This window comes from Taudactylus pleione, unplaced genomic scaffold (genome assembly GCF_031769625.1).
Source record: "Taudactylus pleione unplaced genomic scaffold, aTauple2 ptg000046l, whole genome shotgun sequence".
In the NCBI taxonomy this organism is placed as follows: domain Eukaryota; kingdom Metazoa; phylum Chordata; class Amphibia; order Anura; family Myobatrachidae; genus Taudactylus; species Taudactylus pleione.
Window position 1 is genome coordinate 6,977,433 of NW_028284448.1, and position 144,179 is coordinate 7,121,611.

Here is a 144,179-nt window from a genome sequence, read left to right on the forward strand (position 1 = left end):
CTCAATGAACTGGCCATGCCCTTTTCCAGTACAATTTTGTGGTCCCCTGTTTTCTCCGGTGAACCCTTCATACCTTATGGTGCATACACGCGGTCAGATTTTTCCTTCAGATCTGAATGATAACGATTTAAAAATCGTTCAGTCGTTCATATCTGATGGAAAATCTGACATATCTGACATGCCTGAACGATGCGCGTTCCCGTTTGTCAGATAACGATATCTGACATCTGATGTGTTTGCAGTCAGAGTTGGACGATTCCATTCATTTTAATGCAGTCAAAAATCGTTCAATCGTTCAAATCGTTCTAAACTTTGGTAAAATTGTTCAATCGTTCATCTGACAAATCTGACCATGTGTATGCTCCATTAGTTGGGCACTGAACAGAATTGTACTTAAAAAGACCAACAAAATAGTAACAAAACCAAATGTACTCATTAAAACACATGTACAATCAATCTATTTTTGGGTCTTATTAATAGATTACAATGTTGGACACTAGCATAAAATATTTTTTTCTTTATGTGGATTTATTGTATTATTTTGTCAATTACTATATAATTTGTAGCTGATAAACATTATATTGTAGTTTAGTAGGATGGTGTAGATATGCACTAATTTAAAATTGTAATATTCTACTTTGAGAGTAAATAAATATATGACCCATATATAACCAATAATACAATTCATAAAAATACCACTTTTTAGATGAAATGTGAAACAGAGTTTGTAGGTGACCACCTAACTAGTGTATACATGTTAGAAAACATAATTTTCACTGTATACAGCAAAACTACAAGAACTATATAGTTACCACTCTGCATCGAAAACACCTACCTACGGATGATAAACTATAACAGTTATGTACCGGTAGTTCAAAATGATTGGCGATAAAGTTATGTAACAGCTGCAGAACAACCACCCTTACAAGCATTGCACAGTGTAATCTTGTGATATATAAGAGCTATATAAAAACAAAGTATTTGAGTCAGAGACACTTTATAAGAGTGATATTTGCTATCCCTGTAATACCAACGTGATACTTTCAAGGTTTCCATGAGACCCAGTAGATATGGCAGTTATTGGTTTGATATTGGCTATCTAATTGTTGTATATACAATGCTAACTGTGATGTCACTGCATCTGCCATAGTATTTGGTAGTAATTACATGCTTGATTTTGGCAATGCTTTACAATAGCCATCTACAGTAATGTCAACCACGTTCAGAGCAATGACTTGCACACCTTTTCAGTAATAAAGATAGGCTGATATGAAAATTACACAACCATTTTTAAAACACAAGCCTATGACAAAATAAAAAGGTGTCAAAATGGCCTTTTCATAAGGCAACATGTTACCACTCTATCATGTGAAAGTACTGTGTTACTAACAATGAAACATCAGAACTTCCCTTGTTTCAGCTTATCGATATGGTAGCAAAGCTTCAGGGCAGGCCCCAGTTTTAGTCCCAAATACTTCATAACCATGTCACTCCTCAGAAGAAGCAATGCATTGCCATCAATCTCCTACAGAGAAGAGAAACAGAAGCTAGTTCAATATATTAAACTCTTGGTCAGTTATTTTATGTTTGTATTTGGTGATTCTGTTCTACACAAAATTGGACAGTTTCTTTACATTGATCCCATTTGCTGTTGCTCAACCATGACTTGCTGAATGAGTCTATCTCTTGTAGAGTTTTTCCAACATATGTGAAAGACAAGTGACCTATTCATCATCCTTAATGTGCCTGTCAAACATGCGACAACTCTAGTTTCTGCATGTTTTAAGTAATGGCCCAATTCATAATCTGTATTGAGCAAACTCTGAAAACTGAACTTTTTGGAGTTTGCCTGCGGGAATTAACACCATCTTCAGAGGGTACTGGGTCTCAGAGCCCTGCTTACTCCTATGAGAAGAAGGTCTGGGGTTGTTCAGAGGGATGCTATCAGATACCTCCACCACCTCCCCATTCGTGTCTTGCGGCCATACTCATGTGTGACCTCAGGTCAAGCAAGCGCAGTAGGCCGGCATGTCACCGGTAAGTAACACGCTACTGATGTAGCTGTGTTAGGGATCATGGGGACAGCTGCTTTTCAAAGCAGCTGTCCCTGCAGCGGAGCAATACTGAATTGCTCCATTAATTAAGTATCTATCGCGGTGAGTTGGATACTTAGGGGCCTATGCAGTGGTGATGGGAGAGACGTCATGACGTTTCTCTCATAGTGCCGAGCAGCAGGACAGAGGAGCGGATGGTGGCGGGCGCAGGAACGGGGATTCAGGTAAGTAATCTGTGTGTATCTTGTGTTACATTTGTAAGGGGCACTACTGGGGACACTACATAATGGGGCACTGCATAGGGGGGACCCACTACTGGGGGTACTACATAACGGGGCACTGAATAGGAAGGGCCACTACTGAGGGAACTGTATAAAGGGCACTACTGGGGGCACTGCATAGGGGGACCACTACTGGGGGCACTGTATAAGGGGCACTACTGGAGGCACTGCATAGGGGGACCATTACTGGGGGGCACTACATAGGCAGGCACTGCATAAGGGGCGCTACTGAGGGCACTGTATTAGAGGCACTACTGGGGTCACTGCATAGGGGAACCACTTCTGTGGGCACTGTATATGGTGTACTACTGGGGGCACTGTATAAGAGGCACTACTGGGGGCACTGCATAGGGGGGACTACTACTGGGGGCACTGTATAAGAGGCACTACTGTGGGCACTGCATAGGGGACCACTACTGGGGGCACTGTATATGGGGCACTACTGGGGGAACTGTATAAGAGAAACTGCATAGGGGGGCGGCGGCAGCTGGAGCTGGCATAGGTGCTGGGGGAGGGGAATTTTAATTTGGGGGGGCACCAACATTTATCTTGCCTCCGGGCACCTGGGATGAAGTTACGCCACTGGACCTATGCATTAATAACCGTTGCACTGTTTGATTATTAACAGTCTGCATCGATATGGATATTTACCTTTTTCTGTGTCCTTGCGAGTTACTTTCCCGGTTTAATTGAGGAGTCTTTCACATTTGTGAAAGTCTCCTCTGGGGGAATCTGACACTGCACATGTGTACAGTGTCAGAATCAGGAGCCGGCCATAGGATGCATCATGCAGGAGAGGGATCATAAGATCACTCTTCTGCGAGATTGCCTCCATAGGATTAAAGCAGTTTACGCCATCTAAGAAGACTAAACCTACGGAGCCAAAGCTTTTGAGAGTTTGGTGCATAGGGGTCAAACCGTAGTCCCCATTGATAATAATGGGGACTGTGGTCTGAAGGGCTAATTATCCTTCTACAGGAGATTTATGTGAAATTATGCAGAATGTAGTTTCTACATCATTATATGAAAAAAATGCTTGATAAATAGGCCTCTCAATGCTTCCAATGATGATTGGGCCTCTTAGGTAGATGAATTGATGTATTTCTACTGTAGTATTTTGTTAAAGGAATATTTCCAGACGTTGTTATTGTTAGTCCAAATCATAAGATTTCTGTTTACAAAACCAAATCCTGAAGGCAATTGCAATAGATTTGTGGCTTGGACATTCAGTTTGTATGCCTAGCTTAATATAGAACCTTACTCATCTATCTCATCACTGAATGTGAGTAATCAATAGAATGTAGAGAAAGTCAATGGTCACAGATAAGTAGTGAAATTTACAGAGTGCTGATTGTAGAAGATTTATCTCTCTGCTATTTTGAAATGTTCTTTTTAAAGAACAAAATATTATGAATAGGATTTCAGGGAAATATTTAAGGAACATTCCCTAAAAGAATTACTTCAATAATACATTATGATGTAGCAAAATGTGAACCTCAAATTTACTTTAACTGATTATATAAGATTCAGAATAATTAGAGAATCTGGAAGGGAAAATTAGTTATTCTGAAATCAAATATTTTTGTATTGCTGATATTGGGCCTGATTCAGACCCACTCGCGAGCGGCTGTCCGCTCGCAAGTGGGTCGATGTTATGGACTGAGCATGCGCACGACGGAGGGAGCTCCGTCGTGCGCATGCGCCAGACGCGACGAGCGAAGGAAAGTCCTTCGCTCGTTGTGTCCGATCAAAGGGGGCGTGCTGTCAATGTTGATTGACAGCACGCCCCCTTTGGTGGGCGTGCCAGGGGCATGCCTCCCTGACGGGGGCGTTCCCACGGGAACGCCTCCCGTCAAAAGCCGGCCCACTGACATCACTAGTGATGTCAGTGGGAGTGATTTTGGCTCTGATAGAGCCAAAATCACTCCGGAGCTTGCGGTTGAAAACCTCAACCGCAGGCTCCGGCTCGCAAATTCGATGGTCGCGATGGTCTCGACCATCGCGACCATCACAATGCACGCTCGTATAGCCTGTGGGTGGTGACCCACAGCTATACGAGCGTCCAGGAGGACGCTCCATGAAAATGGAGCCCGGCCCTCATTCAGAGCGTGCGCTCTGCTCAGAGCGTACGGCTCTGAATGAGGGCCATTGCTCATTAAAACAAGTGTACACCTAAGTTTAACATAAGAATAATTCAGTTAGTATTTTGTAAAGTAAGTGTTCTGTGATTGTTACTGAGAATATGATTGCTGGTATCACTATTGTATTGTGGTCAAAATGCCACTTACATGTTTTCTGAAAAGGTCAACATGGGGGCCCAACGATTGTGGATCTGCATCCTTCACAAACCAGACTACATCTTCCACACTCCAGTTAGAAGGATCCTTGCTAGTCGGTCTGACTGTCTCCTGGTTTTCAGGAGAAGGGCTTGAGGCTGTAATGAGGAAAATGCATTTACTTCATTTAAATTTGTGACATGACACCAAAGCAGAACTTGTCTCATTCTGTATAGAGTGTACTTTATGTATTACCTTCCGAGGCTTTTCATCACGTTTATACAACAGTTTTGTACTTTGATAGACTTTACAAGTCATACTTATGGTGTTGTCAACAGGTGAATTATATCACAGCTGGCCGCAGGAATCTGTGGTAGCCATGTGGACTTATGGAGTCAGTTAAAAATAAACAACAACACAAAAAGCAGGTTTCTTATGCTGGGTACACACATGAGCGATCGGCAATCATGCTGATGTCCAGGGACACTCTGAACATCGCATGATTGCCGGTACACACTACAGCGATGTAATGGAGTATGCAGCGATCACTCGTTTCGTCCTTCATAAATATGCACAGCGCCGCATGCGTTATTGTCCGGTTGGCCATGCAGCACAGCCGACTGGACGATATAGCAAACTCGGGAATACACACTGAGCGATATGCCCAATTTGTCATTCTGATTAACCAAATTCGAATGACATGGCTGCAGTGTGTACCCAGCTTTTAGTTGTCCCATTACTCCCTGTGCATGCTCAGAATAAATCTTTCACTTAGTGAATGTGACTGCACAAAATTAGTGTTTTGCTTTTGAATATTTAATATGAATTTTACGCATAATATATAAAACCAAATAACCTATATGATAACTGCATACACAATGCATGGATTAGTAATAGAAAAAGGACATTGACAAAACAGTTGTCTGTTTGAAACAGACAACAGAAATAAGGGCAGGCGTCATAGCACTGGAATGTTTGCAAGTTGCCTAACTGGAATGAATACTGGACATCACGTAAAAAACATTCAGTACTGGAGTAACTAAACTCCCCCTAAAGATAAGTCATGCTTGAAGTATGTATTTCAAAATGAAATGATCCTTGTGGGTTTTTCCCACTCCTTGTGTGTCTGTCTCTAATTCTGCATGTGCACCTTTGCCTCCCCATCTGTGGCTTTTTACCCCCACTCCTTGTATATTATGTGTCTCAGCAAAGTGGGTGCCCCTTTCTTTGTGTCTGTCTCTTTACCCCTGTGTCCCTCACACTTGTCCTCTTGCCCTGCCACCTTCTCAAGGAATGGATGGAGTCCTTGTGACTGCAGATCAGAAGCAACATGGACAAACAAAGGCACAGATTTATTACAGCATGACAAGACCAATTATTACTGGCAAAGAAGGTGAGAGGGTATGTTGTTTATGATTATGATATCATACAATGGACTTAGGACTTGATTCAGAGCCGCTCGCAAGCGCTGTGCGCTCGCAAGCGGCACACACTACTCTGTGCGATCGCAGCCCGCTCGCTCGCCCAGCAAAGACAGCCCAGTGAAATGAGTGACAGGAGAGGCCGTTTGTGGGTGGTAACAGGGGCAGGACACTGATAATGGGGGAGTGGAGGTGCGAACGCAGGCGTGCCTGGGGGTTTCCATGCCATTTTTAAGGCATGCATAATTAACAGGCAGCATCACAGTACGTGTCACATGCCTGGTTTTTACACTGAAGTCCTCGCAGTGCTTGCGGTAGGGTAAGGCAACCACAAGTGCTGCGATCGCATCCGATGGTGCTCAATGTACCAATGTTTTAAAACACTTCCTGGAGATGACGTGCGTTAGTGGGCGTCTCTACATAAGCTAGTGGGTGTCTGCATACACAGAGTGATCGCTCACACTGCCAAAGTGGGTGTGCTTATGCCTTGGCGAATGAGCGCTTCCCATGGCGTCACTTTGACAAATTTGCATACGCTGGATGTGAGCGATCGCATCTAGCGAGCGGCTCTAAATCAGGTCCTTAGTTACAAGGTATAATTCTATCCCCCCTTTGGTAGTTTGCACACTACCTCAATGGCTCCTACAATTGCATTCCCCTGGTGTACCCTTCATCTCCCAGTCTGACACTGCCTATACTGTAAGTAAATGTTCCCATGCATTGACAGCAGTTAAAGGTTCTGACAAGTAAAAATGTATCTGACTTATTGTATGTAATTGTCTGTGTAATTAGTCTGTTCAAATATATGCTTAAAGCACTTCACATAAATGGTCTATTTCAAAAGAAGTGTGGTATGTATTAAAAACTGGCCCCATGATTGAAACCGTACCTTTAGATTTAAAGTGTTGGGGTCTTATTTATTAACATGGCACAATGAGCAATGATATGCTGTAATCTATAACAGTGATTCAGATATTAACTTTGTGAATAGTTTGTGAAATGAAAATTGTTCTCTGATTGCATCACTACATGTAGCAACAAGCTATTAAGTGTAGTAACATCTTATCTCAGGCACCTTTTTATAGCTATTAAAAAATCTTACTAGTTCAGCAAAATATAAATTTTGTTACCACTTCTGTTTCCCTCAAGGTAACTTCCGCTTCGAGTGGGACTTGTTGTTTGTCGCCTTAGGCCTGCTGCTGATTGGCCTACTGACGACATCTGGCTGGAGCGATGGTTGCATGAAGAAGAGGAATTTCCTCCGCCACCCAGGCGCCCTTCTCCAGAGTTCTGTCTCATGGGGTATAGGGAACCCATATAGTTGAAGGCAGAATCAGAGGGATCAACACTGTATCGCTTTGTATTCACAGGATCTACCAAGTAATCTTCTGGTATGACAGTTTCTGCTGAGAAAAAGGCAACTACTTAGTCAAATAGATATTAATGCTAAGAAGTGCAGTAACCCATTTCAGCAAAGGGCTGGATGTTAGAACATGTATCAATTAGTTTCTTTTTTTTAATGAGCTTCTTGTTAGCTCAACCTTAGAGCTTACTTGTATCTCTGATGGTGATGTCTTTCCACCTGCTCCTATTTACATACACAGTTCTCTGTCCTCCTTCCCTTATTATGATCTCTGTAGCCTCAGCTGGCTTTTACTTTGCCTGGTATCTGCCGTCAACTTCTGCATCTTTTTTCACCTGAGCTCCAGTGTGAGTGCTGTGAGAGCCCCTTACTGAGCTCTTCACTGACCTCCCATAGGTGTGACCCCATCCCATCCTCTGTGTGGCATACTTATTGTAAAGGTACTACATCAGCCACATTGGATGAGAAGACTGAAGCCAGTCCATCAGGGCAGTGCTCTGTACATGTATTTATGTGAAAAGGGCCCTGAGCGTGCTATAACTTAATGCTCACATAGTTAAAACAATAAAAAGAAGATGGATTGATGATCTTTGCTAAAGGCTTGTATCCGGGGCAGACTGTTTTTTATTAGTTTATTTTATTACGAACACATAGGCATAGTGAGCTGTTTTTTCTTCATTTGTGAATGTTTTGGCCCATTTGCTACAGTGTACAAAATGCTGCTCCTTTTCATGAGAGGAGGCGGACAGACATGGGTACAGTAGGTCATACTGTACAATACTGAATGAAGGCTAGTTAAAAGATTTATGTGCTGTAAATTTACTTTTCTCCATCTCCTATACATCAGTAATATACTATTTTGCAGAATTAAGATACAAATATAATTTGCTAAAAATAACATATTATTTACCTACTTGCAGACTGAGCATTATATATCCAAACTAAAGCATGTTTTGTTACATTTACAACTTGACTGTATTTGCCTGGCTGAATTGCAATTGGTAGGCTGTTAACATATCCCTACAGGACAAAAATGACAATCGATATATACTGTATATTTGAACACTGACACAATTTTAGTTATTTTTATCTGTTTACCAAAACATATTCAAGTTAAAGTTATATAATGGATATGCCACAATTTTCATAATTATAGTTCTGTACGCCACCACAATGGATTTGAAATTAAACAGTGAAGATGGAATTGAAGTGCAGATTTTCAGCTTAAATTCAAGGGGTTGAACAAACATCTTATATATACAATTTGCTTAGTCCCTTTGTCTGGAACGCTCTTTGAATTGGAATATCTCAAAGACTAATTAAGATATTAATGTGATTCTTTTGTGACGGATTTCAATCAGCAATAAATTACAGAATGTGGAATAATACTATAAAGTTGCTGAAAAAAAATAAAATTACAAAAACCATAATAAATGCTTTGGTATAGCTAACCTTAAAATGTCAAGAAAACTACCAGAACGCACAGCTGGCACAGTGACACAGAGAAGCAAGATAGGGGTGACCGCCGTTGGCTGATGTTCTCACGCACTACTGATGGTCTGTGCTCTCACATGGACCCAGCGCCCTAACAATACGCGGACACTGTTTACATTCTGCCCAGTTCGGCTCCTGATTGGCCACCTGGCTGCGTGACGTAGCTATTACATAATGAGGGAGGGGGCACGGGCGGCACAACATGTGAGGCTGCTACCATAGGGGGTGCTCTTCCCTCACTTTCTCCAACACGTCGATTCCAGGCTCGCAACTCCCAGCCAATTAGCACCGGATTTGCACCTCGAAAGCAACGCCTCTTTTCTCTGCTTTCCACAAGAGTCACCGGCAGCCGCTGATTGGCGGGAGCCTGGGAGACGGTGAGACAGAGTAACAGTGCATTATTATTTGCCACTATAGGGGCTCAGCTTGCAATATCCCCTGGAAATAGTCCATTTTGCTTCAGAGTCCATGGCCAAATATATAATCGCACTTACAAATTGGCGAAATGTTACAATGAAAAAATCCACAAAAAACATAAAAGGGCGTGGCTTAGCCGGATATGTTTCACACACACATTTTATTACCCGATTCTGTCGTATTAACATATGATCTAGCCATTACCTAGCGAAGCATTTTGCGTACGTCTGTTATGGGTTCAAATTGGCAAAAAGTTCACCACGGGCATACTAGTATTGTATAAAATGTTTAGGAATTACAACCATTTTACACACTGTTTTCTGATGCTCAAATGTAATTGGACAAATCATCATAATCATAAACAAAATGTAAATTTTGTAATACTTTGTGTAGAATCCTTTGCAGGCAATTATTGTATAAAGCCTGGGACCCATGGACAAAACCAAATACTGGGTTTCCTCCTCTGTTATGTTTTGCCAGGCCTTTACTACAGCTGTCTTCAGTTATTGTTTGTTCATGGGTCTTTCAGTCTTTAGTTTTGTCTTTAGCAAGTGAAATGCATGCTCGATCGGGTTGAGAACCAGTTGATTGACTCCGCCATTGCAGAATATTCTACTTCTTTGCCTTTAAAAATGTCTGCTTTTGCAGTACATTTTGGGTCATTGCCCATCTATACTGTAAAGCACCATCCAATTAATTGTGCTGAATTTGTCTGGATCTGAGCAGACAGTTTTTCCCTATACACTTCAGAATTCATCCAGCTGTTTATGTCACATCAATAAACACTAGTGACCCAGTGTTGCCCATGCCATCACACTGGCTCCACCGTATATTACAGATGATGTGGTATGCTTCAGATCATGAGCCGTTCTAAGCCTTCTTCATACATTTTTTCTTTCCATCATTCTGGTACATGTTAATGTTAGTTTCATCTATCCAAAGAATGTGTTCCAGGACTGGGCTGACTTTTTTAGTTTTTTTTTGTAAAGTCTAATCTGACATTTCTATTGTTGAGGCTTATGAATTGCTTGCACCTTGTTGTGAACCCTCTGTATTTGACCTCTTGAAGTCTTCCCTTTATATTAGACTTGGATAATGATATGCCTATCTCCCGGAAAGTGTTCTTCACTTGGCTGGATGTTGTGAAGGGGTTTTTCCTTTGCATGGAAAGGATCCTGCGATGATCCACCACTGTTGTCTTCCATGGACGGTCAGGCCTTTTTGTATTGCTGAGCTCAATAGTGCATTGTTTATTACTCAGACTGTACCAAACTGGTTATTTGGCTGCTCCAAAGGTTCCTTCTATCTCTATGATGGAATTGTTTTGTTTTTGCAGCCAAACGATGTCCTGTTTCACTTGCATTGAAAGCTCCTTTGACTGACTGCATGTTATGGGTTCACAGCAAAAGCTTCCAACTGCAAATGCCACACTTGATATCAACTCCAGACTATTTGCCTGCTCAACTGATAAAGAAATAATGACGGAATAGCCCACTCCTGTCCATGGAACAGCTTTTGTGTTTATTGTCCAATTAATTTTCTCCTTGAATTAGAGGGGACAACATATTAAACAGCTGTAATTAGGATGTGAATACCCTCAAATATTAAATCTGATAGGCTACACTTTAAAACCATGTTTATTATATAACTTGAATATGTTTGGTAAACAGCTATAAATAACTAAAATTGTGTCAGTGTCTAATATATATGGACATATCTATCTATCTATCTATCTATCTATCTATCTATCTATCTATCTATCTATCTAGCTATCTGTCTATGAAGTGCAGCATTAGAAATCAAGTCTAGTACTGAAAGTAACTCTTACCTGACTCCATCCTTCCAGTATCATATTCCTTGGGGTTATCTAAATTGGTGCTATACTGTACAAAGGGCTGATTGCTGAATAGATTGTCACAGATGAGGCTGCGACAAAGCTTCTTCAGAAAACGCAGGACATATCCTATGCTGTTCACCACAGGTAGGCTGAGGAGATGCTGTTTGCCTTCAAATGAAGCAGAAACTGAAAAACAGCAAAAGCACCAATTTATTATTGCACACACTTATCTGCATTTACTTTACAGGTCCGAGCAAGCCCAGCTACAGTATGTGCAATTTTTAGGATTTCCATAGCATGCTGACATTTGCAGGACCCCTGGCAGATATGGCCTGCTGGCACCTGTAGTGCTTCTGTAAAGGAAATTTATATATAAAAAAAGAAAAGACATACACACAACGACTTGCAAAACATCTTTATTGAAAAAAAAAGTCTAGACCCCCTAGTTTAGCCATTTATTATTTACAAATCCTATGTGATTGGTCCTCTTTTGTTCGTGTAGGCATCCAATGGAACTTGTCAAATCTAAAAAAAACACTGCAACATCTCCCTATGTGAGCCTGACGTGAATGAGAGGTCACTTGCAGACACTCTCACAGGAATGAATGGGTCTGCTCTGATTGGTCCAATTCATGCCTATGAGAGTGTCCTCTCTAAACTCACTCCCCTTTAAAGACTTCCTGGGCCTAAAAAGTTTTTAAAGTGTATATTGTAAAATACACTACTGTAAAGTAGTCACTTACACTTAGGGCCAAATGTAATAGGGTGAGAGTTTAGAAAATGTGAGCGTTTAGCAATAAAAATCTCACACTAATACATTGATCAAGTTGTAGTTTCAAACACCTGGATGAGAGTTTAAATCTTGAGAGTTTTTTGAGTCTGAAAAACATACGAGTTTGTATGTTCTGTGACTTTATTACATTGACTGAGTTTAAAAATGTGACAGTTTTCTCTCACATTTTCTAAACTCTCACCCTATTACATTTGGCCCTTAGGGGTAAATTTACTAAGATGGGAGTTCTATTTAAAAGTGATGTTGCCCATAGTAACCAATCAGATTCCAGGTATTATCTTCTAGAAGGTGCTAGATAAATGAGAAGTAGAATCTGATTGGTTGCTATGGGCAACATCACTTCTTAATAAAACTCCCATCGTAGTAAATTTACCCCTTAGTTGTTAGCAATTCCAATCATCTTTTTCATAGTGAGGCGATTTGTCGGCTGGAGTATTTTTTGTCTTAAGACAATAATTGATGGTGTCATAAATTTTGGCACATGACGATACATTAGCTGCAGATCTGCAATCCACTATAGTATTCATAGGGTTGTCTGTATGCTTTAGAATGTGCACTAGGGCTTTTCTTGCTCTAATTAATTCTCTTTGTTGGAAAGACAGCTTACTAATTATCTCAGCAGCTACAAAATCATGAATGGCTGAACAATTTCACAAAGCTTATTTTACTTGTGTAGCTTTTTTCCATCAGAATGCTCTATCTGTTCCCAGTCATCCCTTTTTATCATTTCCTTTCATATCAGGACATATTTATTTATTTTTAGTCTTCTCTTGCAATAATCTTTAAAATAACCACACACTCACAGGGTAAAGCTGGGCATCCACTATACAATTATCTGTCAGATATCTGTCCAATCTGGCTGGTTGGAATGAAAACCTGGTAATCTATGGGAGCAAATGACATTTGCTCACAAACACTGTAAAATAGCCAAAAATGGTTGTTCAGACAAATTGGTTAAAACACACAAATTTAATCAATTTGAACTATTTGTTTTGTCCTTTTTTCCGTGTTTAAAACCATATGATCGACTGTCATTTGCTCCCATACATTACCAGGTTTTCATTCCAACCAGCCAGATTGGACAGATATCTGACAGATAATTGTATAGTGGATGCCCATTTTAAGTGCAACAGTTTTATTCCCTAATCCAGCATGATCAGGCGATACGTCACTTTACATATGAACTAATTATGCCAACAAATTAATCAATCAATTAATCCTATTAAGTTATTTTTCTGAGTCTATTTTTTATTGATGTATTGTTCCAGCATTCACATTGGACCAATATGAAAGTGGCATAAAGGTGTGCAAACTCATAGTTGCCAATTGTCCACCGTTTCCATGGGCAGTCCCAAGTTTAAATGACTTGCACCTGGTCATTTTGGCACCATGAAAACATCCCTATGTTCCAATATTGAAACTGCACAAAGCAATTCTTCTTCTCTGCACATTCTCACCATCTACTGTTATTCTATAGAGCAGTGGTTCTCAAACTTGGTCCTCAGGACCCCACACAGGTCACTTTTTCCAGGTCACCCAGCAGGTGCACAGGTGTATTCATTACTCATTGACACATTTTAAAAGATCCACAGGAGGAGCTAATTATTTCACTTGGGTTTCTGTGAAGTAATCTGGAGGACCGAGTTTGAGAACCTGTGCTCTAGAAGCTAATATTTATGAGTATTTTACATGAAAAAGTTACACCATTATCACATTGAGTAAACATGTCATGATGGTGATTACAGAGCTCCAAGTCTCCCTGGATGGACAGCAAAATCAATGACACGTGTATGAAAAATAGTTTGTCACCTTTAGAATTTTTCAGCATTTTACTCTGGCCTGCTAACAACAGTGCCACTTGTGTGCTAGCGGTGAGATCAATAAAACCTGTGCCTATATTACTTTTCCAGCAGTTCACTTCTGTCATACAGTATTAAACTTAGAGCATGGTGGAAACTTATGCTTACTTCCAAGTAATACAACAGCCAACAAAACATTTGTCATATTTTGGAGATTATTATTTTCCATGTAAATACCTTAAGTGGAATTAAAGAATAACTTCACTCAAAGCTAAAAATGTAGATGTGGGTGTAGTATGATGAGCTAACACAATAGTGGATACACCGTTCCCTGGATCTGCAAGGTTCCAGATGGTTTTAATAAACCCACAAGTGGTGTAAATATAATGGGTGCAGGGTGTGCGGTGCACACAAACCAAGGACCAAGTCTTGAACCAATGTTAGGGCTAATTTGATTATTCACTCTCCTTTTACACAGCTGGTATAGAAGTTATTTTAGGTAATTTACTATTAATGCCCTGCTAATGGTGGGCCCGTGATAATAATGGACCCTGAGCAAACACCACTATTTTTGTGCTCCTCAGATGCGGTCCTTTGCCTCCATAGGTTTTTTTTTTAATTCCCATATGGATTATACTTTTTAACTTTCTATTATTTTAGATGAAAAAAGATGATTTTAGGTAAGTATTTTGCAGGGTGTTTTCATTTATTTAAAAATTATGGGGAACATAATATTTTGTTAATGTCTCCTAGATATTAATACTGCATATATTATACAAGGGGCCACTCAAATGTATTTTATCCTTTAGGGGCATCTATATTATTATATTTATTATAGGAGTACCTATGTTTTTAATATTATTGATGGGGACAGGACATTATCGTTTAGTGTAAATGATACTGGGGGCACTTAATTATTTAATTTTTGAGAGGGTAACATATATAGTGCACACTCTTATGGCACTGGCATAACAGGGAACATTAGATATGTACCAATAAAAGGAAATTTTTTGGTGCTACAGACTAGTAAATTAACATATTTCCTTCAATGCACTGGATCAAGGTAATATGTTTTTTATAAGTTAAGCTTTGGTGGAGATACTGTCCAAATACAGTATACGTGGTGGTGGGAGGCGGATTCAATTCTGGACGATGTTCGTCTGAGTATATAACTGTTATATTATGGTAAGGAATCTATACTCAGTTTCCTGTCCACCTGTATGTGGTGCAAGAAAGAATGAGCAAAGATACATTGCATAGTGCCTTCACAACCGTTCTAGAGACACTCTCTGGCACACCGCTGAGAATTGATTTGTCACCTCAGGATTCAAAATTGATGTCAAGCAAATTATAAGTTGGACAAGTTGGATGTGTATACATTCCTTCCAATGAAAATCTCTATAGCATGCAAAATGCAGAGTAAATGATATGACCACATCCATATATTACAGATATGCAAAGTGACTGCTATGATAGAGAAGATTGTATTACAGTTGACTTTAAATACCCTGAAAATCATGGACACTTATCAGTGATTCCGGACTGAGCACATTCAAAACATCAATTAAACAAGACAACCGCAATGTAACAAAATTTACTGCTGTTGCAAAACCAGCTAATGAAGCCATTACACAGAAATGACCACATTCAATTCATCTTTAGCACCCTGTCTGAATTCTGTACACTTTGTAAGAAGCTGGCAAACAACAAGTGACTCTATAACTATACAGTAAATTAAAACATACATCTCATTGGATAGATAGAGAGAAGGGCTAAACTCCACATCTAAAGCACTAATAAGCCCCAGGTGTTCCTAAGTGGGAGTGATAAGCTTGGAGTCCGAATACATACTGGGAATCTAAAATCTTAGTGCACACTAGTTGATGCCAAAAGGGATGCTTTTATTAATCACATATAAAAGTCCAATGCGTGTGTCTTAATTAGGCAGTGCTGGTGCCGAATGCTTACATATAGATTAATAAAAGTCTGTCATTTTGCATCAGCCAGTGTTTACTAATGGAGCATACACACGGTCAGATCTGTCAGATGAACGATTTTTACCAAAGATTTGAACGATTGAACGATTTTTGACTGCATTAAAATGAATGGAAATCGTCCAAGTCTGACTTCAAACACATCAGATGTCAGATATCGTTATCTGACCATTGGGAACACGCATCATTCAAATCGTTCATCTGACAGATCTGACAGATATGTCAGATTTTCCTTCAGATATGAACGACTGAACTGTGCGTATGCACCATAAGATTTTGTGTTCTACTTCCAACAGAATGTTTAAGTGGATGCGAAACATAGATGATCAAATACAATAAAACTATACTCTTATACTGTATAGCAGTAAACATTATTCTCCACAGCTTTGCTTACTGAAAGAAATGTAATCAATCATTTGCTGAATGCTATTCAACACTCCATGCCATTTTCAACTCACCAATTTAGCTTGAGTAAATGAAGAGTGCAAAACAGTTGGCAAAGTAAGTAAACATAAGGTTCCTAAAAACAAGAAACTGTAGGCTAAAAAGTGAAATGAAAGAAAATAAATGATGAAGACATGTCCTAGTTACCTGACACCATTTCTCCTCCATAGCCCTGCTTTACAAGAGAGAACACACTTTTCTGCTGATGGGCACAGTCAATGCAGGCTTGAACTGCTTGCTGCAGTACCATGGAAGGACGCTCGGGCCCAAAGTGATCAGGGAGTTGCTGGACCTTTTTTCTGTCAAGGTAAGGCCCTGTGTTAGCTTGTTTGTTCACATAAATGCAAACTGCAATTTAAAGAATAAAAACTGTATGTTAGAACTGACCAGTCAAAGCAGTTGACAACCTGATTATGTAGATGACAACCTTAATTTTTTTTATTTTGCTATTGAATCATGGAAACATTATTTGCCTATTGTACTATATGTAGTTACTTTACTTAATATGAATACATAATTCCGATTTCTTTTCTATGGTGCCCTGGAATTGCCAAACTAATATATTCCAAGACATATAGTAGGACACTTCAGCTTTCTTACAGACTCTAGTCATTATACTGTGTTAGAAATTCCAGTTTGCTGCAGTCTGCACAAGGTATTTTTGTCAACTATATGAAATATCTTACCTAGGAGAGTAAATTTGTTTTTTAGGTGCATTTGGCTAGGGTTAGAGGGTTTAATCATAATTCAAATCTTGGGACACAAGCAGGAGATGAAGTGGGCACAGTTTTAACAGCCCGTAGCCTATCAGAGTACTACAATGCTAACAGCAGCACAGAGTGTTTCAGTTCAGCTAGCTCCTGGATGTCCTTGTGTAGGCAAGGTTAAAGTTATAGGGATAGCGCTAACATGCAGCTAATCTGAGTATCTATACTTTTAGAAGAGCATTGAGTAATGACGGGTGCTTCAGTCAAAATGCTACTCAGGGGTGAAACTAGTTTTTTTTGTCACCCCTGCAAATGCTCAGCTCGGTGCCCCTGACAGTAGATAGTAGTCCCCCTTGGCTTGCTTCAATAATGACATCAACATAGTAAGACTGAAATGTTTGTAGGGCAAACCCATTACATTAAGGTGTCTAGGCTCCACTGTCTCAAGGCTCAGTGTTAACAGAACAAAAGCATTACAAAAATGTTTTTTTCCCACCTTCGCTATAAATTCAAAATAAATATGTCTTATAAAGTTTTTCTCTAATTACAGTACTGTATATTAAGATTGGATGTGCACGGAACAGGAATAATACACACAATGGTGCTTACTTTGACATCTGTCAACAACTGTGGACACTTTTCTATATATTATTTAATAGACAATATTGTTCAAACCAAAAGTTACACTTTATTGTAATTGGAAAAATGTTTCCCTAATGTCTACACAGGCATACTGTATATGGAACACTACTGAGATAATTGCAGCATAAGTCATTATGAATCCCATTAGACATAGCACAATGCAATTTTAATTAAACTTCAACCAATCATATGGAACTATTTTTTTCTCTATGGGGCATATTTATCACGATCCACATTTTAAATGTGATTGTGATTGTGATGTGATAATATCGATTAATAGCACATTGCGATATTCTAAATTTGGCATTAGTTTAGAAGGACTGCCTCTGAAAACAAATTACAATTAGAGCTTAGTAAACCAGTCTGATCGGAATTCCCATTAGTTGTATGGGAATTGTGATCAGCATTTGGAAGTGATGTGAAGTTTAGGGCATGGAGGAGATTTTCTTTAAATCTCCTACAAATACAAAATCCTTTTGATACATTTAAGTGAAACTAAAATAATGTGAAAAGAGGGTGAAATTACCAGTTTTCACATTATTTCAGTAAAGAACAATTATTGATAAATATGCCCCTTTGAATCATGGTTCTCAATTATTCTTGTATTATTATTTTTTTCTAGTCAATGAATTTTATTTTCAAAATAGTTATACACTGTTTTATACACATAGGGCTACATCCAATTAGATAGGGTACGAGTTGCCATTGAAACAGTATAGAAACGCCGGCAAAGGCACTGCAATTCGCCCCCCTTGTAGTCCGATCTCACACAGGGTAAAATCTGCGTGTGTGGCAGTAGTGGAAGTGCAGCATAGAGCCACACTTACTCGTACCACGAGTAATTCGCTCCTAATTGGATTGAGCCCATATTTTTTAAACAATGAATAAACCTTCTCTGGATATACTTTTAATGATTAAATCATATTGTAGACTGGTGTGTAAATTCTCTCCTCAACCCCTTTACTCTCTCTACATGATCCTATCTTTCCTCTTCCTTTTCTTTCACATCTACTTTAGTTTTTACTCTCTCTCTCTATGGGGGGAATCAATTCAGCCCACTGTGCCTGGAATTTAGGTTGGCGATTTAGGGGGTAATAGTCATCTCCGCACAATTCTGCAATTACAAACTCCCGAACAAATTTCACAGCAAAATCTAATTTTTTTCCCTTGCACCCCTAAGAGCATGGGAAAAGGTGGGGAAATCTTTTCAAAATGTTAAGAACCTCTGGTACTTCTCTGACAATGAATAATCAGGCATTTGGAGACATTTAAATAGCACACTATGGCCAATACTGACCTGACACTTTTGAGGTGCATTTCTCTAAAATGCTCAAAAATGGGTAAATGTGAGACAGGTATGTAGGGGTGTTACATTTATGGTAAAGTGCTTTTGAACTTGCAGGTGTAAGTTGAAAGGTTTTTTCCAACATTTTATAAACTTGTCTTAAAAACTGAAAAAGGACATTAATACAATTTTCTGTACCCCAAAATTCCGGACAGACTTTAATTTGCTGAAAAACACTTGCTGCCTATCACTTTTCTACCAATACTAAAAAAATTAACCATTTGACTTTCAAGAACATCCAATACTTTGTTTAAGGCCAATAACCACCTTCTAATACTGTTCTGCTATGTTATTTGCCACTTTTGGGGGGTTCAGGGTGATTTCCTCACTTTTTAATCCACTTCTCCCTGGTCACACATTGTAGAAATAATGTGCGATATTGCCTCAATTCCCGGGAATGGCCATTTACAATTGTGAGAGGTGTGGGAGCACGCGTCATGAAAATTAGTTGTTCCTTGGTCACGGCTGCACTCAGAAGTTCCGCCAGCCCTTATGTCACTGGTTATCTTATTATTGGTCCTACAGATGTCCTATATGACCAATACTGTAGTGTGAGTGATGTGGCCAAAGAGCCGGCCCAAATAGACCACTAGGGAGGCTGGAGGCGGCCATAAATATTCAAAAATGGTCCAGGCTGTGGGCACACCAGCCCTGCAAACAGTGACAGGTGACAGCAATAGATTGTATCACTACCTCCTCTGTCACTCCCGCCTACGTCACTAAAGGTGGAGCACTATATGCAGATAAGCTGACTGCTCCCAAGGTTAACAGTGATTTTTACCTGGCTCTGGCTCACGGCAGGTGCACCCCCCCATCCGCCGCTTATTTCCACGTGCCCCATCTGCCCCCCTATCTGCGCCCATGTGCACTGCTATTAGAAGTTTATGGGATTAAATGCACCTTAATGTTACTGTGCTCTCTGAGTGTTTAATAGACATGATCTTATACCTGTAAGTGCCTGTGGCACTGCGGAGTTGGGCACAGTAGCTGCATCCTGAGGAATAGAGCTGATGTCTGGTTCTGGGGTGCTGCGAGGAGGCGAAATTGCTAACGGGGTCATTACAACACGGGATTTCAGCTGCAAAAGACATAGAAAGTGTTGAAAGGGGAAAATGGGTTACTGTTAATAACATATTTTCAAATGCAATAAATCAGATGGTTATTTTTAATGTTTCACAAAACACAAATAATTGTATGTAAAGTTTAGACTGATGCATTTTGATGGGGTATAGTGGATTTCATTTTCCGATTTATATTCTGCCTGAGTCATCTCATTTTAAGGTCGGGAGTAGTACAGAAAGATGGGCCAAATCAGAAATTAGAGATGCCCTAAATTCAGGATTTTGTTTTAAATTTGTCCAAATTAAATTTTTTTAAGCAAATTTGGTTTTATCATAAACAGTAGGATTCAACACATTATTATAATATGAGGTATTGCTTCCAGGGGCTAAATTTATAAACATCAAATCAAGATTTAGGTTTTATTTAATATTTAGCAGAATCTTATTTAAAAATACTTAAAGGTATATATACTAAAGTTCAGGTTTTTAGAAGTGGAGATGTTGCCCATAGCAACCAATCAGATTCTAGCTATTATCTTCTAGAACGTGCTAGTTAAATATTAAGTTAAATCTGATTGGTTGCTATGGGCAACATCTCCACTTCTAAAAACCTGCACTTTAGTAAATATACCCCTTAGTATTCATCAAATTCTTAACATATAGATTTGGTACATCGACCCCTAAAATATGAAATACATAATGAAGGACAGTATTAAGACCACAAGTTTATTGTAGGTTGTATATTTAGGGCCACCTCAGGATTTATTGCTCTGAGCTAAATCTCATATGCTTACACTAAGTTGGAATTATATTTGATAGTCTGTTCCTGACAGTACACTCTCTTAGCGTGAGTCTGCCTGTGGTACAGGAAGAGGAAGCAATTTTATTGTCCATAACAAACCATTTTGTGGTCCAAAACAATATTCATTAGATTTCAGCCTAATTACTAACGGTTAGTGACATTGGTATGGTGAAAATAAATAGCCAGCATGCTCATATTTGTTGAAGCTCACAAAATAACTTTTTCCACTAGCTGTGCGCAATAAGTACACTTTATCATCAGCAAATAAACAGGTGTATTTACATTAATATGTAGTTATATGTATAGTGGCTATTCAAAAATGTTGATGCCCTCCTTCCTGTTTCACACTTTTTCTTGCCTTCTTGTATTTATGAATTTAGGCTGGAATTACAAAATACTCTGTAACTGTAATTTGTTTTCCCAATGAATTGCAAATAAGAATAAACAATACTTTATTACACAAGCATATCCCCAAACATTAGTCTTGTTGGAACAAAGAAGGTATGTTTTGTCATGTTGGAGAAACGTCACATCCCTCGGGACGTGGTCATAGAGCTGTAACTAGACTCTTTGGTGCCCTGTGCCAGAGAGAGCATTGGCGCCCCCCCCATTTTTTAAATAGGGACATAAGAACCTGCAAAAGGGCCATAACCTCATGGGGAAGGGCCAGGGAATAGATAGGGGAGGCCAGGAGATGCTGGGGATAAAGGAAGAGGAAGTTACATTTGAGAATGATAATAAACAGGAAAATTGACAGGCCCAAACTGCGCCCCCTGCCCTGCGGTGCCCTGTGTCATGGCACTGATCGCACCACCCTAGTTACGACACTGCGTTTGCACACCATGTTGAGGCCTTGCCTGAAGCCGCAGAAGCACTAGGGTCCTCTCAGCCTACTTGCTATTCATTGAAACAACCCTGGAAATACTGCATGGGCTAGAGGAAGATGTGTGTGGCATCCACTTCGGCAATAATTTGTACATAGCACTTGACAGTCCTTTGCAATTGGAACAACGTCCTGACTGTGCATTAATGTTTCTTCAAATCGTGTGTGTACTGTCAGAGGTACAGTATGCATAAGTACTCACCCCAATGGTCTTATTTCAGTTACCCTCCCATAAAGCACGGATCAATGAAGTGCTTGGGCATCTCTGACACTCTGTCAGAGTTTCTATAATCCCCTTGGTGGCTTCCATACATAATGCAAATTATGTGTATACTTGTGTAATTAATTACTGTCTGCTTTTATTTGTAAATAATTAAAAATGAGCTCTGTTTATTTTATTTGACATGCAGAGTATTTTGAGATCAGCGGTTACAATTCCTGAATAAATCCATTCTATTTGCATGATAAATTAAAAAAAATGCCAAAGGAGTTAAATATTTTTTATAGCCACAATAAATTATTTCTAAATACAACATTAAAGTGATCAAACAAGGCACAATAATTCAGGCAGTAAATAATGATACATTATTTTCCCTTAAAAATAAATAGCGACTCTTTGAAGTGATGGTTGTATTCATTTTCATAACTTGCTTTTACTGCTCATAGGTAAATATTGTATTTACATTATACGTGTTTTTATTATGTTAACTAGAAAATATTAGTTTCGTTCATTTCTCATAGCAGAACCTAAGTTAACACCACTTCACTAGCTCCCTTTCAATAGAAATACATAATCTTTTGAATGTTAATCAATGAAAGCAAATGGCAACCATCCAAAAATGGTTGGTTTTACATACTTAAGTGCATGAGAGTTTCTGTATTACACAGTTTATGACATTATGGAGGTAATTTACAAAGTGCACTTGATACGCATTTAAAAACCTTAGTTTGCCACCAGTGTGTATTGATAGTTGACCTAGCACACTTCAAAGTGCATGGCTCTGCATTACTTTTGGGAGATGCCATCTAAAATCAGGAGTGCGCTAAGCTACGCCAAAAGGCGAATCATCATTTCTGGAGCACACTGTAAAAAATGTAAATGTTGCATGAGGATCTAACTTCCTACCACTTTAGTGACATCCCATATGAATACATTAAGGTTCTTATTGTTGTTCCTAAAATACTGCTCTGTTAAGCTGCATTTATAGATCACCAGACTAAGGAGGCAGTGGACTTATATGATATATTGTGCGTGTGTGCACACAGGCATGTGAGTGTGAGCGTGCAGGTATGTGTTTGTGAGACTTTTAAATAGATTGCTGAAGTGAGTATGGAAATGCGTATCTCTGCAGAAGAGCCGAAGGTAAGTCTTTTTGTGGGGTGGAAAAGGCCCTGTGGACCTCCACTCAATGACAAATGATTGTACTTCACCCCTTTACGTCGTCTGAAAATTTGAATATCACAATGCACAAGAAAATCTTAATTGTTTCCTAATTTGCACGTAACACTCCTCACACAGTTCTTCTGCTGGGGCGAACTTCTGCTCTTCTGCTAACCCACACTACGTGGCAGCACTTTTGGTGCTTACCCAATAAATAAAATCACACAGTGGGTTCAAAGCTGGTTTGAACTGCTCAGCTGCCATATTGCACTTGGTAAAAAACCTCCTTTGTGTTCAAGCCAGTTTTATGGTTAAAAGGTCTGAGTAGAATCTAAGTTTACTTGTAAAGCATCTTTAGCCAGGATGAATAAGACTAATGAAAGCATTATATTTTAATGGCTCCAATGATTTTTTTGAAAAGAAGTTGGGACACGTATAGTTTGTTATGACATTTTAAGATGAATTAACTTTATGAATCAAATGGTTTATACCAGAATGTTACAATTTGGTTAAACTGTACCTAATTAAGAAACAAAACATCTTAACCGACCAATTTTGCTAATTGTGAAAGGAAAAAGCATGTTCTTGCTTCAGCAAAATCTGTTGAAAAAATATGCATGTAAAGACAAAAGGTTGGTGGTGTATCCTGAATAAAAGAAAATCAAATACTCACACTCCGAAGATGCAATGCTTGAAGATTTATTGTGAGGGCATGCAGAGAGTAACAACGTTTCGGGTTGGCTATGGACCCTTCATCGGGTAGGGTGAACAGTGGTACAGGAGCCCTTATATACTAAAACATAAGTGAGAACAATGCTATCAGTTCCCAATTCGGATACACCACCCTTTTCGTCTTTACAAACAATACATAGTAATGAACAACAGTACTGTTAATACATATTGTGTATCCTTTTCATTAGCCAAGTAATGCACATAGAAGTAAAATATATCTCACTGTTTAAAGAATGCAACACTTCACATTATGTATTCTATAAGGAATTACAGCAAGATGAGATATAAATTAATGTAAGTTATTGACAAATAGTGGAATAACTTTCCCACAAACAATTCTGATGTGTCTATGTGTATCTAATCCATTAGAAATAAAGCTCCCCTGAGTACACTTTGGATTAGCAACTATAAAAAACAATAGTAATAAGTAGTACAAGACAAGTGCTGGTCAATTGGCAGATGAAACCATGCAATAAGCTTCAGGGCCCATAGTTTACTCTCTGTACTTGCAGCCAATTAATGTATGCAATGGGAAATATAACTTGGGGGTGAGAGGAGTCCACTGAAGTCAGAGGAGGAGTAAAATCTTACAGTGAAAAAAAATGCCAACTTTATTCTGTCCACTCCTTGTAATCCTCCTATGTCCACTCATCTAAAGAACTTAATTGTTGAAGCAGAATGTCAAGATCCATCCTAGATATGGAAAATAACTATAAAAGTAGTAAAATAGTAAAGAACACTGACAGGAGTTGACTCTCCAAGCAGCTGCTGAGGAGGAGATAGTCTCCTAGATATAATAGAAATATATAGCAAAAAGCAGCGCTAATAGAATAAATGTATGAATATACAATTTCATAAATTCAATCATAAAAAGAATCAGATACATAAAAATGGCAATAGGCACATATAGCTTTCATTGAATAGCATGCATGCATATAGTTAATGTTCATGGGATAGATTGAGAACCCTGTAGACACTTATTATATATTGGATGAGCACTGGGCAAAGTCCTTTAGGGAAATATTAGTCCAGCTACTGATACATATTACCGGCTATTAGAATAGTCCAGCGGTATCCTTAAGTTAGCGATGGTCTCAAAGCTGATTGTCCCAAACGCACATTGATAGTCCCAATTCGCCACTGTTACCAGTACAAAAGTCCAGAATCCGGACGCTGTCCCCTAAAGCATAAAGGTGCTTGTCCTTATAAAGTGCTTAGTGCCAGAAAATTAGAGTAATTCACCAACGTGTTTCACTGCTGAAATGCAGCTTTTTCAATCTATCCCATGAACATTAACTATATGCATGCAAACTATTCAATGAAAGCTATATGTGCCTATTGCCATTTTTATGTATTTGATTGTTTTTATGATTGAATTTATTAAATTGTATATTCAGACATTTATTCTATTAGCGCTGCTTTTTGCTATATATCCATTCTAGTTATACATGACATGGTCCAGTCTGGCAATTCACTGTGGATACAAGAATCCTCTCTGCAGACATTACAGGTATTAAGTGATCACGGAAGACTAAGGGGCATATTTATAAAAAATGGATTGGGGCATATCCTGCAAAACTGCCATTTTCAGAGGTTACCGAAAATACTAAGGAAAGGGTGTATGGGGGACTGCTTCAGATATCTGCTGCGATCCAACATTTTCCATTTTCCATTGCAAAAGCATTCCCCATAGGTTTCTATGGAGCTTCTAAAATGTCAAATATACAATGCATTCTAGCCCCAATAGCTAAGACAACTTCAGGTGGTGTTGACCTCTAACCCACAGGTTCTCAAACTCAGTCTTCAGGACCCCAAACAGTGCATGTTTTACAGGTCTCCTCACAGAATCACAAGTGAAATAATTATCTCCACCTGTGAATCTTTTAACATGTGTCGGTGAGTAATGATCACACTTGTGCACCTGCTATGTGACCTGGATAACATAAACTATTTGAGATCCTGAGGACCATGTTTGAGAAACACTGCTCTAACCTATTGGCTACACTTAGCAAAGTTTCCCGGGAAAGGAATCCACAGTAGCACGGTCAGGTCTCAAAGTAAAGTGATTGCAGTAGTGATCAATTTACTTCTAACACATCGCAGGGATGGGCTCATCTTAGAGCCCCACTTATCATGACAATAAGAAATTAAGAATCACTGGGATCTACCATATATCACATCCAGGGATGCATGGTAAATCCCAGTGATCCTTAATTTCTTATTGCCATGATAAGCGTCAATTAGAAATTATAATTATTGGGAGTAATTCCGGATAAGTAATAAGTATGCCCCTAACCTGGCTCATTATGCTTATCAGGACCTCTATAGGCTCCTTTTTATGCTTTTTGTCTTAATCTCTTGCATGTGGATGAAGGAAAATGTTTGTGGTTTCATTACTCCTACTTGTAGCTTGGTTCTACCAGAACCAAGATGATAAACATACCCACACACCTATACTTACGCTCTCTTACAACTAGATACTGGAAATGGCACATCACACCGTCTTATCTAGGGATGACCATCGGCGGCTTTGTCATCGATGGGCGATGGCTAGAAACCATTGATGGTTTAGCTCTGCACATACGCAGATGGCAATCTGCACCTGGCACTAACCATCAGGGTTTCTCCACTTATGTTCATCATCAGCTGAACCTCTTTGAGAAGGGGAAAGCTCTCACTATCACCATTAGACCATCAATGGTTGCTAATACCGGACAAAAGTTTTAGAACATTTCTCGAGAATTTATTAAAATGTACACAATTTAATGTCTCAATGTGCTCTGAAATTAAAGCATAGAACAAAAAAAAACATTTGGAGATAAAAAAAAAAAAATCATAGAATCATTTTATTGAGCAAAATTTTATCAAAATTTTTGACTCATTTAAGTGCCACCTTTTGCAGATATAACTGCCAAAGACACTTGTGCATTCTTTCTACAAAAGAAATCAAATATTATGTGGGAGGTTCTTACACACGCGGTTGCAGAAATTCCCACATGTGTTGCACATGTCGGCTGCTTTGCTTTGACCATTCTGTCCAGTTAATCCCAAACAGTCTGGAAACTGTCTTGGCCATTCCATGAGCTGAAGCATACAGCCTTGTTCTTTTCCTCAAAGGCAGTTCTGACATAGGGCCTGATTCAGACCTGCTCGCTAGTTGCGGCCACTCACTCCCAGCGTATAGAAATTCAGGTAAGTGACGGCAAGGCATCGGCTTGCACAGCAAAACATAAGCACGCCCACTATGTCTTGGCGAGCAATCACTTTGTGTTTACAGATGCCTGTCTTTAGCCGCCCACTAGCGTACGTCATCTTCAGGAAGTATATACAACCATCCCATCGGATCTGACCGCAGCGCTTGCGGTTGACTGTACCCTACCGCAAGCACTGCGAGCAGTTCTGTGAAGAAATCAACCAGGTGACGTGTACTATGACACTGCCTGTTAATTATGCATGCCTCTGAAACGGCGTTGAAACACTCTGGCATGCCTGCATCCGCAACTCCACTCCCCGTTACTACTGCCCTGCCCCTGTTACCACCCTCAAACGGCCTCTCCTGTTACTCATTCCACTGGGCTGTCTTGGCAGGGCGAGCGGGCACATTCCGATCGCTCATACTAGTTTGCACACGCGCACTGCGAACTACACGCATGTGCACATTTTCGAACATCGTCTGAAATGAGCGGCCGCTTGCTAGCAAGCGTGTCTGAATCAGGTCCATAGTCTGAAGGTATGTTTTCGGTTATCTTGCTGTAACATGAACCCTTTCCCAACTAGACATAGACCAAAGGGTACTGAATGGCACAATAACATGCTTTTGGTTCAGTGTGCAAGTCACCATCACGGACAAAGAAAAAGAGCCACAGACGATCACACTTCTCCATGTTTCACATTTGGCGTCACAGGGTTTATTTACTAAGGGTTGGCTTGTAAAATTTGCCACTTAAAGTGGAAGCTGCTCAAATTGATTTGGCAATACTCTTCAGGTGCATGAAAGGGAGAGGTCATATGAAACAAAAAAACAAAAAGGGCGGTGTCCCTCAGATGTCCCCTAGCACACTAAATTGTACCTGCAACAATACTTGAAATCTATCTGGTAATAGAAATTCAGAGATATTCATTGCATGCATTTGCAAATACATGGTAAGCCACCAGACCAACTACACGGCTTAAGAGGGTATTTTTTGCTTAATACAAAGAAGGAAAAAACAAATTATGCTTATTCTGGGGCACTCTTGAGATAAATACAGAAAAATATAATATGTAGATGAAATAATGAATAAATATAATAAAACTTAAGATTTAATAAAGAATCTTAAAAAAGGTTAGAGTATTCTACCAATTGGTAGAGTCTACAAAGTACATAAAAAACATGCAAAATTAGATACATATATAACAACTATAAATATCCAAATCATACATAGCACGGCTTCTCTGATACTGGTGGTCCCTACACTTCGTGATAACAGTACACACTCTGGGCCATGTAAGTGTCTATTGTAAGGCCTCATGGTAAAGGCACATACAGAAATACATCCAAATTGAGAGCCAGCTTACCTGGCAAAAGTTGCCACTTCCCAGTGTGCTTAAACCCAAAGGGCAGTGCTTATAATAGAAAACATGGAGTGTTTTGTTATAAAAAAAAAAATCACTGCACATTTAAACTTTGGGCTTAAACACGCCGGGATGTGGTGGCTTTTACTAATCCCTCTCTTAGTAAATAAACCATACACAGGGACTGATTCTGAATTAGGAATAAACTAATTTAGATCAAGTAATTGTGCACCTAGGCAATGCAAGGGGTGCAAATACATTTATTTGTTTGCATTAAGGGAAATACTGGCTGCTTTTGCATGTAGCTCACAAATACTGCACAGCTTTATTATTACACTGTAATTTAGCTTTCAGTTTGGACACCCCCCTCCCATATCTATATCTCTGCCCCACCTGCAGCTCAACATGGTTTTTCCAAGGTGCACAGTCACTTGCTCTTTTTCGCTTTGCTCAGAACTCAGACTGTGGCCCACACTGAGGAGCCATCCTTTGGCTTTTTTGACAGCGTACATAACCCCTATGTGATAAACCAGATATTTTACATTTTGATTCATCAGTCCATAAAACATTCTACCGGTCTTCAGTAGACCACTGGCAGAACTTCATGCTCCAGGAAAGTCTCTTTTTCCTTGCTGCAGAACCAGGGGCATTACTAGAGAGGAGGGGGCCCGTGTGCAGTCCTTGACATGGGCCCCCCTCCTCCCTGTCCGGCGGCCGGCAGGGCACTCAGCTGTGCGCGCCCAGCGCCAGAGTTATAGACACTGGGCACTAGAGTGTGCCTAGAGTCGACCACTTTCCCTGTACTGCGCATGCGCAAACGACTGGAAAATGGCCGTGGGTGGGCGGTGCTGGGCCCCCCTGGACCCAGGGGCCCGTGTTCCCAGCACACTCTACACCCATTATAGATACGCCCCTGTGTAGAACAGCTTTAAGTTACTTGTTCCCTGGAGCCTTTTTTTAGTAGTTTAAAATGTACAGTATTTTTCAGTTTTTGCTTAGCTAAACTATTGTTTAACCTTTAGCACAAAGGTTCCATAACACAGTCCTCACAGGTGGTTAAATCAAATTGACTGAGGTACTAATTAAGCCACCTGATATCTCTAAAGCCTGAACTGTTGGGGAGCCTTGAGGACCGCGTTTGGGAACCTCTGCTCTAGCGGTTTACTGATTATTTTTGTGTTTTAAACTTTTTAACCAGGAGTTAACACTTATGTGCCAGAAAAAAGGAGACACCTTCTTCCATTCTCAGTACCACACCCCCGCATTAAATGGAAGTACTATATGTAGGCAGATATATCTGCTATCTGTTGTCATATAATTTGCAGTGAAAATGGCAACACATCACAATTTAAGTGATTTTGAATGAGGTTTTTTAGTAGTTGCCAGAGAGATGGATCACTTCGTCTACGAATACAACATGAAATTTGGATTTTTCTGTGCAACAATTTTAAGGGTGTACTGCAACTACACAACAGAAGGGAAGACTTTCAGTGTGCAACAACGCTGTGGCCAACGAAAAACTCTGGACAATCATGGACACACACTGTTACTTCAGACCAGTGTGAGACATTGCCCCGGATAACAGCAAAATTTAAAGTATCATCAGTGCAATGTTCCATTCTTCTATGGGGTACAGGAGCCGAAGGCTTACTCTAGTTCCATTGTTGACCCCACAGCACAAAGCTCTGGACATTACCTTGGCTCGTGAACACTGCCACTGGATGCCAGATGACTAGAAACTTGTAGACTGGTCCCACAAGTTGATGTTCCAACTGTTTTGGGCAGATAGATGATTACGTGTTTGGAGATAACACCATAGACAACGGCCCTGATCCAGATCCGCTCGCTTCCGCAGGCAGCTCGCAAGGTCTGTGGGCGTTTTTTTTTTTGTCTCCAGGCCGCTCGCAAAGATGTGGGTGTCCACCCACAGCTTGTGTGAGCGGGCTGGAGACCATCGCGAATATCGCAACCATCAGGCTTGCAACAAGAAACTGGGGTAGGGTCTCGGCTGCCGCATGCCCGAGTGGACTCCCTGCAGGAAGTCCACTACTGACATCAGTAGTGATGTCAGTAGGTCCTCCCACAAATGCCAGGCGTTCCTAAGGGAACGCCTGTGTTTGTGCAGCCACCCCCCTACCCGCCTACAAAATGGGGCGAGCTGTTACTCACCATCGACAGCCACCCCATCTTGTAGCAAGCCCCATAGCGAATGAAGTTCAGTCGCTCGGCGGGGCTCACGCATGCACCAGACGCGGCGCATGTGCAGTGGCCAAACATCGAGCCGCTCGCGAGTGGCTCTGAATCAGGCCCATTGTACACTGTATACCAACAAGTGTCAGTCCAGGGCAGTGGTGGTTCTATGGTGTAGGATGTTTTCAGCTGGCAAGCATTTTGACCCTTGATACACCTACAGACATCAATGTCCGGTGGACGCTACATAACCATCCTTGCGGATAATTTGCATCCATTCATGTCATACATTCACTCAGATGTACAGGTCAGCAGCAGTGGCGTAACTAGGGCAGGGCTGCTGGGGCTCGTGCCATGGGCATCATGGGACTGGTACTGGCCTGTCCTAGTTAGCCTGTGTAGTGCAGACCGCAGTGAGTGCGGTTGCACTACACATTTACACACATTGCTGCCAGCGTGGTGGCGATGTGTGTGTTTCAGCAGCCAATGAGAGTCAGACAGACTGTCATTGGCTGCTGCTGCGCCCACTGCAGGAGCCGGGCTGGAGCTCAATCATGAGCTCTGCCTTCCGGCCACTGCAGTGGATGATGGGAGAGATGTCATGATGTCTCTCCCATAATGCAGAGTGTGCCAGCGTGGGAGGACTGCTGTGTGGACGGCGGCAGGAACAGAGGGTGGGGATTCAGGTAGGTGTTTTTTTTTTTTACTCTTGTTTGTCTGCACTACTGGGGGCTCTGCATCAAGGTGGGACATCTACTGGGGGGGCTACTACTGGGGGCACTGCATCGGGGGGTGACTACTACTGGGGGCACTGCATCGGGGGGGACCTCTACTGGGGACTACTACTGGGGGGGACTACTACTGGGGGTACTGCATCAGAGGGGTGACCACTACTGGGGGCACTGCATAGGGGGGGACTACTACTGGGGGAACTATATAAAGGGCACTGCATCGGGGGACCACTACTGGGGGCACTGCATGGGGGGACTGCTACTGGGGGCAGTAAATAAGGGGCACTGCATAAGGGTGACCACTACTGGGGCAATGCATAGGGGGGACTACTACTGGGGGCACAAGGGGCACACTGGACCACTGCTGGGGGCACTGAATAGGGAGGGCCACTACAGGGGGCACTGTATAAGGGGCATGGGATAGGGTGGATCACGACAGGGGGCACTGTATAAGGGGCACTGGATAGGGGGGATCACTACTGGGGGCACTGGATAAGAGGTACTACTGGGGGCATTGCATAGGGGGGGCCACTACATTGGGTACTGCATAAGGGGGATCACTACTGGGGACCTGCATAAGGGGGACCACTACTGGGCGCACTGTATAAGGGGCACTACTGAGGGCCTGCATAAGAGGGACCACTCCCGGGGGGCACTGTATAAGGGGAACTAATGGGGGGCTGCATAAGGGGACCACTACTGGGGGTACTGTATAAGGGGCACTACTGGGGGCCTGCATAAGAGGGACCACTACTGGGGACATTGCATACTGGGGGTACTGTATAAGGTGCACTACTGGGGGGCCTGCATAAGGGGGACCACTACTGGGGGCACTGCATAAAGGGGACTGTATAAGGGGCACTGCATAAGGGGGACTGTGTAATGGGATCTGCATTAAGGTGCATATGGAATGGAAAGGAATGTTCAGAGTGACGAGAAAGGGGTGTGTGTCATGTTGAAACGCCCCATTTTTAAGTGGCCATGCCCCTTGTGACCACGGCCATTTTTCGGTGTGTGCACATGGGGGTGTCCATATTTAGATTTGCCCTGGGCTCTAAATGCCCTAGTTACGCCACTGGTCAGCAGTCACCAGATTATGGCTGGTGGAGCATACCTTTGAGTTTGACATAACACATGTGGAAGGCAGGTCAACGTGCCATCAATGGAAGGGTTTCACCACTGGTGAATATTAGGGAATTGTAGACCATTATTCAGGCAGCATGATGTACACTATCTACACAGTACTTCAGTGAGCTTGTGGAGTCCATGCCTTGTCATTTTGCTGCTGAAATTCGATCAATAGGAGGACCTATGCATTATTAGACAGGTATCTCAGTTTTTGTGGCTCATCTCAAACTGCTGTCCATGTGTGGGTGGATCCAAGCTTTTATACACAAAAGCTTTATTACACAATGGACAGCAGTTTGAGATGCAACACATACTCAAAGTAGCAAAGTATATACCATATGTTTTATACCATATTTGTTATTTGTAATGATTGTTATTGACCACGTTAGTGAGAGTACAAAATATCATATTAGATTATCTGTGAGCATTCTTTCTTATATTTTAATTATATGATTATAATCAGTGTGGGCTCCTACCTGTCATTCATGGTTGGTCTGCTCTGCCACTCTGAAATATGTGACTTGTGTGCATGTACAGGATCTCCAACCTACACATGCGCACAAATTAACAAGCAGCCCGGGCTTCTAGGGACTGCATCGGCTGTAACCCCTAGTAGACAGATAGGGCTGCCACATACCATTGTACATAGCAATTTCTGAGTAAGGTCAGACCTGCTGTAATTGTGCGTGAGGGGCCGATGTTACTCGATGTTACCGATGTATACACAGGACTGGAAAGTATTATGGATGTGAGATAGCATTAGTGGGCGTCTCTATGTTGACTGTGCGACGGCTTTGTGATGCAGTCATTCGCATATTTTCGCAGCAAACCTGCGTACGTAAACACAGCCGCGATCACAATAGCGATCTGTAATGAATCCGGCCCTTTGTGCCTTACATAGTCTATAGGCTAAACTAATTTGTCATTTATATTGTTTATTTTATAAATAAAATATACAATCATTATTCTTTTAAAGGTAAACCATATACTCTAACACAAACATAGACTCACCCTTTTCATGCCATTTATTCTGGCAAAACAGGCTTTCTCGATCACTCTCTGCATATTTATATATATATATAAAATGTGTGTGTGTGTATATATATATATGTGTATATATCTGACTATCTATATATATATATATATACACACACACGCGCACACACACACACATATATATATATATATATATATATATATATATATATATACATCCATATTCATTGAAGTGTTTTTTATTTTGCACATTTTTAAAGGGATAGTCTTGGCACTATCTCAAAAATACTTCTTATAAACTTTTGTGAGAAAAACAAATGGACATCAGGCTGTAAAACTAAATGTTAAGGTGAGGGGAAGAACAATTACATTTGCCTTTGCTGAAAGTGGTAATCATTATTGTTCCCCACTTTCTCCTATTTCCCTGTGAAAGACATTCACCAATCAAGACACTGCTAATCTAAGGACAACCATTTGTTGTATAGCACTAAAATATTGTCCAACACTTTACTCTTACAATGAGAAGGTGAGCACAGCCACCTTCAATTTAATTTTCTATGAAGTAACAGTGTACACTATGATTCCCTTTTTAATCGGGCTGCCTGCTGCTGCATTCTTGGTTGTTCCTCTAAAAAAGAAGCACTGCACAGATCACTATGATCTGTGCAGGCGTTTTAGGATTAAAAGAACAAAAATAGTTAAAAACTGTAAAAAAAAATGTAAACAGTGTGCGTTCCCCCCTTAAATCCATTATCCATAACCATAATCCATAACCTTTCAGTCTGGCCTGGTCATGGAAAATCAGGGGAAGAACCTGCGTGGAGTTCACCCTATTTTCCATTAACCAGCACTGGGCTGAACACACAGCGTGGGGTCCCCCTGCCAAAGCATTACCCAACCCAAAACTGGTCAGCCCAGGGATGGAAATCTTTGGAAAGTGGGAACCACAAAAATAAAATAGGGTATGCCCTCCCGAAGATCTACCCGTCCTGGGCTGAAAGGGCTGGTGTAAAATCTAGATTTAATGTTTTTTTTACAGTGGAACTACAGGTCTCAGCAAGAGTGCCCTGGCATCTCTCCCTACAGAAAGTGAGTGCGGGAGTCGGGGGAGGTGGAGCTAAGCCTGCCTCGCTGTCTCTCCCTACAGATAGTGAGTGCAGGAGCTGGGGAAGGTGGAGCTAAGAGTAACTGTGAGACAGGCAGGGCTGCAGTGAAAGAGCCAAGCACACCGCTACTAATATACATAGCAAAGGGTGCCCGACAAACAGATTGAGGGCATCCTGCACTTTGTGCGACGTCACCAGCCGCACGACCTAGTTACGCTCCTATAGAGTAGGAGTCCATTGTAGACCACTGTTGTAAAACTACTTCATACATTACTATTTTCTTGTGCTGCATGCACCATAAACATTAATGCAACATGCAAAACGTATGTTCCTGATGAAAAGATATTTGATTTAAAAATTATTTACGTTTTTGAAGGTATAAGCTGGGTACATTTTTAAAAGAAAATATACATTTATAAAATATCCATGGTAAGTAATCCAGGTATACGCTGCATGACTGTGTCCTGCTTTATGTGGTCACTAGTATAATGAACCCGGCATATGACCGATCACCTCAGCCTGCCCCCCTGTAATGCTTACCTGTGCTGATGCAGGATTCACCTCTGCTGGTCTAACACTCTCCGTCACGGCAGTGAGAGCCGTTGGCGGCTAGGGAAGGGAGGGCGCATGCCTGTGGGGCACACCTGTGCTCAAAAGGCGAATGTCCATCTCAGGGGGTTCGGTATGAATTACCGCCGGCCGCCCGACAGAGAAGGAAATCCTGATCATCCTAAAGGTAAGTATAAACTAACCTAATTCTACCCCCTAACCATAACCCTCCTTTATGGTGCCTAACCCTAACCTCCCCTCCTGTGCCTAACCCTAATCCCCCCTCTAAGTGCCTAAACCTAACCCCCCCTTCCCCGCTGCCTAAACCCAAGTCCCCCGGGGGGGTGCCTAACCCTAACCTCCCCCAGGGGGTGTCTAACCCTAACCCCCCCTTCCCCTAGCCTAACCCTTCCTCCCAGGGGGGTGCCTAACCCTAAGTCCACCCTGGGAGCCCTAAACCTAACCCTCCCCCCGCGCGGCTGTCCACGCCCGGCATCCCTACGATCGGGATGCCGGGCGTGGTCTCCCGGCATCAGTAAAATGAGAGGCGTCTAGATTTAGACGCCTGTCATTTAATCCTCAATGGGATTAAGCAGTCGGGAAGCCGGCAGTCGGTATTGCGTCCGCCGGCTTCCCGAACATATACCGTCTCAGGATGTACCATTCTCTATTATTATATAGATTCCAGGGACCTTTTTTCAGAAAAAATTATGAACCTTTTTATCAAATATTCAAATATAAAATATTCAATATACAAATATCTTTATTTAAATTAAACACACATGATGGTATGCACACAGATATATACTGTAGAAATTTAATATTGCTGGTAAGGCAAATAACCCAACAGAAGAAGTGTACTTGGAGGAACAAAACTGTTGTAAAAAAAAATGTTGTATTTTCAAAACTTGTAAGTAATCAGTAAACTGCAGTGCCGCTGATGAATATAACCTCATAAGAAAAGTTTATTTCAAATCAATTCCATGATGCTGAATCCATACAACAGACTATCAAAATACATTGTAATGACGACTATGGTTTCTATAAATATAAGTTATAATGCCACATTTATTAAAACAAGCATGATATTACTCAGTCATTATAACACTAGACCACTTATATGGAATAGCAAAGCGGGACAATGGTGAGCACAGTGGGTGTGGCCACTACTAGGCCAGTAGTCACACCCCCCCATTATGAGGTTCCCGTTGCCCCCAAAGCCCCTGCTCTTCTCAGCTAGACGGCACAGGCTCTGATGAAGCTTACACTCTGCTCTTCTGAGAGCAGAGAGAAGGACTTGAGAGACTAGAGTGGCATCGGTTAGCTCTATCCAAATTTTGTTATGGGGCCCATTGATGCATTGTTCTACTGTTCTGTTATCATATGCAATGAGTTTTAAAACTTGTTGCGTATGATAAAACTCATTGATAAATGGGCCCCTGAATAACAAGAATAATAATTATAATTATAAAATAGTGGACCACTAACACTATTTTAAAACATAATTCATAATTAGGAAATAGTTGTCTTATGTTTGGTTAATAACATTCATGGTTCTACAAATCAACAATTGATCGGCAATTTGCCAGATGAGGCCGGCATAATTACATTTTACAACATTGTTTATTACGTCTATAATTTATTATATGTAATCATCTTTATACACGGTTCTTAGTCCACCATGCAGTGTCTCTTTGGCTTATGTGAAGAGTATGTGAAACACTGAGAGAGATCCCAAATATTAGATGACAGAGAAAGCCTAAATAAAATATTAAGAGAAAGCAGACCTTAGAGAGCAAATGTTGATTTTACAGATTACATTTTATCACCATGGCGATGGAGTCATTGAGAGCGTCATGGATGCATACTCCTTATGAGTTCTAATAAGCTGTTTGAATAATCTATGACATTTAGAAAAGGCTAATAACAGCCAGAATAGGCAGAGTGGGTGCTGTAAAAGGAGAAACAATTTACAAAATTAATCAAGTGAGCATGCTGAAAATCCCAGAGCTGCAGGCTTCAGGAACAGATGGCTAAAATATAAAAGTAAGAAAAATGTATACCTAAAAATGTAAAAGTAAGGTGGCTTCTGTGAATGATATGCAAATGACACTCGCTCTACTCAAATGCCAATGTTTGGTCACAGTTTTTCTATGTACAGATCCAGCTGTACTGTGGTCAGATCAAGTGGATGGATCACATAGAGGGAGATGTAGCAAGTCTTCTAAAGAGGCACAGGTGGAGGTGTTTCCAAGAGCAACCAACAGTTTCTAGCTATCATTTACTTAGTACTGGCTATAAAATAATAGCTAGATTCTGTTTGCTTGCTCTTTGGTTGCCCTATGGGGCATTGTACAAAAATCCGCTAGACCGGAGGTACTGTAAGCAGAGCCGTAACTAGACTTTTTGGTGGCCTGTGCCAGAGAGAGCATTGGCACCCCCCAAACCCATTTTTTAAATAGGAACATAAGATGCACCTGACAAAGCGCAATGGCTTCATGGGTAAGGGCCAGGGAAGAGATAGGGGTACTCCTGTGGCAGCCAGGAGATGCTGAGGATAAAAGAAGAGGAAGCTACAAGTGAGAATGGTAATAAACAGGAAAATTGACCGGCCCAAACAGCGCCCCCTGCCCTGCAGTGCCCTGACTGCAAGTGCCGCATATAGCAGTCACAAGTAAGTCGCATCTAATTGAACTGACCCCTGTATAAGTATTTTGCATATATTATAAACACTTTTGTTTCAAAATGCAGAAAAACAAATACAATATCCATTCTGTTGTAGCTGGGTGTAAAAGTCATATAGAAAATGAATGTAAAATACTCTATAGCCTCCCACCCTTCAGTGAGTAACATAATTCAGCATTATAATCTGCTACTGTGAGCTCTATCCAAAGAGCAAATGGATGAATTTCATGTTCGCACACATCGGCCTTGCTTCTGTTCTAAAGTTTTGTGTAAATCTTTAATTATGAATATTTTTCCTATCCACCACCTGTTGCAAAGTAAATGATTTGTGACTGCAGTTCCTTCTAGATGGAGCATTCTAGGATTATCTTGTTACAAAGTACACTTGCCAGGTATAGCATTTTGTGCAGTGCAACCCTCTGAGCAGTGACATAGCAATAAGGGTAGAGTAGTAACAGACTCTACTTCACCTTGAGGGCACTGCAGTAACTTCTATATGCTACACAAGCTCAGGACTCCCCAGAAAAGTTTGTCAGCCGAGTGGCATCAAGAAGTAGCTGGGTGGGGCCTTTGCAATAATGAAATGTTAAAATTCTGACCTTGTATTTATTTACACTCGAGATTAACATTTTATAAATATATACTTCTCTTCTTATTAGAGGCCCAGTTGTCTGAAGCTTTTTCATAATCAAAGTCTGTAGGATCTGGTCCCTCTAGTGAAATTAGCATCAGATGATTTAGTGTGCTTTGTTTCATGCGATTCCTAACAGGTTTTAAATTGTTGTAGGGTAGAAAATCCTCCTAGAGCAGCCCAGATACTGCCCACCTGCTTTTTTGACTCAAACTATATTGTTAAGAGCTGACTAGATACTGAACACAGATAGCCAGCCCCACCTGCTGGCTGAACACAGATGACAGCGCTGCCCAGATGGGGTCCCACTTGCTGGTTGAACTGATAGTCAGTCCAGATACTGCCCCACTTGCTGGCTACAAAAAAGTCCCAGTAACAAAGACACGGCTGCTGAAACGCAGAGAGTAGACGTAGGCAGTCTACTCTCTTTACTGTTCCTGCTGACAACCATACGCCCTTCTTTCTATATAGGGGAGGGATTAGCTCTGCCCTCCAGTGTGACGCTGCCCAGCGCTGTGACGTAGCCAGTGATGCAGCCTTAAGTCACATTGCGCTGACATTTCTATATGAAACGTCATTGCAGCATGACTTTCAGCTGTGTAACTGTGCCGGACGGCAGGGAAATTTTGCCGGACGGATCACACGAGAAATAAATCATGGAGAGAACTCTGAGTAACCAAGGGTCAGATTTCATAGGGCCCTATAACGCCAGGCAGCATGGTGGAAATATCCACTGATGATGAAGGTATATTGCGGATGTTGCTGTAGTGCTTTAATCTTTGATTGTTACCATCTAGTCCAAATGTTTTAAAGAGTAAAAACAAACTATTGGTACTATTTTATTTTTTTTCATATCTGCTGACTGATATCCAGTGATTCACTATTCACTTATTGTGCAGGTATATACCTACAGCAGTCCATTACTTATAGTAGGTACAACATATTTAGTATCCTGTACAGATATAAAGCCAAATGTAATAGGTAGCAGGTTTTTGAAAGTGCAGAGATTTCGGTGAGTTAGCAGTCAGATTTAAAGCAGGATGGTTTTGCCTTAGTAGCAATTACTATTTTAAATCTAACAGTTAACATCTCAATCTAGGCACTTTCAAAAACTTGCTACTTATTATATTTGGCCCATTAACTATCCTATTCCCATCTATAGATGGAGTAAGTGATACAGTCACAAACAGCGGCAAGCTATGTTTACCGCTGTTTGATAAATACTGAACGGAGGTCATAACCCCTTTAATGAGTGCTAAAGGGGTTATGACTCATTTAGAAATGGAGCCCTTAGGGTGTCCATTGTAGATCACAGCCTTATAGGTTTCTATTCCACAAATATAAATGGGCTCATTAGAACTGTGCTCCTGCTTTAGTTTGTCAGCACATGATTTAATATCACATTAACTTGCTCCGCACATGCTGACTAATGCATTTTTTGTCTATTGTTTGAAGTGTTGGAGGAACAAAATAACTGTGCAATGAGCTCAAATCTATAATTCATTGGGGGTAAGCTTCATTTTTCAAATATGATTAGACCGCCTGAACAGGTAAATGGCTATAAAGGCTTTCTACATATGTACATTTCATAAGTAAATACAAATATATGTTTATCTTGTTCATTTCACACAGCTACATTATAAAATATAAATAACGATAATGCAGGGATATCATACTAAATGTAAAACTGACAGCACAAAGTAGTTTTGATATTTTCATTAATTGCATGAAATCTTTTGGTTAATTGTATTTATTGTTAATGCAGATCTTCCCTGCAGCAGCATGTAACCGTGATCTAATGATAGATTGGGACCGATTCACAGAAGTGTAATCACGTCTTCACTGCCCAACATTGGTTTTCTTCGCATCCTCAATGCAGAATTTCAATTCCACATTGGTAAACAGTGCACATTAAACCCTGTGCTTCAGCGATTTTATGCCCAGTAACCAAATGTAAAATTTTAACACTGTTGTCATATTGAAAAATATGTAAAAATATACTTCCCGTGCAGCTACAGGGCAGCCTAACAATAAGCATATACTATACACAGCCTGTCCTCTGCCAGTTCTCTAATAAGAACTCAAAACCTAACATATACTGTAGCTCTGGATGGAGTGACCCAAGGGGGAAATATAATGAAATGCAATTTGCCAAGCTCTGTAATTTTCTCAGCAAGATATTTTTTCAAGACGATACTCAAAATTGTGTATGGGAAAATATATTTTCCAGCCCAAAATGCCAAGTTTTGCCTTTAATAAAATCAAAGCTTTACATCCTGCTGCATATGTTAAGTTACACTCCAATTCCATTTCCCTGTAAGTAATAGTAAAAGACACAGGGGGCTATAACTGTGATGCGCTGCTCTGCTCTCTGCATAAAGCGGGCCTTATTACATGCCCTCAGAGGGGCAATGGCAAGACTATTTGGCGTTTTAAAAGCCTAACGCAAAGACAAAAGTGCAGCTGGACCCGTGCATTTTTGAGCGGCATTCTCCTTTCACACATTCATTTAGACTTACAGAGATCATTGTCCCCCTCTTTGTTAAACTACAAATGCACATGAAAATGTGTAGAGAGATGTTTAGAACAGTACCTTGAAACCAGGCTTCCTGCCTCTCTTCTTTGGAATTTTTACAGTTGGGATGGACCCAGCTGACCCCGAATAGAGGTTGTGGACAGTCATTTTCAGAGGACTGGAATGAAGTGGGGGCCTCCCTCGTTTCCTGCCAGGTATTCTTGGAGATTGCATCTCCCCACTGTGATCTCTTACTACAAGTAAAGAATGATTCATGCACCAGAAAAGACCTGAAAAGGAAGAAAACAAGCATTTTGTTCATCAATTACAATTTGGTTGAGAAAGATCAGGTCCATAGTTTGGATGATGCCAGGTTCAGTATGCATGAGGCCGACGCTTAGAGAGCAGGATATCAGCATAACACTATCATTCACCATAAATATAGCATCCTGTCAATGGTCCAATTTCCTAACCATGAGGACCCGGTTTGAGAAACACTGATCTATATAAATCCTGCCCTAGTATAGTCTACATTGCACAATAAATATGTTGTTTGTATGAATGGGCTTTACATCGCCACATGGTGGTCATAGTTCATATTACAGCTTTCTTGTGGGACAATATTATTTGGTTTGTGAGGGTTTCCTCTAATGGTTTTATATGAAGTAGAATTGCATTATGATTGATAAGTCCAGTGGGCACATGTACATGTTGGTGAAGTATAGTGGGAATCGGTAGTTCAGCAATTAAGTATTCAGACCAACACAGAGGGGGAGGTGTCAAAGTTTGGAGAGAGATAAAATACCAACCAATCAGCTCCTAACTGTCATTTTCAAACGCATCCTGTAAAATGACAGCAGCTGATTGGTTGGCACTCTCTCCTAGCTTTGATAAATCTGTCCCAGAATGAGAATTCTTATATACACTCGTTTTTACCAAATAAAATAACTTAAGAGTAGGGTATTGTATCTGGCAATTTATGCGAAAATGGTATGTGCTACATAGAAATCATTAATATATACAATGGGGGATCCCTATATCCTATTTATTCGGCCAAACAAATAGGATTTTTTGGCCGAAAAACACAATGGATCCATCATAAGTTCAAAGACGTATGTATTTTCGCCATCGCAGCGGCAAAAAAACAGAACTTTTGTGGGATTATTTTTCGATGCACATCAGCAAAAAATCCCTGATAAGTGTTAGCGTCGGGCTGGCTTTCGGGGCTAATTGGATACCGCCCTGTGTTGCATGGTGTGGATACAGTGTAATTCCACTTCCAGCAGTAAAGTTTTCTCAACAATTGTCTTAAACTGATGGGAGTGTCTGAAGTATAAAAAGCTACTTAAAGAAACAAAACAAATATGCACTGACATTCATTCATACACTGAATGTGGTTGCAGTTAATTTTTATTGCTGCTGATTCTATATGGAAACATTGGGTTGAATTCAAATATTCATATAGGGCCTGATTCTGAGATGGGAGAAAAGCAAAATAGAGCAAGTAACTGCCCTGGGACAAACCATGATGTAATGCAAGGGGTGCAAATAGAAAAAAAATATTTGCATGTGGGGTAAATACTGGCTGCTTTCGCATGTAGCCAAAAAATGATGCTCAGCTTTATTTTTATACTGCAATTTAGATTTCAGTTTGGATACCTCCTCCCAAAACAGAGCCGTAACTAGACTTTTTGGTGCCCTGTGCCAGAGAGAGCATTGGTGCCCCCCCATATTTTTTATATAGGGACATAAGATAGTGCACCTGAAATAGGGCCATGGCCTCATGGGTTAGGGCCAGGGAAGAGATATGGGAGGAGATGCTAGGGATAAAAGAAGAGGAAGCTACAAGTGAGAATGATAATAAACAGGAAAATTGATAGGCCCAAACAGCGCCCCCTGCCCTGCAGTGCCATGGCACTGGTCGCACCACCCTAGTTAAAGCCCTGTCCCAAATCTAAATCTCTCTACACAATTGTCCCACCTGCTGTGCAGCATGGTTTTACCCATGTGCAAAGCAGCACAAAAGGGGACTCTATACCTCACAGGTGATTACATGTACATTTATTTTGTTAAACATTATTCACTATGTACGTTTTACAGCAATTGGCTTTGCTTTTGGGGCCTGATTCAGACCCGTTCGCTATGATGCGTTCACACGCAGCCGTCAGCATCCAAAGTATGCAAATCCCGTGATAGCTAGCAAGACATTAGCACGCCCACTATGTCTTGCCATGCGATTGCGGTATGTATTTAGACGCCCACCAGCCTGACACAAGACGCCTACTATTGTTTAGTAACACACATAATCTCCAGGAAGAGTATGAAACAATCGGTAACCCTAGACAACTGGACATTCCTAAAGGCAATGATAGAGATGCGTCTCCTCCCCCGCACATCTAGGGCAAGTGTGAGAGTCAGATAGACCCATTCTGTATCACCTGCGAGGGGACAGATAGGTCCTATGATATACATTTAGGAAAAGCTTGTTATATGTACTGGCGGTCAGTAATAAGCGTGATCTCAACAACCCGCGTATTAAATCATTAACAGAGAGAGTTGGGAATTGTGTCAGCCATTGGCGCATTCCCTGGCTGACCAAAGAGTGATCTAAGTCCTCACTAAGAAATTTGTAATAGATAGATAAGGCCTTACGCTTATATATTAATCTAGACACTGGTCTAATGGGTTGTGCCAGTCAGCTGCTGAAAATGCCTTCCCCACAGAGGCTATATAATGCTGTGTCTGGAAATAAGATAAAGGATAAACCCGCAGGGTCTCAAATTTCCCTGCTGCCTCGATAAACGTCAGGTTCCGCCTCGCATCAAAGTTGGTGACTTATATTAAAAGGATATCGTAAAAGGATAAGCTGCCTCTCCCTCTTGAAAGTCTGTTGCGCAAAAAACGAGAGATGAACCGATTTATGAGCATTGAGGCAAGCTTATGGCGCAATATTTGCCAAAGGCATCTAGTTGTTATTAATAAAGGGTTGTCACGGACTTCTGTTGGATCTTCCTGGTCATGAATATATAAAAAGTATTTAAGGTCATAATAGGAAGAAATTGTGATTCAAGGTTGGCATAAACCTCCTGATCATGTAGCCAATCAACCAAAAACCTCATCAAGGAAGAATGATTGTAGCAAGAATATAAGGCAAATGTATTCCTCTATTAGATTTAGGTTGATATAGTTTCTGAAGACTAATACGGGCCCTACCACTCTGCCATAGAAGAGACCGTAAAAGCTTGTTAATTAATTGAATATCCTTTGTCTTAAGGAAAATGGGTAATGCCTGTAGCATATATAGGAGACGGGGAAAGGTCATAATTTTAATAAAAGCGGCCCTGCCTAGATATGAGAGGGTCAAGTGTTTCCAACTCCTGAGCTCCTTAGTAATGATGCGAATCATCCACATTCTTATCATACAATAGAGCAGGATTCTTAGGCAAAAGAATGCCCAGGTATTCTAAATGTGAGGAGGTCCAGGAGAACGAAAAAGACAAGCCATAGGAAGGAGTAGAAATAGTGGGATGAAGAAGCATTGTTCACAATTTATCTTCGTTAATTTTCAAACCAGAGATGTCACCAAACTTCTCAAACTTCTGCATGATCAGAGATAACGTGCATTAGGAGTTTGTGATGTACAAAGCGATGTCATCTTCATAGACCGTAAGTTTATCACTATGCGAACCAACCCGAATTCTCCAGATATCAGACCATTGCTGCAAAATACGAAGGAGAGGATCTATAGCAAGATTGAAGAGGAGCAGGGAAAGAGGGCATCCCCACGCAGCCCATTAATTAGCAATGATGTGGAAGGGGAGTGATAAAAAATTAAGCAGTTTGATAAAATCTGGGGCAAATTCAAGACTTCAAACTAATGAGGACAGAGAATCGTGTCAAACACCTTATGCGTATCGAGGCTGAGAAGCATATTCTGAGCATGAGAATCTCTGCTGGAGGCAATTATAGCAGCCAAGGAGGTACGAATACCATTAACCAAATGTCTACCGGACACAAAAGGTGTACAGTTAAAAGGGAGGGTAAGATTTGTTGCAGACGCGTAGCAAGTCCACATTCAGCAGCGTGATGGGGCAATAGGAACCAAGCAGATGATCTTTCTCCGGTTTGGGCAGAAGAATCATATGGGAAGTATTAAAAGAAGAGAGAGAAGAGGGATTCCGGTGAATGTGTCGAATTAGATCTAGGAGAAGTGGAGAGAGATCTTCTTGAAGGATTTTATAATACTCACTGGAGTAACCGCACAGACTGGGAGCTTTATGAGCAGACAGGGCCCTAATAGTATCTTGAATGTTTTTAAAAGGTGACAATTGATTTTTGCTCTTTAATGATAGCAAGCAAGTGTTTTTCAGCAAACTTAAAGTCCAGCATTTTGGGATACAGAAAAATGGTCTGTATAGTAATGTTTCAGTGTTTTTATACAAGTTTGTAAAAAGTTGAAATAAACACTTTTACATCTCATCCCATTAATACAACACCTCCATGTATCTGTGCCACATAATTTACACCTCCACATACCTGTCCCACATCATTTACACCTCCACGTACCTGTCCTACATCATATACACCTCCACGTACCTGTCGCACATCATTTACACCTCTACGTACCTGTCCTACATCATTTACACCTCCACGTACCTGTCGCACATCATTTACACCTCCACGTACCTGTCCTACATCATTTACGCCTCCACATACCTGTCGCACATCATTTACACCTCCACGTATCTGTCCCACATTATTTACACCTCCACGTACCTGTCCCACACCATTTACACCTCAACGTACCTATCCTACATCATTTACACCTCCACATACCTGTCCCACACCATTTACACCTCCACGTACCTGTCCTACATCATTTACACCTCCACGTACCTGTCCTACATCATTTACACCTCCACGTATCAGCCCCACACCATTTACACCTCCACGTACCTGTCCTACATCATTTACGCCTCCACGTACCTGTCGCACATAATTTACACCTCCACGTACCTGTCCCACATTATTTACACCTCCACGTACCTGTCCAACACCATTTACACCTCAACGTACCTGTCCTACATCATTTACACCTCCACATACCTGTCCCACACCATTTACACCTCCACGTACCTGTCCTACATCATTTACACCTCCACATACCTGTCCCACACCATTTACATCTCCATGTATCTGTCCTACATCATTTACACCTCCACGCACCTGCCCCACATCATTTACACCTCCACGTACCTGTCCTACATCATTTACGCCTCCACGTACCTGTCGCACATCATTTACACCTCCACGTATCTGTCCCACATTATTTACACCTCCACATACCTGTCCAACACCATTTACATCTCCACGTACCTGTCCTACATCATTTACACCTCCACGTACCTGCCCCACACCATTTACACCTCCACGTACCTGTCCTACATAATTTACACCTCCACATAACTGTCCCACACCATTTAACCCATTACTTAGCTTTTTAGAGAGTCACCTGAAAACCAACATGTTTATTGGCCAAATAATGTTATTAAAGCAACTCTAAGGGGTATATTTACTAAAGTGAGAGTTTTTAGAAGTGGATTCTAGCTATTATCTTCTAGAAGGTGCTAGATAAATGTTAGTAGAATCTGATTGGTTGCTATGGACAACATCTCCACTTCTAAAAACTCTCACTTTAGTAAATATACCCCCAAGAGGCTAATTACCAACGAGGGCAGAATCAATGGGTTAGCGCATGTTAAACCCTATTTACTGCGCAGGAAAAATGCTTTTTGGTTGAATAGTATTTCCCCATGCTGCACGATCAATGAGTGGCTGGGCATATCCTGCAGCTAATTGAATTCCCCCCAAGGGCGGGCATGATTATTCATTGGGAGGGGTGTACCAGACGTTCTGCAATGTGTGATGACATTTTTACCTTAAAATATTTTCCTACCTTTTCACCTGCTCAGGGGGTGCACACAAAATAAAAACGTGAATTTCCACTGGATAATCAATGCGCATTTGGAACTGGATTGCATCTGCAATTCGCAGTGCGAGTTTGCCTTGAGAATGGCTTCCAGAACCCAATTTGCATTTAATTGGATTGACCCCTAAGGGCTATATTCATTGTGATGAAAATGTAATTAGTGATAATTTATCTTTGAACTCGCCGCTGCCGGCTCCAATGTCTTCCCCCCTGCACTGCTGTGTCCTCTGTCCATGGTCTCAATCCCCCCTCCGGCTACTTTTCTCCTGTTCTTCAATCCCTCCTGCTGTCAGCTTCGATGTCTCCCCATGCCTCACGCTGCCGGGTTCAGTCTCTGAATCTTCCCCTCCTGCCGGTTACTTTCCTCCGTTCAGCTACCACTTCGCGCTGCCTATCATTTACAGGCAGCCATGAACCACTGAGCAGGGGAAGTTCTCCCTGCTGCTTCTCGCTTGGCTCCAGGTGATAACTCCTCTCTCACTCCAGCAGTGGAATGTGCCACAGGGAGGACACAGAACTTTTACAATGCACAAGATGCAGTGTAAAAGGCATCTTCTGATGGGTATCTTGGACTGTACGCCATTTTTGGGTGGCGTACAGTATCACTCACAAGTTCTGAAAAAAAATGGTTTTTCTGAATTTGATAAATTACATAATTTTACGGAAATTTATTATAATTTTGAATGTCATTATCGTGGGAGAATTGTAACCAGGAGATAGCAGTGATATCTCCTGGGTTACAGGAATGATGAATAGCCCTGGACCTTCATTTTTACAAAAAGTAGGGGAAAAAACAATTTTCACCCATTTTTGTAGAAATGAAGGGATGATGAATAGACTATCTTTGTTTCTATTTCCCATTAATGTTCAATATACACATTGTCACGATCAGGCCCGCACTCAGAACTCCATCTACGGGCCGTATTCAATTAGAAGCAGAAAGCCGAGATCCGCGAAAAACTATCGCCGATTGCGACTTTTCATCAGGCGGAAACTTATCTCCGTATTCAATTCCATTCACTTTTCGCGTACACGGAAAGTCAATGCAATGTAATAGGCGAAAAAGATTTGCCTCTGAATAACAGGAGAAAAGAAGTGCAACATTTTTAATTATGGGTGCAAAGGTGGGGAAACCACTCGGAACCCTTGGGACAGCCCCCAAAGGATAACTGCTAAAAAAAAAACTAAAAAAAGTGAGGAACACCCCAAAAAAGTACTTTGAATTTTGGGGCAATAAAGCACAAAGTGGGGGGACAAGTTCGCAAACTAGTGAAATAAGGTTCTGGGGGTGCTCTAAGAAGGGGTCAAGTGTTTTTGGGATTGCAGGTGCTTTTATGATGGTGGAAATTCGCAATTATTAAAACTTCACTTTAGAGACATTAAAATATGCTTGCACCCATTTTCAGGTACCCCAAATTTGACAGGACTACTTATTTTCAACAAAAAATACTGCTTAATGCTATTCTTAACCACTTGTGCAAATACGCTATATAGTGGCAATTGTGCGTACTTAAGTACCCCAAACAGTTGTATAACGGCTAATCGGGCACTACTACATTGATGCCCAATGTTTCTGCATATTTTTTGGGAGTTCAGGCTGATTTTCCGATTCTGACACCATTTTTCACATGTTCTGACTTTGCATGTTTCCGGTTTTGCGTCTTTTAGAATTAAATAGGGCGAATCGCGGGTACGCGCACGATAAGTGTCCGTGGCTAAAATACGCGATGTAGGCGAAATGTCCGGCATGCAAAACTTTATGGCGTACGCGAAACTAATTGAATACGGGTCTAAGTCGGGTGGTCGGAGTGGCGGACTGGGCCGGGGGGCAGGGTGCCATGTGCCCTCTGGGCCGGTACAATGCTAGTATTCCACGGCCGCCTGGCTGTGGGAGTACTCTAAGGCAATCGCAGATGGTTCTTCAGCTCCAACGGGCAGCTGGCCAGCTACGCTTCTAGATAGAGCTAGTTGCAGAGGCTAATAAAAAATGGCTGCCCCCATAGTAAGTTACAAAGAAATGGCCGCTGTCGACCAATGGGGAGCCAGGTTTCCTTTCCCAGGAACCCTGGACTCTGAAAAGTCTAAAAAAGGGGTCGGGGCTTACCGGAGAGTCTGTCAGTGAAGAGGAGCTAAATAAGAAGTTTGATGGCACCCAGGGAGGAGAGAGATAGAGAGGGCAGAGGTGAGGAGTGATCCAGTGTATAGGAGATCCTGTGCTTCCTATCTTTTCTACCCTTTTAGAAACCAGGTAAGTGGATGGTGGAGCTTATATACAGTGTATGTGTATCTATCTATCTATCTATCTATCTATCTATCTATCTATCTATCTATCTATCTATCTATCTATCTATCTATCTATCTATCTATCTATCTCTATCTCATATCTATCTATCTCATATGTATCTATCTATCTATCTATCTATCTATCTCTAATCTTGTATACAAATGATATCAGTGTGGCATAAACTTTGCAAGGGGGGTTTTCGTTCTTTATAATATTCATTGTCGGAATTCAATCAAGTGCGATGCTGAATAGCCCTGGGATTGAGCTCCTGGAGCTATTCAGTTCAGCGTGCTGTTAAGTCGGAGAAAGCCGGTTCTCACAACTTAACCTGGGTGTTTAGTTGTGAGAACCGGCATTCACCGACTAAAGTGCCGGCCGCGTGGCTGTTAGTGCAGTGCTAAGCTGGCAAACAGCCGTGCGGCTGGCAGTTTTGTCGGATTTCTCCTCGCATCCCCAGGGGGGTGCGAGAAGAAATCCTTTTGCCCGACCAAACATCGCGTTGAATTGGATAGCTTCAGGGGCTCCGTCCCGGGGCTATTCAACATCGCTTTGAATTGAATTCCCCTGCGTGTGTGTGGACTTAATGTGTCTGTATGTATATTCGTGTTCAAACAAGGTACTTTTAGCAGGGCACTATGCCCAGCCCGTTTTGTGATTAATGAATTGTGCCCTGCTTTCTCTGGGTCAGATAAACACACTGTGGGACGGAGCTTTAGGGGAAGACGTAACAAAGGGCCGGGCGTAGCTGCTCAACCCAGTCCCCAGGAGACGCACACAATAGATGGTATTTATTGATAGCTCTTTGTCATAAAAATTTTACCATCATATACTTAATTGGCTATTTAAACCACACACACATTACGGAAACCATTGTTGTCACACCCATTTTTATATTGCATTCGCTAGTATAAAAACTGGGCCACTTGCTTGCGTCTGCCCCCCAGGCTGAAAGTTGCCAGCCAGCCCCTACTGTCGTGACGTTGGGGTTTTGCAAATTACCTTAACAACAAAATATAACTCATCTGCCACCACCAAGGAATTTGTGTAGGAATAAACTCCTCCTACAGCGTTCCTTCAGTTCCGCTCACAGTATATACGCTTTAAAAAACAGTAGCATGTGCCTCCCTAGGCCGCAGGTCTAAGAACACAGAATATCAGAACTAGAAATTAAGTTTTTATCAAGATTACTTCAAAGCTTATACTGTAGGTACAAAAAAGTGTTACAAAAATTATTAGGATTATTAAAAGTACACAAAGATTGCTGGAGTAAGGTTTCTCCAGGAAGAATTGTTGGTGCATCCTAGCCAGTGTGGCTCCCGTAAAGAATAGAACCCTGCTGTCCAGTTTGCTGGGTTAATATACCCATTGCTTCCTCTCCCACAGAAATGAATTTTGAACTTCATAGCACTTGGGAGAGGAGACAGCAAGTCTGCAATTTAATTACTTCCCTGATATCAGGTGTGATTGTCTCCCAATTTCCTGTCCAGCAAATGGAGATGCCAGTGGGCATACTGAGAAGACAGGCTTAAGGTAGATACACACCTGACATATATCTGCAGATGATGGTCGTTCATACACACTGAACGGCCATCATCTGCTTATGCCCTAGGGTCCCGGTGGCGGGACTCGGCGGCCGGTGGACGGGTCGGGGCGTGTCCCTCCCCCCCTCCTCGCGGATGTCGCTGTCTACCAACCGCCCGTACACACCTGGCAATGGATAGATATGTCTGCAGACATATCTGTCCATCAGCTGTGCAGCACAGCCAATGCAATATATGTCGGTGAACGCCATATCGCGGGTACACACTGGCCAATTTGCAGCAGATATAATGGCCGATCAATTAATCGGCCAATGTCTCTGTCAGTGTGTACCCACCATTAGGTTCCAGACAGAAGTGTGAATTTCCTATTTCCCATTCAGCCCCTATTGTGCTAACTACACAATCTATACAATAGACTGGCTCGTTCCTTTTGTCATGTAAACATTTGCTATCAACAACATCCTCTGAAACATAATTAGGTTTTTGCATTTGTCTCTGCTAGACTGAACATACACTCATTGGTTAGCTGATACAATTTAAACATATATATGGTGGATCATCAGTCTATAGATCATAACCAATACTGTTACCTATACTAAATATGCCCATTTTGATATAAAATGGACATTATCATTACCCACATTCCAACGTTTTATTCTGCCTCATCGTGGTGACTTCACGTTTTGGTTGTATGAATTGCCTGCCTTTTCTTTTAATTGCAGTACTGTTGTATATTGTCAAAAAATTTTCTTTAAAAAATAAAGAAATTATGAAAAAAATGAAATTACATTTATATTTCACCAATCCCAGCACACAGTTCTGAGACTCAACCCTTCCATGGTTGTAGTGTCGGGTATTATTAATCTCCTGGTGCTGCACTGTAACTTAGGCCCTCATTCAGACCCGCTCGTATGCGCTCGCAAGCGGGTCGACGGTGAGGGCCTGCGCACGCGCAGCGCTCGCAGTGCGCGTGCGCAAGCCCCGGAGCGAGTGACAAATTCACTTGCTCCGGGGCTCACTACAAACGGGGCGGCTGTCGATGTTGATCAACAGCTCGCCCCGTTTTGTAGGTGGGGTGGGGGTGTGGCCGGACAAACGGAGGCATTCCCAAAAGAACACCTGCCATTTGTAGGCGGCCCTACTGACATCACCAGTGATGTCAGTAGGGAGCTTCCTGCTCTGTTAGAGCAGGAAGCTACCTGGAGCTTGCAGTAGACGAGACCCTACCGCAAGGGTCTCGTCGCAAGCCCCGATGGTCTCGACCATCGCGACCATCACCTAGTCACTCGCTAAAGCTGTGGGTGGTCACCCACAGCTTAGCAAGCGGCCTGGAGGCCGGCTTTTTGCAAGCGGCTCTGAATGAGGGCCTTAATCTTTCGGCGTGGCAGCCACCAAATAAAATATACTTAATTAAAATACAGAATTTAGTATTACAATGGCACCTAACTCCAACATTTAACCATAATGACACTGTAAGAATGAGTGTTAAGTGTTAACCCCTTCATTGCCGTGTTGTACATCTTTGGCGTGTGAATTCTGGGTCCTTTCCCACAGGCTGAGACCTACATCCAGGACACATATCTAGCAATTGGGATTCGTTTAGCCCTGCATAACCCCTTCTTCATATAGTACTAGTGTTACCTCAGGTCTTTTCCCATGGTAAAAAAAATGATGTGATCTTTGCTGACTGTGTAACAATATTGATGAGATAGCCGTCCTCCCCACACCATTTCCTTAACAACTAGTGACCAGTCAAGTGATGTTGCTAGGTTCTAATTAAATGCATTCCCTAAACGTGAAGTGCTGCAGTTGCAGTTTATTAAATATATATTTTTTAAAAACATAAATGAACCACTTTAACTACTAAATCATTAATTCAATTGTGTTTTTGCGTGTCCAAAAGTAATGGGCGCCCGACAAAGCTATTAAATAGTTGTTCCGGCTGCACAAGTGTCGAGGATGCCCATTACTTATCACACTTGTCATGCCCAAGTGCAGTAGGCTTACTCGCATAAAGTGGCTAAACCAGTCTAAACTATTGAGCTCCGCTAAAACAACTTTTTTGCACATTTCTGCTGCATGCGAGCAGAAATATTGGGAGCCCGTGGCACTCGCTCCCGATCGTAGCAACAATTGAATAGCTCTGTCGGATACCCCAAAACAATTAATCTCTCCCTATGTGTGTCTCTACGTGCATTCCAATGTTAATGAAGAACTTTAGCTTCACCATTGCAATTCCTAAGTAGAGGACTGTTAGGCACACGTACATAAGTAGACACTTATCACCTCTGAGAAGAAGCTGGTTCAATATGTATGGGCATGTGCAATCCATATTCCCCATTGTGTATCACCACACTGCAATTGTACGCGCAACTAGGATGGTGCGCCGGTGCCACCCCCATGTTGCACTGTGACTAAGGGGTGTATTTACTGGCACCTTATCACTTTCTTATCACTTTTCACTTTGTCTCCTAACACTGCTTAGTAAATAGACCCCTGAGTGTGAGTCACCGTCTCCCGAGTCCCGGCGCCTACGATTTAAAGCGCAACAGCCCTGAGGGCAGAACACCGGCTGCCCACCTCATTCTCTCTCTGCTGCCTGCTGGCGCTGTGAGACCGCTACTTAAAGTGCAATGCGCGGGCACGGCGCCTAGCAGTGTACAGGAGCGGAGGACAGTCAGCCGCAGCCTCCCCCATGTGACACTGTGACTCAGTCGGAGCCTCCGCCACCCAAGTCCCGAGTCACAGCGCCAGAAACCTAAAGTCCTGGCTGCATCTATTGGGATGGGAGAGAGACATCATTACATCTCCCTGTCCAAGGCTCCCACAGTTCCTTCAGTGAGGAGCTGCTGCCGTTGCGGGGGGTTGGGCAGGGAGTGGTGCGTTGCGCAGCGCTGTATGGCACTCAGTAGAGGTCACCCCCAACCCTAATGTGTAAAGGGGGGCTGGGCTTTGTACTGTGTGGCGTAATGTGTAAGGAAGGGTCTGGGCCGGGATTTGTACTATGTGACATAATGTGTAAGGGGGGGGACTGGGCTTCATACTGTATGGCATAATGTGTAAGGCAGGGGCTGGGCTTTGTACTATGTGGAATAATGTGCAAGGGGGTGGCTTGGCTTTGTACTATGTGGCATAATGTGTAAGGGGGGCAGGGCTTTGTACTGTATGGCATAATGTGTAAGGCAGGGGCTGGGCTTTGTACTAATTGGCGTAATGTTTAAGGAAGGGTCTGGGCCGGGATTTGTACTATGTGGCATAATGTGTAAGGCAGGGGCTGGGCTTTGTACTATGTGGCATAATGTGTAAGGGGGTGGCTTGGCTTTGTACTATGTGGCATAATGTGTAAGGGGGGCTGGGTTTTGTACTGTATGGCATAACGTGTAAGGGGGGGCTGGGCTTTGTACTGTATGGCATAATGTGTAAGGCAGGGGCTGGGCTTTGTACTGTATGGCATAATTTATAAAGGGGGGCTGGGCTTTGTACTGTATGGAATAATGTGTAAGGGGGGCTGGGTTTTGTACTGTATGGCATAATGTGTAAGGCAGGGGCTGGGCTTTGTACTATGTGGCGTAATGTGTAAGGAAGGGTCTGGGCCGGGATTTGTACTATGTGACATAATGTGTAAGGGGGGGGGCTGGGCTTTGTACTATGTGGCATAATGTGTAAGGCAGCGGCTGGGCTTTGTACTGTGTGGCATAATGTGTAAGGGGGGGGCAGGGCTTTGTACTGTATGGCATAATGTGTAAGGCAGGGGCTGGGCTTTGTACTATGTGGCATAATGTGTAAGGGGGGGGCTGGGCTTTGTACTGTATGGCATAATGTGTAAGGCAGGGGCTGGGCTTTGTACTGTATGGCATAATTTATAAAGGGGGGCTGGGCTTTGTACTGTATGGCATAATGTGTAAGGGGGGCTGGGTTTTGTACTGTATGGCATAATGTGTAAGGCAGGGGCTGGGCTTTGTACTATGTGGCGTAATGTGTAAGGGGGGTGCTGGGCTTTGTACTATGTGGCATAATGTGTAAGGCAGCAGCTGGGCTTTGTACTGTGTGGCATAATGTGTAAGGGGGGGGCAGGGCTTTGTACTGTATGGCATAATGTGTAAGGCAGGGGCTGGGCTTTGTACTATGTGGCATAATGTGTAAGGGGGTGGCTTGGCTTTGTACTATGTGGCATAATGTGTAAGGCAGGGGCTGGGCTTTGTACTGTGTGGCATGATGTGTAAGGGGGTGGCTTGGCTTTGTACTATTTGGCTTAATGTGTAAGGGGGGCTGGGTTTTGTACTGTATGGCATAATGTGTAAGGGGGAGCTGGGCTTTGTACTGTATGGCATAATGTGTAAGGGGGGGCTGGGCTTTGTACTGTATGGCATAATGTGTAAGGCAGGGGCTGGGCTTTGTACTATGTGGCATAATGTGTAAGGGGGTGGCTTGGCTTTGTGCTATGTGGCATAATGTGTAAGGCAGGGGCTGGGCTTTGTACTGTGTGGCATAATGTGTAAGGGGGTGGCTTGGCTTTGTACTATGTGGCATAATGTGTAAGGGGGCTGGGTTTTGTACTGTATGGCATAATGTGTAAGGGGGGCTGGGCTTTGTACTGTATGGCATAATGTGTAAGGCAGGGGCTGGGTTTTGTACTGTATGGCATAATGTGTAAGGCAGGGGATGGGCTTTGTACTGTATGGCATAATGTGTAAGGGGGGCTGGGCTTTGTACTGTATGGCATAATGTGTAAGGGGGGCTGGGTTTTGTACTGTATGGCATAATGTGTAAGGCAGGGGCTGGGCTTTGTACTGTGTGGCATAATGTGTAAGCGGGTCGCTGGGCTTTGTACTATGTGGCATAATGTGTAAGGGGGGCTGGGTTTTGTACTGTGTGGCATAATGTGTAAGGCAGGGGCTGGGCTTTGTACTATGTGGCATAATGTGTAAGCGGGTCGCTGGGCTTTGTACTGTATGGCATAATGTGTAAGGGGGGCTGGGCTTTGTACTATGTGGCATAATGTGTAAGGGGGGGCTGGGCTTTGTACTGTGTGGCATAATGTGTAAGGAACGGTCTGGGCCAGGATTTGTACTATGTGACATAATGTGTAAGGCGGTGGCGGCTTGGCTTTGTACTGTGTGGCGTAATGTGAATAAGGGACATTACTTGTGGCGTAATGTGAATTGGGGGTACTATAGTGTGGCCTTGCCCTTGTGACACCATGACCCTTTTTTGGCCCGCGCGCCTGTGACACGCACTGCCCCTGTTAATATGGGGGGCACCAAAAGCGCATTTTGGCACAGGGCACCAAAATGGCTAGTTACGGCTCTGGCATTATGTACACTTGCAACTAGATGCTCACACATACTATAGCTTACAATGCATTTGCAGTTTTACAGTAACAAACCTTTCAATAACTGCAGCTAGTTATTGCGTTTGAACTTCATCCTGCACTTGCACCCATTACTGTCTTTTTTTTACTTTATTTTGTATCAAATCATTTTAGAGAGTTTGTATAGCCCATGCTATTAGTGCATTGCATACATACAGCGTCGGTCGTAGCGGGTCTCTCTCCAAAGGGGGCGAGCTGCCAATGTTGATTGACAGCTCGCCCCGTTTGGAAGGCGGGCCAGGGGGGTGGCAGCCCGAACGGAGGCATTCCCATGGGAACGCTTGCCGTTTGGGGGAAGCCCCACTGACATCACTAGTGATGTCAGTGGAGAGCTTCCGGCTCTGACAGAGCCAGAAGCTCTCCGGGGCTTACGACAAGTGAGACCCTACCCTAGGGTCTCGTCGTAAGCCCCGATGGTCGCGATGGTCTATGACCATTGAAACCATCAGCCTAGCGGTCGTTAGAGCTGTGGGTGTAAACCCACAGCCTAACGACCGAAACAGAGGCGGCCGGTCAGGATGCAAGCGGCCGCCCAGTTTCTGAGCGACCGCTTGCATCCTCCGACCGCCTCTGAATGAGGGCCTATATCCCAACAGGAGAAGACTTAACATAGGCGTCGAAATACCAACGCCTATCTTAATCCTGACGCCGGAATGCCGAAGGACGACAGCCCGAATGAGGTAAGTCCAGGGCGTCCTTAGCATTAGCCGCGAGGGGGGGGTCGTTAGGTTTAGGGACTGTAACGGGGTTAGGTTTTGGGTGGGGGGAGGTTAGGGTTACACACCCCTAGGTTGGAGGGTTGGGGTTAGGCACCCCCCCGTTAGGTTTAGGGTGCGGGAAGGGGGGGTTAGGTTTAGGCACCCCCGTGGGGGAACTTAGAGTTAGGCACCACCTTGGGAGTTTTATGGTTAGGCACCCCTAAGGGAGGGTGAGGAGAGGAGAGGGTTAGGGTACATGCCAGCAGGCTTCTTGATCTCCTCCTGTGGGGCTTCTCCTGTCAGGATTTGAACCAGTGGCTAAACAGCCGCCGGTATTTCATACCGCTCCCATGTTATCTCTCTTCATGATTTTATAATTTCCCCTATGGAATGATTGTTGTCCAAATGGGATGCTTTGAATATGTCAGAAACTGTTGATCTACCCGGGATTTTCACATGCAACATTCAAAGTTTGCAGAGAGTTTTGAGCAAAACAAAAACAACAACCAGTGAGATGCAGATCTCTGTGCAGGAATGCCTTGCTAATGAGAGAAGTCAAGAGAAAATGGTCAGTCTGGTTCAAGCTGAAAGGACAGGGACAATAATTCAAATAACCACAATTTAGAGTAGTGGTATGAAAAAGACCATCATCTGAACATGCAGCACATTAAACCTTGAATGGATGTGCTACAGCAGCAGAAAACTACACCAAGTTTCTAAGCAGTGCCAGGTAACATCCTGGAGCCCTAGGCAAGATACCGGCCTGTGGCCCACTCCTCTAGCATTATGGTGGTGGCCAGGGCCAGCAATCACAAATCTTGGGGCCCAAAACACTCCCCCCACCATATAGGTAAGAACAATCTCAAGCCACTTCAAATTTTTCTTACCTATATGGTGGTTTCCCTGCAATGGGAAACTGTGAAGGAAATGATCCTCCCTGGACAATTGTAATTTCAGTCAGTATTCACTATTCATGTAGGCAATCAAATAGCCCAGAAGACATCTGTTTGTCATCATCATACAACAGAGGTAATATGGGTTTTTATATAAATGGTGTTTTAATGAAGATTACTGTGCCCCAGCCTTTTCCTGCTAATCTTAAAAGTTGTGGAAAATCTCCAGCCCATTACCCCCCTGTGCCTCTCCAGCAGCACCAGTTTTCTCCTGTGTCTCCAGCAGTTGGTTCGGGCAGTTGGTGCTGTAATGGTGTGGGGAATGTTTTCTTGGCATACATTAGTCTCTTAATTTATTTAGTAAGTTATTTATATAGCACATAGAATATTTAGTCATTCACATCAGTTCCTGCCCCAGTGTAGCATAAAAACTATATTCCCTACCACATAATAGGGGCAGATGTACTAAGCTCTGGTAAGTGATAAAGTGGAGAGTGATAAACCACCAACCAATCAGCTCCTAACTGTCATTTTTCAAACACAGCCTGTGGCATGATGGTTAGGAGCTGAGTTACTGGTGGGTTTATCACTTAGAACATCTCAACATATGCAAACTGCAGTTCATTTTTGAAAGAAACCAATTGACTGACCTGTACGGGAGTAAAGCGAAGTATCAATAGGTAACCCACGCAAACACGGGCTGAACATACAAACTCCTTACAGATAGGGCCCTAGTTGGAATATAACCCATGATGCATTGTGCAACTGCGCTGCCCCTAATAATTGAGCATTCTTTAAATGCCACAGACTACCTTCATATTAATGCTGACTATGTGCATCCCTTTATGGCCACATTCTGCCTATCTTCTAATGCTATTTACACTGCCACAAATAATTCACTCAGCTCTGAGGGTGAAGGGGGTCCCACCCAGTACTAAAAGGGTAGGACGCTGCACAAACATAATAAGTTGCCACTGAGAATATGTGAGCTATGGTTTTAATTAATTTGCATCACATTCTATTCATTAAAACTTCAGGCCACTATTTCTATGTATGATAATCCCTAAAAGCAGCTCTGAGATTTTACATCATTTTTCATTATTGGAAAAACTTATCCAATTTAAATAGAAAGGCAAAAAAGCCATAGGGAGTGTAGAATCAATCATATCAATGAGCCATACTCTGTCTCAGCTGTCTTGTGCAACCACAGACAGGCATTCCTAATACATGATCACTTATCATCACTTTAAATCTCTATAGAGGGAATTCTATAAAATGGAGAATTCATATAGTGGAGGTAAATTGTCTTTAAGTGCTGTTAGATAACTGTATATTCTATTAAAAAAACACACCACCACATTTACCTGTAGTTTAAACTGATGGTACGATGGAGATAACTAGTGTGGCATTTAATGTCATTAAAATATCTTTTGATATTGTAATGTGACCTTTAAAATAATTTATCTTTCAAAAGTATCATCATTTTTATCTAAACAGACGTGAAAAGAGATGAAGTATGTGATATCTTAGGAATGTGTATAAATGATCCTTGGAATATAATTTCCTAGTTTTTTTCTTTGTCTGTTTAGACTTTTATACTTGCCAATAAAGAGAAGTGTTGTTCATTAATTCATTGGCTCTCATGTTGTATTTCTAGGGGCGCGCGGGCGAACCGTGCAATCGCACGGGGCGCCCCGCCCCCCTACTGGTAAGGACCGGGAAGTCTATACTAACCTCCCTAGTTCCGCCGCAAAATTTAGGGCGAAAGAAAACATTGGAAGTACCGATGTTTTTAACGTTTAATACAAAACATTATTTAGATATAAACATTGGCCCTGATTCAGAGCCGGACGCTCTGACCAGAGCACTCGCTCTGAATCAGGGCCCACCTCCATTAATATGGAGCGTCCTCCAGGATGCTCGTATAGCTGTGGGTCACCACCCACAGCATATACGAGCGTGCAAAATGATGGTCGCGATGGTCTTGACCATCGCGACCATCGGAACTGCGAGTAAAAGCCTGCGTTTGGGTTTCTCAACCGCAAGGCCAGGAGTGATTTTGGCTCTATCAGAGCCAAAATCACTCCCACTGACATCACTAGTGATGTCAGTGGGGCCGGCTTCAGACGATAAACGCCTCCGTCTGGCAGGCACGCCCCCGGCACGCCCACCAAAGGGGGCATGCTGTCAGTCACCATCGACAGCACGCCCCCTTTGATGAGACACTCCGAGCGAAGGAAAGTCCTTCGCTCGTCGGTTTCGCGCATGCGCACGACGGAGCTCCCTCCGTCGTGCGCATGCGCAGTGGGGAACATCGACCCACTCGCGAGCATACTGCAGCTCGCGAGTGGGTCTGAATGACCCCCATTGGTTCTCTGGAACTGATGTTTAACGATTATTTTTTTTTAAGCAAACGCTATACTTGAACATATAATAGACTAATACACTTTGAAAATATATCTATCTTCACGGAGGCAAACAGTGTGTATATATATATATATATATATATATATATGTATATAAATTAATTGGTAACCTGAGGAGCCTTTAATATTCACAATTTAATGACACAATATTTGGTGATACCCCTTTGGTAATACAATATTGATATAAATATAGATAAAGATTATGAACAAATCTTTGTCAATTGTGACGACAATCACCCCTGTGATTGTCGTCACAATTGACAAAGATTTGTTCAATAATCCTGTTCCTTATAATTGGGATAATAACAGGTTATATGTTTATAAGAAAATTATTATGTGTCTTTGAATTTTAATAAAGTGTTTTGGAATTATTAAAGTGGTTTGTGTGTCAACCCTCATCTTCCATTGACTCATAATCTATATCTATATTTATATCAATATTGTATCACCAAAGGGTATTGAAATTGTGAATATTAAGCGCTCCTCAAGTTACCATTTAATTTGTCATTTGCTGACCACCGCAGACAGAGAGGTCTAATTTGGGATTGCTTCTTGGAATACACCAATCTACTATTGGATCAATTATTATACTATTGTGGCTGTCTTAGCACATAATTGGTAATTGTTTAAAAAAAAAAAAAATATATATATATATATATATATATATATACACACACACACACACACAAACGGTGCAAAAATTATAAGGATGCCTGCAGTTTTAGAAGTAAAGTAAAACCTGTTTTGTGGTAAATCAAACTTGTTATTGAAGGTATCTAAAGGCGGGTATCCACTAGGCGATTAAATGAAAACAATATAGTTATTGTTCAATCGCTCATTAATCGTGCACAAATTGGGGATGAAAATGTTGGAAATGACCAGCGATGCACGCTCCTACTGGTTGTTTCTGGCATCAATCATCACCTGAACATGCCGGTCAATCTGCCGATAACGACAGATTGACTATGTTCAGGAATGAGGGAGGGGGCCTGCACTGAACGACTGATCGTTCAGTGTAGGCACTGTAGGGGACGGGGAACGACTGTGCGATTACAATGTTGTAATCGTACTGTCGTTCCACTATCTGCTAGTGCAGTGGCAAACGCAGGATTTCTAGAGGGGGGTTTCCAAATGCTTGATTTTAGAGTGAGTGTGGCCAGTCCATGAAGAGGGCAGAATTATCACTTAACCAGCTTTAAAATGCATCATACAAAGTATATCGTGTATCATAATTGTAGCATATACAGGACCAGCGATCACAGTAAGCCATTATATGCGGCAGTAGGACCATCCTGCCTGAGCTGAATGTTTTTATTTTAGATGTGGGCACCATTCCAGGGCATGGGAGCAAGTCTGGGGGAGCAGCAGAATAACCTAGCACTGCCCTGGACATATATGTACATATCGGGCTCTATAGCAGCATATCCCTAACAGTGAATGTTTTCCAGATCTCCTAGGTGGTGCACAGGTTATTTATTACTGACTGATACATGATAAAGATCCACAGGTGGTGCTAATTATTTAATTTGTGATATTGTGAAGAACATGCAGCACTAGTAAAATTCTGTTACATTACTATTTCTATTGTGGTCATTGTGTGGGCTTGGGAGGGGGGTTTCCAGGCAGATGGAAACCCCCCTTGCGTTTGCATATGTAGTGGATACGCACCTTTACAGTCTCACTCTTCTCTTTCTCAATTTAATTTCTCTTCTTGTCCATTCTTCCAGACTTTACTCTCTCAGCCTGAGCCTCCTCTTTTATTTTTTTCTCTCTGTCTCTTATTCACTCTAAGCTTTTGTCTCTGTCTATATCGGGATGTAGTCGGCGACAAAATCCCGGCATCAGTATCCTGACCGTCGGCATCCCGAAGGTAAGTATCAGGGTGCATGGGGAGGGTAGCATTATGTAGCGGGGTTAGGGTTAGGCACTAGGGGGAGGGTTAGGGTTAGGCATGGGGAGGGAGGGTTGGGATTAGGGTGCGGGGAGGGGGAGCTTAAGTTAAGGCACTAGGGGGTGAGGTTAGGTTTAGGCACCGGGGAGGGGGTGTTAGGTTTAGGGTGTGGGGAGGGGGAGGTTATGTTGAAGCACTAGGGGGGAGGGTTAGGGTTAGGCACCGGGAAGGGTGGGTTAGCATAGGGGTTAGAAAACTACTCACCATTGAGTCCTATGGGTGTCAGGATCCTGGCTGTCGGGATGCCGCTGTCGGTATTCTGATTAGCGGAATCACGACAGCCGGGATATCATACCCAATCTGTCTATATCATCACACACTCTCTCTCAGCTCCTCACCCCAGCAGCCAACCAGTGTTCACTGAGAGCAGCAACAGTGAGCCAGGGGTGGGACTGTCCTATGTGCTGCAGCTAATTGGCTGTCCAGAGTGTCTTTCACTCTGTCAGCCACCACCCCCAGCAGCAGCATGCACGCAGCAGTAGTAGCCCATTCAGTGTTTTGTACTCTCTTCTTAAGTTGTAATTGAGTATAAAATAAAGAGAGAGCCAGCTGGCAGCCCAAAGCAGTGATAGCACCACACAGTGTCACACAAAAAAAAAAAATAATTGGAAAAGCAGGGAAAAACATCGGGGGAAGAAATCTTGCGATGGTGATGAAACATTGGATCCTATACATTGCAGGGTTGAACATCGACCGATGTATCTGATGACTCATCAAATGATTCCCATCCCTACCACAGATCAGTTTGGCCGAGGGTGGCAGACTGAGTCACTGTGACACAGCTGCCTGTACCGCGCCAGTAATGAAGGGGCTGCCGCGGCTCCTTAGGAGCCGGTCTGTTCCACGGCTGCTGGTCTGGGTGACGTTGGGATGTATACACTACCATTGCTAATGCTGAGGAGGAGAGTGGAGATGGGAGCTGTGCTGTGATTTGAGGGGAATGGGGTGATGTGCTGTGAGGGGTACTGTGCAGTGAGGGGCGAGGAGTGCTATGTTGGCTGGTTGGCACAAAAGGGGGACGCAGGCTGATTGACATACAGGGGGATGCTGGCTGATTGACACAGAGGGGGAGGCTGAGGGACACGGGAGGAATTGAGGCTGAGAGACACGGGGCAGAAGGCTTGAGTGATGGGGCAGAGGGTAGGAAGGTGGGGTGATGGGGCTGAAGACTGTAAAGAAATGCTGGAGAGACACAAGGGACAGGAGGCTGAATGAGATACAGGGGGCAGTACTGTAGGTGAGTCTGGTTGAACCTCTTTTGTATGATGATGACATTGGTTGTTTTCCTACACAAACAGGCATCTTCTGGACCATGTGATCTACATGAATAATGAATACAGAATGAAGGCACCATCTGCCCAGAGATGATCAGTTTCTTCAGAGGTGTGATTATATGAAAGCCGCAGCCAGGGGACGTTTATTTTATAATAATTACTGAGGGCTGGCTGGACGGACACTGGGGGCTGTCTGGAGCCTGGAGGGACACTAAGGGCTGGCTGGAGGGACACTGGGGGCTGCCTGGAGGCAGAGCTGGATTTCCTGAAAGGCCACACCCCTTACTGTGAAGTCACGCCCCCTAATTTGGCTCATTATTGACCTTGTAAATTCATGGGTGGGGGGATGAATTTTGACTGTTTGCACTAGGAGCCAGACTGTCTAGAAATGGCCCTGCTTCTAGGTATATAAAAATCCAGACTATCACAAGATAAGTTGGATGCTCTCATATACACACCATTCCTATTAATTATTATGTGTTTAATTAGTCTTTCAAGTCATAATACTGTAAACTGAACATGTTCCCAACCATTTAAATTATGAATAATTCATCAATAATCACATATATTAACATTAGGCCACCCATTTCACTATGCCAAATACATTTGTTTTGGAGGGATTTCATGTTACATGCAAAATGGTGAAGTCTGGCAACCTTCCAAAATGAACACAGTGCCATTACTCAAGAGACCATTAATTAAATAGCTGGAAAGCCTTGAGACAAAATAGGCTTAAGATGAGAGAGTTTTGTTTTGCATTAGCTCAGGGTCACGGGAGTTACGATAAAATGAGAAAGCACATTTCCATTTCTAAATCTTGGACTAAAGTATAGATTTTACTGGAAACAGGGACATAAAGATGTATATATTGCTAAGAAGGCACTACTTCAAATATATAGTTAATAATGATATTATCTGCTCAGTTATAATAAATATTAACATTATGGTGGTGGACAGGCAATGAAAATACAAGAATCAACACATAAGTAGAGCCTGTGCAGTTTACTTTTAGTAGGAACAACATTCTTGTATCTCAGGTTGATATTACAAAATGTGCAGTAGCACACTTCCAATTTACTCTTGATCCAGCAGTATGAATTAGTAACAGTAAGCTGTATACAGTTATGGTTAAAGTGACATTGGAAAACCTCCCTCTGGCAGACACATATTCCTAAATGCTATGAAGATTAAAAAATACTGTAGTACCATGAAATTTTCACGATCACGAGAAGCCACACCTTTCATTAGATATGAGCTTCATGCTCACTCTAATGTCTACTAAAAGGTCTATTTATCATTTGTGGCAGTGGGGCGCTAAAAAGTATAATGTCTTATGATGGGACAATAAAAGCCATTTCTGAAAGAGAGTGTATAGTAAAGTGATGATTTTTCATTATCACTACTTCCGGGCTGTGATCCGGCTTACCGACTGTGCACATAGCACCGTGGGGTAATGCACACCGTAGGCCGCCATAGAGGTATCTGAAGTGCCCTCTCCGGTGAAACTGTAGCCTATAGCTATAGGAGCCAAATTTGCCTAATGTTGGAAATACCTGTAATGTTTGGCATTTCTTAATTAACCCTGCTAACTATATTTAACTAAACCATGTGGAAAAAGTCATTTTGGTTTTAGGCTTCATAGACCCCTAAATAATTTTTCAATCTTCATGGGAGCTGTGGCACATGGATTACTTATACAGCCTGATAGTTCATTTACAAGTTATTTACAAGTACATTCAACAGTTAGGGTTCTATTTACTAAGCAGTGTTAGGAGACAGAGTGAAAAGTGATAAGGTGCCAGCCAATCAGCTCCCAACTGTCATTTTTCAAACACAGCCTGTGAGATGGCAGTTAGGAGCTGATTGGCTGGCACCTTATCACTTTTCACTCTAGCCCTCATTCAGATCCGCTCGCAAGCGTCTATGTGCTCACAAGCAGGTCGATGGTGGGGCACGGAGCGTGCGCAAGCCCTGGAGCGAGAGACAAATTCTCTCGCTCCGGGGCTCGCTACAAACGGGGCGGCTGTTGATCGACAGCTCGCCCCGTTTGTAGGCGGGGTGAGGGGGTGGCCGGACAAATGGAGGCGTTCCTGAAGGAACGCCTGCCATTTGTAGGCGGCCCTACTGACATCACCAGTGATGTCAGTAGGGAGCATCCTGCTCTGTTAGAGCAGGAAGCTACCTGGGGCTTGCGGTAGATGAGACCCTACCGCAATGGTCTCGTCGCAAGCCGCGATGGTCTCGACCATCACCTGGTCACTCGCTAAAGCTGTGGGTGGTAACTTTCTAAACAAAAGCGGCCGCCCTCATTCAGAGCGAGCGCTCGCTTTTGCGAGCGGCTCTGAATGAGGGCCTCTGTCTCCTAACACTGCTTAGTAAATAGACCTGCAAGGCTGTTCGTTCCCCATACAATACTTTTGTATATAGAACATCTGACAGCAGTTCCATTTACAATCACTAGTAAAAGTTGTATCTTCATGAAGCAGCAAGCAGTCCAGTCAATAGGACAGTACTTCTTTGTTGCAGAAACCATTGTGCTCTCTGATAAATGGAAGCAGTCTCTTATTGAAAACATTTTTGTCATATATCTTTGTCGCCACTGCTGGAGATCTCATTTTTTAAGAAATTAATTAAAAGCTCTTCAAATGTTTTAAATGATGAAAGGTGTAAACAACAAAAGTCACTAAAATGTTACTATTAAAGAAGTTTCATTTGTAAAACATAATGATGTTTAATCTACAGGTGTTACGGACTTTACTGCTGCCCATGACAAGGTTTAGCCTGGGACTAAATGCTCGCTAAAGACAGCAATATACCAAAGCATCAAGACCAAACACTTTGATCAAAGTTGTGCAATTGTCCAATGTTCAATTGTATTTAATTGTACCCAGCATTTGTTAGAAATGAGTTTTGATGGTCATTTTTCTTTGAAGTTAACAGAGCAGACAAAAGAGACATGCTAGGCATATGTAAGCTGCTGACACATCTCACACACATACTTCACACACCTGGTCTGCTCTCTCATGCCACTGTTATTATGCGGATGATTTCTTATCAATGGCACCTTGAGCCGAAAAGAGGGGAACATTTCTAATTTGTTTAGGAACTCATTCTCAGAGCAAGCACTTTATGCGCATTACATTTGTAAACCCTGGCAGCACAGAGAATCTTCATTCTGGGTTCTAGCTTGTATCAAAAAGAAAGGGGGCATTATGAGCAGGACTTTGCTACGGTAGCGCTGGCAAATGGGGCGAAAATGATAATTGTTGCCATGCCTGCTCACAACTCTTGTTTCTGGCTAGTCTCAAGTCATTTTTCTGGCTAGATGGATAGTGGAGCCAGTGGCATAGCCAGCTTTGTACATGAGGGGGAGCAAACAGAAAATGAGGTTCTCTACACCCAGATGTTTCCCACATGAGCCTTAGAGCCCATCAGACACAACACATGTCCCTTATATTACATCAGACCACTCCGCATGCCTCTTGTATGCCACCAGACTCCTCCACATGCCCTCTTTGTTACATCAGCCTCCACAACATGCCCCTTTTCCATCAGACCCTCCCACATGCTCCTTGTGCACCATAAGGCTGCTCCACATGCCCCCTTTGTGTCATCAGCCTCAAACCCCCCTCCCTCCCCCGGCCAATTAAAGACTGAGTGGTATGGAGTTTTCACACACAAACGGAGTATTGCAAGTATGGCCGTCAGGATCCAATATGCATGGAGGTGTTGAAATATTTAGTTTGTGGGGGTAGCATTAGCATGTACCAGCAGTTAGGGGACCCCCAAGCCTGCACACATTGGGTCATGTTGACTTCAGGGTTAGGAATTAAAGAGTCCTGTTCTATTTATGAGAAGACTCATAGCCTATGCATATAGGACATTTTGCTTTTGTACATGTGACTGAATTATGAAAAGAAGACATGAATAAAACAGGAATATTTGATCACCAGACTACTCTCTTCCTGGTCTTGCAAATACTGTACATTGTGCCAATAATAATACATTTATTCCACTCAGCTATGGATACCGGATACGCTATATAATACCAGACACACATCAAGTAACATGGCTGCCATGCAATTAGTTCCCATACAGGCTGCATATGTGTATAGTACATAGTACAAGCATTCAGCATGAATTTAAATTACTGTACTTGCAATGCAGAATACAGTAGGTTGTTCATTTGTGCTGGGAGTTACATGGCTGATCTGGTCTAATCTAATTCATCACTTGACAACAGGAGGAGACATGTTTGTGGAGTGTAAAGGAGACTTTGGCCTTTGGGGAATGCTAGGAAGACTCTAAATATGATCACATGCATCCCTCTGGCTGATCAATGTGCATACATAAAGTAAAGGTTACATGGTCATATCAGCACAGCCATCTGGCAGTCACTTAGAGAACCGCAGGTATTTTCCCTTAATATTGGTTAGGTCTCCAATTTAACTGGTTGCCACCTCACTCATGTCCTGACGCCCTATGTAGCTTAAAGGTAATCAGGCACTGCCCCTCATTGACCAATGAGTCATTCCTTATGGAGCCCTAATGAAAATAAATAAGATTCTCACTTCTGTTTATACAGTGGAATTTTTCCACAATCTGTGATGGCCAGACCACTGGGAAGCCCCACTGTAATATATTGAAATGAAACGCCGCTAGTATGTGATACACTATTAAGGGTAGATCAATTACATGTGAAAGGCCACCGGACAGTTATGGTAGGTTGATTCCGCTTGCACCTCTATAGGCTGCAAGCAGAACTAGCCTTCTATAACAGTGATGCTGCCTGAAGCCGCACGGGCAGCTTCCATGACTTATTGAATATGCCTTTATTATATCTTACACTAGTAGTGCAAACTACGAAATATACACATTTAATGTACTATGCAATTGCAAGCATTTTAAAATACATTCTGCTTTCCATATATTTTTTTATGGTAGTAGTTTAGCCTAATTGCATCCGACTCTACATGAACACCATTTAGTTTTATTATTATCTCTTACAGTAAATGAAACTATGATGACATAAGTCTTATCATTACTAACTTTCCTGCTACATTGTGTAGCTAATATAAGTATATAGTTGTTTTGTTGATGAGCGGAATATTTCAGGGGATATGGATTTAGGGCCTGATTCAGCAAGGATCGCAACTCACTGCGATTACACACGAAATCGGCCGATTGTTGCATTCTGCGTATGCATTGCAGTGCGTGTGTATGAACACTCCACTGCAATCGGGAATGCCAGTGCATCTAAATGCCGTTGCATGGGCGTGCATAAATTATCCACTGCGCAGCTTGTGTACTCTCTGCGGGCTCTATTTACTACAATCCGCATTTGTAATGCAGATTGTAGTGTGATATTACCGACTGAATTCGCATTACAAATTCAGGCAATATCGCAGGGATTTACTACAAATCCCATGCAGGGACAGAGCTTGCAATAAAGCTCTGTCCCTGCGAATGCCCTTCGGAGCCTTATCACGGTATTTTCGCAAAAAATACCATGACAAGTGCCCCGTGCATGCGCCAACCGGCAGCCGCTGCTACCCCCCCGTCGACAAGCCCCGCCCCCCACAATCGCAGACCCCATACAGTAATAGTATCCTAGTACATTTTTTGCCCCATAGTAGTGCCCTAGTTCACATTATACCACACAGTGCCACCAGTTCATATTATGCTGCATTGTATTCCTACTACTAGTTCACATTATGCCACACAGTGGACGGGGACCAACCAGATCCTACCTCTGGGGGATACTTCCTAATGCAGGACATTCCAATAGTTTTAATAATTGATACATAATTGATACAAACAGTAAATTCAACAATCAAAATCACAGTTTAAAAGCATACATTTTAGTTGAGGCTATATAATTGAGGCACTCAGTGATTTATTATATATCAGTAAACATATATTGAGGACTAAATTCCATTAATTACTAGTTCAGTAGATCGGTGGTTACCGCCAAAGTTCTGAATATTGATTAACTCCTTTAATTGGTAGATAAGGTAGTGGGAAAAACCATCTGGTTGCACTATATGAATATAATGGAAAGGGCTCATAAAGTCTGGAGGAAATAGTGGGCTCGATTCAGACCTGCTCGCTAGATGCTTTCGCACGCAGCGAAAGTATGCAAATCCGTGATCGCACGGAAAGCCATTAGCACGCCCACTATGTGTTGGTGGGCGATCGCATTGTGTATGCAGACGCCCACCAACCTGTCTTAAGACGCCCACTTATGCACGTCATCTCCATTATGTGTATGCAACCATCGGTACCATCAAAAGCGAACATTTGTGGTTGACCATACCCTACCGCAAGCACTGCGAGTACTTCAGTGTGCAAAACAACCAGGTGACGTGTACTATGACGCTGCGTCTTAATTATGCTTGCCTCTGAAACGGCGTTAAGACGCTCAGGCACGCCTGCGTTCACACCTCCATTTTCATCGACCATCCTATCACCACCCATAAATGGCTTGTGCTGTCACTCATTCTGGCGAGCTGTCTATGCGCAGCAAGCGAACGCTTCCCGATCGCATGGACTACTTCACGCATGCGCACTGCGATGCATGTGCAGCTTGCAAACATCGGCAGGCTGCGTGCGAACGCAGCCTAGCGAGCGGGTCTGAATCAGGCCCAGTGTCCAGTCGCTGTATGTTTGGGGAACCATGTTTTATTTTTGGTTCCTGACATCAGCTTTTATAAGGAGTGTTAGGGTGGATCATCTAATCAGCTGGAGATCTTTAGTCACCATAATGGTACTTGCAATCAAGACTTTTTCTATAATTCAGAACCATATTTAGGGACGCCCACTGCTGGCTTCTCATATTCGTCCGACGTCAAGCACCAGCATAACCATCAGTAACATTGACGCAGATAGGGCAGCCATGCAGCATATGCGGCAAGTCTGACCTGTCTCAAACACAGCGTCTCTCCTGACACACAGAGAACTCTCATCCTGCAAAAGAGATTGCAAAGGCTAATTTATGCACGCCCATGAAACAGCATTTAAACAGACACACCTGCGTTTGCCTAGTCTTCCCCATTACCTCCTCCAAACACGGATTACATGTCACTCACTTTATGAATGAATCCTCTGTGCAAGTGTAATCGCAAAACAATCGCTGTGTGTGCGTAGTGTGGCATACACTCATACGCAATGGCAAACAATCTGTGTAAATATCGGCATTACGTATATCTCTGAATCAGGCCCTTAGTTATTGGGAATAAATTTAACATATCCCAGCAGTAAGGGGTCTTCCAAGCCTTACACAGATTGGGTCATTTCAACTTCAGGGCGTGGGAATTAAAGTTCCCTGTTCTCCTTATGAGAAGACCGATAGTGAATGGCATATTTTGCCTAAGGGCTGCAGCTTCTCCCCCCTAAAATCTGACACCTCAGTCAGGCAGTTGTAGTCCGTGACTGCACTGGCTACACTCTGCAACTGGCAGTGACTTCCCATTGGAAGTGCTACCTGCCAATCACACACAGGACAGGCAGTCCCAGGGGAAGGTGTTTTTCCCCCTTAGAACTGCCAGTCCGGGCTGCGATTAGCAGAGAGCGTGCTTCCAGTGGGAAGTCACTCCTCTGCCTTTCGGGTAGCCTTACCTGGCTGCTAGGGACTGCACTCGAAGCAGTCGCTACAAACCTGTGTTTTGAAGAAGCACCGGGATCTGGCCGCCCGGGACTTCTGTCTCCTCCTCTCAACCTGCAGTCATAGGTGTGCGCAGGAACCGGCACAGGGGGTGCCTTATTTCCTCCTCTGCCTAGTCATGGACTACCCCATCCCCCCTTTCCGCCAAAACTTATACTGCTCACCTGGGCGGCCAGGTGGGTAGTCTATGTCCCAAAGGGAGTGGGGACAGAGTAGTCCATGACCTGGCAGAGGTCCCATTGCGGCACCCCCTGTGTCGGTTCCTGCGCATGCCTATGGTGCAGTGCAGGCAGCGGCAGCCCCCCTCATCCAAGAGGGTAAGAGCTGCTGCTGCCTATAGCCCATGCACACAGGTCATTTTGCTTTTGTACATGTGACTGAATCATGATAAGAATCCATTAATACAACAGAAATGTTTGATCAACAGGCTGCTCTCCACATGACTTGCAAGTAGTGTGCCAATAATAATACATTTATTTAATTTAGATATGGATACTGGATATGTACCATATAATACCGAAACACACATCAAATAACTTGGCTGCACTGCATTTATTTCCCCTGCAGGCTGCATATCTACTATATATGGTACATAGTAGAAGCATACAGCGTAGATGTAAACTACTTGCAATGCAGCGTACATGTTGTTCATGTTACACAGCTGATCTGGTCTAATTATCTAATAAAAGTTCATATTTTATCAGTTGGCAAGAGGAGAAAACGTACAGGACCTGCATAACTCACTGTACTATGGGCCTCATTCAGAGATGTATGTAAACCCAACAGTTTACGTACATATCTGATGGTGTGAGATCTGCGCGTGTGCAAATTCCACAATGCGTATGTGCAGGTCTTGTTCTGATTGACATGCGGCAATTCAGGGGAGTGGATTGGGTGGCGAAGGAAAACGTTCTTGAAAATGGGGGCATATCCGTCCCATTTTCGAGGTATTCACTGGCCCCGTCGCCATGAAAACACTGGCCATTCAGATGATTTGCAGCATTAACATAATTTGCACAGTCTCTGCGTATAAATACTCAGCAGCTGTTAAAAAAGCATACATCTCTAAAACTGGTCCTGTGTGTACAGTCTCCTATTTCAGTGGTACTTAACTCCAGTATTCAAATACCTCCAACAAGTCATGTTTTCTGAATTTCATTATACATGCACAGGTGAGTTGATCTGTCTTGCTGGGTCAGTAATTATCACACCTGCTTCCACCAACAGAAATCCTGAAAACATGTTGGGAGTACTTGACGACTAGAGTTGAGAACTACTGTCCTATTTAATCATCATCCATACACTTACACCCTGTAAGATTCACCCCAGGGTAATTTTTTACTTGTTCAGCCCCAGGTAACTGCAGAGAAAACATCAGGGATAGTTGCCTATAATGCAGCTAAACACAGAGTACAGTCGGTGTACGTGCCCATGATATCGCCATTCATACTGTGCATGTGCAGGAGACGAAGGCTATTCTGCTGACATGTTTAATTGTTGCATCTAATTACTGTATGTTTGTGGAGCGTAAAGAAGATTTGGCTGCTAGGGAATGTGAGGAAGACTCTACAGATGCAGCCCTCTGGCTGATCCAGATAATGCTGTATCACAAATAAAAAGTTTTAGTGGTAAGTTACATGGTCATATCAGCACAGTCATCTGGCACTTTGAGAACTGCAGGTATTTCACATTGGGTCTCCATTTAATCCCCGGCTGCAACCTCAGTGATGCCCTCCCAAGTCCTGGCACTCAAAACTGCAGTCTAAGCAGGTTAATGGTAAATCAGACACTGCTCTTTTGTGCCGTCAGCCTCCTCCATATGCCCCTTCCGTGCCATCAGAATCCTCTACATGTCCATTTTGTGCCACCAGACCCCTCCACACAGGGCCGGATTAAGATTTGTGGGGGTCTCAGGGCAACTAACTTGTGGGTACCCTACCAATAATTGTCAATAAGATATGCTGGTGATGTTATAAAAAAGTATTATGTGTAAATACTCCCAGCACCATAAATGTATTAAACACACTGTAGTGTCAGTTCACATTATGACGCACAGAAGCCACAGCTCACATCTTGCCATAGTATCCCCTATGCTGGTAATTTAGCTTTGTGTAGGGGCTCCCCAGTGCGATTGAAGTGATTAAGGGGTCTATTTACTAAGTTGTGTTAGGAGATAAAGTGAACAGTGATAAGGTGCCAGCCAATCAGCTCCTAACTGCCATGTCACAGACTGTGTTTGAAAAATGACAGTTAGGATCTGATTGGCTGGTACCTTATCACCGTTCACTTTATCTCCTTACACAGCTTAGTAAATAGACCCCTAAATGATTGTAATCAGAACAGATATTGTGGTTGTACAAGTACCGTCATAATACTTGTGCGATTTACATGGGAATGCCTACAATGACAAAAGCCGGTGAATGTTACCTCTGTTATGGTGCATACACACAGTCAGATTTTCTGTCAGATGTGAACGATAACAATTTTAAAAATCGTTCATATCTGAAAGAAAATCTGACATGTGCGCCTGCAACGATGAACGATGCGCGTTCCCAATTGTCAGATAACGATATTTGACATCTGATGTGTTTGCAGTCAGATTTGGATGATTCCATTCATTTTAATACAGTCTAAAATCGTTCAAATTGTTCAATCGTTCATTTGACTGTGTGTATACACCATTAGGAGTTTACCAACACCTTAAGAGCAAAAATAATTTGTTAAAAAACTGAATTAACCGGTTATTCTCAAGTTTTTCCATGTCGCTTCTGATCGGCTACAAGCAGGACTCTGGCAAAATCAGTAGAAGAGGAATAAGGTAAGTGGGGTTGCCACCTCATTCCTTTAACTGGGCACATATGAATTACACAGATTCTGTAGCTAGTTTTAGTCAGTCATAGCATTTGTGTAATTCACGTGTCCAGTTTTAAAGGATGAGGTGGAGGGATGATCCCAACCCAAGGTGCAGGGAAACTGGAACCGAAGGTGGTTTGGGAAAATGGAAGAAGTAGTTGGGATAGCTGAGGGAAAACAGTCATATAAACATTAAATACTTATTTTATTGTGGTGGGGGTGCATATGGCTAAAAACTGACAGTGAGTAAACAGTATGACTGGGTAGATGACCCTAGCACTAGCAACACCACATATCCCTTATAGCACACAGAGCACACGTTCCACTCACTACACCCCAGACGGCCACATATGTTTAGATGCCGTGGAGTATCATCATCTGGACCTGGTGACATTGGTGGCATCTTGCTGACACCTGCATAGAAACTGACTAGGCGCCAATTTTAATTTGGGTGAGTGGTCACCTCCCCCTGCACCCCCCTGGCTATGCCACTGAGCAGCGCACGGTTGGTTTCGATTTTCTGTATAGGAATGTTTCGAGAGCTACACCATTTGCCTTTGATGGTGGTTCTAAAAACCCGATCACTGTTTTCTTTATAAATGTTTTATAAATGTGCCTAAAAACGTCCATTCTACCAGTGGTACACTGTGTTCTTGTGGTCACTGACATCACATTTCTACTTATACACGGAACCCATATGATGGGCCTGCTACTCCATGAGCTGAGTGATTGCTTAAGCATATGTCAGTTCCTTGTACAAACCATTCTATTGTTTATAGAGCAGTTGGGTTCATATCTTTTATAAAGCTTGTGTTAGTTTTAGCGTTGGTTTGCAGCTAGGACAGATTGACAAATGATCTCCCTGGAGCCTTTAGCAGTCCTGATTACACAGTGATGAAGGAATACCTCTTCTGAGAAAGGACTCTGTTTGCTCATGGTGATGTCTGCCACAGACACTCAGCTTCACCCTGGTATCCTCTCTGCAAGCCCAAATTCTTATCAAATAGAAAACATAAACCTTCACTGTGGCCACATAATACACTACTGTATATATGACTTGTGTAGGCGAACATATTAGAAATATACTGTCATTTTATTTCCCGTAAAATGCCACTTCAGTGCTTTTTGTTGATATTGTAATTCTATAATAAATCACACACTGATAAAGTCTACTTGAGGCAAAGAAGCAGACTGTTAGTAGAAAGCATATTACATGTGTATCTTTTTTTTTATACTGTCAAAGAATTCCCAGAGGGTCATTAATAAAATGATTGCTTTGTTTTCAATCCTTAATATTATTCATATAATGAATGTAATAATTGCTGTTATATTAGTATGAGGAATGCATGTAATCTCCTTGCCGTGTGAATCATGTTACCTTTCTAACTGATCAAGGAAATCTGACAAAACTCAGAAGGTGATGTGTTAACCAATATACTTGCATGTTCAGTGAGCACACAACCAAATGCATATGTAACAATGTAAGATCTACTGGCCTTAATAACGAGAACAGCCTTAAATAACCTGCTTCTATAACTTCCAGGAAATCAATATGACTACTTCCAAATTGATGCGGGCAGAATCGAATGTATATTGTTTAGCTCTTCAAGAAAGAGCTTTTAGTTTCAGTGTTTGATCCTGTTCTTACGCCCATAACAGCGTGTACAGCCCTTATCTGTTTGTGTTACCATATACCTCCTTTGAAATGAACAAGATGATTGAGGGCCTTTCACTCTGCGCCAATCACAGAATGCAAGTCTAATAATGCCCCACATACTGTACCTGCACTAGGATTACAGTGGCCCATTCAACCCTACATGGTGCATAAAACGCGTTGGATGGTGAGATAACTGAAAGACGCCAAACCGGAAGTGCATTGTGACCACTTCCAGTGGATTATAAGACGCCGATGGGGACCCGGGACATTGCCGCATTGCTGCGAGGAGGAAGAGTTGACCGCTGCCAGGAGGCAAAGGTAGGAATAGGGTCAGCTAGTTAGAACCTGCCAGTGTCTCCAAAACATAGAGCAAGTGACACCGACCTCAAAGCCTGCAACATCTACAACCCCCACAGCCCGGCTCCACACAAATACCCGCAAAAAAGATATAAACACTTAGTGGTTAATACCACAATCTCTAATTTAATTTTTTCTTCACAGCATTGCCCGGAGATCATATTATTTTATTATTTTTATTATCTTTATCCTTTACTTTTTATCTTAATTTTACTTTTTATTACTTTTACTCTATTTTTATCATTTTCTTGTCTTTTATGTTCTCAGATCCATAGTTGTACATTTTACTCATTATACAAGCGCTCTTTTTTATACTTAAATTCTATTTGGTATATATTCCCCAAGTTGCTAAAATGATTGTGGCACCATGTATTTGTGGCCTTCGACAATTCCTGAACATTAACATTATCTTCAAAACGAGAACTTTATAGCAGTTTTATCACATTAGGAAACAAGCGGTAGTGATTATATAACCCCACAAACATCGTGTCTCAGTTTTCTGTTTCAAAACCATGGGATCTCCATCCGTAGTTCACATTGGCATTCTGAATTATAAGTCATTACAATAAATACTGTGAGTATCCAAAGAAAACATGGTTAGAATTGCACAGAAATGATGACATATACTGGCCCATTACACAATTCATTCATTGTCATCACAAAAAAAGGAGTATTTTTAATTAGCATTTTATAGTTTCCCCAAAGACTACATGTATACTTCTATACATACACTGTATGAATACATACATGCTTTAAGCAATGTACTACCTGATACTATGAAAGATCACTTACAAGTAAAACACTTTCTTCCTGTATCTGATACTTTGTTAGTTATTTCTGGCCAAGACTGTAGTTGCAGGTGGCTGGGTGGGATAAGCTTTTGGCTGCTGTATTCAAAATGTCTTTGTGTATTCAGTGCTGTGATAAAGTATCCTTCCCCCATTTCTTTTCTCACAGGTGAGATGTATCAAGCCTTGGAGAGAGATAAAGTGGCAAAGTTGCACAAAGCAACCAATCAGCTTCTAATGTCATTCATCTAGCACAGTCTTTGAAATGAGAGTTGGAAGCTGATTGTTTGCTATAGGCAACTACTCCACTTTATCTCTCTCCAAGGCTTGATACATCTCCCTATAAAGAATCTCAGTGCCTGCAATTTTAATTGTTACAATGAGAAATGGTATTGCTGAGTTACACATTCATATTCCAAGTCCCTACACATACAGTAGACAATGAAATGACTGATTAGTTGGGGAGTAGTGATAAACAGCACATTTGTGGTATTGTCACAGATTTTCTGTGGGAATAAATTGAGGACTTGGGATGGGTGATTCAAGGACATCTATTTTTTCATCCAAAACCACCAGTGTTGCTTTTGCAGTGTGCGTTGAATTATTGTCCTATTGAATGACAACATTCTTCCTTATAACATAGCATTCTGGCTAAAAAGGTCCACTTAGTCTCATCAAACTTAGGATACTATGCTATGCTTTATTTTCTAGTTGGTGTTTTGCAAGGATATATATATATATATATATATATACATATATATATATATATATATATATATATATATATTTTTTTTTTTTAGACAGATTATTGACCTATGTAGGGGGCAGGGGTGGAGTGGCAGCACCATCTGAAGGAAGTGTTAGTGACTTCCTGGAAGGACATGCTGGTGGTGACATGTAGATCTGGCTCAAAATTTCATACATGCAGAACTCACCCAGCAAGAGGAAAACCAAGTGGACCAATGAAACCCATTAGATTAGAAGTCATCCACTGATCTAGAAATAGTTGGCATCATATATGGGCAATTATCCATGGTAATCCAATTGTCTGGCTTGGTACTTGACTGGATGCAATTTGGCATTAAGTATGTGTTTCACTTGGTCTATGTACTAAGCAGTGATAAGTGACAGAGTGAAAAGTGATAAGTCTGTGATAAGTGCCAGCCAATCAGCTCCCAACTGTCATGTCACAGGCTGTGTTTGAAAAATTACAGTTGGGAGCGGATTGGCTGGCACTTATCACTTTTCACTCTGTCACTTATCACTGCTTAGTACATAGACCCCTAAGAAATCAGACATACTAATAAGACTACAACTTGCAAACTAAAATAAGACACACAAAAGAAACAACTTTACCTATTCAGGGCGGGCTGTACTAACCTTGCGGAGTACATCCCGCCAGTCACCGCATCCTTACTGATCGCATATGCACTAACATTTGCAATCAGTACCGCAAAGGACAGCTCTTTATGACCCGGGGGTCCATCTGCGCATGCGCAAAGTGACGCGCCAGCGGCGGGGCATGCTGGGAGGGATCCAATCCTTCATACCAGCGTGATGCGGTAGAAGCCCATAGGCTTCTATAGGGTAACGCCAGCGAAAGTTAGCATTACTGTCTATGTCGGAGACCTGGCGGTCACACAATAGTGCATATGGAAAATGCAGTAAAATCCCGAAAACTGAGTTTTTATCGCATATTCCATTTATTACATCCTGCCCATAGTAAGGAGCTATTACCCTGCAGTGAACTAGGTGGGGTGTGACATACTACGCGCAAGTTGCCATTTCGTGTACCTGGAGTTGCAACGTTGCCACTTTGTGTAGTGACGGCGGTTTAGTTTCGGCGAGCGCTAGCGCAGCGAGTACACGTGCGTAAAGTGCATGTGGGCATCTCACACCTGGTTCGGCACCTGCTTTGATGTCAGACAAGAGTGATCTCATTAAAACTGAGTTGACTTAGTATATTTTAATTATTTCTAATTGTTCATAAGTAAAATTTTTACTAACAATTGTGATTCAAATGTGTTTCAAAGATCTTTTTCAAAAAAGTTGTTACTAGAATACTTATAACTTTAGTTCGGAAAAACCCCACATGGTTCGCCAGATTGATTTTTTCCACCTAATTCACGAAAGGTTAAATATTAGTGGTTTGGGACCAAGCAGAAAAGTATTACTATGAAATAAATATTATCTTGAATGGGATATGACAGGTCATCTTTTAGGGATGGAGGAGGCTATGTTTTGGGATGGAGGAGCTATTAATTTACAGTATAATGAACATTTTCTAGCACTGTGTGGTATTGTATCTCACAAATGTTATTTACACATTGCACAATAGAAAAAAGGCTGCTATTTGGATGAACCTGCTGTAGAAGGTCAGAGCCCTTTGAAATGATTCATTTGCATTACTTGGTAGATTATAAATAATGTCCAGTACTGCCAACCAATGCCCTGCAGTTCCCAGTGTCTGGTGTTTTCTATCAATACTCTGAAGGTCCCGGGTCCAGTACTACCTTCCAATAGTTCCCAGTGTCTGGTACTGCCAACCAATGCCCTGCAGTTCCCAGCGTCCGGTACTGCCTACCAATACCTTGTAGTTCCCAGTGTCTGATACTGCCTACCAATGCCCTGCAGTTCCCAGTGTCTGGTACAACAACATTTGCCACAATCATCACAACAAACCACAATTGTCGCAACAAAAATTCACAATCGTCACAACTACAACAACCCACAATTGCCGCAACAAAAACAATCCACAATAGCTACAATAAATAAACCACAATTGCCACAACTACAACTCCCAATAGCTGCAACTACAGCCCCCATTCATCGCAGCAACAACAACCCACAATCGCTGAAGAAGTTGCTACAATCGCTGCTACAATAGTTGCCACAAGCACTGGAATAACTAACCACAATCACCACAACAGTTGCAACAATCTCTGCAAAAGCAAAAACATTCCATAACAACCCATAATCACAACAACAAAAACAACTCCCAATCGCCGCAACAAAAACAACCCACAATAGCTGTAATAAAACAATATAAACCAATCGCCGCAACTACAACTCCCAATCATTGCAACTAGAATAACCCCAACGCCAAAACAACAACAACAGTTACCACAATTACCGCAACAGCAAAAAAAATGCAGAATCATCATCACAACCACTCAAAATCACGACAAGAACAAAATTAAACCAAACTTGACACGACAACAAAAGCAAACCAACATCAACACAACTATGACTACCAATTGCTGCAACTATAACAGCCCCCAATCACCACAACAACAACCCACTATTGCTGCAACATTTGCCACAATCGCAGCAACATCTGCCCACCATTGTGGCACCAATGAAAATAACCCACAATTATGGTTACAATAAACCACAATTGCTGCAACTAAAACAACCCACAATCGCTGCAACAACAGCTGCTAAAATCGATGTAACAACAAAAACAATCCACAATCGTTGCAACAACCAATCACAAGCAATGCAACAAAAACCAACACAATTGTGATAACAAAAACAACCCACAATTGCCACAACAAAAGCAAACCACAATCGCCCCAACTACAACAACTCCTAATTGCTACAACTACAGCAACCCACAATTGCTGCAAATACAACCCTCAATTGCTACAACAACTGTTGCCATAAATGCCGTACCAACAGTTGCCACAATCTCCATAAAAACAAATGACAATCTCCACAACAAAAACAACCTATAATCACCAGAGCAACAATTGCCACAATCACCACGACAACCAACAATCACCAAAACAGAATCACACAATCAACATAATCATAGAAACAACAACCCATAAAGTTGCAATCAAAATCACAACAAACCACAAATGCCCCAACGAACCACAATCGCCCAACTACAACAACCCACAATCGCCACAACTGTTGCTACAGTTGCTGCAACAACAAAATCAATCTACAATCACCTTAACAACCAATCACAATTGCAGCAACAGTTGCCACAATCTCCACACACAAAAAAAAACTACACCAAAATTCACCCTTCTGCCAATTAAACTGGGTGGTAACAACACACTGCTATCCCCTCCTCTTGATGGCTGTGGGGTTTAACATAATGAACACAGAGGGTAATTCAGAGTTGTACACTGTTCACATCGTTGCTGCCTTTGTACGCAGCAGAGATACGAAAATATGGTAATGCCGCAAGAGGCATCTGAAGACAAATGACACCTCCTGCTGTTCAATGCCTTAGCATCGGATCACCATCGCCATCAGCCATTTAAGTAAGCCTAAACTTGCCAAGATGGCCATCGGTACTCCTCTGCCAGGGCCGTGAAATCTGCATAGGTAGACACAGACTCTGGCCTCGGCACGCCTACCAAATAGGGGAAACACCTGTGACCACCCCCCAAACGGTTACAGCCTGTCAAGCAGGCTTAGGTGGCAATATGTGTACAGATGCAGGCAGGGCTGTAGAGAGTCGTGGGAGGCATGGCCATGCCCCTTAGAAAAAGAAAAAACCTATTTGCAGTGCCACTGCGCGCTGGGGAGGGGGGCACTGTTAGCCCCTCAGCCCGAAGCAAATCCAGGGGGGCATGATCAGTGTGATTGCTCCCCCCCACAGGCAGAGGAGAGGAAACTGCTGCTACTGCTCCTGCTCAGTAGCAGCGAACACACGCAGTCTCCCACTGCAGCCCAGCACACAGCAGCGTGTGCTGGGCTGCTGACAGATAAGAAGGGAAGGGGAATGGCATCAGACCCAGGCCCCCACCGGGCCCCTCCTACAAGCCAAGGTAATTAGTAACCGCCCCCCCCCTCTCGGCGCCCCAGGATGCAGGATCCGTTCTGCGCACCCATTCAGGCCCACAATTCCTACCATTGATTGGAATGGAATTGTAGCTCTGCACTCATTCACTCATACCCCTTTCAGACATACCAAGAATCCCGGGAATTTGGCCTGCCTCAGCCAAATTCCTAGGTTGCCACGTATGTCTGAAAGGTACCTACCCAGGAACACGTTCCTGGGTAGCCGACCCTTCAATCGACCAGGGAATTTCCCAGGATTTAAGTCCTGGGAAATTACCCTGCTTATGTCTGAATGGTGCTACCCGGGAATTTACTACTCCCGAGCTGCACCAAGCAGCTTTTACATAGAGTTGGCTGAGCAGGTAATTTCCCGGGTCGTATGTTTGAAAGGGGTATAACTTACAATTAAATGATCCCAGTGTTAAGAGCTTAGATAGTTTAATTTATTGTTGACATGTAATTAGCATTTACTAGACCTAATGCACTTCTCACTGAATTTAAGGGTATGCAGTCGGGAAGCCGTCGGACCTAATCCCGACAGCCGACTTCCCGACTGTCATATCCCGGCAAGGGTCTAAAGACAGGCGTCGATATGCCGACGCCTGTCATTAGACATACGCTGGGAGCCCGCGCCCGGCATCCCGATCGAAGGGGCGGCGAGCGCGGATAGCCGCTGGTGGGGAGGGTTAGGTTTAGAGCTCCCAGGGGGAACTTATTGTTAGGTAACCCCCCAGGAGGTTAGGTTTAGGCTAGGGGAAGGGGACATTAGCGTTAGGCACTCCCGGGGGGGACTTAGGGTTAGGCACCCCCCGGGGGACTTAGGTTCAGACGGCGGGGAAGGGGGGGTTAGGTTTAGGCACTTTGAGGGGGTATTAGGGTTAGGCACTGGGGGAAGGTTAGGGTTAGGCACCCCTAAGGGAGGGTTAGGGGGTAGAAATAGGTTAGTACATACTTACCTGGGGACGATCGGGATTTCCTCCTCTGCCGGGCTGCCGCTGCCGGGATTCCATCCATCGGGCATGGGTACGGCGGTAAATCATACCGATTACGAATTTAAGACACTGGCTGCTCAGTACCAGGATCACTTGTCAAATGTACAGTATATTAATGTGGTATGTACGGACAGGATTACCATCATGTTACATTTTACTGCATTCCCAGGACTATGGTGTATTCACTACAGTGCATTGCTGTTACTAATCTGGTACATTATCAGTATTTACTCAGGGGTGTTTTAAGCAAGGAGAGGGCCATGTGGGCCCCCTCCTCTCTGGCAGTGCAGTGGATTCTGGCTTAATGCATGTGCGGGTCTCTGGGAAAATTAAATTTTTCCCTGTGATTTTTGCTGCGCTATCACTCTGGAGACTGCGGAGAGGTAAGTATAATTATATTTGGGTGCAGGATGTGCAATGTGGGCCCCCCTGGACCTAGGAGCCCGTGTGCACTGCACACTCTGCACCCAGTGGTGTATCTAGGGGGAGTCAAGTAGGGCAACAAACACTGGTGAGTGTACTACCCGGCGGCAGTGTGTTTGTTTTGGCAGCCAATGAGAGTCAGATAGACTCTCATTGGTTCCTGCGCCCACTGCCAGAGCCAGGTTGGAGCTCACTCATGAGCTTTACCTTCCGGCTCCCGCAGTGGGTGATGGGAGAGATGGCATGACATCTCTCCCATAGTGCAGAGCGGGCTGGGAGAATGGAGGAGCAGAAAGTGGTGGGCGCAGGAGCAGGAATTCAGGTAAGTAGTTTTTGTTTTTATGTGTGTGTGTTTTTGTCCTATATATGTAAGGGGCACTGGCACTGCTTAGGGGGGCACTACTGGGGGCACTGCAAGGGGGGATTACTACTGGGGGCACTATATAAGGGGCACTGCATAGGCGGGACTACTACTGGGGGCACTATATAAGGGGCACTTCTGGGAGCACTGCATAGGGGAGCCACTAAAGGGGGCGCTTCATAGGGGGGACCATTACTGGGGGCACTGTATAAGGGGTATATAAGGGGCACTGCATAGATGGGACCACTACTGGGGGCACTGGATAAGGGGTACTACTGGGAGCACTGCATAGGGGGGACCACTACTGGGAGCACCGTATAAGGGGCACTACTGGGGGCACTGCATAGGAGGACCACTACTAGCGGCACTGTATAAGGGGCATTACCGTGGCACTGTATAAGTGGCACTACTGGGGGTTACTACTGGGGGCACTATATAAGAGGCACGACTGGGGGCACTGCATATGGGGGACCACTACTGGGGGCACTGTATTAGGCGGACCACTACTGGGGGCACTGTATAAGGGCCACTGCATCGGGGGAACCACTACTGGGGGCACTGGATAAGGGGCACTACTGGGAGCACTGCATAGGGGAGACCACTACTGGGAGCACTGTATAAGGGGCACTACTGGGGGCACTGCATAGGAGGACCACTACTAGCGGCACTGTATAAGGGGCATTACTGGCGGCACTGCATAGGAAGACCACTACTAGTGGCACTGTATTAGGGGTATTACTGGGGCACTGTATAAGTGGCACTACTGGGGCACTGTATAAGGGTGCATTACTGGGGGCAATGTATAAGGGGCATTACTGGGGGCACTGCATAAGGGTGCATTATTGGGGCACTGTGCAAGGGGCATTGCTGCGGGCACTGGATAAGGGGCAGTACTGGGGCCACTGTATAAGTGGCACTACTGGGGCACTGTATAAGGGGTACTACTGGGGGCGTTGCATAAGTGGCACTATTAGGGGCACTTCAGGGGGCAGTGTATAAGGGTGCATTACTGGGGGCACTGTGTAAGGGGCATTACTGTGGGCATTGAATAAGGGGCATTACTGGGGGCATTGTATAAGTGGCACTGCTGGGACACTGTATAAGGGGCACTACTGGGGCACTGCATAAGGGGCACTACTGGGGCACTGTATAAGGGAGCACTATAGGGGGCACTTCTACTGGGGACATTGCATAAGGGGCACTACTACAGTGGGCATTGCAAGAGGGGCACTACTACTGGGTGCATTAAGGTGCAAATGGAATGGAAAGGAATGTTCCCAGAGTGATGAGAAATGGTGGTGTGTCATGTTGACACCCTCCCATTTTCCAGTGACCACGCCCCTTGTGGCATGTGATCACGCCCAATTTTTCAATGCACGCCTACATACTTTGAGGGGGCTCCGGTTTTTAACTTGCCCTGGGCTCCAAATATCCTAGTTACGCCACTGCCTGCACCCATTATAGATACGCCATTGTATTTACTATATATATTTATAAAGAACTAGCTGGAATACCCGGCGTTGCCCGGGATTTTAAGAATGTTTGTTTACACATCATCCTTCAACAAACCTCTCCTTAGGCAGGCCTCACGAAAAGTGTGACAAACTTCCCCATCCACAGTCTGCGAAGGAAGTAGGACCTGTAACGGTGTAAAGCAAACTTCAGAGATAGAAGCATTCAAAATTTGTCAGATGTACAGTGTAAACACTGCCAAGAGCTTCTGTTGCTCTGATACCAGGATGACTGTGTACTTCCTGGTTGCTGGATCGCACTATGAAATACACAGCAACTACTTCCAGTTCCTTGTGCAGCTGTTGCCGGCATTCAGGGTCTCCACGGTGTGTAAGATTCATCCAATCGGTTTTAGCATTCAGGGGCTGACAAGGAATGAACCGGATGTAGCCTCTGTGCGTTCCATAGTGCGGTCCAGCAACCAAGGAGGTAGACGAAAAAGTTTGGTCACCACCGTTGACACCATCTAGTTGTGTAAGCTCATGCATGAGCAAGTCTAAATAAAAATTTGTGCTGCAGAGCCGCGTTTTTGCATCCCAGTATAGTTGCCATCTTGATGGGCCTGATGGATTTCTCCTCGTGGATGCAGACAGCAATTTTTACCATATTCAGACTCCTAATAAACCTGGCTTAATATCAATAGTGGTTATAAATTCATACAGCATTTCAAAGGTACTGTAAACTCCACGCGAGAGCCATAGTAAATGATGTTGAGACTTTTATTATATGCTACAGAATAAAATTCCATAATTCCTTAGTATGTAGTAAAATGCATGTTATAAAATAAAATTATGAAATTAAACAAAAATAACATTTTAATATTTTTATTATTGACCTTGCAGATGGCCCAAGAAGAATGGTGTCCAAACCTGCATATAACAATAAACCAAACAGGACAATGGCCCTCATTCAGAGCCGCTCGTTAGCGGCAGTACGCTCGTTCCGAGCGATGTTTACACATCTGCGCATGCGTACGCTTTTTAGTACGCATGCGCGAACCAGTCAGTGCGGTCGAAAATCCTTTGTACGCAATATAGCGAGTGCCTGCTATTTTGAGTGACAGAATGAGGCGTATGTGGGTGGTAACAGGGGAAGGTGTTTGAAAATGGGGAGTGGAGATCCGAACGCAGGCGTGCTTAAAGGTCAAAACGGGCGTTTTATGGGTGTGTATATTTAAAACAGCAGCGTCATAGACCACGTCACTGGGTTATTTTAGAGCCAGAACTGCACGCAAATTTGTGGTAGCAAACACCAACCACAAGAATAGCGAGCAATTCATACGCTGGTCGATGTACTCGATTAATCTAATAAATAGCGGACATGACGTAGGATGCGTGCGGCCAGGGGGCGTTTTTAACAAATAAACGAGCGTATGTTTTGCTCGTTCGTTCAGACTTAGAGGTGTGAACAGACTGCAATGTGCGTACGGATCATTTGAATAGCCACCCCTTGTTTTTAAACGAACGACCGCAAATAGCGAACGGCTCTGAATGAGGGCCAATGCTTTTATTTTTCTTTGGTGTTTTAGGTGTAGAACCATGAGAGATCTTGGCTTGTAAACTGTGGATTTGTATAGAAAGACAGAAGGACAGAAGGAAAAATGTTTGCTTTTATATAGTAGATAGTAGAGATAGAAAAGAAAAAATAGTAGATAAGCTAAATCCTTAGGAAGCGAGTGTGAAAACAAGCACCAATTCCCAGTGGATTTAAAAAGTAATTGCTATTATTTTACAATTCAAATAGGACAGTCATGATGCAGTCTTCTAATAATGGTTTGTCTTCTAGTGATCTATTGCTGCCAGTATTTCAAGGAAACTACTGCATCTGACAAACTGCTGAGTCGTCTACTACATGTCATTGCCTTGTGTGTAATTAGGACTCAGTCAATCTATGCCTGTGCATTAGTTGGTCATTTAGAATTAACTATTTCATGAAAGTGCAAATGTTAGCTCTGTAGCCAAAACAATGTAAAAAGGGTCATATTTATTTCTTGCATATTTGCAAGGTTAGAAATTAATTTTAATTTACCATAACTATCTACATAGATCAATCATGTAAACTCGACCATCTGTGGTTCATACATGTGCATACAGAATGACGGTCATATTAGCTAGCCAGGCATGGTCATTTTTCTAAGGAGAGGTGAAAAAGCCGTAGTGGGTAGCAAAAATAGAATTCTCACCTTTTCCACTGGACCCTAAAAGACAGTGGGGGGTAAATTTATCAAAGGTCGATTTGGCATTTAGAGTGATTTGAGGTGCGATTTTCATTTGATTTGTATTCGATTTTGCATTTGGGTATTTACTAAAGGCCAAATCGAATGTAAAATCGAATATCAAATCGAATTTTAGTCAAATCGCCCTTAAATCGAACATCGGGAAAACATTAGTACTTTTACATAGTCCAACACACAAAACCCATATTTACTATAATTCGATTTGAAATCAACCTCAAAATCGGCCCTCAAATCGAACTTCAAATCACCAAATGAATAGACCTGCTTCATGCTTTTGATTTGAGCATGAGCAGGTCGGATTGACACAGATGCATGCAGACATCAGTGAGATGCCTGCATGTATCTGACTGTAAAAAGCAAATAAAGAGTTAAATGTAAAAAAAAAAATTGACGTCCACCCCCAAAACAGAACCAGCCTCGGACTTTGCAAACCCAGTCCTGGTTGACTAAATACAGGGAAAAAATTGCGTAGTGTCTCCCTGTACTTAGTTCAACCAGCACTGAGCTATGGGAACCAGTGCTGGTTCTGGAATTACAGGGAAAAAATTGTGTAGGGTCTCCCTGTAATTCACAGAACCAGCCCTGGACCCTTTCTAACGGGGGACTGATGCCACAGCCAGGGGAGCCCTATCACCGGGCCCCCCAGCCGCAGCATCAGCCCTGACCGCTAGTCAGCCCAGGCCAGGGATTCCTGGGGAGTTGGAGACCCCTCTCCAGGGCACCCCTAGCCTAGGCTGATGGCCCGGGCTATCCCCGCCACCCCTGGGTGGTGGGTGGCGGGTTGATTGTGTTAATGTAGCATAAAAATAGAAGAAAAAAAACAGGGCCTGATTCAGAGCCGGGCGCAATTAGCGCTCGCTCGTCCAGAAAATAGGAGTGGCTATTCAAATGAACCGTTCGCTCTTTGCGGTCTGTTCACGCCTCTAGGTCTGAATGAGCGAACAAAACTTGCGGTCGTTTTTTGGAAAAATACGCCCCCTGGCCGCTCGCATCCTACGTCATGTCCGCTATTTATTAGATTAATCGAGTACATCGACCAGCGTATGAACTGCTCGCTATTCTTGTGGTTGGTTTTTGCTACCACAATCTTGCGAGCAGTTCTGGCTATAAAATAACCCAGTGACGTGGTCAATGACGCTGCTGTATTAATTATGCACACCCTTAAAACGCCCGTTTTGACCTTTAAGCACGCCTGCGTTCGGATCTCCACTCCCCGTTTTCAAGCACCTTCCCGTTACCACCCACATACGCCTCATTCTGTCACTCAAAATAGCAGGCATTCGCTATTTAGTGAACAAATGAATTTCGGCCGCACTGACTGGTTCGCGCATGCGTATAACGATCCATACGCATGCGCAGTTGGGCAAACATCGCTCGGAGCGAACGAGCGGTCGCTTACGAGCGGCTCTGAATCAGGCCCATTGTCTTTACAGTAAAACTGCAGGTCCCAGCAAGCCTCCCCCGCATGCTGGTACTTGGAGAACCACAAGTACCAGCATGCGGGGCATTAAGGGCCCACTGGGGCCTGTAGTTCACATGTAAAGAAATGTTGAAATAAACACACACACCTTACACAGTATAAGTTGAATACATACATACATACACACAAGGGCAGTTTCTAGGGTCTGAGGCTCCCAGTGCGAGCAGTCAAAATGCGCCCCCCCCCCCCCACTCGAAGCAGTAATATTGTGGAGTGGGCGTGGCATCATCGTGAGGGGGTGTGGTATCACAGTAAGGGAGCGTGATCTAGAAAGACCACAGAATGTCAGCCACCGTGACTACTGAGTACAGGGGTGTCTAACCTGTCAGAGGCAAAGCGCTGAAAAATATATGTAGCTAAACAAAAGATAGACAGCATGCGCGCGCCTCTGGCGCGCGCTCAAAAAATGGGGTGTGGCCTAGCTGTCACAAGCCCACGCCACATTTCTGTGTGCATGCCTGTGGTGTGACATTTGCAGAAGTATGACCTTGCATCACACCCGGTTTTAGTCGCGTTGGGAGCGAGCCCAGCCAGATCCACATAAAATACACTGCAACAAACCACTTCCACATAAAATATATTGGAAAAGCCAGAGGCACATAAACTACGTTTTAAAACCACATCCACCTCAAATACATTATTAAATCCAGAACCACATAAAACACATTGAAAAAACAAGATTCACATAATACACACTTCATTCCAGCCCCCTCCCTTGCCATTCCATCCCGACAGGTCTTAGGCTTCCCCCCCACTGGCTCTCAGGCAAAAGTGCCCATTATGCAGTGCCCCCTGTAGTTGTCCCCATATGCAGTGTCCCCTGTATTTATGCCCCTTATGCAGTGCCCACAGTGGTAGTGTAACTTATGCTGAGCCCCCATTAGTAGTGCTCCCTGTAGTCATGTCCCCTGTAGTCATGCCCCCATCAGTAATGCCCCCAATAGTAATGGTCCCTGTTGTAGTGCCCCAGTAGTAGTGTCCACAGTTGTATTGCCCCTAATAGTAATGCCCCCTGTAGTAGTGTCCCCTTTATAAATTCCCCAGTATTAATGCCCATGTATTAGTGCCCCCAATAGTAATGCTCCCTTTGTAGTAGTGCCCCCAGTAGAAGTGCCCCTGGCCCCTGAGTAATGCACCCAGTAGTGGTGCCTCCTAAGCAATAACCCCAGTAGAAGTGCCCCCCGAGTAATGTCCCCAGTAGTAGTGCCCGGGTGCCCCCAGTAGTGGTGTCTCCCCCAGTAGAAGTGCCCCCAGAGTAATGTCCCTAGTAGCTGTGCCCAGGTGCCTCCAGTAGTGGTGGCTCCCCCAGCAGAAGTGCCCCCAGTAGTAGTGCCTCCCCCCAAGTATTGTCCAGGCTGCCTGCACACACACACGAAAAAAAAAAACAGTAACACTTACCTTCAGCCCCGCTCTGGCCCCAGCTCTGGCGTCCGCTCCGCTCGGCTGCTCCTCTCTCTGCACTATGGGAAAGACGTCATGACGTCCTCCCATAGTGCACATTGTGGGAGCCAGAAGCAGGAGCCTCCGTCTCCGTCTCCGGCTGCTCTGCTCTGCCGGGCGCCCGCTGGTAACTGAATCTCAGCGGGTGCCCGGCAGTTAACATGCTGTTTCTACAGCAGGGGTCGGAGGCAGCGCGCCCCGTGCGATTGCACGGGTCGCCTGCCCCTAGAAACGGCCCTGATACACACTCACACATACCTATATTGCCTCGAATGGTCCCCTTGTCCAGTAGGCATCCAAGGTGTTGAACAAAATGAAAAACGCGACCCTCGCACTAAGCAATTACCATCCTAACCAGGAAGGTTATTACTTCCCGACTGAAGCGCTCAAACGCGGCTTCCTCCTTTGAAGGTCCGTGTCTGAGCGTTCATTGGCTGACAGAGTTCAGCCCCCGCCTCTGTCAGCCAATGAATGGCTCCCTCCATTGAATTCAATGGAGAGCCGCAGGGTAACTAAAGTTTATACTGCGGTTCCCGTCTTGTAAAAAAACGGGGTTGTCACAATTCGATTTGAGTCGGTTTGAGGTTAGCTAAATCACACTTCAAATCGACCATTAAATTGACCTTTGATAAATTTACCCCTAAGCCTCCTATGGTCCTTCTTCTGACAATCACTGTAGTCTGGTGACTGTATTGCCGGGTATCCACTATCCTATTACACAGAGCGATTGCACGATTACGACATCGTAATCGTTCAATTGCTCAGTAATCAGGCACACATCGGGGATGTAAATGTCAGAAACGACCAGCGATGCGCACTCCCGCTTGTCGTTTTCGACATCAATCATCGTTCGAACATGCTGGTCAATCTGCTGATAACGAATGTTCGGGGATGATTGATGGTGCCTACACTGAACATTCAATCGTTCGGTGTGGGCACTGCACCCCTATGGAAACAACGCCCCCTGGCATCTTGTCTGTATTCCAGTGTCGGGATTAAGATAACAACAATTTTATATTTCATGCACTTTAAAATACAATTTTAACATATAAGCAAGCGTGTGCTGAGCTAGAGAGGGATCCGCTGAGCAGCACCAGTCTCTGCTCTCTCCCTGCTCTGATGTGCCGTAGATGCTCACCCACGCTCAGCTGCTATAGCCGACACCTGTAGGAAGGAGGGAAGTGTTATGAGAGGGGCCATTGTCCTAATTGCCCCCCTGAATCTGCCCCTGTGTACAATATTAGTATAATGCCAAAATACAGCTCTGTCTGTGTATTATGTTACAGATAAATAAAAAAGAATAATAATGCAAATTTAACTTTGCAGGATTGATGTATTGTGAGACAGTACTACAGGTATATCTACAGGTTGAGTCTCCCATATCCAAATATTCCGAAATCCGGAATCATTTTGGCATGACTGATATAATGAAACCTTTGATTTTTGATGGTTCATTGTACACAAACTCTGTCTAAGGCACAAATTATTAAAAATATTGTATACAATTACCTTCAGGCTGTGTGTATAGGGTATATATGAAACAAATGAATTTCATGTATGTACACAAACTTGGCTTGAGCCACAAAGTTATTGAAAATATTGTATAAAATGACCTGCAGACTGTGTGTATAAGGTGTATATAACACATAAATGCATTCTGTGTGTATATTTGGGTCCATTCCCAAGATATTTCATTATGATATGCAAATATTCTAAAATACGGAATATTCCGCTATCCAAAATACCCCTGGTCCCAAGTATTTTGGATATGGAAGACTGAACCTGTACTTTAATTCTTCTTAAATAAATAATGTAGGTTAAAAAAAGGGAGCCATCCTGTAGGAGCACCGTCTGACAGACATGGTCTTCATTATAGGAGAAAATCAATAAGCATTACAGAGCTGAAATTCACAGCTAAAACAATTTCTCATTTATTTTAAGATGTCTTCCCACACCGTCCAGAGACAGAGAAGCAGCGATTCCCAGATATTGTACTGCAATTGTATTAAAGCATTTAAAAAAAAAACATTGCTAGGTTACATTATCTTCTGGCCCTGGTGTTGATTTTTCATTAGACTAAAGTATTTCCAAACAAGCCCTTTTAATATAAGGACATTAGTTCACACAGATGTGCTAAATCCGTCACCTAGAAATAGGGGGTTATTTTTCTGTTTGGCAAATGAAATTCGGTGATCACATTGTGGAAAAGTCTAAAGAGCAAAATGGCTTCTCTCGCTGACATCTACCAAATAAAACAATGACTGTACTTATTGTTCCTCTTTGACAGTCTTTTATAGTGCAGAAAAATTATTTTAACAACACCATACAAAAGAAGTCTGCTGCCTTTGCTGCCCCTTACGTGAAGGGGATGTAGTTAAATTGCTGGTGGACGGGATACCGGCTGCCGAAATATCAACGCCGGAATGCAGGCGCCGATATCCCGAAGGACATCAGGATACCGGCTTTGGGGAGTTAGGGTTAGGCACCACCGGGGAAGGTTAGGGATAGGCACCCCACCGGGGAGGGTTAGAGTTAGGCACCACCGGAGGGGAGTTTAGGCACTAGGGGGGAAGTTATGGCTAGGCACCAAAGAGGGAGGGTTAGGGGGGAGAGGGGTAGGGATAGTATGCTTACCACCCCTGTCAGGATCTTCAGCGTTCGGGCTTCTAGCGTCGGGATTTGGTTCAGGTGCCAGTATTTCATTCATACCCATTCCGCTTCAAGCCCCACCCCTGTGTGAAGAGCATATTATTTCTCTGGGAAACGCTAGGGATGAAAACATCATTTATAAACCTCTAATCCTCTGCGACCTTGCTCTGCACAGCCAGGCACTTTGTGCAAATTGTGCCACTCCTGAATAAAGAGCTCAGACTTATAAAGGTGATTTCTAAGCCATTTTGTTTAGAAATATAGCTTATGCACCAGATACATCATGTTTTACATCTAATAAAAAGAACTTTAGAGAACAATTATAAATGTTTGGTAATTTTAATTTTCCCATGCTGTGTCTTATGTCCTAATGCTTTTGTATAAGACACCTAGACACTTCAGACTTTCAGTACAATATATCTAGCTAAATGTATTGTAACTAAACATCTCCACAAAAAAATCATAAAATACACAACTAATACCAACTACAGAAACACTCATATTAGTTAAGGGTAAATTCCAAGACTAAGGCCCGTATTCAATTTGAGGCGAAAAGTCCAGACTTTTTTCCTGCTGGACTTTTCGCCTCCTTCGCCTATCGTCCAGGCAGAAAAGTATCACGCACGTGCCCGCTATTCCCCGTATTCAATTAAAAAATAGGCGAAAATGGGAACCAGCGAAACTTGGATCAGCGAAAAAAACGGGAATTTTCGGGAAATCATCCTAGGACCCCCCTGAAGATGTCCAGACATGGGGGATCACTATGGGTCCCCCCGTTTTTGCATGCAGAAGGAAGTCGGGTTTTTAAATAGCGGCTGCAGGTGCATAAATGCGGCTATGAAGAAGTGGTGAAGAATAGCACTTACCTTTTCTTGGGGGGGGGAAATAACTATGGCCATCAAATTTGGGGTACATGAAAATGGGTGCAAGCATATTTTTAAGTCCCTAAAATTATTTTTTAAATTCTTAAAAATGCACCTGCCACTACTCCCCGCAATGAAGAAAACACCTGCCGCATACCTGGGAACCCCTCTGGAATCTGTTACGGTAGTTTAGGGTTTGTTCCCATTTTTTTTTAACCCCAAACTTGAAATTAATTTTATGGGGTGTCCCGATTTTTTTATTAACTTTTTTAACATACATCTTATTTAGGGGCCATTCCCAGGGGTGCAGGCTTTTTTTTTTAAGCCTGCACCCCTAAACCCCAATTCTGCACTTTTTTTCGCTTGCTAAAGGCAAGCGAAAAATTATCCCCGTTTTTTTACATAGACTTTTCACAACGGCGAAAAGTCAATGTTATTGAATAGGGGGAACAAGACAATAATCGAAAATGATGTCATCTGCGATAAATTATCGCCAATAACGGCTTTTCGCCTCAAATTGAATACTACCCTAATGATCATAGTGTAGAGAAGCAAAGAAGGAACAACTGGCCTAATAGAGCGAGAGCTGGAAGTGTGTGGCACCACTAAGAGACCCCCCCTAGAGACAATCGGTTTGAAAGATCTCGGGAAGGAGCTGCAAAAACCATTAATAAAGCAGGCAGCCCTCTATCTGTCACATTACAACGGCCAATGGCACAACAAGGCCAAGTTATTGTGTATCTAGTTAGAGCATATATATTGAATGCTGTCTAAGGACAAACTGTTTTACAGATTTTTAGATTAAGGTATCTCCCTAGTTCACTTCCTAAAAAAGTAACAAAATTAGCTTATATAAGGAACATATTATTTACTGTACCAGAAGTAATGATTGCAACTATTATTGCAGGTGATAATTAGTCTTAAGTGCATATCATTATAATATTAAGCTAACAGCTGCCCAGTTGATACATGGAGCTTAATTCAGCAGAGGACGAAATTGCAAAGCTGCACACAAGTAGCTTTGCAATTCAATCCTTGCTGAAATGCAAATGCAGCAGGAGGTGTGTGACACCTCCTGCTACATCTGCGATCACAGCGCTGCGACCGAGGTTGCAACCTGGGATCACCATCGCTACCATCGAGGTCAGGCATGCGAGGACAGGAAACGCAGGCAGTCCCCGCACCGCCCCGTAAAGGCCTATGCCTGTCAATCAGACAGACGCATAAGGGGGCCTGCGTGCGATCACACAGGACCCGTTCTGCACATGCACAGATTCCCGATAATCAGGCCCCTTGGGAGGATTTATAGTGGTGCCAGGTACTTACACACCATCTCCTTTAAATATTCCTGGTAGCTGTGGTTCCTGGGGTAAATTTAAATCATAGTGAAAGTATAAATCATAGCATACTAGCTAATTAGCAATTACCATAATATAATATTCACATCACGGCTGATCAATATTCAATACTGTATGCTGCATATTATCTTAAGAGGGTTTACATGTGCAACAGAGATGCAGATGTGCATTTTGTGAATGAATGGAGACCAAGGTTTATAATTGTGGATTGTCAAACATGATGTATTATGTCATGCTTCCTATTATTCAATTCCATATTGCGCTTTTACGCTGATCACAATGCTGAATACTCAGTCTCTATAATTCATCCTTCTATGGGAATAGCAGACTTATTGAGAAATTAAACAAATACACTCACATAACTTTCTATTAATCTTAGGCCAATATCAAGCCTCTAAAATGTTTCCTCCAGTGAGTGGATGGAATCAGGTATGATTGACAACTTCTTTTCTGTCACATGAAGAGTTCCTCTCTATGGGGCAGATGTATGAAGCTCTGGGAAGTGATAAAGTGGAGAGTGATAAACTACCAACCAACCAGCTCCCAACTGTCATTTTTCAAACACAGCCTGTAACATGACAGTTGGGAGCTGAGTGGCTGGTCATGTATCACGCGTCACTTTATCACTTTCCAGAGCTTCATATATTTGCCCCTCTGTGCGGGATGTACTATTTTTCCGGGGGAGGGGGGGGTTTACTGATAATTTTGGGAGGTTTTAGAGTTTTTACCATGCCTTTTTTACTTGTTGCCACTGTATTTTCGCTGTATAAACAAAACTACTTTTCAGAAGCAGTGAATGTGGTCAATGCTGGTTGCTGCTGTCTTTTTCGGCTCCCATATCTAGTACTCTACGCAAGCATAGAGTTTTGTCAGATGTGCAGAAGGGATTCAGAGTTGGGGCTGCAGCACAGTCCAGTATTCAAATAGGGGAGTCACACCAACTGCCAGTAATGTTTGGCATCAGTTGGGGTGACAGTTGGTGTGCCTCCCCTATTTGAATATTAGACTGTGCTGCAGCCCCACCTCTGGAGTCGCCATTGCAAAGGACTTAACATTTTGACTAGGCTTTTTCCATTTAGATACTTCACTTGGATTTTTCAATTTCTCGAACATGGCAATTGAGTTTTTGAATGTTAAAGAAGAGATGGTGCCTCACACCATTGTCCCCATCACAGGAGACGGAGCCTGCCTGTTCCGGTCACTCTCCTATTACATGTATGACACTCAGTTAATGGCAAGGGAGGTGCATTAACTAATTGCATACCTCCCAACATGACCCTCTCCAGGAGGGACACAATGCTTTGGTCCTGGACTTCCCTGGTAATTTATGATTGGTGGCGGCCCCAGAGGTGGGGCGGCAGTACAGTCCAAAATTCAAATAGGTGAGTCACACCAACTGCCAGTGAGTCCCAGCCAGTGATGTTTGGCAGCATGTGAAATGACAGTTGGTGTGGCTCCCCTATTTGAATTTTGAACTGTGCTGCAGCCCCACCTCTTACCAGGGAAGTCCAGGACCAGAGCATTGTGTCCCTCCTGGAGAAGGTCATGTTGGGAGGTATGTAATTGTGAGGCATGTGGTGGAACAACTGGGAGGTTCTCCATCATGTCCCACGACAGCAAGAGGGGCAATTACAGCAGCTCCGCTGAGTACCTCCTTGACATGTCCCAACCCTTTACTTATGGTTTATGAAAACTGATGGCGACTGGGCAACTGTTCAAGTTCATCTTTGAGGTTTACTGCAATGGTGACCTCTATGAAAATTTTGGTGCTGAATATCACCACGTGAGGAGGCTACGCTTTACACAGAACCTCTCTAGGAGCCATTGCGATGCATACCTGCCACGTGAACCTCAAAAAGTGTGCACCACACCACTCCTCCTCCAGCCTGACTTTGTCTCACACCTCTTACAGACATCACCTCTTCCTGTCCCCAAGAAGGATCTCCCGCCAAACTTTGTGCCAGATACACCCCCGCTAAGACGAGGAAGCAACTTCAGGACGCAGCAAGGAAATATGCGCAGATTAATCCCGGTAAACTAAGTAAATAAGTTAAGATAGTATAAGGGAAATTAAAATATCTAAGGTCTACCCTGGTGAAACCAGGTAAATCAGCTAATATATATATATATATATATATATATATATATATATACACAGATACACATGAATTTAACTGAGACAATGTATTTATAGAAATAAAGCAAAGGTGTGCTGTGCCCAGAACATTACTTCACCCATTTATTTAATCTACAACAGCATGAAAATGGCAATGGTCAGAAATTTCGGTGCTGAAATATTGCAGGAGCCGAGAACAGCTAAAACTATTTTTTTTGCTAACAAACTTTAATAGTACATACGTAATGTGGACAAAACAGACCATTAACTGCGGTAGACACACATCACCGTGGAGAAACATAATAGTAGATCCTGCCTATGACATCACATCTACATCTCCCATACAGGCATACAGTTGAGCAAATTATAGTACAGCTATCCCTAGCCAACTAGTTGTTGGTAATCAGATCTATACAATTTTGTAATAGTCATGTTCACGGGATATCTGTTTATTATGTGTTTATTAGCAAAAAGATTGTACTGGAGAACATTTATAAAATGTTAAAAATTGATTAACAAGTGTATTTATATATTGCTTCTTATTTAAGATAATATATGTCAATTAGTAAATGATATCATTAATCTGTATAGCACCACTTATGATAGCCTTTTGCAACCTTAAATCATTTTCATATTTAATATACAGTGTATTTGTAAAAATTAGTACATCATGTTAATCTCTATTGCTGATTAACATATGTGAAGAGAATCTCAGTTCCAAGCACAGTGTATGTGTACTAGGAGCACAGAAGCCAAATTTAGAATCCAATGTTTCTGCACTATATTGTGTTCTTTCCTAAGGTATGCTTGAGGAAAGAACAAAATATAGTTCTTAAACATCAGACAGACTGAAAACAAAGCACACTGAGTCAAATAACGGATGTATAGCTTTGATTTTATTTTAAGGCACAGGGTATACACTTTGTTTTTAATTCAGACTCCAATGTACAGTAGTTACTTAACTTTTTGTCTGCTCTCTTTTAGAGCCTCAGTCTAACTATATCATGCTCAGAAAAAATTAGGATAATCCTTATTTGGACAGGGAAACAAAATTGTCCTTGATAATTATTCCCTAATGATAATTATTGATCATACAGCATCTAAACTTTGTATAATGTTCAAAAATGCAAAGTCCTCTTCTTATAGTTAATCGGAAACCCTTTTTTAAAAAAAAATAAATGATAGTATAAAATATGCAGAATAAAAATGAAATACCTACCTAGTACTGTATAAATGCTAAAAGCTTGGGGTCACTGAGTACACTTGAATCTGAGTGCATTGTAATAGCTTTCTTTCATATTTTAAACACCACAGGAATGTTTCAGTAGATGAAGGAATGACTGTATTTTTTCATTTGCTGTCTGTGTTTTCAATTCTCCACAATGGAAATGTTCATATAAAACATGGACACTAAAAAACAGCTTTTGTGGGAAACATACTGAATTATTTGCCAACAATAAATGGAGAAGTGTCCTTGACTTCTTTTGCCTCAAATATGAGAGCTTGGATAAGCAAACAACATTAACAAAAATACATGTAGGAAAAATACATACAGTAAATGGATAGACAGAAACACACACAATCACCCCCTCTCATGGAACATCACTTCCGCCTGGGGGGCTGGATTTCAGAGTGGCACACCGCTGAATCCACACAGCTTTATACATACAAATAATAAAAGATCTGCACTCTTGGGTGTCCAGCTCAGTTGAAGTTCCTCTTTATTTGAGTAATTGCAGAGAGTAAAAGAGCATAATGCATTGTTTGAGTATACCATACTCCCTTCAACAATTGCTAGAATATAAAGAGGAATTTCAACTGAGCCAGATTCACAAGTGTGCAGACCTCCTATTGTGTATATATAACTGGATATACAGAAAGACAGGCTGATCACAACAAAGTCAAAGGAAATATATAATAAATCTTGGTATGGTGGACAGAGGAACAGCCACAGTATCAATCTCCTCACAGACTGAACATGAACGTGACCACTCACTGAGGCATAAATGAACTAAACTATAGCACATTCAGGATTTCCACTCTAGTGATTTCAACCCTGCAGACATGAGGCAGATGATACAACAGGAATCAGTATGTACTACTGCCGGCCGCATGGCCAACATAGGGTGCTGACCATATGCAAATTATATCTGCCCCCTTGAAAGCACTATTCAAAAACAGGCATCAGGAGGAATGAGAGTGTGTATCTGTACAGTTATACTGTAGTCCTTTTTTGTTTTATGATACCAATTCCAGGATAAAAAAGGTCCAGAAATGTGAATGAAGGGGCTGATGCAGAATTAGTCTTTAACATATTATTTGAAAAATTACTGTTCCCTGCCCTTATGCCAAATTACTTGTCACCTATGTCCTTCGTCAATCATAAGCCCTGCTGGGTAACATGATAGTACAGATAGAGCAGAATTCTTTGTCCCATAAGGTGAGGTGCAGCAACCATCATGTTACAGAGATTGGACCACTGCATCATATTACCCCATCCACTCCATAGTATTTTGTATATGCAACTAATAAGATTTCCATCAGTAAACAATATTAGTGCTAAGGAAATGTTTCAAAGGGCCATATATAAATGCTATTTTGTGGGATAGCCCTTGAAAATATCAGCTTTGGGGGGATTCCAGTGAAAACTAAGGGGTAAATTTACTAAGATTTGATTTGGTCCCGATTTGTCCTGTTTTTCAACTCGGATAGGATCGATCAAAACGGCCATTTTTTTCACTTAAAAAATTGGGAATTTACCAAGCTCCTGGTTATGACAGGATCGTTTTGATTGATGGTGTATTTGGTCGATCCTGTCCGTTTTGAAGTCCCGATTTCACCGCCCGAATTTGTCTCCCGAACAAGCAGGCTGCACATATCAGTGCAATATGTGCAGACTGTTTGTTGTTTTTCTTTTATCTTTAGGGTTAACCAGCACCGGACTTGCCAGCCAGTCTTGGTACCTAAAATTACGGGGAACAAAACGAGTAGGGTTCCACAGTAATTTAGGTACCAGCATTTGGCTGCAGGGCCAATCCTGGTTTTAATTATAGGGTGAAAAAAATTGCATAGGGCTCTCCCTATAATTAAAACCAGCACCAGACCCTTTCTAGCGAGGGGCTGATGCCACAGCCAGGGAAGCACTTTCACCGGGCCCCCCAGCAGCAGCATCAGTCCGGACCGCTAGTCAGCCCAGGCCAGGGATCACTGGGGAGTTGGGGACCCCCCAAATAAAGGGGTCCCCCTCTCCAGGGCACTCCTGACCCAGGCTGATAGCCCGGGGCTATCCCCGCCACCCCTGGGCATTGGGTGGCGGGTTGATAGTGTATGTGGTGTGTAAAAATTAGAATTAACAACATTGTCTTTACAGTCGAACTGCAGGTCCCAGCAAGCCTCCCCCACAGTAGAACCACAGTAATGTACAGTACTAATAAAGCACTACAGTACTAAATGTTTGTGTCTCTGACATTAATTTTATCAAAGATAAACACTCCTGATGGTTGTTTAAAGTACTGTATTAAGCGATCCATGCAAAAAACAAAACAATTTCTGCTTAGTTAACCAAGTATACACATACAATTCATCATTAGACATCTGCTACATTGTTTGTATAGACTGCATCAGAGCTAGTGAGGGCCATTTCCGCTACCACAACTTGCAGACAGAACTGACCCATGTTCCTATGCAACATTTATAACACCAGCTTAATTAAATTGTTAAGCTAAACCCTCATGAAACACACTGCCCTGTTTGTTGCCATGTGTGTGTCTTTTTTGTACAATAATGTAAATAAGTGCAATTGTTTCAACTTTAATTTTAAATATCTACATTTCACCCCCATTCATTTGTCAAATCAACAAAAACAGTCACTCAAGGGTAATAAATACTATTTTTCTAAGATAATATATTGAAAATATATTCATAGTCTGTGCTGAGACTTATTATTGTGTGTACGAATGTATAAATTAAATACCACTAACACGGGGCTGCTCTGTGATTAGAAAACAAAGGAAGAATATAGAGAGAAGCATATTAATTAATCGGAATATTTTCCTCATGGTACTTATGATAAATTATATACTGAGACTCGTTTACTAACCACAGAATATGCAGAGGTACTGCTCATTTAATTATGATTAAATGCAGCAATTTGTCTTCCTAACACAAACACTAGAGTCAATCCAATTAGCCGCGATGTACTAGCGGAGGTGAGTCATTGCGGCAAAAGATGTACTTTACTGCAGCCTGAACTCGCTTAAAATTGGGCGAATTCGGGCTGAGATTGGACGGCGAGGGGTGTGAGTTGTGGAGTCGTTACTGGCATTTTAACGCTATGGCAATGGCAATTTGCACCCTTCGTGGCTAGTTGGATTGACCCCATAGTCTGCTTTCAAGTTTGGGAAGTACCCATTGAAATGCTGTGTATGGCAGTTTAGAGTATCATGGGACCCAATGGAAATGTGCATGGTGAACAAGTGAAAAGTTCTTCCAATTATCATAGTGTGTGTGCTCTGTATTATATGTCATCCAATATTAGTTATTTGTTTCAGTTAAAAGGTTTTACATTTTTTATTAATTCTTTAACCATTTTTAACATTAATTTACCACAAACCTACAAATTGACAAGGAAAACCAAAAGAGGGTGGGGTATAAAAGAGTGATGGAATAATACAGTATGGCGTACATAAATCTTCAACAAATCGAGTCAGGTCTACCAACATTATCTAAAATCTACCAACATTATCTAAAATATTATTATTATTCATTAGACATCTGTAGCTTATACAAAGCAATAGCATCTCAGGGGCCTATTCCTCATTACTTAAATGGCCCGTTAACTATGCTAGTTTCCACATATTTAAGTTACTGGCCATTCACCATCAGGACCACCTGATATTCAGCAAATTCAGTTTGCCCATGAGAACAAGAACCATCTTCAGATGGAGCTTGTCCTCACAGCCCAGTTCTTATGGGAAGGAGTTCGGGGATAGTCTGACAAAAACTGTGAGGAATTTTTCAGTCCCAATGATTGACCTCTGCATGAATTAATTGTCAGCATATAAAAAAACAACTATTTGGCAAACATGCTGTAATTAATTCATTTTCATTTTAACAACAGCATGTGACTTCAGCAGGTGGCAGGAGCTTAATATGCTTATTTATTCGTTTCCTGCCCTCTGCTGAGTCAACAAAATGCAAATTGTAAAATTAGTAAAACAATTACTTGCTGGACTGTAAGAAGATTATATTTGGGAATATCCATTCAGGCAACAATTACTGTAAATTATTATTGCCACTCATCAGTGAACCAGGAAATTCAACAAATCATTACACTATAAAAACAACAGTGCTTCCTTTTATCATGTGACATTTCATTTGTACCCCACCAACATATTCCCATATGAGGTACAAAACAGAAGCAGTGAATATAAAGTAGTGCATATGGATGAATTACAGCTAGCAGCGTGCAGAACTCGGCATTTAAGGTGCGTACACACACAACGATTTTTTGAACGATTTAACTATAACGATGTCGTTATCGTTCAATCGTTAAAAAAATCGTTCAGTGTAAAACGATAAACGATGATTGATTATCGTTCATGCGCGTTCACGTTAGTCGATTGTAGTTTGTAGTTCAGTCAGACTGGCCAACTGAACGATTTTCAGTAGAAGTTGCAACATTTTTCCTTCCACAGAAAATCGTTTATTAAGTAAAGTAAAACCAACTACTTTGTAAAACGATTTTCATTCACTTTTTCAAGGGAAAAACTGAACGAAAATCATTCATTACTTACTTCGTTGTGTGTGTACGCACTTTTGAGCGTACACACGGTCAGATTTGTCAGACTTGTCAGATTTGTCAGATGAACGACTGAACGACTAAACGATTTGAACGATTTGAACGATTTGACCAAAGTTTTGAACGACTTGAACGATTTGAACGATTGAACGATTTTTAACTGCATTAAAATGAATGGAATCGTCCAAGTCTGACTGCAAACCCATCAGATGTCAGATATCGTTATCTGACAAACGGGAACGCGCATCGTTGATCGTCCATCGTTCAGGCATGTCAGATATGAACGATTTTCCTTCAGATATGAACGACTGAACGATTTTTAAATCGTTATCGTCCATATCTGAAGAAAAAATCTGATCGTGTGTATGCACCATAAGGTTACAACAGCCAAAGATGACTCAACTACCAACATTGGTGTCATAGAAGCTTTTGAACCAGCTTCAGAACAGGAAAATGGAATTTCGGGAGAGATATATTTTAAAATACTGTCTGTTATCAAAGTGTAACTTTGCATTATATATAATCTCATTAGTATATTCCCCGTAATATACTTTAATGTAAAAAAGCATTATAGCCCTCTATTGGGTTCTGGTTAGATGCTCTATGTAAATTGAAGATCTTAAAACTTATACATTTCTGGACTTTATAGTGTACTTGTATGTTCCAACACTGGAGTTTTATGTGCATTGGGACATTTGGATTTACACAAGACAGCTGTGTATTTTTTAGGTCCATTTGTGGGAAATAAGCCCTACAGCGTTTGCTAAAGTCAGGAAAGTCTACAAATATATGAAATCACCACCCGCTAATTAAAATATCCAGTAAAATGTAATCTCTTTTTTGAGGATTCAGTGTGTTTCTTGCTAGGGGTGGGCAATAAGCGCCCCCCCCCCCAGCTGTTGTAGAACTACACATCCCAGCATGCCCTGTCACAGTTTTGCTATTTGGCCATGCTAAAACTGGTGCATGGCATGCTGTGATTTGGAGGGCTGCTTATTGCTCACCAAAGGAAAGCCTATTCCCTGTCTAGGATACACATCAGATTCAGACATGCACATGCATACACAGGGCCTTATTCAGCAAGGATCGCAGTTGCTTATACACACGCAATCCACCAATTGTGGCATACTGCGCATGCCTATGCATCACAGTACGCATGAGCGAACTAGCTATTGCGATTGGTATTGCGATTGCAGTGGCTATGCAGACCCATCGCAGAGTGATTGACAGGAAGTGGCATTTGTGGGTGGTGACGGGGGGTGGTCAGAATAGCGATCCTTGCTGAATCATGCCCACAGTCCCATATACCAAATGTTACAGACCAGAAATGTTTCTCTGTGATGTCAGATGTGGATTGGCTGTGATAAATTCACCCAATATCGCAATGTGTTATTTGAATACATCACAAGGATGCATCAAAAATTGATTGCAGGGACAAAGGGTCTCATTCAGACCCGATCGCAAGCACTGAGCGCTCGCAACCGGGTCGATGTTAAGGCCCTGCGCACGCGCAGCGGCCGCACTGCACGTTCGCAAGCCTCGGAGCGAGAGAGAAATTCTCTCGCTGCAGAGCTCACTACAAAATGGGGCGGCTGTCGATCGTGATCGACAGCTCGCCCTGTTTTGTAGGTGGGGCGGGGGGGTGGCTACACAAATGGAGGCGTTCCTAACGGAACGCTTGCCGTTTTGTGGGCGGCCGCACTGACATCAGCAGTGATGTCAGTGGGGAGCTTCCTGCTCGATCAGAGTAGGAAGCTCCCTGGGGCGTGCGGTTGCCGAGACCCAACTTTAGGGTCTCGTCGCAAGCCCCGATGGTCGCGATGGTCTTGACCATCGCGACCATCAACCTGGTCGGTTGCTAAAGCTGTCAGTGGTAACCCACAGCTTAGCTAGCGACCAGGAGGCTGCACTTAAAATTACAAGCGGCCGCCCTCATTCAGAACGAGCGGTCGCTTCTTGCGTCCGCCTCTGAATGAGGGCCACAGTCTGCAATAAAGCTCTGTCCCTGCTAATCCACTACACATACTTTGTATTTTTTTTTGTATAGTTTGTGTCCGTGTGAATGCGCCGCCGCCTGTCAGTCAGGCATATGTGATTGGACAACAGATCCATCACTGGGTGGGTAGCGTGCATATGTGGCGGGGAAACGGCGGAGGTGCGGGCGTTAGCGGCGGCGGGACCTAGCTGCTATAACTGGCATCCCAGCAGGCTTGGATCTGTCCCTGCCATCCATTCTGCAGAGTGCGGCAGCGGTTCCAATTTAAAAAACAGCGTCTCAGATGCATTTTTTAAATTCAAGATGACCGCCACAAGCCAATCACAAAAATAGCTGGCAGTCCACTTGGGGGGAAGGAGCACAAAAGAGCTCCCAAAGATAGAAGACGCCAGAAGCCCTGGGGAGGCGATGGCTATGCAGAAGAGCTAAAAGGCCAACGCCGTATATTAAACTTTTATTAAAAATGTAGTTTCTTATAAACCCTCCATAGAGCGAGCTAAGGCACTGGCTCAGCAAACTCTCTAGATGCCTCCCTTTTCTTTTCAAGTTCAGCAGAGATCCGACATGTCCGCCCAGGAGCAGGGTTCCCAGAGTCGCATGATTCACATAGTAGCGCCCCTTCTGAGTGACCCTTAGAGTTACACTTTTTACAAGCATACAGTTTCTGTGAGGTGACAGATATACAGCAATATTCCACTCACACTCAGACACACAGCATAGGAGAGAGGGAAGATACAGTATAAGGAGTGAGGCACAGCTATAGAGAGGGAAGAGAGTCACACAATCCCCCAATAAGGTTCCCCTTTGGATGAAGGAGAAATTTTCTCTACAGGCGGACTACAGGTGCCAGCGGGCCCTTAATGTCGGGGCATGTGGGCACTTGTGGTTCTCCAAGTGCCGGCAGGCTTACTGGGGCCTGTAGGCCACCTGTAAAGAACAATATTATCATACCATGAAACCCACACCCACCGCCACCAGGGGTGTGGAACAAGTGCTGGTTGTTGCTCGGGAGGAGGGACCCAATTTAAATGTTTTGGGACCCCCACTTTCCAAGGAGTTCCAGCCCTGGGCTTACTAGTTTAGGGGTGGTTAATGTGATGGCAGGGGGACCCCACACTGAGTGTACCCCCTGCTATGGCATTATCACACTGGCTGGTTCAGCCTGTTGCTGGTTACTGTTAACTAGGGGGAGCCCTATGCAGTTTTTTTAAAGGGGGTGTGGGCGGGGGGGGGGTGTTTACTCAGCCAGTGCCTCCCCAGTCATTGACCTCACCACACGTCACTGCTGTATACTGAGTTGGATTAAGGCTTTGGAGGGCACTTAATAAAAGGGGGAGGGGGGTTGGTCCTATAGTCTAAAATGCAATCACAGATGAGCAGTCACACATACAGCAGGTCACAGATGCAGAGTTACACATGCAGCGCATCATGCATGTAGAATCATACATGCAGCCGCTCATGAAAGCAGAGTCACACAAGCAGAAGGTCACAGATACAGAGTCATACATGCAGCAGGTCACAGATGCAGAATTACAAATGTAGCAGGTCACAGATACAGGTTTAGAGATGCAGAGTCACACATGCAGCAGGTTATAGATAAAGTCACACTTGGTGTGTCACACATGCAAAGGATCATAAATGCACACAGCCTGAGATACTCACACATATATGCTTGCAAGTTACACTCGTCTTAGAGACTGCGGCCCTCATTCAGAGGCGCTCACAAGAAGCGAGCGCTCGTTCTGAATGAGGGCGGCCGCTTCATTTTTGAAGTGCGGCCTCCTGGTAATTAGGTAAGCTGCGGGTGGTAGCTTAACGACCGACTAGGTTGATGGTCGCGATGGTGAACACCATCGCGACCATCGGGGCTTGTGACGAGACCCTAAGTTTGGGTCTCGGCAGCCGCAAGCCCCAGGGAGCTTCCTGCTCTGCTCGAGCAGGAAACTCCCCACTGACATCACTGATGATGTCAGTGCGGCCGCCCACAAAACGGTAGGCGCCTCCGTTTTGGAAACCACCCCCCCCGACCCGCCTACAAAACGGGGCGAGCTGTCGATCAACATCGACAGCCGTCCCTTTTGTAGAGAGCTCCGGAGCGAGAGCTAACTATCGACCCGGAGAGCTAACAGCCGTCCCTTTTGTAGAGAGCTCCGGAGCGAGAGCTAACTATCGACCCCCACAAATCAGTAGGAATGTCATAGGAATGTCGCGAGCACATCGGTGCTTGCGACTGGGTCTGAATGAGACCCTACGTCTCTCCCATGGAGCTGATAGGAGTTAGGAAAACTGTTCCACATGCTGTCTAGCCCTGCCCTCTCCTCAGAACATGCCCTCTCCTCAGAACATGCTCCTGTGCTTACAGTTATGCTGGGTACACACTAGACGACATTGTAAATGAATTTGCCGATACCGACCAATCGTAATGACAAATTTGTTAAGTCGTCCAGTGTGTACGTACGTCACTGACGATGCACGCTCCCGCGCATCGTCAGTGACATCGTCCGTCGGACCTACTTGTAGGTACGATGGCCGATATCGTCAGTGGCAGCATGGCCACCGCTGTCGTTCCATTGCTGCCGGCAAGTGTGTAGGCCGGCTCCTGTCACCATCGAGGTCAGTACACACTAGACATCATCTTGAGGCCCCACACATCGGTACATCCAGCATATCTTATTGAAAATTTCATTGGTAGGGACTTCCACAAGTTAGTTGCCCTGGGGCCCCCACAAATCAGTAGGAATGTCATAGGTGGGTTAAAAAGTGAAGGTTGACATCAATGGCATCAAAATCATCAATCGGGAACAATCAGTTGTTTGCACCCATAAATACTTGCCTCTGCTGTGGGAAATATCAGACTAGGGGCCAATCAAAGAAGGGGACAGGTCTTTTCACATCGCTGTGAAGCAGGGCTAAGCTCCGTGCCCCTGGTGCAGAAAAAATATCCATGGCCACCTAACAGCTATCGATGGTGGAGAATCATCAGATCTCTGCCATTGATGTCAAAACATCGACCATTGGTGGTAAATCATTCATGGTTGTTAACCACTTTACTGAGAATTTTTTTCGAAAAAATGCTCAGAAATTGTCATGTTTTTTTTATGAGTGAAGTAGGTGAAGAACATCTATTTCAACTTATTAAAAATTATTTCATTAAAAAATATGTATATATATTTTTTTGTAATTCTTGAAATACATTTTTTTTTAAACATCAGAACACCACCATTGGGAAATAGGGATGGCCATCGGTATGGTTACCATCGATGGCAAATGGGCGGTGGGCCAATCAGATAGGGGCATGGCTTTGCGGATGTCGAGCGGCGGGGCTATGCTCCGTGTCCCAGCACCTTGTAAAAAAATAAATAATAATATTCGGTTATGTTATTCCATCAATGGAGGGAAACCATCTGGTTCTCCCCCATCAATGGGAAAAACATTCTACATAGGCCATAAACCATCTATGATTACAAATCATCGATGGTCGATGTCCACCCCTATATATCGGAAACATTGCGACCATTGAGACTTTAACATCGGCTTCAGTCATCAAGTACGCTTGGGGGTGAGGGGAGGGGGGTTAATTTACCTTTTCCCAGTGGCTGATAATCTCTGCAGCCGCTGGGTGGGGGGTACTGTTGTGCTAACCGATCAGCAGTGTTCGTCAGCCAAGCAGAAGGACCGGAAGGTCCCTCTGAGAGCAGCAGCTGCGGGAAGCTTCTCTTCCTGCAGCCGCTCGCTGCAGTTTATCTGACTGGTTAAAATATTGCTACCACATCAGATAAAGCACTGCCTGGTGTGGTCGGAAAAATGCCAAGGGCCATCCCTATTTATCAGGATTATTTATTAATATTTTCTTGCAGACAGACCCCATCCCTACAAAGACTAAGGGCCATATTCAATTAGGCTGCGAAAACCCGTTATCGGCGATGACATCATTTTCGCCATTTTTACTTTTTCCCCATATTCAATTTCAAAGACTTTTTACAGGTGCGAAAAGTTTTTGTCAAAAACCAGGGATAGCTATTCACCATACAATAGGTGGTGAAAAAAAGTGCACAATTGGGGTTTTGGGGTACTAACTTAAAAAAAAGTACCCTGCACCCCTTGGACTGTCCCCCAAAGGTATTCTGTGTCAAAAAAAAATAAAAAAAATAAACAGGACACCCCCAAAAAATGTACTTTCGTTTTGGGAGCGAAAAAAAAAAAGGGGGACAAGCTTCTAAACACAATCACTTTACTTTCAAGTATGGACACGGCAGAGCTACTGCAAGTGGTTATTATTTTAGAACCGTGGTTCTCAACTCCAGTCCTCAAGTACCCCCAATGCACAGGTGAGTTAATCTGTTTTACTGGGTCAAAAACTATCCCACCTGCTTCCACAAACAGAAATTCTCAAAACATGACCTGTTAGGGTACTTGAGGAATGGAGTTGAGAACCACTGTTGTAGAGGAATATGAAAGATCCTTCCCTGAAAAAGTGTTGTTGTAACCCAGTGTTTCTCTAACTCGGTCCTCAGGACCCCACACAGGTCACATTTTGCAGGGTAACCAGCAGGTGCAGAGGTGTATTAATTACTCACTGACACATTTATTTCACCTGTGATTCTGTGAGGAGACCTGGAAAACATGCGCTGTTGGGGTCCTGAGGACCGAGTATGAAAACCTGTGTTGTAACCTATAGGCTACAATGGATAATGCCATTCTCTGGAGCCAAGCTCAGAACTAGGGACTGATGTTATGAATACAGTGATAAAAAATTACATTTATTATAGGGATGTGCAGGCTCGGATAGGTTCGAGTTTGCACGTGGAGTTCGGATTTTTCCCTCCAAAAAAACGGAACTCAGAACGAGGCAAAACGTCATCTTACATGGACGAACATCATCATTCCTGGTCTTTTGTCCAGGAATGATGATGTTCGTCCATGTAAGATGACGTTTTGCCTCGTTCTGAGTTCCGTTTTTTTGGAGGGAAAAATCCGAACTCCACGTGCAAACTCGAACCTATCCGAGCCTGCACATCCCTAATTTATTAGTGCTAAAGTCCACAGTAAAGATGCCCAATAATGTAACTCAAGTAGCGCTTTAGGTGCCACCTATGCATTGGTACTTTAGCCAATTGCCTAGATTCCTCTAATGGTAGCGTTGGCCCTGGAGATACAATAGATATAACATAAAAAAGTAATAAAAGTATAACAGTGCAATAATTTGCCAGTTATGTTAAAGGAGTTATTTTTAAAAGGTGAATTATCTTACAAGCAGATGTGTTTTAGCATAATCTATGTAGATCTGCAGTATATTGAGGAATGTAAAAGCTTTGAAAGAGTCTTTGTATTTTCACATCCCCACGCTACTTTCTCTAAGAGCTATAGATCATTATGCTGCACTGCAGTGTTGGTAAGCAGAGTTTATACACACATGATAGATTTCCATTCATTCAGGCAGTACAGCAAGCTACAAATATTCTGGCATGCGCTGTATACACCATAGTAATAGTATGCTGTCTAGCACAGTACCTCAAGCTTTGCACACTGTAGACAGAAACAATAGCAAGCGTTTAATGGGCAAAGCAGGGCTCACTCTGTAATTCAAACAGGCCGAATGCAACTTCACAAATGTTTACATGATCCATGGCTTCTGGAAAACAAGACTAACAACTAATGAATGTGGACGGTGGTATATACACTTTTTAAACTTTTTAAATGTAAACAACACACAAAGAACATGAATATATGTGAAATATTCCTTATATTTTGAGAGTAGTGATGTCACATGGCTCATTGTGAACATGTCCTGTGGTGGAAATGATACATGTCAGTGCAGGTGAATTACGCCTGGATATGGGAATCACCTTAGCAGAAAAAAAAATCACCTCCTTTCTGTTAAATAAAAAGTTTTATTACAAGTGACTTTAAAATTCTTGGAGACTTGCAGCTTTGTGCTTTTTATGGCCATGGAAACTATTCTGTTACATCTAATGTATACAGTAATTCACCTACTTTATCATGCTCCTCTCCAGGAGATCCAAAGGATCGAGGAGGAGATGTATTAATGTGCACGCAGTGGCGGTTATTTGTGTGGACCCGCTTCACCTCTGGATCGCAGTGAAGCACATCCTCTTAACAGCTGCATGTATGAAGCATGCAGGTTCGAGGTGGGAGTGCACTAAATGATCTGTCTGGTGATCTGTGCCCTCCAAAGTTTGGCTGTCATCTTCAGCAATGGAGATCGGTCTGGGCATGTGCCAGCTTGTTGATCTCCCAGCGGCCCCTGCGTTTGTGTGCACCAAGCACAATTGACAAACTTACAAAACAATAAAAAACTTTATTAGCAAATAAACGAACAAAAGAAAAAAACAAAGGCAGGACTGCAGCAGCGCCGGTCTGTACTAGCGCTATCGAAAAAGGCAAGATTAGAAGCGCCCAGTCAGGAAGATAGGAGAGCCGGTAATGACAGGGATACATAGTGCCCCCGATATTACCGGCACATCATCATAATAAAACATTTGAGAGAATTGGTATCAGCAGCACATAACGGAGAAGATGTATTATAGAGGCAAAGCAGGAGGCAGTACCTATGGGATGTAATAACATCTCGTCTGCCAGAGTGTGAGAGTGAAAACTCCCCCTCTGGCGATCCCTGCCAGAGCCCACAGCACATCAGCCAAGTGCTAATGCGCTGTGTCTTACTTCAGGCCAGCTCCACTGGGCATGCATGAGATCTTGCAAGCATCGTGAGAGCTCACATGCAGCCTGGAGCCCGGCAGCTGCCGCAGTCAGGGACAGTCCTTGCTGTGATGATAGGGGAATGACAGCTGCAGGTGTCGAAATTAATAGCTGCAGCTATCGCAACAGTCGGTGCCACTGACCGTTCATACGTTGGGTGGCACATCAGCACGCTTTCTTGTAGATAGTAGCGCTGATAATGACAGGTGCATCGCGCCCATGTCATTTACCACCCAACCCCACATTAATATATGAGGAGAAGTGGTATCAGCACACTTAAAGTGCGCTGATACCACTAAACCCCCATATCGACAGATAATAAATCTCCTCTAATATGCACTGATATCACACCTCCCCATAACGCTGGATAATACATCTACCCCTATGTGTATGTAGGAGTGCAGAGGCGTGGCATCACTAATTACATCACTGCGGCCTGCCCAGCTCACCTCCCTTGAAAATAATGCAGGATCCGGTAGGATTGTCATCTCTGTTAGGAGTCCTTATATTTTACAGTAGGTGGGCATTATTTCCCTTATAACATAAGAGCAGTATTACATACTTTATGCTTCTATGCAGGATCTTTGTGTACTGAGATACTTTTTCTTAGTAAGGAAAGGAACATGCCAAAATTTAATAAATACACAACAAGAAGGACGAAGGAAGAAAATCTAAGTATCACATACCTATACAATTTCTGTTTTGTTCTCATAGTCTCCCTCATTAGCTAGTTATAAGACTATGTTATTGTTTAGACATAGCAAAGTATTATCTCTGTAGTTGACGCAGGGAAAATACATTAAAATATTACAAATTACGTTGATATTCCTCAAGTTGAATAAACTGGCAGAAGCCATTTTTCTTTTTAATAAATTGTTATTGTTGATGTTACTAATAATAATAATAATATATAGATCCTCTGGACAAGAATTGAAGGTGTTTTTGTCAAAATGTTTTGGTAACTACAGTCCAGTAATGAGGTCACCATCTTTTCCCATAAAGTAGTATGAACCATTCTCTGTAGAATGTCCAAGGAATGTCAGTGAAAATGATGATACCAATCTGCTGTTGCCATTAAGTAGAAAAAATATTTATCCTAATGTAATATATGAGGCGAAACAACAAAGTATTAGGTGATCTTTACAGATATTGGGGAAAAAAAAGGAAAGAAAAATCTCTTTTCTAGTGAGCCATATAAGAAGACTGGAGAGGGAAATAAGCTTCAAATCTCATTTATAAATCGAGCCTGCTCCTAGACCACACGCAATTTGTATCAGCATATATCAAAATTTTAAATAAGTAAACGCTGATGAAGAAATAGCTTGAGGGGAAAGTTAGGAATATAGGTATATCCTATGTTTTTTGTGTTTTTTTGTCTACTGAGTCTGTCTTTTCTTTCTGAATTGATTCAGTATCTTATATCAAACCTTCTAAAGAGGACAAGTGGATATATGTCCCATAGCAACTAATAGGGGCGTATTAAAAGTGGAGGGGGCCCGTGTGCATTCCCCGTCCTGGGCTCCTTCCTCTCTCCCTGGCAGCCGCCAGTAGACTGAAGGCTGACCGCCGGCGGCTGCAGCATCAGTAGACTCTGGGCACTAGTCTGTGCCCAGAGTCTACATGCGCATGCACATGTCGCTGGGGAAATGGCGCGGCCGCCATTTTCCCGGCATTTAGTGCAGGGCTGAGAAACCCAACGCGGAACCTCGATGAGGTAAGTATTAGATAATATGGGTACAGGGTGTGCAGCGCTACTTATATAAATGAATAAGACATTTGCATACGGTTTATGGAAATGTTGTGTCGACACAAATAGTCCAACATATTATATTGCAGCACTATGTGAAATACAATCAGCACAGATAAAACATTTTATTTTTAGAAAATGAAGGGCCTGATTCACTACCGTACGCAACTGCGATTACGCACGCAATTGGCCGATTGTTGAGTACTGCACATGCGTATGCATCGCAGTACGCGAGTGTGAACTACCCATTGCGATCAGGACTGTGATCGCAATGACTACACAGACCCATCGCAGAGTGATTGACAGGAAGTGCCGTATGTTGGTTGTTAATGGGGGGTTGGTCGGGCGAACGCAGACGTGCCAGTGCGTCTCATTGCTGTTGCAGGGGCGTGCATAAATTATCCACTGCGATGGTCTACGCAGCCTGAGAAACTAATAGCGTGCGTGAAAGTTAGCAATTTCTGAGTAAGGTCAGGGCTTGTACAAGTGTGCGTGAGGCTGCGATGGTACTCGATTGTGCCGATGGGTTTGCAGTCTTGCTAAACATTACGGATGTGTGGTAAGTAAAGTGGGTGTCCTTATGTAGTGCTGCGGGGGCATTGCGATCGCAATGGATTAGCATACTATCGCAGTTGAACTGCGTGCATAATTGCTATTGCATTCGCAGTTGCGTACGGTAGTAAATCAGGCCCTAAATAAACTATAGGTTATGGCATCCTTATTTGAAATAATGACCCCAAAAGTATAAGACTTTCCTATTTACTAAGAGGAGGAAAAAATAATTTAGGTATTTACTTTAGCTCTCAATGTGGTGTTAATGGTAGAGATATAATATAGACTATACTAGTAATTTGCAGTCAATGTTAATCAGCCTATAATTCTGATGGGCCAATCAGAGAAGGGGACAGGCCTTGAGCTGTCAGACAAATTAGAAGTTTACTTTAACAACAGCTGGAGAAACATGGGTGCAGGCCTCTGGCCTAGATCACTGCAGCTACCTATCCAGCAGGCAATGTGCTTGCCTTTGCGCCTCTGCTATGCATCATTTAAAAAAGAGCTATAAAAACAGCAAATATTATATGAGATAACCATTATCATTATTACAAACTTTATCATCATGGAACAATGACTTGTTTATTTTACCATGCCTGACTAAGTACAAACTATGATTCTATATTTTTTCTATAACATTAGTATTAATGTTTGAGCTCAGTGCTTCACTGGGGATTCACTACAATGTGCGCTCTTTGATGACACCGATTTCTATTGATTTCATAGCGACAGTCTTACGCCAGAAAATGGATGCCTCCTCTCATGATCACGTGTACTCAAAAGCGAAATTACAAAAAGAAACCAAATTAATCTCACACAACACATTTGAAATAAGTACACATTGTCATGTATTTAATTACAAAAAATGAAGATTATTATAATGTGATTGTCATTTTATAATGTACTGCCTCTTCAGTAGCTTTAATAGTCTGATTCTAACAAATTTATATTGAAGACATAGTAAATAATATAATAAATGAAGCGCTAGAACAAATGATAATTAAATTGAAAATTATGTGCATTTTTTATAAAGACTTAGTGAATGTACTGGAGTGTATGGGATAAGTTCTTTTTATTTTTATTTTATTTTTGGGATAGCTGGTTAGAAGCTCCTATTAATGGTTTACATTGAAATGCAACAATTCTTTCAGCTAGGCTGCTTTTCTTGTTGCATTTATGTGAAAAACAAAAACAAATACTAGATAAAAAGACAGAATTTAAAAAAAACAATACACAAACACACTGAATACAAAGCAGTTGCTTCCCCAGAAGAGGCAATTAAGAAGAAATATTAACATGTTAGACATTACAAATGACGCTGGTAATTGGAGGGCACCAGAAAGGCTAACTGAGGTCTCCTATTGTATATTAGTCAGACTCCTCTCCTCTCTGTTTGACAGGAAGGGGGGATACATGGTAATACGGTCTTGTACTGTCACTGGAAGGAAGACACTGCTAAATGTGTATATCCACACATTTACACTCTAAATATTGTGGTTATGATGATAAAAGCCCTGTTGCTATAGGATCCTTCTATACAAGGGGTTTCCCCAGCACATACAAAACAATACACATTTACAAACACCACAAATCACTACAATATTAGCACACAGAGTAGAAGCCTATATACATTTGGTGATCTAAGTGAAGAAGATTCTCTTTGATAAGAGGGACACATTGAAAAGAAAGAAGCTCATAGGAAATTGGGTCTCAGCCACTCTCTTTGCAAATGAGATACAATTGTGCAAACATCACTATATAGTAAATATTAGTGTCCCTCACTAGCACCTGCTATGCACAGTATTTGAAAGTATACAGAACATTTAGTTTATCAGGTGTAAATATTCTTTTTACAGGAAAATTCATATCTAAATAAATATACATTTGGTTTTTTTATCATATGAACAATTAAAGATAGGAACAGACACTATATAGCTGTAACAATAAATACGAGCTGCCATATTGCTCTGCTGATGCAAGCATTGAAGATTTCTACATACAGTGAAACAACTTTGCCAAAAATATTGTCCAAAAATAATATTTGTAACTCTCTCTCTCTCTTATTACTAATCAATTTCTCCTTATTCAATGTGATGGCAAGAACAAAAAACAATATTAAACATTCATTTGGTTAGTCTAAAAACCTTTCTGATTTTGTATTGTAAAATGCATTAAATAATATTAAAATAAATGATAGCACTATGCTGATAGTCAGTGAGTCAAATCCATCTTGCTCTGTACATGCTTGTCTGAAGTGCATTACTATCAGGAAGACATTATGCTATTTATGTTGCTAGGTTACTAGATGTGAGTTTGCATATCCAGTTCATATTTGTGATATACAGCCAAGTGACACAGGCAAGGACATTCATTGAGAAACAATCTTGATGCAGATTGAGTTTTGAAATTTGTAATATAAAATAAATTGGTTCTCTCTCTCTCTCTCTCTCTCTCTCAAGACAGAGTTTGCTGTGTGATTATATTCTTGTTATTTTCTAGCAAAATAAGAATTATACTACACTCTGCCCCGTTTACTGTATCGTAGTAATGGTGATCATGGATCCCGAAGATACTATATTACTATTTATGTGTTTGTGTGTATATATATACATATATATATATATATATATGTATATACACAACATGTGTGTATACAACTAGCTGAGGAAATAATGCTGTGTGGGTAAATACAACTGCAAATTAGACCCTACTAAGTTTGTATCTTGCAAATAAATATGTTTACGTGTGAATAAATATAAGGCTCTTGTATGGCTAAGAGCTCTCTCATGAAATCATTGCACTAAGAAAAATTCAGAGAATCCTTGAATGTGGACAGATAAGATTACAATGTGCATCCACAAATGAAACTTTGGAGAATTTAGCAGTGGTCTTTTTTAAAAGACAATACTCTATTACCTTACAATTAAAAATGAATATAAAAGACTCTGAAGTTTTGTCCACTAACAAACAATAAGATGTGCCTGACATCTGAGCACTGGGGTGACCATAAGTCCAATCCTATTATCATAATGTGACGATGTATTAGTAAACCTTCATTGCAGCTGGTCATGTCAACCATATTTTTAAGTCTTAAGAATAAAGGGTTAAAATGCTTATAGATTATACCAAAGCTGCATTTAGTAAAGATCACAGCATCTCTGAAACTGAAGTCTTTCAAATGCCCAGCAGCATATAAGATCCCCTAAAAGACTGTGTCCAGTAAGTAAGCTATTCTTTTTGTGGTAGAAGGGACAGTACTAATCACCCAGCTGCACCTGCACCTGACACTTGGAAGTTAAACTGACTGTAAGTGCCACTATAATAGCAGCGACTGGCCGGCATAGAACTGTTGTCTTCCTATGACAGGGCAGTAAGACATTTATTTCAATCATCACAAAGTAACCTAATATAACACAACAGCTTAAGTACTACTTTCTCTTTACATATGTGATATAAATGACATTATCAAATATCATGCATGTTAATCTTTATGAAATGCAATACAACCTCCATCCACAATTCTGCATCATAAAATATCTTTTTTCTACAGTACATTATCATTATGGAATATCATAAACAATTTACAAAGCTAATATAGACACCTAATACCTACTGTATATAGACACCTAATGGGCAATAACCATCTAATATAGACAGGGTGGGTACGTGAAACAACCTGAACTATTCTAAATTACATATACGGCAGCGTTTGCTGCATTTACATGTTCAAACATTATACACTGTCAGTGAAAAGACATGAAGAATGTGCCAATAGATAGTTGAATAACATATATAAGCTTAAATATTTTTAGTGAATAGTGTCATAATGTACATCACATGCAAAGTGCAAAGTCACACTATAGCTAGAGCTTACAAATAGGAATTGGTGGTGCCTATGCAGAATAAGAAGCAGCATGGCAGATAGCAAATCTCTCCTTACCTTTGCCTTTTTGTGAACAGTTGTCAACCCCTTTACAGAGCGCTGGTGTTTTGACTTGAAGGACAGATGATTGCCAACGCATGCACACAGACCATTGCAAAAGCCATCTTCTCCCTGTCTGCTAGCAAGCTGTAAGTCTCCAGCAGCTCAGCTCTCCAGCTGCAAACATCTCATTAGACTAATGCATTCAGCACAGGCAGAAAACTCGATTTACCATAGCTACAGCAATGAATTTCCATTACGATGACAGATTCAACCACATCATGTCCGGAAAACCAGCCAACCACTGGCTTTTAAAGAACACACACATTTTACATGCAGAAAATGAGGCCTGTGTGTTGTGTCCCTTCCTCTCAGCTGCTGAGCCAAAAATATGTCACTATACAAAAGTATATGTTTACTGAATATGTGGCTATATATATAATGTTCACGTTATAATATTTACAATTTAAGCGATCTGTTCTGTGAACATATGTTACATTATATGTATAACAATTCTCCAAAATAATAAATCCTTGAACAGTCTTACAACAAAACACTATGAATATTATTAAGTATTTTTGGTTATAACTACGCCGTCTACTGTTGCCATAGAAACCAGACTGTAACATCTCTTTGTCCTCATCATGCAGCAGCCTGGTCCTCTACTGAGCTAGCATGAGATCCACATATACAATTCCTAGTATAGCACAATGTGATAGTGAGAAATACATATATGCACATAAATAAACATCAGAAATATGTTGCACTGTCCACATCACAATGTGTATGGCAGATAAAATGCATTATTGTAATCTTAGAATGCTAACATTTGCATAGAACCCAGGAAGGTTTAAGAACCCAGTTAGGTTATTATTTATGCAGATGTAGTCATGTATTAATTCTACATGAATATTACACCGCCTTTCAATCAGCATTCAGGAAATTTATCATGGGGCTAAGCTTATCTCTCCCTAAGCGATTGTGAATGTAATGTTATTAGAGGAAGAAGACACTGCTGCTGCCTGTGCATCCTCTCCCCTCCTCCACCTAATTGTAACCCTCGTCTGCAATACAGAGCCTATCTGCCAATGAAAACACTTACACATATACATACACACCTGATAAATGTAAAAATGAATATCTGTATAATAGCATACTATTGGTGTATGATGGAAACATTTCAAGAACATAGACTTCATCCCATTTGCAATGCATTGCTATTTTCTAGTGTTATTAAACCTAGCTTGTCTGAATGTTCACAAGAAAGCTTTCTGTCTCACTTCTACACCCTTCCGCCCTGTCAGATGTGGGTTGTGTGGTGGTGTCCTCTCTCTACACTTCCGCTAATGTACTGCACAAAGAGAAGGTGGAGGGAGTGCTCAGATATTGGTCGAACTAAACATATCATTACTTTTATTAACATGTGCGGAGACTTATCAACTTAGTGGCAATAGTAATAAAATCAGCAAAGTGGGAAACAGGGTCACAATAAGGCTCTTTACCGAATAGCAACAAGTGTGTGGCCCTGCTATTCTCTATGCACCTAGCTTTGAGGTCACACCTGAAAATACATTTGTTGGAGAGAGTAAACCATTTTTTAAACATTTTGTTTTATTAAACAATAGCATTTTACAAAATACAAAAATAAACATAAGGCATTTTGATCAGATAAATATATAAAATATCTGGCAATTTGCAAATACAAAACATATCAATAAATCACAGCTTGCATTTGAACGCTAAGCACAGACAAGGCTGTAGGTACCACCACTGAGAACCTAAAATAATATGCCAATCTTGAGAAAGTAAATCTGCATACAAATCTTATACAAGTAAAGAATATTAATCATTAAACAATTGCTCAAGGTGTGCCATACACCCAAAAGTCAGGAGTCAGGATTTAAACAATAGAATTTCAAGGTCGCAAATGCTGGTGCCAACAATGCCACCCATACCAACACTCCAAGTCACAACCCAAAGTCATATGAAACTTTACCCCATCTACCTCCAATCTTATGGTATACATAAATTCACTATCACTGGGTCACAGAATAGGCCATCATCTCATACTTTTGTAGAGGATGTAAGAAATTGTTTGTACAGGTTGAGTCTCCCATATCCAAATATTCCAAAATATGAAATATTCTGAAATACGGATTGTTTTTCATCATGACTGTGATAGTGAAACCTTTGCTTTTTAATGGTTCAATGTACACAAAATTAATAATATTGTATAAAATTACTTTCAGGCTTTGTGTATAAGGTGTATATGAAACATAAATGAATTTGATGTATGTACACAAAGTTTGTTTAAGCCACAAAATTATTGAAAATATTGTATAAAATTACCTGCAGGCTGTGTGTATAAGGTGTATATAATACATAAATGCATTCTGTGCTTAGATTTGGGTCCCATTCCCAAGATATCTTATTATGGTATGCACATATTCCAATATATGGAATATTCCAAAATACCCCTGGTCCCAAGTATTTTGGATATGGGACACTCAACCTGTATAAATAAATACTAATCTGTTGACTCAAACAATTTTGAGTATATGTGCTTTGGTAACAACATCAAGGTGGTCAAAATAGTGACGCTGTTTCTTATAAAATTGAAGAACATTGTTTTCGATATCAGGCAGAGTTGTCCTTATACCAAAATACAAGAGTTGTGACAAGATAGTTTTTACAGCTTATTACAAATTTAGAAAATTAGTCCTTATAGTGGAGTGTACTTGTATTCGCATAGGCACAAAAATATTCTAAAACTTAACCTTTATTTGGTATATGTTAATAAACAATCAAGTTAAATTCAGCAAAATAAAATTATAGATCAGTGGTGCAAGTTTAATATTAACGACTGTCACAGCCTTTATTTTAACCTTTCACCACTGATCTATAATTTTATGTCATTTTTACCTAAGCCTTATCTGATTTATATTTCAACAAATATGATTAAACAAGTTATATCTGTTGGTTTTCAAACAAACAAAAAGTAGACTGGCCAGTGTGTCACTTTGAGAGTGTATTGCACCAGGGAGGAATGGGCAAAGTGACCCTTATGTAGATACATAAAAATGGGAATTTGGGAGTTCATATTTGTCTTGATACTCGAATGAAAAAAATATACCCACTCATTTGAATTAGGGATGTGCAGGCTCGGATAGGTTCGAGTTTGCACGTGGAGTTCGGATTTTTCCCTCCAAAAAAACGGAACTCAGAACGAGGCAAAACGTCATCTTACATGGACGAACATCATCATTCCTGGTCTTTTGTCCAGGAATGATGATGTTCGTCCATGTAAGATGACGTTTTGCCTCGTTCTGAGTTCCGTTTTTTTGGAGGGAAAAATCCGAACTCCACGTGCAAACTCGAACCTATCCGAGCCTGCACATCCCTAATTTGAATACATCCTTGATGTCTCTGATATTGTTTTTTTTCCATTATAAAAAGATCTAATTATCCAGACCATGGCTAAAAACTGGGCTGCCTCAGAAGATGATGAGGTTTAGAACTAGTGTAAAGTTTTGCATACTTATAATGGGTCTATGTATTAAGCCTTGGAGAGAGATAAAGTGGACAGAGACAAAGTACCAACCAATCAGCCCCTAGCTGTCATTTAACAGGCTGTGTTTGAAATATGACAGTTAGGAGTTGATTGGTTGGTACTTTATGTATGTCCACTTTATCTATCTCCAATGCTTAGTACATAGACCCTTTTAGTATTTAAAGGTAGATATGAGAGATATGTATTTTTAAAGAGTATAATATTCAGTATGCTTGGGAGGACATTAGCTGGTAAATAGGGAGAACAAAGTTGCTTCTCCGAGACCTTACTAGCAAAGACTTTCCTATCAAGCAACCGGTCAGAAATATATATGAAAAACACAGCATGAGTAAAAGATAAATCAGGTACCCCAGACCCTCCTGCTGTCTGCTCAAACCAAATTTAGATTGTGCAGTCCACAGTTTTTTATATTGTCAGAGAAATCTGTGAAATGAGAATGTACATCAGCCTGGGTGAAAGTAATGGGGAGCATCTGAATAGGATATGACAATTTTGGGGAAATTGCTGCAACCCTACCCAACAAGGAAAAGGGGAAAAAAAAATCAATGTCCATTAATTTGGATATTTTGTCAATAAGATTACTAAAATTAGCTTTGTGCAACCCTTTAATACAGCATATGAGGTTAAATCTACAGTATACCTAAATATTTAAATTGAAAGTGTGTTCATTGGAATTGTACCATAACCTGAGGGTTGGTGTGGGTTAAAGCTTTGCCAGTGACAGGTAGGATCTTATGAAAATTAACTTTATTGTCAGCAAAAGTGCCAAAATGGTTAACAACATTGAGGAGTACTGGGATCGAAGAGATAGGATTAGAGATAACTAAAACATATTTTTAGCAAAAAGAGCTCATTTACTCTCCATGGAACTTATTCAAATCTATTTATAATGAACAGATTATCACAAGGCCACAGTCAGGGGTTCTAGTGCAATCACATACAGCAAATTGGATAGAGGCCATCCCTGTTGAGTTCAACCAGATACCCGTTGCCAGCAACCTTTGTACTGGGTTCTGTGTACAGTGTTTGTAAAACAGTGACAAATCTATCTGATAACCCAAACCTATGAATGGATTCAAATAAGTGATCCCACATGACAAGATCAAAAGTCTTCTCTGCATCCAATGCAGTGTCGGACTGGGGTGTGAAGGGCCCACCAGGGGAATGCCATCACAGATGTCCACTAAGGGGTGTGTCCATTCAACCAGAGAGGAATGGCCAGCTATTATAGGAGCACCATAGTATCATACATGCCTACCCTCCCAGAAGTCGCAGGAGCCTCCCGATTTTTCGGGTAACCCCCCGCACCCCCGGAAAGGTAGACACTTCTCCTGCATTCTGCCAACTTCCTAGTAAAGTAGACAGAATAAGGAGAATTTTCTTGCGGATTGCCGGTCTGCGAGTAGGGGGCGTGACCTAATGACGCGATTCTATGAGAATCGCATTATTTGGCCCCGCCCCTTATTTAAATAAGCACCATTTGCGGCAAATTGTTATGAGGGGGTGGAGCTTAATGACGCAACCTGTCCGGCCCCGTCCACAGGAAAAGGCAAATGTCGGCAAGTATGATAGTGTATAGTATAGTATATAAATAAAAACACTGAACCTTTCATATAAGGCCAGTTTCTCATTTATCATTGATACCCATCATACAAGCAGGACATAGCATCATTATCACAGTTTCCCCATATCAGGCCACTATAAAGGTCAGAGGGCCTCCCAATCTGGTCCCCAAAGTCTATTATGTTGGCTATTGATGGTCCTGCAATAAACCAGGCAAATACTGTATACTTTATTAGTGTTTAATCCTGGCTTCAGCCTGGCACACACTATCCAGGTGCATATGCCGTTACAGAGATGGACGCAGTTCGAGATATGCCCAGCTATGCAAACTGAGGGAAAAAATACATCTTTTCTTCTGAAGCATTTTATGCCTGCATACTGTATTTGGTGTAAAATGTGTCCAATTTAACATTGGCCCCTCAGTATTTTATGGTACTCAGGGTATGATTCAGAGCAGCAAGCACTCCGCATGCAATGCTGATGTTCACGCAGTTAAGCGAATTTTTGCAACTGCGCATGAGTAAAAATGTCAAAAACATTGTATGGCTCATGCATTATACAGAGTGTAATCACAAACAGGGCTGTAGAGGGCCTTGCCGGGCACGGGTACCGACATGGGGTGTGGCCTAATGTAAGGAGGTGTGGCAACGTCTCCTTAGAAAATAATAAAATAAAAGCAGTATTTGCGGTGTCGCGTGAGCTCCACAGGGGTTGCGCCGTTGCTCCATGATGGGCAGATCCAGGGGCGGGGAGGGCGCAATCAGTGCAATCGCTCTTTCCCCTCCTATCAGGTGCAGGGAGAGGACTAAGAAAGTGGATGGGTGGAAGCGGCAGACCGGGGCCACTGCTGGGCCCCTCCATCAAGCCTGGGCCCAGGTAATCAGTACCCACCCCCCCTTCCTCAGCACCACTGCGCACAAAGGCACTGTTGCGATTGACATGGACTGTATCAGAAATTTTGTAGAAAAGTGATGGGTTTTCCTAGGCGGTGACAGACATTCACAGATGCTCAGCTGCAGACATTGGATGCTATGGTCAGATGAAGAAACAGCACCTGTTCTGTCAAAAGGCTGGTGCAAGTTTCTATGATGTGACCAATGGTGGTCAGTGGCGTAACTACAGCCCCCGCAGACCCCACGGTGGCTTGGGGGCGCGGGGGCTTGTGGGGCGAGGTGGCCGCAGATTCCATGCGGACTAGCCGTCCGCATGGAATCTGCAGAAAATGGCCCTCCAAAAATGGCCGCCGCCTAGGAGGAGACAGATGCTAGAGGTCCTACTGGACTTCTAGCATCTGTTAGTCACGCAGGCAGGGCAGTAGTGCGGACCGCACATAAGTGCCGTCCGCACTACACTAGTATAACAAACACACAGACAGACTCATCGGCTGCTTTTCTTGTGCCCTCTTCCGGCTCCCGCAGTGGGTGATGATGGGAGAGATGTCATGACGTCTCTCCCATCATGCAGAACGGGCCTGCCCGGGAGGACACCGGATGGAGGAGCCGATGCTGGAGCGTTGATCAAGGTAAGTTTATTCTGTGTGTCTGTCTGTCTGTCTGGCGGGGGGGGGTTGTTTACTACTACTGAAGGCATTGCTGGGGGGGTTGTTTACTACTACTACTGGGGGCATTGCTGGGGGGGTTGTTTACAACTACTACTGGGGGCATTGCCGGGAGGGGGGACTACTACTGGGGGCATTGCTGGGGGGGTTGTTTACTACTACTACTACTGGGGGCATTGCTGGGGGGGGGTGTTTACTACTACTACTACTGGGGGCATTGCTGCGGGGGGTTGTTTACTACTACTACTACTGGGGCATTGCTGGGGGGGTTTACAACTACTACTACTGGGGGCATTACTGGGAGGGGGGACTACTACTGGGGGCATTGCTGGGGAGGTTGTTTACTATTACTGGGGGCATTGCTGGGAGGGAGGACTACTACTGGGGGCATTGCTGGGGGGGCTACTACTGGGGGCATTGCAGGGGTGGAACTACTACTGGGGACATTGCTGGTGGGGGGACTACTGGGGGGATTGCTGGTGGGGACTACTACTGGAGGCACTGGTGGGACTGCACTGGTGGGACCACTACTACTGGGGGCATTGCTAGGGGAGGACTACTACTACTGGGGGCACTGCTGGGGGGTTAGTACTGTGGTCTACTACTGAGGGCATTATATAAGGGGCACTGCATAGGGGGTTGACTACCTGGGGCACTGCATAGGGGGACCACTTCTGGGGGCACTGTATAAGGGCACTACTGTATACTGTAAACTGTCTAGGGGGGGTGGGAGCAAATTTCTTACTTTTGCACTGGGGGCCAAATTGCGTATAAATGGCCCTGTAATTATTTTACCAAAATGCAGAGGGGGGGGGGGTTATATGGGTGGGGCAACAGAAAAAATATTGGCAGGGGGGAGCAAAATTTATAGTTAAGCCACTGATGGTGGCATCTGAGGATGCACCAATCGGTATGATTGCGTGCACGGATTCTGAATGTGGGCGTCTCAGTCCTTGCACATTCAGCTGCACGGATGTATAGCAGGGAACAAGTATGTAGCGGCATTTGTATAAAGTCACACAGTAATTCATTTTTCCCCATGGAGAAAACTCCTTTTACAACATCTTGTCTACATATGGGCAGTTTGCAAAGGGGCATATTGTATCTGACAGGTTGAGACTATGGGTAAGGGACACATTTGTTCTTGGGATCAGTGGTCAGATGAACAGAGAACTATATTTGTATACACCAGTGATGTTCAACCTTTTTTAACTCACGACACACTGAACAAGATTTTAAAATTGCTAAGGCACACCCTCAGTCCCTCACGTGAAAAAAACCCACACATTGGCCTTCATTCAGAGGCGGCCGTACGGTCTATGACCGCACGGCCGCCTCGATGTTTGTCTAGTGCGCATGCGCACGAGGGAGCCGGCTCCTTCGTGCGCATGCGTGAGACCCGCTACGACCGACAGCGCCGGTCGTAGCGGGTCTCTTTCCAAAGGGGGCGAGCTGTCGATGTTGATTGACAGCTCGCCCTATTTGGAAGGCGAGCCGGGGGGGTGGCAGCCCAAACGGAGGCGTTAACCCACAGCCTAATGACCGAAAGAGAGGCAGGCGGTCAGGATCCAAGCGGCCGCCCAATTTCTGAGTGACCGCTTGCATCCTCCGACCGCCTCTGAATGAGGCCCATTGTCCCCTAAGGGGAAAAACAGACACAGTGGGCCCCATGGGAAATAAAATCACACACATTGTCCCCCATGGAAAAAAAAAACAACCACACACATTGTTCCCCATGGGAAAAAACACAAACACACAGATACATTTGCCCACATGGGAAAAAAAACACACACACACATGGCCCACATGGCAAAAAAACCATAAACATTGGCCCTCACAGGAAAGAATAAAACACTATCGCACCCACAGAAAAAAATAAAGACATTGGCCCCCTCAGCAAAAAAGTACACATTGGCCCCTACAGGAAAAAAATAAAACACATTAGTCCCCACGGAAAAAAACACATTGACAACCACTGAAAAATAAACACACACCTTGGCCCCCACAGAAAAACAACAACACAGATTAATGATTGCCTCAGCCCCCACACAAAAGGCTTACCTGACCTATAGCGAGGAGCTCCAAGATCCCTGAACTGAGATAGTGGGTCAGGGACTGGGCGTTAGCGGGGGAGGGACAGCAGACTGGGATCAGGGGTACTGGTAGCAGGTATGCTGGAACTAGAAGGGAGATGTGAGCAACAGCAGACTGGGAGCAGGAGTGCAGGGAGAAGAGGTGCTAGGACTGGAAGGGGAAGGAACCAGACTAGGAAAATGTACTGGGACTGGGAGCAGGATGCGGCCTGGGACCGGTTGCTACTCCCCTCCGCGCCGGCGTCCTTGGGCTTAGGTGTTCAGTCGCTGGGAGTGGAGGTGAGTGGTGTCTGAGCATTCTCCCCGGGGTCTGCTAGGGCTTCCGTGCATGTGTCCTGGTTTTTGGGGTGCCGGGCATGGGCGCAGCCATGTTGGTCCATATCACCTGACTAGTCTCTCCCAATGGTAGTCCTGTGGTCACTCAGCTGATCCTCTGATCCAATGACCAGCTACCCAGGGGTATATAAGTCTGACTCCAGGAACAGGAAACTGTTTAACTTCACTGTTCCAGTGATTGTTTTGCTCTCCAGTGTTTTCCACGTTATATCCCCAGTGTGCTGTTTCAGCCCTCACACTGACCTCTCCAGTGTCACTTGTATTAGCTCCCATGCTAATTCTCAGCGTGTTTCTTCTGCTTTCTCACAGAACTCCAGTGTCTTGTGTAACAAATCCTGTGTTATCTATTAGTGTGCTGCTCAGCTCCCAAGCTGACTGTGTTACATGTGCTAGGCTTCAAGCTAATTACTAATTCAGCTGTCAACCTGCATTCCTGTGATTACTTCTCCTACATTTCTTAGTTCATCTCCTGTTTTCAAGTATTCAGTTCAACTCCTGTGTTCAAGTATTCAGTTCATCTCCTGTGTTCAAGTATTCACTTCATCTTCTGTGTTCAAGTATTCAGTTCAACTCCTGTGTTCAAGTTTTCAGTTCAACTCCTGTATTTAGTTCAACTCCTGTGTTCAAGTATTCAGTTCATCTTCTGTGTTCAAGTATTCAGTTCATTTTCTGTGTTTAAGTATGCAGTCCATTTCCTGTGTTCAAGTATTCAGTTCATCTCCTGTGTTCAAGTATTCAGTTCATCTCCTGTGTTCAAGTATTAGTGTCATTCCTTAGTTTCCTCCTCTCTCCCAGGTACCTAGCCAAGGGGCTGCGACCTGCTCACTTGGTACGGTGAAACACACATCCCAATAGGAGGGATCACTGGTGAAGACCACCGAGTGGGTTAGACTCCACGCCAACACCTGGGTTTGACCTTTGTTAAGGGAACTAAGACTGTCACTCCCCTAGCCATCCGAACCCCCCGGCTCACCATCCTCCACAGAGGAACTCTTGTATCGGACTGTGACAGCATGCTAAGAGCAAGGGTGCTGGGACTGATAGTAGGGGTGCTAGGACTGGAAGGGGAGGTAACTAGACTAGGAGAATGTGTGCTGGGACTGGGAGCAGGAGTGCTGGTACTAGGAGCAGGGCTGCTGGCAAAGGGAGGGGAAGAGACAACAAACTGGGAGAATGTATGCTGGGACTGGCATCAGGGGTGCTGGGACTAGGAGGGAAAAGAACAGCAGACTGGGAGGGAATGGGTATGAAATACCGCCGGCCACATGGCGGTTTGATTCCCGTCAGCGGCAGGCCGACATCAGCAGAGTTCCGAGCAGTGGAAGCCCGACAGCGCTGGAAATCCCGATCGTGGATAGGTGAGTATCTACTAACCTAACCTAACCCCCCTAACCCTAACCCTCCTTATGGGTGCCTAACCCTAACTTCCCCCCAAGTGCCTAACCCTAATACCCCCTCTAAGTGCCTAACCCTAACCACCGCCTTCCCCGCTGCCTAACCCTAAGTCCCCCCCGGGGGTGCCTAACCCTAACCCTCCCTCCCCCGGGAGCCCTAAACCCTAACCCTCCCTCCCCCGGGAGCCCTAAACCTAACCCTCCCCCTGCGCGGCTGTCCGCTCGCGGTGCCCGGCATCACTACGATCGGGTGCCGGGCGCCGGTCTCCCGGCATCGGGGAAATGCGGGCGTCTACATCTAGACGCCCGGCATTTCACCCTTGCCGGGATATGACAGTCGGGAAGCCGGCTGCCGGTATTTAGGCAGTCGGCTTCCCGATTGCTTCCCGACTGCGAGATGTGGTGCTGGGATGGGCAAGGGGAGGAACAGCAGACTGAGAGCAGGTGTGCTGAGTCTGATAGAGGTGCTAAGACTGGAAGGGGAATGGACAACGACTAGATGAATGTGTGCTGGGACTGGGAGCAAGAGTGCTGGGACTGCAAAAGCATAAATCACGGTAAATAATATTATGGATTATTAAATCCCAAAATTACATAGAGGATGAAATTTCTATGAATCCCCATACAAATAGTCCACCTTGAAGGTGATATTAAGCCGCAGGCTCAATGCATCAAGTTCAGAAACAATATTTTATCCATCATTTGTTTAAAGTGGTTTATTTTAGCAAAAAGTTCTATGGTTCTAAGGTACCTTGGCAGTAATGCAAGATGTTACACTCCAAGAAATGCAGATCTTAAAGACAGAATACTGGAACTGTAGATAGTCCCCTACTTAACGCATTTCACTTCTCAGTTGGCAGTTTCATCACAAGCATGTGTCCGGTTCAAAAGGCTCCTTATTTAAATATCCATTGTCCAATCAAAAAGTTTGATTCTTTAAACGTCATTGATTTTCACAACCTACTCTTTGAAATTGTTTTGAAATAGAAATACAGTTAAAGGAAAATTCATAGTAAGTGGATGCCAAAATATCTAAGATATAAAAAAAATGATTAATTCAACTTGAAAGTGTTTTTTGACACATAATAGATACAGAACATATTATCCACATTATTGTGCTAAGCTTGCTAATCAGCAGACATGATATAGTATAGTAATATCTTAGGATATGTGCTGTTCAAAATAAAATGTAAATGTGGCTGCATAAAGTTATATTTAAAGTGCATCAGTTTAAACCAGGGTTGCTGACATTTAGCACCCTCCTTCCGGAAGGGAGCTGTCCAGCTTCCACACGGGGGACGTGACGCTGCAAAAAGGGGGCGTGGCTAGGCAAACGTCGCATCATTTGGGGCATGGTGTGTGACAGCGCGATCTCGTCATCGTGGCCCCGCCCCTTCTTCACAATGCCGTGCCCCCCCCCCCCGCTGCCGGGGTTTATACAGACGGGTCGCCGGCTGTATCGGGAGGATAGGCAAGTATGGTTTAAACTTCATAGCCATACTTTCTTCCAAGCCAGCCCACATTAGCAAAATGTTGCTTTAGAGACAATAGAACTGCATACATTGGCATGTTGTTATGTTGAGCAGGGCCCTCTACCCTCTTCTCCTTACTTTATTTTCTTCTGCTTCTTACTCCCCACTATGGCACCTAACACGTGGCTGCTTATGTTCTGATGCTTTTTTGATGGTTATGATCGCTAATGTAGCAATATATATTATCCATGTCCTTGTCCTGCATTGTATTGTACTGTACTGTAGTGTAAGTCACTGGTCACTTATTTGTGTACTTTGTAAGGCGCTGCAGAACACCAATGGTGCCATATAAATAAATGATGATAATAATAATAATATGTAACTATTTGTGAACATCATGCTACATTCGAGCCCATGGCAGTAATAGCTGTAGTTTAACTTATTTTCAAATCAGATATAAAATGTTTTCAGATCAGTTCTCAACAATTGAATAATAAATTCTACATAAGGCCTAGCATAAAGATGTCAACGAGAAATGTGTCTGTTACCACAATCATTCCATCTTCATACATAATAATATGTATTGATGTCAGAGCCAGAAAGATGTTGTAGTACCACCTTAATAACAACAGCACCCCTTTGTGTGCTGTATACAAATCATCAGATGATTCTCTTTCATCAAAGGATAAATTATTACAAGTCCTCTGATGTGTTTGAACAATGTCACATATCCATTTATTAAGTTATATGTTAAACATTAAAAAATAATTTTATGGTTCACGATCAAAATAACTTCTTTGTCTAAACTTTTCTCTCTTGATATCTTTAGATTTATCTTTAAACTATTATTTTAATCTTGGCCATCTGGAAAGTCTATGAGGTTCAGTTTTCCAATCCAGAGAATTTTAATGAGTTGTGGGTACAAATCGTCATTGAGTAATCAGTCCCATTTTTGTGCCTGGAAAGAATAAATATTAAATCCTTATCTCTGTAGGTCAAAGATTTCAAAACTTTTTTAATTCAGGGCACACTGAACAAAATGCTAAAATTATTAAGGGGCGCCATCAGTTTTTCTAAAGATAGATTTTATCATTAAAAATAAGTCCTCATCTCGAAACCTACAGCGTCTAATAAGACACATAGTCAATAGCACCAAATCCCAGATTGCATTGTACTGGGAAAATCCTGAACCTCCCTCCCTACTTTCTATCATCAACAGGCTATGCCTGGTGCATCACATCGAATACACTATAAGTATTATGCAACATTTTCCTGTACCTGAAACCCTTGGACTGATCCCGTTCAGGCCACCCCTCCACTAAAAGGCTGATTTGTTTAACCCCCCATTTTTGTCTCTTTTATATGTCAACAGCGATTCCTCTTCCAATCCCACTTACTCTCTCTTTCTAGCTTCCTTCTCTTCACTATTTTCACCTACTCCTCTGGCCTCTATTCCCTCACTTCAATAGCTCCTGCTTTTCTAGTATTCGCAGCCTTTAATTTTGCATGATTCTCCTACATCACAATTTTGTTCTCAATTTCAATAACATACTGTAAACGCAGACAGGCCACCCCTTTTTTCTTTCTGTTATCACCTTAAAATTCTTCTTTTATAATTTGCTTAAAATCCAATAACCATGCTTTAAAAAAAAAAATGGAAATAAAAATTCAGTAAATTCAGAATAATAAAAAAACAATATTTTATACAAGTGATATATACATAAAATGTATTTACAATAAATCTATTTCTATATTATATAACATTTGGTACACTCATTAGGGACCACAATGACAAATCATATTACACATATTGGTGAATTATAATTAGTAACCATTTACATACATACATACATACATACATACATACATACATACATACATACAGATTTATATCCCCTTGAAAAAGTCTGAAAGCCAGCACTTTCTACAATATCCATTTTCAACCTCTTGTCCTCTGCGCCATCTCCGATGATGTGCTTCCAAGTTCACTGAACGTGTGTGAACTTCTGGCCGTGGTCAAATAACATCTCTATCGGAACATCCAAGTCCCGGTGGCCATTTTAAAGGAGTCCTATCGGCAGAGGCCATTTTGTGGTGGTTAAACTACTAATAACAACACAGCAATAAAACACCGCAATCTGTAATAAAAAAACTAATTGTTTACAACAATAATACAATAAGGAAACTTGCACTAAAATATAATAAAATTAGGATATTATAATAAAACCCATAAAATTGATTTCTCCAAATAACACATACATCGTGACAATCCAAACTATTAAAAACATGTGTAGGTGGACAAAACCATTCGATATATCAAAAAGATGAAATTATCCTGGAGATGCTCACTAATGCTCACTGTGATAGGTCAAGATTTACCTGAATCCCCAATATGTATCTATAGGAAAGCACCAAATCTCTATGTCTTAGAGAGCGACTGTAGTGAGCGCACGCCGGAGTACAAAGACGCCCACTTTTCTTTCTTAGCACACGTCATCTCTGGGAAGTGTGTGATTAATCGGTTACATTGAGAGCCATCAGAACTGCACGCAGCGCTTGAGGTAAACCCTACCCCACCGCAAGCACTGCGATCAGTGACGTGTACTATAACGCTTCTTTGCTAATTATGCACACCCATAAAACTCAGTTTTGACGCCTAGACATGCTTGCGTTCGCAGCACCACTTTCCTGTTCAAAAAGCACCTTCCCCTGTTACCACCCACAAACGGCACTATCTGTCACTCAAAGTAGCGTCCAGTCTGTGTATTACGAGCACACGATTTTCAAGATTGGCTTACTAACTTACAAAGCCTTACATGACCATGGCCCAAGGTACCTGAAGCAGCTTCTGATTCCTTACCATCCCACTCGATTACTGCGATCCATTGTCGAAGGACTATTAACAGTACCTAGAATCTCACGGAATTCGCCTTGGGGTCGAGCATTCAGTTTTGGGGCTCCAACCTTATGGAACTCACTTCCCCGCACAGTTCAAGAGGCCTCCACTCTAGAATCCTTCAAAAATAGACTGACGACTCACCTATTCACCCAAGCATTTCACTAATGTCCCTTGCTTAAGCTTATTTTGTATTTTGTACTGTAAAGGCAAATGTAAAGCACTTTGAGTCCTTTAGGAGAAAAGCGCTATATAAATAAAATTATTATTATTATTAATATTATATAGGTAAGACCATGAGACAGTTTTGTGAGAGAATGGCTCTCCACAGGTCTGCCATTCGTTTGGCTTTATCTGGCAAAGAGAATGAACAGCCTGTGGCTCGCCACTTCAGGGTGTACAGGCACAATCTATCCACACTACGCTATAAGATGATAGACCAGGTCCCTGACAGTCATAGAGGAGGTGATAGAGCTAAAAGACTGTTGTAAAGGGAAGCATGCTGGATACATCGCCTCAATACCTCACAGCCACATGGTCTAAACGAGACACTATCATTGTCTTGTTTTAATTAGATAATTCCCCTAACATATACCAGTGTTCTGATATATCGCTTTACTTGGCTTGCTATTCCCTCCTGATTGGTGACGAGATAATACTTTATAGATAGAGTTCTTGACCTTGACTGCTGTTTATTGTTTATTGTCTATCTTTTAATCTATTGCTCCCTTTGTAAGTCATGTTTATTGTTACCTACTAGAACCGCTTATTATGTTACTGTATCGGTGGTGGCTTTTTTTCACTTTGTTTGTTTATCCTGGTTGCTATAGTGAGTGTGGCGCCGGACATTGTGCCCGCTGCACGGTGCGACGCGGTGACGTCAGAGGCTCACTCAGATGGATGGAGACGGTTGCACTTGTGGTGTACACATTATGTTATATAGGTAAGTGTTGTTTTACATTGCTGTATACTTCCTGATGAAAATCTTTGATGATTGAAACGTTGGAGTAAACGTTATAGGTTCTTTGTAACCGGACTGTAGTATTGGTTATTGGACGAGTGCCACTGCACTGCTATATATATAGTGATAGCAACTGTGCATGGTGCCCTTCTTTATTAGTATCCACAACCTTACATGAATGAATGGCACTCGTTACTATTAATAATTGTCGAAGCCGGCTGATTGGCTGAGACCAGATCTTAAAACTAATATCGAGCGACGCCATTTTAGGTTGCCTCTGAGGACGCCATCTTGCGTCGTCAGCATGAAACCATGGTATGTGATGTTAATATGCTATTATTAGCATCGTGCGATCGCATTACCACTGCATACTGTTTAAAATCCTATCATACCCCATACACATGGATACACATATAAATATATATATTTAAAGACTTCATATATTCAGTGATGACAAACTTGTCTTGTAGACATGTCTGTGACAAATAAGCAAGAATACACAAAGATACTGTGAGAGTTTACTTCAAATATATACACAGTATGTCTGTGGCAATTGAAATGTAACCCAGACACTTATATGCACAATTGAAGTGTCCTGAATATAGATTTGGAAACAGTGCTCAGACGTTTAGCCATCGTTTAACAATTGTTGGCCTTGTATCCAATGTTGATGTAGTTAAGTAGAACTAAAAGTTGTGTTCTGGAGAGCATTTGTTAAAATTATCAGATTGTTTGCCAAAGCTTGCTCCATCTGTGAACAGGACAAAACCCCATTGTCTGTCATTCATTTTGTTCAGAAAGAAGTAAAATAAATAATAACCAGTTTGAGGATATATATGTATAGATATATATATATGTGAATGTATATATATATATATATATATATAAATATATATACAGTCAGGTGCATAAATATTGGGACATTGACAGAATGTTCATATTTTGGCCTCTATTCACCACCACAATGGCTTTGAAATGAAACAAACTGCAGACTTTCAGATTTAATTTGAGGGTAATTACATCCAAATCAGGTGAACGGTGTAGGAATTACAAAGGTTTCTATATGTGCCTCCCACTTTTTAAGGGGCCAAAAGTAATGGGACTATCAACTCAAAAGCTATTTCATGGACAGGTGTGGACTATTCCCTCGTTATTTCACTATCAATTAAGCAGGTAAAAGGTCTGGAGTTGATTCTAGGTGTGAAATTTGCATTTGGAATCAGTTGCTGTCGACTCTCAATATGAGATCCAAAGAGCTGTCACTATCAGTGAAGCAAGCCATCATTAGGCTGAAAAATCAAAACAAACCCATCAGAGAGATAGCAAAAAACTTAGGTGTGGCCAAATCAACTGTTTGGAACATTCTTAAAAAGAAAGAACGCACCGGAGAGCTCAGCAACGCCAAAAGACCCAGAAGACCATGGAAAACAACTGTGGTGGATGACAGAAGAATTATTTCCCTGGTGAAGATAAACCCCTTCACAACAGTTGGCCAAATCAAGAACACTCTCCAGGAGGTAGGTGTATATGTGTCAAAGTCAACAATCAAGAGAAGAGTTCACAAGAGTGAATATAGAGGGTTTACCACAAGATGTAAACCATTGGTGAGCCACAAAAACAGGAAGACCAAATTAGAGTTTGCCAAACAACATCTAAAAAAGCCATTACAGTTCTGGAACAACATCCTATGGACAGATGAGACAAAGATCAACTTGTACCAGAGTGATGGGAAGAGAAGAGTATGGAGAAGGAAAGGAACTGCTCATGATCCAAAACATACCACCTCATCAGTGAAGCATGGTGGTGGTAGTGTCATGGCGTGGGCATGTATGGCTGCCAATGGAACTGGTTCCCTTGTATTTATTGATGATGTGACTGCTGACAAAAGCAGCAGAATGAATTCTGAAGTGTTTCGGGCAATATTATATGCTCATATTCAGTCAAATGCTTCAGAACTCATTGGACGGTGCTTCACAGTGCAGATGGACAATGACCCGAAGCATACTGCAAAAGCAACCAAAGAGTTTTTTAAGGCTAAAAAGTGGAATGCTATGCAATGGCCAAGTCAATCCCCTGACCTGAATCTGATTGAGCATGCATTTCACTTGATGAAGACAAAACAGAAGGGAAAATGCCCCAAGAACAAGCAGGAACTGAAGACATTTGCAGTAGAGGCCTGGCAGAGCATCACCAGGGATGAAATCCAGCGTCTGGTGATGTCTATGCGTTCCAGACTTCAGGCTGTAATTGTCTGCAAAGGATTTGCAACAAAGTATTAAAAAGTGAAAGTTAGATTTAGGATTGTTTAGTTTGCCCCATTACTTTTGGCCCCTTAAAAAGTGGGAGGCACATATAGAAACCGTTGTAATTCCTACACCGTTCACCTGATTTGGATGTAATTACCCTCAAATTAAATTTGAAAGTCTGCAGTTAAAGCACATCTTGTTTGTTTCATTTCAAAGCCATTGTGGTGGTGAATAGAGGCCAATATATGAAAATTCTGTCAATGTCCCAATATTTATGCACCTGACTGTATATGTGAATATATATATATGTATATATATAATATATATACATATATATATATATATATATATACACTTAAATGATCACATGGGCATCCACAATGCATGCACACATATATATATAGTTGCAATTAGAAATAGAAACACACAGCACACCTTTTACGCTGCATGAAGACACACAACGCATACTTACATATAATCATAAATATACACGCACTCATAAAAGGTTCCTGCACATTATGGTTTATATTAAAGTTATTAATTATGATGTAAAATGCATGTATTTGATATTAATGGTATACAACATGATAGACATGGCATGTTTGGTACTAAACTGACACACTGTTTATTTCCAGATATCTGAATCTATCAGCCAGGGAATCGCATCTTGCGTTCGATGGTTATGGAATATAGGAAATTATTGGTTAGAATGTATACACTGTAATGTAGTGTCTCTATCTAGTTTAAATCAATTAAAGAGAGACAATGTAATCTGGAGAATTGGGACATACCCCTAGTGAACTGTCCTATGAACTACAGCGTACTACAAAGACCAAGAGCAAGAACCAATGGAATTATGTTTATCTGTCTACATTGTTGTTATCATTGTCTGTTAGGGTATATAGCCTGTGTCCCGGTCCCAGTTAGTAGCCATTCTCTTGGATGACCACAGACCTCTGGATTGATGACTGTAACTGGGACCGGTGCGCTTGCATAATGTATCGATTATACCTTATTTCTGTATAATCCTTTGCATAATTGTATTTATATCACAGCGTGTAACTAAATGCTTTTCATGAGAATAATAACTTTTGTGCTTTGGAACCACACTCAAAGTCTGGAAAGCGATTATTTCATATGCGAAATTTAGGTATATAGATCATTAGGAATTCACAGATGGGGGCTCATAGAGTGAGATCACACTGCCAATTTACACGGTAACACATGGCTATCGATCCCTCAGCAAAGGGTGGAGGCGCCATATGCAAGAAAGAACGCATTGCCTTCGAAAACCTGCTACCGCTTTATGCTGAGAGACCGCTATCTGTTATTGTGTGAGTTCAAGGAGCACTGATTAGAATCCAGGGACAAGGAAGGAAAAAGTTTGTTTTCCTTCGTTGATTAAGTTTCGTGTTAAAAGGGGAAGTCGCACAATAGCGTACGCATATTTCCTGTATTACTGCCACATGTTCAAACGGTCATTGTATGCATAGCGTGATTGCTTGTTAAACTTCTGTATTGTACTGCCATATTAAAGGAAAAGGTTCTATTTTCTGCGCAGAAAAGGTGTATGTAAACTGAAACATGTGATTGTACAGGCTACTGTCTGTTAAGCCTAAATAGTGGAGGTTACTGTCTGTTAAACCTCAGTATAAACTTGGTAGGTGCCTGACGGGGCAGTACAAACTACTGGGCCAGTGAACAAAGCAGGAACATTGTGGTTATCGAGAAATTGTTTCTTGGTCCAGCACCCATTAATCGCAAAGTCCATTGTTCAGTTAGGTTCTTTTGGCAATGCGATTGAACCGCATGGTTATATAAACCGTGATTGTGAAGTGGGTTGTTGTGGGAGTGAAACTGCTGGCAAGGTTAGGAGTTATTGGAACTTCTAGATGCTACAAGTGGGAGTAAACTCAAAGTAGGAAGCGAGCGACGGAAGCTTGAGTTAATATCGCCGCAATTAGAATAATTTGCAATAGGTGGTTATTCTGCTCCTCGTTATACAAGCTGACTAATGCCAGGTGGGTCTGCTGTGTATAACGGGAGGGAGTGTGTGAACGTAGCTCACTGAAAATCGTTCACCAATCGAAATTCTCTAGAAATTGCTAAGCGTTTACTCAGATGGGTGTGAAGCAATCTCTAGTAATGGTCGATGATGTGCTGCTGATGGAAGGGCCCCTTGGGTCAGCCAGGTATGTTATGTTTGAAAAGTATGGGGCATACGCTACGGCGTACTGTGACATATGGGTCAAAATTACCAAGAAATGTATAACACCTTTTCCTAAAACTGGTAGCTTTGATCCAGGGATTCTGAATAATGTTAGAGAGAGTGTATGTGTAGTAAAATCTCTAAAGAAAAGGATAAAGTTTAATGACTGTTTAAAGTTGTGGGAGCACGAGGGAAACATGTGGCTTAGCGGTGTGCATGTGACGCTAACTAGCGTCACGCCCACGACGCAAGGGAGCGCGTACGCAACGCTAAATAGTGTGGTGTGTGCACCGCAAAAGAGCGCGCACGCACAGCAAGGTAGCGTTGTGGGAGGCATTGTTAGTAGCGCATGCCCACCACCTCCGCCCTATGCGGATGGAGGTCAAGGTATAGTCGATCTCAAAAATCATAAAAATGTAACAAGTAACTTGTACCCTCTTCTAAGCAACTATAAGGAACATGTTTTTGATGCAGATGATCAACCTGTTGTAATGTCAGCTCTTTTCCATGTTGCCCAAATGTTAAATGTACCATCACAGCAAGCACAGGTAGCTGCCCCACCAATACCCGTAGTGGAGGTAGCTCCACCATTGATAGTGCAGGAAGTATTAACACCCGCTGTAACAGTAGCGGAGGTTGTTAATACCATACGCAGTAGTAGTAGGCTGAACCCTCAACCAGGTAATCAGGCCAAAGGTAGCAGTGTGGCAGGCATCCATCCCATCCGGACAATAACTGTTCCCAATGGGAATCCGGACGCACATGCTGTAGTGGCCACAAGGAATGTAGCAATGCATTGTCCATGGACAAGAGCAGAACTACATTCCATAATTACAGATTTCCCTGACCCTAGGAAAGAACTAGCAAAGTGCCAGAGATTTGTAAAGGATTTGGGTATTGCTCATGAACCAACCAATAAAGATTGGCGAGTGGTATTACGGGCATGTCTTCCACACAATACCAACTTGAAAAAGTTTATCACGGCCTGTGTATTGGATGGAGATAGTCCCATAACTGATGAAAATAATCAAGATAATATAACCCATATTGTTACCCAGTTAGCTGTATTTTTCCCATTAATTGTTAACGGGAGTAAAATCTTCACAATTAAGCAGAAAGAGAATGAGTCTGCAGCAGATTATTTCACCAGAGCACTGCAGACTATTACCCAATACACAGGCATAGAGGATATAAAAGACAACACACACCACAGGGAAATGACAATCACGGTGCTTATGGATGGTCTTAAAGACACTCTAAAGGCCAGGGTTCAGACCTCACTTCCTGGGTGGAGGGGAGTTACGGTAGACACACTCAGGGAATCTGCAATTGAACATGATAAAAACATCTTTAGGAAGAGAGAAATGCAGAGCAAGAAACTAATGGCTGTTAGTATTCAAGCTCTGGAAGGAATGCAAATAATACTGCAGCACTCTTATCACACTCTGCCACAATACACTCATCCCATACAACCTCCAATCCCTTATCCCTATACACAACCACAATCTTTTCACACTCCCCAACCCACACAACAACAACCTTTCACAACATGTCAACCACGAAGGTGTTATAGATGTAACAAGGAAGGCCACATAAGTAAGTTCTGTAAGGCCAGAAAGTGGGAAACGCCAAACCAGGGAACACCGAGATACCCACAGCAGGGGCACCCACAGCAATCAGGACAATTCAAGCCATCACCTGCTCATGTCACAGCAGTGAATGCTTTGCTGGAAGAAGATAGTCAGCTCTAGGGTTCAGGTCACACCTGTAGTCTACAGCCAGTCAGGCTAATGATAGTTGTAGCTAGTACTAAACATTCTTTTCTTGTAGACACAGGGGCGACCAGATCAGTGATAAAATCTCCATCTAATTTACAGGTGACCAGCAAAACAGTACCAGCAATGGGTGTAACGGGTAAAGTGCAACATTATTGTCACAATTGGTGTCTGCGAGTTACCTGTCTCAGGTGGTGATCGGGTTTCAACAGAAGCCGGCATGACTGGAACCACAGATGATGTAGATGAATAGCTCTTTTATTATAAGAAGTGGGTAGCAGTGAGAACTGCCTTTGGTGATGAGTGACTGGAACTGGAAACTTGAGACGTTGGAATGTGACCAGAAGGAACTTGGAGGGACCGGACTGGGACCGGCAGGTAGGCTGACTGAGCTGGTTGGGTTACTAGTAGATGGGCTTGCAGACGGATGGTAGCGTGGAAGCTACTTGTTGTGGCTTGGGAAGCCATGGGTAGACGTTGGTAGCTGGGTGGCTGCGTGGAGCGGCTGGATAGCCGTGGGTAAATGCTGGTATCTGGGTAGCTACGTGGAGTGGCAGGATAGCCGTGGGTAGACGCTGGTAGCTGGGTAGCTACGTGGAGCAGCTGGATAGCCGTGGGTAGATGCTGGTAGCTGGGTGGCTACGTGGAGCGGCTGGATAGCCGTGGGTAGACGCTGGTAGCTGGGTGGCTATGTGGATAGAACTGATGAGCTTGGAACTTGACTCTGGACTGGAATAACGTGACAATGGCTGAAGGGAAATCAGGTAATGCTGAGACGAGGGTTAAACAGGGTGATCCGGAAATGCTGTGACAAGGTTGGAACTCAGGTGCAGGCTGGATTGGATAATTGGGAATAACAGGTTTCAGGAAGGAATGGGTAGGTTTGGGAATTTTAGGTTCAGGGAGGGAGTAGGTAGGTAAAAGGAGCAGGAGTTGATCCACAGCAGGAAGCAAGACAGGGTGACACGATGCAGGTTTACAGAGTGCCAGGGACCAACCAGGAGTAAGACTAGCAGCAGAGCACAGGCCAGGTATTGCTGTAACAGGATGACTGGATGCCAGGTATTACTGAAGCAGATTTTCGGGGTGCACCAGGGGTTGCTGTAGCAGGTTTCAGGGATAGACTTGAATGCAGAACCAGCATGAACCATACACCACGGGAAGATGAAATGTTCAGGCCCAGAATGCTATCAGGGGAGGAAAGATATACCCTGGGTCTGGCAGCAATTGGTGGATATGGACAGGTGGTCTGGCAGTAGCATTCTGAGTGGTGGAAGGCACAACATGCAGAGGGAGTATTCATCTCTGCAGCTCTGAGAATCAGAACCACACCTGTGACTCCAATCAGGGCTAGCAGTGCTCACAGACAGGAGAGACCAGGTGCAATAATCACTGTGACAGGAATGCAGAGAGAAGTCAGAGCAGATCCCCCAGGAGAACTACAAACACAGATCCATGGGGCAGCTGACAGGGGTAAGTCTCAAGGCAAAAAGGTTACAACTAGACAGGGTCATGACAATTATCCTTTAACCATATCTGCAGAGGTTACTATCGGTCCATTGCATACCAGGCATTCCTTTCTCCTGGCAGCAGCAGCAGCCCCTACTAACCTACTGGGAAGGGATTTGTTATGTAAAATGGGATGTGTCATTTATTGTACCCCTGATGGTATATTTTTATATATCCCAGAGAGAGTTGCGGAAGAGGTGAGGGATATATTGGACACTCTCCAAAGGTTAATGTTTCACTCTATTGTTTCAGATAAGAATCCATCTCAGGTAGAGCAGATGTTATCTCAAATACCAGGTTCACTTTGGACCAAAGATGGACAGGACACTGGATTGATGGCAAATGTAGCTCCCGTAATGGTAAATCTAAAAAGTGGTAGGCAAGCTCCAAAAATTCCCCAAACCCCATTAAAACAGGAGGTAGAGATAGGAGTTTATCCCATAATTGAGCAGTTACTACAACAGGGAATTTTAGTCCATACAGTGAGTGTAGCCAACAGTCCCATCTTTCCTGTGAAGAAGAGTGGTGGGAGGGGTTATAAGCTGGTACAGGACCTTAGAGGGGTTAACAAGGTAGTAGAGAGCCAATTCCCCCGTAGTGGCAAATCTAGCTGTCATTCTAATGCAGATCCCACCAAATGCCACCCATTTTACTGTTATTGACCTCTGTTCTGCCTTTTTCTCTGTCCCTCATCATCCTGACTGTCAGTACCTATTTGCATTTACATACAGGGGGGTACAATACACATGGACACGATTGCCCCAGGGCTTCATAGACAGCCCCAGTATCTTCTCCCAGGCCTTACATGACTGTGTACAATCTTTTCAACCTGCCAATGAATCTGTTCTAATACAATATGTGGATGAATTGTTGTTGTGTTCTGATTCGTTTATGTCATGTTTAAATGATACTAAACTTTTATTGCTTCATCTCTCGCAAACAGGACACAAGGTTTCTAAGGACAAACTACAGCCATGCCAGTCCAGGGTTAAATACTTAGGACACTGTCTAACTCAGGGGTTATGACACCTGACTACTGATCGAATCCAGGCCATACAGACCATGACACTGCCACAGAACCAACAACAAATCCATACCTTCTTAGGAATGTGTGGATACTGCAGAATGTGGATCCCAGGTTTTTCTATTTTGGCCTTGCCATTACAGGACAGTCTCTTCCTCATAGCCTAGGTTCACAAAATGGGAACTAGCTCTAGTAGCACCTGCAAACATCACCATTAAACGGTGCAGTACGTTATACCCAGCAACATATTTACCATATGTGCCTCAGGATGCACAAAGGGTGGAGAGAGGTGAGTCGCTGGTGGAAGGTGAGTTTTGCAGGTATACTGTGCACATGATTGTATGGAATATTTAAATCAGACCTTTACTGCAAGACCTGACATACATGATATACCTTTAGAAAATGTAGATGTGACATTTTACACGGATGGGAGTTGTCATAGACAAACTGACACTGGAGAGTTATGTACTGGTTATGCTGTTGTAAATGACGAAGACATCATAGAAGCCGAACCCCTTGGTCCACCTCACTCGGCCCAAGTGGTGGAGATGGTGGCACTAAGGAGAGCATGCAAATTAGCAAAAGGCAAATCTGCTAATATCTACACTGACTCTAGGTACGCCTTCAGGGTAGTACATGATTTTGGTGCTCTATGGCATCTAAGAAATTTTATGACAGCAGCAGGCACACCATTCGCACACTCAAAACATATGAAAGGATTATTGACAGCTATCCAAATGCCTAAGGCAGTAGCCGTCATTAAGTGTAAAGCCCATACATATGAAGATGATCCGGTGTCACTGGGCAATAACAGGGCAGGCGAAGCTGCCACATGGGCAGCAGGTTTAAGAGTAAACATGCCAATTAATCAAATGATGATGGTTTTCCAAACGATTGATATGCAGAAACTAATTTAGATGCAAAATTTGTGTTCCATTCAGGAAAAGGCAGTCTGGAGATCCAAGGAATGTGGGAAAGAGTCCTCTGGACTCTGGAGAGATGGACAAGGTAAACCGGTGGCACCCAAGGCATATTACCCAAGCTTGGCTGAGGCAGCGCACTGTCTGATCCACCTGGGAAGGCAAGGTATGTGCAAGTTGGTCAGGGTGTATTTGTGTGCACCAGGTTTCTCTTCCCAAGCTGAAAAGAGGGCAATGTCCTGTTTGACATGCTTGAGGAAGAATGTTGGAAAAACAATACCAACCGGGCCATCCCACGTTCTTCCGACAGACTATCCTTTTCAGGTAATACAAATTGATTTAATCCAATTACCACCCTGCAGGAATCTCAAGTATGTATTAGTTTGTACAGATGTATTCTCTAACTGGGTAGAGGCATACCCAGCTGCCACTAGTACTGCTGCGTTCACTGCTAAAAAGATTGTACAGGAGTTTGTGTGCAGATACGGTATCCCTAGAATTTTTGAAAGTGATAGGGCTACTCATTTCACAGGTGATGTCTTCCAGAATATGTGTAAGTTGATGGGTATTAATAGTAGACTTCACACCCCTTACCGACCGCAAGCCAGCATCAAGGTGGAGAGGATGGATGGTGCTATTAAAAATAAATTAAGTAAGATCATGGAAGAAACTGGACTGGGGTGGCCAGAAGCATTACCGCTAGTCCTTCATAGCATCAGAACAACTCCCAGACTCCCTCTTAATCTGTCCCTTGTTGAAGTACTGTTTGGTAGACAACCTCATTTGATTATAAGTCCACGGGAAGATTTGAAAAGTAACAACGAGGTAACTGTAAGGTATCTTATAACAATGAGTAAACAGTTGAAGCAGCAATAGCAGAAACTGAAATTGTTGTCACATGACATGCCAGAGACAAACTGTCATGATGTTGAACCTGGAGAATTTGTTATGATCAGAAATTTCTTGCATTCAGGTTGTTTGACAGATCGGTGGGAAGGTCCATATCAAGTGTTGCTGATGAGTACAACTTCCTTGAAAGTGGAAGAGAGAGATACCTGGGTCCATTCCACTCACTGTAAGAAGGTCAACCAACTGGTGGAGAGACGAGGCAGAGTCGAGGCAGATAATG

At 42.6% G+C, this 144,179-nt stretch overlaps 1 protein-coding gene and 1 long non-coding RNA gene across 5 annotated transcripts; one reads left to right on the forward strand and one right to left on the reverse strand.

The window, feature by feature from the left end:
• Nucleotides 1-644: 644 nt before the first annotated feature.
• Nucleotides 645-117,623, reverse strand: SCML4 (Scm polycomb group protein like 4). Of its 3 annotated transcripts, XM_088460450.1 has the most exons (9): nucleotides 117,542-117,623; nucleotides 40,890-41,101; nucleotides 23,668-23,787; nucleotides 19,816-19,945; nucleotides 16,321-16,521; nucleotides 11,135-11,329; nucleotides 7,163-7,435; nucleotides 4,624-4,769; nucleotides 645-1,525 (listed from the first exon to the last, which is right to left on the reverse strand). In XM_088460450.1, exons 1-9 carry the CDS (start codon nucleotides 117,621-117,623, stop codon nucleotides 1,400-1,402), a joined length of 1,485 nt encoding a protein of 494 aa, XP_088316576.1. In that variant the 3' UTR covers nucleotides 645-1,399. The 3 variants fall into 3 exon arrangements, with proteins under 3 accessions (XP_088316576.1, XP_088316573.1, XP_088316574.1); XM_088460447.1 differs by lacking the exon at nucleotides 23,668-23,787; XM_088460448.1 differs by lacking the exons at nucleotides 40,890-41,101; nucleotides 117,542-117,623 and having other exon boundaries at nucleotides 23,668-23,718.
• LOC148537651 (uncharacterized) lies at nucleotides 5,714-17,660 on the forward strand. 2 transcript variants are annotated; one of them, XR_015873517.1, is made up of 4 exons: nucleotides 5,714-6,012; nucleotides 7,182-7,423; nucleotides 16,344-16,480; nucleotides 17,431-17,660. It is a non-coding gene; the product is annotated as an uncharacterized LOC148537651 (long non-coding RNA). The 2 variants fall into 2 exon arrangements; XR_015873515.1 differs by having other exon boundaries at nucleotides 5,714-6,004.
• Nucleotides 117,624-144,179: the final 26,556 nt, after the last annotated feature.

Coding starts and splice junctions, on each gene's coding strand:
- SCML4 (XM_088460450.1), bottom strand. CDS start 117,623: ATGCGTTGGCAATCATCTGTCCTTCAAGTCAAAACACCAGCGCTCTGT. Junction 23,788..40,889: donor GCAGGAAGCCTGGTTTCAAG/GTACTGTTCTAA, acceptor CTTATGTTTTAG/TATATAAGGGCTCCTGTACC. Junction 7,436..11,134: donor TACTGGAAGGATGGAGTCAG/GTAAGAGTTACT, acceptor TTTTCTCAGCAG/AAACTGTCATACCAGAAGAT.